Source organism: Ylistrum balloti, unplaced genomic scaffold (assembly GCF_031769215.1).
Source record: "Ylistrum balloti isolate Yb309-2 unplaced genomic scaffold, AGI_CSIRO_Ybal_v1 Utg371104, whole genome shotgun sequence".
Lineage (NCBI taxonomy): Eukaryota > Metazoa > Mollusca > Bivalvia > Pectinida > Pectinidae > Ylistrum > Ylistrum balloti.
In genome coordinates, this window is record NW_026782608.1 from 725 (window position 1) to 144,903 (window position 144,179).

At 37.0% G+C, this 144,179-nt stretch overlaps 8 protein-coding genes across 8 annotated transcripts; 3 read left to right on the forward strand and 5 right to left on the reverse strand.

Annotated features, from left to right (window-relative positions):
* Window positions 1-6,281: 6,281 nt before the first annotated feature.
* LOC132560707 (plexin-A4-like) lies at window positions 6,282-28,755 on the reverse strand (the record flags this gene model as incomplete). The annotated part of the gene is made up of 9 exons (XM_060225379.1): window positions 27,676-28,755; window positions 19,917-20,017; window positions 19,664-19,781; window positions 16,409-16,559; window positions 14,044-14,152; window positions 10,890-10,995; window positions 9,779-9,883; window positions 7,491-7,571; window positions 6,282-6,357 (listed from the first exon to the last, which is right to left on the reverse strand). Coding segments are annotated over exons 1-9 (1,927 nt in total), but the record flags the coding sequence as incomplete, so codon positions are not given.
* A 3,502-nt stretch (window positions 28,756-32,257) lies between these two features.
* Window positions 32,258-33,382, forward strand: LOC132560720 (uncharacterized). The gene has a single exon (XM_060225398.1). The coding sequence runs from the start codon at window positions 32,258-32,260 to the stop codon at window positions 33,380-33,382; it is 1,125 nt and encodes a 374-aa protein (XP_060081381.1).
* A 5,429-nt stretch (window positions 33,383-38,811) lies between these two features.
* On the reverse strand, window positions 38,812-41,000 carry LOC132560713 (uncharacterized). The gene is made up of 2 exons (XM_060225388.1): window positions 40,976-41,000; window positions 38,812-39,746 (listed from the first exon to the last, which is right to left on the reverse strand). Exon 2 carries the CDS (start codon window positions 39,727-39,729, stop codon window positions 39,028-39,030), a length of 702 nt encoding a protein of 233 aa, XP_060081371.1. The 5' UTR covers window positions 39,730-39,746; window positions 40,976-41,000; the 3' UTR covers window positions 38,812-39,027.
* A 2,027-nt stretch (window positions 41,001-43,027) lies between these two features.
* Window positions 43,028-76,075, reverse strand: LOC132560721 (neprilysin-3-like). Its single transcript, XM_060225399.1, has 16 exons — window positions 75,587-76,075; window positions 73,439-74,506; window positions 73,063-73,306; window positions 72,609-72,716; window positions 68,692-68,867; window positions 66,237-66,299; window positions 64,995-65,208; window positions 64,188-64,264; window positions 63,716-63,925; window positions 62,454-62,970; window positions 62,004-62,111; window positions 61,380-61,489; window positions 60,839-60,904; window positions 60,363-60,452; window positions 44,921-44,970; window positions 43,028-43,130 (listed from the first exon to the last, which is right to left on the reverse strand). The coding sequence occupies exons 1-16, from the start codon at window positions 76,073-76,075 to the stop codon at window positions 43,028-43,030; spliced, it is 3,693 nt and encodes a 1,230-aa protein (XP_060081382.1).
* Window positions 76,076-78,481: 2,406 nt separating this feature from the next.
* On the reverse strand, window positions 78,482-87,465 carry LOC132560691 (dipeptidyl peptidase 1-like). The gene is made up of 8 exons (XM_060225360.1): window positions 87,268-87,465; window positions 85,806-85,900; window positions 85,219-85,415; window positions 84,258-84,416; window positions 83,355-83,473; window positions 83,040-83,171; window positions 82,265-82,439; window positions 78,482-80,528 (listed from the first exon to the last, which is right to left on the reverse strand). The coding sequence occupies exons 1-8, from the start codon at window positions 87,425-87,427 to the stop codon at window positions 80,204-80,206; spliced, it is 1,362 nt and encodes a 453-aa protein (XP_060081343.1). The 5' UTR covers window positions 87,428-87,465; the 3' UTR covers window positions 78,482-80,203.
* Window positions 87,466-87,752: 287 nt separating this feature from the next.
* Window positions 87,753-95,376, forward strand: LOC132560692 (ADP-ribosylation factor-like protein 8A). Its single transcript, XM_060225361.1, has 6 exons — window positions 87,753-87,934; window positions 89,266-89,346; window positions 90,393-90,466; window positions 91,116-91,277; window positions 91,539-91,609; window positions 91,924-95,376. Exons 1-6 carry the CDS (start codon window positions 87,812-87,814, stop codon window positions 91,968-91,970), a joined length of 558 nt encoding a protein of 185 aa, XP_060081344.1. The 5' UTR covers window positions 87,753-87,811; the 3' UTR covers window positions 91,971-95,376.
* A 5,322-nt stretch (window positions 95,377-100,698) lies between these two features.
* LOC132560698 (glutathione S-transferase Mu 4-like) lies at window positions 100,699-116,956 on the reverse strand. The gene is made up of 7 exons (XM_060225368.1): window positions 116,887-116,956; window positions 110,662-110,737; window positions 109,202-109,266; window positions 105,612-105,693; window positions 103,429-103,529; window positions 102,848-102,949; window positions 100,699-101,969 (listed from the first exon to the last, which is right to left on the reverse strand). Exons 1-7 carry the CDS (start codon window positions 116,920-116,922, stop codon window positions 101,775-101,777), a joined length of 657 nt encoding a protein of 218 aa, XP_060081351.1. The 5' UTR covers window positions 116,923-116,956; the 3' UTR covers window positions 100,699-101,774.
* An 11,813-nt stretch (window positions 116,957-128,769) lies between these two features.
* Window positions 128,770-137,554, forward strand: LOC132560733 (EF-hand calcium-binding domain-containing protein 12-like). The gene is made up of 6 exons (XM_060225410.1): window positions 128,770-129,565; window positions 129,921-130,116; window positions 130,423-130,841; window positions 132,362-132,572; window positions 132,788-133,097; window positions 137,281-137,554. The coding sequence occupies exons 1-6, from the start codon at window positions 128,822-128,824 to the stop codon at window positions 137,552-137,554; spliced, it is 2,154 nt and encodes a 717-aa protein (XP_060081393.1). The 5' UTR covers window positions 128,770-128,821.
* The last annotated feature ends 6,625 nt before the right edge of the window (window positions 137,555-144,179 follow it).

The window sequence follows — 144,179 nt, forward strand, 5'->3', positions numbered from 1 at the left end:
ACACCTCACACCTGTATACATGTACCACAAACCTGTACACCTCACACCTGTATACATGTACCACATATCTGTACACCTCACACCTGTATACATGTACCATATATCTGTACACCTCACACCTGTATACATGTACCACATATCTGTACACCTCACACCTGTATACATGTACCACAAACCTGTACACCTTACACCTGTATACATGTACCACAAACTTGTTAACATCACAGCTGTATACGTGTACCACAAACCTGTACATCTCACACCTGTATACATGTACCACAAACCTGTACACCTCACACCTGTATACATGTACCACATATCTGTACACCTCACACCTGTATACATGTACCACAAACCTGTACACCTAACACATTTACACATCACAATAATATATCTCACACTTGTGTATGTCACACCTGTACATGTCACACCTGCATACCTCATACCTGTATATCTTACACCTGTATACATGTACCACATATCTGTACACCTCACACCTGTATACATGTACCACATATCTGTACACTTAACACCTGTATACATGTACCACATATCTGTACACCTCACAATCATACATCATACACCAGTATATCTCACAACTGTATACATGTACCACATATCTGTACACCTCACACCTGTATACAGGCACCACAAACCTGTACACCTCACACCTGTATACATGTACCACAAACCTGTACACCTCACACCTGTATACATGTACCACATATCTGTACACCTCACAATCACACATTATACACCAGTATATCTCACACCTGTATACATGTACCACATATCTGTACACCTCACACCTGTATACATGTACCACAAACCTGTACACCTCACACCTGTATACATGTACCACATATCTGTACACCTCACACCTGTATACATGTACCACATATCTGTACACCTCACACCTGTATACATGTACCACATATCTGTACACCTCACACCTGTATACATGTACCACAAACCTGTACACCTTACACCTGTATACATGTACCACATATCTGTACACCTCACACCTGTATACATGTACCACAAACTTTTAAACATCACAGCTGTATACGTGTACCACAAACCTGTACATCTCACACCTGTATACATGTACCACAAACCTGTACACCTCACACCTGTATACATGTACCACATATCTGTACACCTCACACCTGTATACATGTACCACAAACCTGTACACCTAACACATTTACACATCACAATAATATATCTCACACTTGTGTATGTCACACCTGTACATGTCACACCTGCATACCTCATACCTGTATATCTCACACCTGTATACATGTACCACATATCTGTACACCTCACACCTGTATACATGTACCACATATCTGTACACTTAACACCTGTATACATGTACCACATATCTGTACACCTCACAATCATACATCATACACCAGTATATCTCACACCTGTATACATGTACCACAAACCTGTACACCTCACACCTGTATACATGTACCACATATCTGTACACCTCACAATCACACATTATACACACTTTTAAACATCACAGCTGTATATCTCACAGCTGTATACGTGTACCACAAACCTGTACATCTCACACCTGTATACATGTACCACAAACCTGTACACCTCACACCTGTATACATGTACCACAAAACTGTACACCTAACACATTTACACATCACAATAATATATCTCACACTTGTGTATGTCACACCTGTACATGTCACACCTGCATACCTCATACCTGTATATCTTACACCTGTATACATGTACCACATATCTGTACACCTCACACCTGTATACATGTACCACATATCTGTACACTTAACACCTGTATACATGTACCACATATCTGTACACCTCACAATCATACATCATACACCAGTATATCTCACAACTGTATACATGTACCACATATCTGTACACCTCACACCTGTATACAGGCACCACAAACCTGTACACCTCACACCTGTATACATGTACCACATATCTGTACACCTCACAATCACACATTATACACCAGTATATCTCACACCTGTATACATGTACCACATATCTGTACACCTCACACCTGTATACAGGCACCACAAACCTGTACACCTCACACCTGTATACATGTACCACAAACCTGTACACCTCACACATTTACACATCACAACAATATATCTCACACTTGTGTATGTCACTCCTGTACACCTCACACCTGTATACATGTACCACAAACCTGTACACCTCACACATTTACACATCACAACAATATATCTCACACTTGTGTATGTCACTCCTGTACACCTCACACCTGTATACATGTACCACAAACCTGTACACCTCACACCCGTATACATGTACCACAAACCTGTACACCTCACACCTGTATACATGTACTACACACCTGTACACCTCACACCTGTATACATGTACCAAAAACCTGTATACTTCACACCTGCATACATGTACCACACACCTATACACCTCACAATCGTACATCATACACCAGTATATCTCACACCTGTATACATGTACCACATATCTGTACACCTCACACCTGTATACATGCACCACAAACCTGTACACCTCACACATTTAAACATCACAACAATATATCTCACACTTGTATATGTCACCCCTGTACATGTCCCACCTGTACACCTCACACCTGTATACATGCACCACAAACCTGTACACCTCACACATTTAAACATCACAACAATATATCTCACAATTGTATATGTCACCCCTGTACATGTCCCACCTGTACACCTCACACCTGTATATCTTACACCTGTATACTCACTGTGATGTGTGGAGAGGGACAACTTGTGGAATCAACCTCTTTTGCTGTGTTGTAGGAACATTGTCTTCTAAAGGTGTCCCAGCCACACAAATATCCTTGTGACTTTAGGTAGATACATTGGCTACAACCCTGAGTAAGCTGATCACACCTGTACACTAATAACAGTAACAACCCTGAGTAAGCTGATCACACCTGTACACTAATAACAGAAACAACCCTGAGTAAGCTGATCACACCTGTACACTAATAACAGAAACAACCCTGAGTAAGCTGATCACACCTGTACACTAATAACAGAAACAACCCTGAGTAAGCTGATCACACCTGTACACTAATAACAGAAACAACCCTGAGTAAGCTGATCACACCTGTACACTAATAACAGGAACAACCCTGAGTAAGCTGATCACACCTGTACACTAATAACAGAAACAACCCTGAGTAAGCTGATCACACCTGTACACTAATAACAGAAACAACCCTGAGTAAGCTGATCACACCTGTACACTAATAACAGAAACAACCCTGAGTAAGCTGATCACACCTGTACACTAATAACAGAAACAACCCTGAGTAAGCTGATCACACCTGTACACTAATAACAGAAACAACCCTGAGTAAGCTGATCACACTAATAACAGAAACAACCCTGAGTTAGCTGATCACACCTGTACACTAATAACAGAAACAACCCTGAGTAAGCTGATCACACCTGTACACTAATAACAGAAACAACCCTGAGTAAGCTGATCACACCTGTACACTAATAACAGAAACAACCCTGAGTAAGCTGATCACACCTGTACACTAATAACAGGAACAACCCTGAGTAAGCTGATCACACCTGTACACTAATAACAGAAACAACCCTGAGTAAGCTGATCACACCTGTACACTAATAACAGAAACAACCCTGAGTAAGCTGATCACACCTGTACACTAATAACAGGAACAACCCTGAGTAAGCTGATCACACCTGTACACTAATAACAGGAACAACCCTGAGTAAGCTGATCACACCTGTACACTAATAACAGGAACAACCCTGAGTAAGCTGATCACACCTGTACACTAATAACAGGAACAACCCTGAGTAAGCTGATCACACCTGTACACTAATAACAGGAACAACCCTGAGTAAGCTGATCACACACACTAATAACAGGAACAACCCTGAGTAAGCTGATCACACCTGTACACTAATAACAGGAACAACCCTGAGTAAGCTGATCACACCTGTACACTAATAACAGGAACAACCCTGAGTAAGCTGATCACACCGGTACACTAATAACAGAAACAACCCTGAGTAAGCTCACACCTGATAACAGGAACACACACTAATAACAGAAACAACCCTGAGTAAGCTGATCACACTTAATAACAGAAACAACCCTGAGTAAGCTGATCACACCTGTACACTAATAACAGAAACAACCCTGAGTAAGCTGATCACACCTGTACACTAATAACAGAAACAACACCTGAGTAAGATCACACCTGTACACTAATGAAACAACCCTCACACCTGATCACACTAATAACAGGAACAACCCTGAGTAAGCTGATCACACTGATACACCTAATAACAGGAACAACCCTGAGTAAGCTGATCACACCTAATAACAGGAACAACCCTGAGTTAGCTGATCACACCTGTACACTAATAACAGGAACAACCCTGAGTAAGCTGATCACACCTAATAACAGGAACAACCCTGAGTAAGCTGATCACACCTGTACACTAATAACAGAAACAACCCTGAGTAAGCTGATCACACCTAATAACAGGAACAACCCTGAGTTAGCTGATCACACCTGTACACTAATAACAGGAACAACCCTGAGTAAGCTGATCACACCTAATAACAGGAACAACCCTGAGTTAGCTGATCACACCTGTACACTAATAACAGAAACAACCCTGAGTAAGCTGATCACACCTGTACACTAATAACAGGAACAACCCTGAGTAAGCTGATCACACCTGTACACTAATAACAGGAACAACCCTGAGTAAGCTGATCACACCTGTACACTAATAACAGGAACAACAACCCTGATCACACCTAATAAGCTGATCACACACTAATAACAGGAACAACCCTGAGTAAGCTGATCACACCTGTACACTAATAACAGAAACAACCCTGAGTAAGCTGATCACACCTGTACACTAATAACAGGAACAACCCTGAGCTGATCACACCTGTACACTAATAACAGGAACAACCCTGAGTAAGCTGATCACACCTGTACACTAATAACAGGAACAACCCTGAGTAAGCTGATCACACCTGTACACTAATAACAGAAACAACCCTGAGTAAGCTGATCACACCTGTACACTAATAACAGGAACAACCCTGAGTAAGCTGATCACACCTGTACACTAATAACAGAAACAACCCTGAGTAAGCTGATCACACCTGTACACTAATAACAGGAACAACCCTGAGTAAGCTGATCACACCTGTACACTAATAACAGGAACAACCCTGAGTAAGCTGATCACACCTGTACACTAATAACAGGAACAACCCTGAGTAAGCTGATCACACCTGTACACTAATAACAGAAACAACCCTGAGTAAGCTGATCACACTAATAACAGGAACAACCCTGAGTAAGCTGATCACACCTGTACACTAATAACAGGAACAACCCTGAGTAAGCTGATCACACCTGTACACTAATAACAGAAACAACCCTGAGTAAGCTGATCACACCTAATAACAGGAACAACCCTGAGTAAGCTGATCACACCTGTACACTAATAACAGGAACAACCCTGAGTAAGCTGATCACACCGGTACACTAATAACAGGAACAACCCTGAGTAAGCTGATCACACCTGTACACTAATAACAGAAACAACCCTGAGTAAGCTGATCACACCTGTACACTAATAACAGAAACAACCCTGAGTAAGCTTATCACACCTGTACACTAATAACAGAAACAACCCTGAGTAAGCTGATCACACTTAATAACAGAAACAACCCTGAGTAAGCTGATCACACCTGTACACTAATAACAGAAACAATGTGATAATTACTGATCATTAGGTATTTATAACACAAGAGTAAATGTCTGTGTTATTTTTAGATCTCTGTTGATTACATGGATATCTTGATGTTTGTGCCCATGTTGAAAGCGTTACAAAGTATGATTAAATATATGATTATTTGAAACATGTATGATGGTGAAATTTGTAGGTTAACAGAACATCTACCACAATCAAGGGGGAAAACTGAAATCAGATAACTATAATAGGAACAGTTTAACGGTTAACTGAATGGACTTTTTAAATCTCAGTTTACCAGCTTTTATCATTTCATTGATCCTTATCAGAATTAACAAATGTAAAAAAAACATAAGCAAATGGTTTTTGACACAATACTCCATCAAGTTCAATGATAGTCAAAGGGTGACAGTTAAAATTTCTGCATAAAAATGAAAAAATAAAAGGTTTTTAACCTTTTGCAAATTTTACCTGTTGCAATGTCTTTCCCTGGATTGTCAATTCTCGACTCTTTGTATGTTACAGAGAATGGAGAGTCAGTTTTTATCTGGAATATAATAGAATCATCAACTTTAAAGGTAACAAGTTTTCCATTTCTCATGACTTGTCCTATCTGTATAAGCTTTGTCCCATCATTGAATGTCAATGTCTGGTGACTTTACCTGTATAAGCTTTGTCCCATCATTGAATGTCAATGTCTGGTGACTTTACCTGTATAAGCTTTGTCCCATCATTGAATGTCAATGTCTGGTGACTTTACCTGTATAAGCTTTGTCCCATAGGCATGTATGACATGTGTGTGTGTCAATGTACAACTGTAGCTGTGTGTTACTATATCTAGGCTTATGTATGACATGTGTGTCAATGTTATGTGGACAACAGATTCCCAGAGCTGTGAGTTACTATATCTAGGTTTATGTATGACAGGTGTGTCAATGTGGACAACAGATTCCCAGAGCTGTGAGTTACTATATCTAGGTTTATGTATGACATGTGTGTCAATGTGGACAACAGATTCCCAGAGCTGTGAGTTACTATATCTAGGTTTATGTATGACATGTGTGTCAATGTTATGTGGACAACAGATTCCCAGAGCTGTGTGTTACTATATCTAGGCTTATGTATGACATGTGTGTCAATGTAATGTGGACAACAGATTCCCAGAGCTGTGAGTTACTATATCTAGGTTTATGTATGACAGGTGTGTCAATGTGGATAACAGATTCCCAGAGCTGTGAGTTACTATATCTAGGCTTATGTATGACAGGTGTGTCAATGTGGACAACAGATTCCCAGAGCTGTGAGTTACTCTACCTAGGCTTAGGTATGACAGGTGTGTCAATGTTATGTGGAAAATATATTCCCAGAGCTGTGTGTTACTACATCTAGGCTTATGTATGACAAGTGTGTCAATGTGGACAACAGATTCCCAGAGCTGTGAGTTACTATATCTAGGCTTATGTATGACAGGTGTGTCAATGTGGATAACAGATTCCCAGAGCTGTGAGTTGCTATATTTAGGCTTATGTATGACATGTGTGTCAATGTGGATAACAGATTCCCAGAGCTGTGAGTTGCTATATCTAGGCTTATGTATGACACATGTGTCAATGTGGACAACAGATTCCCAGAGCTGTGAGTTACTATATCTAGGCTTATGTATGACACGTGTGAGCTTACCTTTACACCACATAGAATTGTTGTTACATTAACTTCTAAAACGCTGAACACCTGACCACTCACACTGCAATTGTAGTCACTCTGTATCATGAACATAAAACATTTCATAGAGATAAATGTTCGCAACAAAAACAATCATCAATATTGTCATTGTCCCCAATCAACAGTTTTAATGTGTTAATCACCTCCCTAATTATCTATGTTAATCATCTCCCTAATCACTTTTGATAATCACTTTCCTAATTACCTTTGTTAATCACCTCCCCAATCACCTGTGTTTAATCACCTCCTCAATCACCTGTGTTAATCACCTCCCTAATCACCTGTGTTAATCACCTCCCCAATCACCTGTGTTAATCACCTCCCCTAGTCACCTGTGTTAATCACCTCCCCTAGTCACCTGTGTTAATCACCTGCCCTAATCACCTGTGTTAATCACCTCCCCAATCACCTGTGTTAATCACCTCTCTAATCACCTTTGTTAATCACCTCCCCAATCACCTGTGTTTAATCACCTCCTCAATCACCTGTGTTAATCACCTCCCCTAGTCACCTGTGTTAATCACCTCCCCTAGTCACCTGTGTTAATCACCTCTCTAATCACCTTTGTTAATCACCTGCCCTAATCACCTGTGTTAATCACCTGCCCTAATCACATGTGTTAATCACCTCCTCAATCACCTGTGTTAATCACCTGCCCTAATCACCTGTGTTAATCACCTGCCCTAATCACCTGTGTTAATCACCTCCCTAATCACCTGTGTTAATCACCTCCCCTAGTCACCTGTGTTAATCACCTCCCTAATCACCTGTGTTAATCACCTCTCTAATCACCTGTGTTAATCACCTCCCTAATCACCTGTGTTAATCACCTGCCCTAATCACCTGTGTTAATCACCTCTCCAATCACCTGTGTTAATCACCTCCCTAATCACCTGTGTTAATCACCTGCCCTAATCACCTGTGTTAATCACCTGCCCTAATCACCTGTGTTAATCACCTGCCCTAATCACCTGTGTTAATCACCTCCCTAATCACCTGTGTTAATCACCTGCCCTAATCACCTGTGTTAATCACCTCCCTAATCACCTGTGTTAATCACCTCTCTAATCACCTGTGTTAATCACCTCCCTAATCACCTGTGTTAATCACCTACCCTAATCACCTGTGTTAATCACCTGCCCCAATCACCCGTGTTAATCACCTACCCTAATCACCTGTGTTAATCACCTGCCCCAATCACCCGTGTTAATCACCTGCCCTAATCACCTGTGTTAATCACCTCCCCAATCACCTGTGTTAATCACCTCCCCTAGTCACCTGTGTTAATCACCTCCCCAATCACCTGTGTTAATCACCTCCCTAATCACCTGTGTTAATCACCTGCCCAATCACCTGTGTTAATCACCTCCCTAATCACCTGTGTTAATCACCTGCCCTAATCACCTGTGTTAATCACCTCCCTAATCACCTGTGTTAATCACCTGCCCTAATCACCTGTGTTAATCACCTGCCCTAATCACCTGTGTTAATCACCTGCCCTAATCACCTGTGTTAATCACCTCCCCAATCACCTGTGTTAATCGCCTCTCTAATCACCCGTGTTAATCACCTCTCTAATCACCTGTGCTAATCACCTCCCTAATCACCTGTGTTAATCACCTGCCCTAATCACATGTGTTAATCATCTCTCTAATCACCTGTGTTAATCACCTCCCCAATCACCTGTGTTAATCACCTCCCTAATCATTTGTGTTTAATCACCTCCTCAATCACCTGTGTTAATCATTTCTCTAATCACCTGTGTTAATCACCTTCCCTAATCACCTGTGTTAATCACCTGCCCTAATCACCTGTGTTAATCACCTGCCCTAATCACATGTGTTAATCACCTGCCTAAATAGATATATCAAGGTCACTTAAGGGTTTTTTGTATTAGCACCTTGTTGATAATTTTTGTCTCCTTATTTTATTTATGTAAATCTATAGAAACAAAGTACAAATGTCTTATTACTTGTTTCAGATTGTCGTCACATAATTTAAATATTGAAGGCGGTAGACAGAATGTTTTTTGTCAAAATAGATCATGTACTCGTTGTACCTTTGGTGATATAGAGGACAAATTTCACTTTATCCTAAAATGTCCTCTTTACCAAAATCTGAGACATAAATATATCAAATAATTCAATCACAGAAGTCCAAATGTTTATCAAAGTACATGTATTAAATAGTAGCCAGTTGATATCAAATTTTTGTCAGTAGTCCATTTGTGTGAGAAGAAAGCTTACCGGAGACAAGGATGGGAGATTTTTTGCCTTAATTAAAACATTTTTTTGCCGATCGTAAGGCAGCTTGAGATCCATTTTTGATATTTGTGGACATCTACTGACATCCTGAAAGGTGAAAGGAAGGTTAGTAATTAATACAGCATAGTGGTAATTAGTTACAGTAAATAGCCAATTAAAGTTTGTCCTATATTATCATAGTCTCACAAATTTCAACATTTACATTCCTTAACATTGAAAATATCTAAAGATGAAACACCTGACCAGTCCAAAGTAGCACTTTAATACTCTCAACTCACTCTCACCCACTATTCAGGCCTTTAGATTTTATAAAGAAGATGTGACGTATAAACAGGCAGACTCTCAAGACCTACTGCAGTATTTTACAAGTCTTTATTGTTGAAAAGTTAGAGTGCATGTCTTCATTATACCTCTACATGTCATATATTTCATTTCAATATTCCCCACCAACTAGCTGTGAGACAATTAACAGAATCAAATTTCTTGAATTTTGTTTTCAAGTTTAAATGATTAAATTTGAGTGAATGAGTCGAAATCATCATGACAGAATGACAAAATGATGTAGTAAGAAAATGATGGTCACGTCAATAGTATCACTATAGATACTAAGTTGTCCCTTCCATTTCATGACTAATTAATATAAATTATCCTACTATACTGAGAACACAATATTACTATCCTTAACTAGGCCACATTTTCATCATTTAAAAATTAATTTTAACGGTTGATGTCAACATTTGTGAATCAGGGTGAAAAGTGCTGCGGTGAAGATAAGTCGATATAAAAACATAACCACTAACAACATGGTTTTTGTTTAGCATATTATCATGTATTCTGTTGCATGATCTACAAAATGTATTCAGTTATATAGCCCCATGACAATTCACAATGATGACCAAAAAAAAGAAAATTCTTATGATGAAGACAATTTATTTTGGCCTAAGTAATTCATTATTAAAAGTCTTTTTCTTTCTCCCTTCTTTTAATAACCACGTCTGTTTTAATCATATATGATACATATCTTTAAAAAAAAATCACTTAAAACTTGTTTTAAGAATATCACTCCCTTATTAAAATCATTTCAGTGACTTACATCAGTGTTTACATAGGCAGGTTCGTTCACACGTTCTGTACATGTTGCCATTTGAATGTTCCAAGAACATTTGTTCACCTTTGGATTGTTGACACAGTCTAAACACCTGAAAGTCAATAGCATGTTTGGTAAAACAAAGCTGGATAATTATAGAAAAGATTCAAGTAAGATACATCTTAAGAGTTAAACAGAACTAAATAATGTGCCACAAGTATCCTTAAATCCATTTCGTTCTGGAGTGATGTGCATTCCAACAAGTTCCCATTTACTTACATTTGAAAATGATGGTTAGATTTTGACAGGGAAGTACTGAAGCTACAATGTCTCTAACATGATCAGAGTAACTAACATTGTATAGGATTTGTTCTATTGAGAACAAATCATTGCAATATTTCTCATGAGTTGCTCATGTGCAGATGTTAATATTTTTGTATGAGTAGTAAGCTGCATCATACAGCTGTTTTGTCCTAGGACTCATTAGCGGTGCTAATTCAGCACAGAATGAGGTAGCCTAATAGAAGGTAGCTAAGATCGAGGAGATATTGACTACAGTTCTAAAGCATTTACTACAGATGATCACTGCCTACATAGTAGAACATACTCAAACATTCAAATTTTCTTCAAAAATAAGCATTGCTTTCAGATGTGTGTTCCTCTTTTACATAATGTTTGTATGATCAAGTGTCTAGCTTAGCTTAGAGAATACTTTCCTAAAAACAGCAAGATCCCTACTTTACTTAGAAGCTTTATCAACAAAATGAAGAGATTCCCAAAAGGGTGGGCAGATTTGTGACACAGTGATTACATGGGGGCAAAGCATGGGATTTGAAGACTAACATATAAACGCCTTTTTGCATGGTATTTAGTCCATTGTTCATGAGAAAAAAGTTGTGCAATCATGTTTCAAAATCACCATTTTGCATGGCTACCATATCCAAGGTTTGGCCAGACTGAAAAACAAAAAAAACAATTGTTCCTTCAACACCAAATAATTTTTTCAATGGTATGAATGAAACTTGGAAAGTAGCTCAGAATACTTGTTCAAGTTGAGTTACATTGGATTTTGGACCAAACTGAAAAATACTGATCACTTTATGCATGTTTGATATCCTCTCCACTCCATAGTAATGTTCCAGATCACATCTGATTGATATCCTCTCCACTCCATAGTAATGTTCCAGATCACATCTGGTTGAAATGCATTCAAGCATTAAGAAATAGAAACATTTTAAAACAAAATGTTGTTGAACTTTCTCTTTTGGGGCTCCACACCTAAGTCCCTCGGGATCAAATATTTTTCTGGATTAAGGAAATCATTCTCTTCTCCCAATGATGTTTCAAACTAAATTTGGTTGAAATCCAGCAATGAATAAGGAAAGAAGCAGTAGCATTATAAAGTAAAATATTGCCTAACTTCCCCCTCTGAGGCCATTATAAAGTAAAATGTTGCCTTACTTCCCCCTCTGAGGCCCTATACCTAAGTCTCTAAATATTGCCTAACTTCCCCCTCTGAGGCCATTATAAAGTAAAATGTTGCCTAACTTCCCCCTCTGAGGCCCTATACCTAAGTCTCTAAATATTGCCTAACTTCCCCCTCTGAGGCCCTATACCTAAGTCTCTAAATATTGCCTAACTTCCCCCTCTGAAGTCATTATAAAGTATAATGTTGCCTAACTTCCCCCTCTGAGGCCCTATACCTAAGTATCTAAATATTGCCTCACTTCCCCCTCTGAGGCCCTATACATAAGTATCTAAATATTGCCTCACTTCCCCCTCTGAGGCCCTATACATAAGTATCTAAATATTGCCTAACTTCCCCCTCTGAGGCCCTATACATAAGTATCTAAATATTGCCTAACTTCCCCCTCTGAGGCCATTATAAAGTAAAATGTTGCCTAACTTCACCCTGTGAGGCCCTATACATAAGTTTTTAAATATTGCCTAACTTCCCCCTCTGAGGCCATTATAAAGTAAAATGTAGCCTAACTTCCCCCTCTGAGGCCCTATACATAAGTCTCTAAATATTGCCTAACTTCCCCCTCTGAGGCCCTATACCTAAGTATCTAAATATTGCCTAACTTCCCCCTCTGAGGCCCTATACATAAGTCTCTAAATATTGCCTAACTTCCCCCTCTGAGGCCCTATACCTAAGTATCTAAATATTGCCTAACTTCCCCCTCTGAGGCCCTATACATAAGTCTCTAAATATTGCCTAACTTCCCCCTCGGAGGCCCTATACCTAAGTATCTAAATATTGCCTAACTTCCCCCTCGGAGGCCCTATACCTAAGTATCTAAATATTGCCTCACTTCCCCCTCTGAGGCCCCATACCTAAGTATCTAAATATTGCCTAACTTCCCCTCTGAGGCCATTATAAAGTAAAATGTTGCCTAACTTCCCTCTCTGAGGCCCTATACATAAGTCTCTAAATATTGCCTAACTTCCCCCTCTGAGGCCCTATTTTTAAATATTGCCTAACTTCCCCCTCTGAGGCCATTATAAAGTAAAATGTTGCCTAACTTCCCCCTCTGAGGCCCTATACCTAAGTCTCTAAATATTGCCTAACTTCCCCCTCTGAGGCCCTATACCTAAGTATCTAAATATTGCCTAACTTCCCCCTCTGAGGCCATTATAAAGTAAAATGTTGCCTAACTTCCCCCTCTGAGGCCCTATACCTAAGTATCTAAATATTGCCTAACTTCCCCCTCTGAGGCCCTATACCTAAGTCTCTAATTATTGAATCAACTTTCTGAATTGTAGAAATAATTGCTCACCTTTCATGATGTTTCAGCCAAATTTTTAATTAAGTCCCTTCAAGCATTAAGGGAGAGTAGCATTTTAAAGCAAAATATTGTCTACCTTCCCTATTTGGGCCCCCTCCCCTCTCCTCCCACACCTCCCCCCAACTTCCCCAGGTCCCTTGATGTCAAATCAACTTTCTGAATTTAATAAATGATTCCCCATCCACAATGACATTTCAGACCCAGGTGGTAAGATGAAGGAAAAGTTAACGTACAGCGGACGGCACACAACCACGGACAAAGCATAAACGCAATAGGTATAACTGACCATTCTAGAACTTCCTCATGTTAATTCTACACAAACATTTGGTGATACACATATTGTAGATGTAAAAGTAAAGCTTTCAACATACGTTTTGAATCCAGAACAAGTATAGAAGAGAAACTCCCATCCGCCAACTAATATGGATCCATTTCTGCCGATACTGAAAGGTGCACGATATATTTCCTCTTCGAGGAATGCTGCAATAGAGAAAAAACACATCCACTTTCTTTTAAACAGTATATATACAGTATACTGACTGGTAGTTTAGATGTTTTATTTACTGTCTATATACAGTATACTGACTGGTAGTTTAGATGTTTTATTTACTATCTATATACAGTATACTGACTGGTAGTTTAGATGTTTTATTTACTATCTATATACAGTATACTGACTGGTTGTTTAGATGTTTTATTTACTATCTATATACAGTATACTGACTGGTTGTTTAGATGTTTTATTTACTATCTATATACAGTATACTGACTGGTTGTTTAGATGTTTTATTTACTATCTATATACAGTATACTGACTTGGGTGGCGGGTGGGGGGTGGGGGTGGTAGTTGCGTACCAATCTTCATGTGGCATTTAAAATGTAAAAATATATCATCTGTTGAAATTTTATCAAATGACTTCAGATCATGAGTGATATTATATGTTAATAATGTAAAGAATTGACGTCCTATATCTAGCATTATATAAGCTAAATCCAGAACCATGGCAACAAATTAATAAATGCCAATTATTTTCAATGTAATGATATGTCAGCATTTGTTTTTTGATGTGTGCTACATTATCCCTACATACCCCTATAAATGTTCACCTGGGTATTTACACACACCCATATTCTCTTACCAAACACTCATCCTTGATATACGTTATGCTTTAAAGAGTGTTGCAATTTATTTTGTGTCTATAGTTAAATACTAATCACTTGTTTTAATGAATAACTATTTCACTTTATAATATCAATAAATTATCTCCACAAAAAATCAGAATTCTAAATTGATTGTCCAATATAAGAAAAGACACTACACAGACACTATAAAACTATTCAATGGAAAAAGGACCACAAAACAACACCAAAAATTACGTTTTCAATGAAAATGCGAAAAACCTATATGAAACGTTAAATGATACTGTTCAACAAATTTCAAGTCAACTGGATGCTTGTAAAATGGCTTGTTTTCTCAAAATGCATAGCTAGGAAAAAATGTTGTTCATTTTTTCATTTAAAGGGCTGAAAATGCAAAGTTATTTCAGGAAGAACATCATCAAGATATAGATTTGGCCTTTTACCTTTTAAGCTTCATAAATGATTAGTCAACAACATACTTGGAAACACCTTGGCATCTTTCTGATGACCATATTTTTTTGTATATCCATAGAGAGCTGATAAGGGCTATTTGCTCTGCAGTTGTATGTATGTTATCCTGAAATGATTTTTCACTTTTCTTGGATCATGAAGTGACTGCTTAAACTGAATCAGCAAGCTGACTTACCTCCCATTAATATTTAAACAACAATTTTAAAAAATGTCTGAGGTCAAATTTGAAGCGTTCCTTTGAAGACTTCTTAGCAAACAAACAGACAAGTTCGGTGACAATTTTGTGACAAAAAAGACAGCATTAAATATTTGTAGCCAGGTTTTTGAAAATTTCATAATTTGTCTGGGATTAAGTCCTAGACTGCTGACTAGGTAGGGAACTTGGATACCAAAATTCTAACCTAGAAGAGAGTGACCTGCAACTAAATTGAGACCTTGAGATGAATTACTGGTGAAACAAGAAGGGAAAGTTCATTCAGTTTTTGGGTGCAAACAGACTTTTTATGGTATTTTACACATACAGAGGATGTCCTCTTAGTTATGTATCTGAATACCAACAAAAATATCTATAATACAGATGTATTTATACCAACATGGTTGAGTGCAGGTGCGTAAAATAAGATAGATGACGAAGGTTACCAGATAGAACATGCTTTTGCCTGTCCACATATTTTTTCATATAAATATATGTTAGGTATCATTAATACAGTTACTTGAGATAATCCCATAGCATCAAGGATTTGGCCCATGGCAACAAGAATTTGGCCCCCGGCAACAAGGATTTGGCCCATGGCAACAAGGATTTTGCCCCTGGCAACAAGGATTTGGCCCATGGCAACAAGGATTTGGCCCATGAATATAAGTAATACATCTATACATTTTGTGTATGAAGAATTAGCAATTAAGTTTTGGGTGGGAATTCTCTGATATGATGTGTTTTCATAATTTAATTCTAAGATACGTTTTGATAATTTTCAAAAATAATATATTAGAGTTTACTGATAGTCCTCAGTACTGTCTTTATACCTCAGCAAGATCTAGCCAATTGCAGTCGTATGCATCTAATTGTTTTTGTCTCCTAATGTACCAGTAATTTTGGTAATTATGAATACAGATATAACTTACCATCTTTATGTTCTATTTCGCAAGACATTCCTGAGTCATTAATTGTCAGTTTAGATTTACATGGATCCCCGTCACCTTTACAAGATTTCCCATATTCACAATACCAGTCATTGCCTGTGATAGGTACTGGAGGATTCAGAAACACATCCACCTGAAGCAAATATACGATACACAGTATGAAACATAATATAAAATATGACTGAAAACCAACTTTGATTATAATAAGTATCCAAATACATAATTTGATTAAATAAATTTCATGTATTCATTAAAACGGTATCCTAATACACATACATGTAATTTATCTCACTCTCATTTCTATCCCTGTAATACTGGTCTATCAAGGACAATACGCACAGGTTTGCTGTTCATCTCACTCTCATTTCTATCCCTGTAATACTGGTCTATCAAGGACAATACGCACAGGTTTGCTGTTCATCTCACTCTCATTTCTATCCCTGTAATACTGGTCTATCAAGGACAATACGCACAGGTTTGCTGTTCATCTCACTCTCATTTCTATCCCTGTAATACTGGTCTATCAAGGACAATACATACAGGTTTGCTGTTTATCTCACTCTCATTTCTATCCCTGTAATACTGGTCTATCAAGGACAATACGCACAGGTTTGCTGTTCATGTCACTCTCATTTCTATCCCTGTAATACTGGTCTATCAAGGACAATACGCACAGGTTTGCTGTTCATCTCACTCTCATTTCTATCCCTGTAATACTGGTCTATCAAGGACAATACGCACAGGCTTGCTGTTCATCTCACTCTCATTTCTATCCCTGTAATACTGGTCTATCAAGGACAATACGCACAGGTTTGCTGTTCATCTCACTCTCATTTCTATCCCTGTAATACTGGTCTATCAAGGACAATACGCACAGGTTTGCTGTTCATCTCACTCTCATTTCTATCCCTGTAATACTGGTCTATCAAGGACAATACGCACAGGTTTGCTGTTCATCTCACTCTCATTTCTATCCCTGTAATACTGGTCTATCAAGGACAATACGCACAGGCTTGCTGTTCATCTCACTCTCATTTCTATCCCTGTAATACTGGTCTATCAAGGACAATACATACAGGTTTGCTGTTCAGGTATTACACATCCACCTGTACAATACCAGCATGCATGCATAGTCTTAAATGTGACAGGTTCCTTCTCAATTGACATCATCACCTGTCACCATGTATACACACATGTGTACAAATAGTTATTTGCAGTGACTGTTTAAATTTTCTTGTAATTTTGTAAGGCAAACTTGGTTTGCCAAATCTAGATACAGAGAATGCATTTTCTATGGTTGATTTTATTGCATAATGAAAGAATATGATTGTGTGTAAAACAATGTCCTTGGTAATACCTTGTTGACATCCTAAGGTAAAATATTTTTCAATATTCTAGAATGAGAAATGAGAGTAAGATACTCTATCATATGTCAGGTGTAGGATGGGATATTTCACCCTCAAGGTCACAAAGCTGAAGGTTTTACGACACTTTGTGACCCCTTGGTCGGAATATCTTATATCCCAACACACAAAGGAGTCAGTATCCCCATCTAAGTCACAAGCATGGTTGTTTTTTTTCTTATTTTTTATATCCTGCAGGGACCTGAGCTCCCTCTATTGTTTGATGGTTATTCCTTTCTTTAAATGTTCTACTTTTCCCCTTCTTTTCAATTACTTATCTTCCTTTCTCCATTTTAGCTCTCAATGCCATGAAATTTGTAACATCCACTTGGAAATATTGATAATTAATATTTCACTGTTAAATCTTAGGTAGTTGTATGTTGGCAATTTTGCTTTTCTGATCAGTTCCAACATAAACAAGAGGCCCAAGGGGCCATAATGGTCACCTGAGGAATATATATCAATAATCTGGGGATTTTAAAATGTTGCAAAAATGTAACAACACTTGTGCAGGACCGTGTGTAAAACATCTGTACCAAGTTTGAACATGATCCACCCAGTGGTTCTTGAGAGGAAGTCCAAAATGTCTTAGCTAAACAGATTCCAAGGTGGCCATCTTGGATTTTGAATTGCCCCAAAAAGTTAAAACACTTGCCAGGACCTTGTGTAGAACATTCATATCAAGTTTCCCCCTTTTCCCCCTCCTGGGGCCCCTATTATGGCCACGCCATTTTTCTTCGCAAACTTAAAGCAGCTTTCCATGGGGATGCTGTGTGCCAAGTTTGGTCAAAATCCATCCACTGGTTCTTTAGAAGAAGTCATTTAAAGAAGGTTCATGAGAAGAAGATTTTTAAAGATTTACCTAATTTTACCCCCTCGCAAAATTGAAGCGGCTTCCCATGGGAATGCTTTGTGCCAAAAATTATCCTTCATTGTCAAAATCCAAGACGTCAGCTTGGCAACCATTTTGTTTCTGACTCAGTCACTAAATCAAAAAATAGTGTATCTTTACTATCTTTTCTATTGGTATTCAATAATCTGGTTCTATTCCATTCACACTGATCACTTCAAAAATAGAAAGAGTCCCATTGGCTTTAGGAGTCATTTCACTCAATAAAGACCTATATATGATGTAACAGTAGTAGGAATCAGACCGGTTTTATTGAACGATTAAAGCAGTTCTAATATTTTCTAACTTGGGGTTGTAATATCAACTTTGAAAAGGCTAATTAATAAGAGCACTTTTTGCTTCCTTATTTATCATTACCATCAATTTTCAGTTAAGACACCAGTAGAAGTTGCGGAGAATTTTAAAATGTGTTTTTCAAGATGGTGGCAGCAATTTTGGATTTTTGACAGACCAAAAATATAACAGTATTTGGTCAGAACAAAATCAATGTCATTTCAGGTTAGTCTGGGCTGAATCCCAGTGGTGTAATTAGAAAATTAAAAATTTGGGAAATGTATACATGGCAGATAGCACATGATGCGCTACCAACAAAATACACTGACTGTGTCAGATAACCTAGAAATAGGAACTGTCACAAACCAAGGGAAACATAAAATAACCAGTCTTCATGTATGTTTAAAAGATATACCTCAACAGTGGAATTCCAAGATGGACAGTTAGTGTCTAGTTTGTTTTTGATATCTGTCACAAAATCAACTACAACTAGGTATCATCAGCAAGAATTCATCAAATTCTTCTCAGGAAATCAGCATAACAAGAATTGAGTACAAAAGGATAGATGGAGGAATTATACAGCCGATGGACTACATATACAGGTAGTCTAAAATTACCAGTCATTAATTCTAGGTTATAAATGAAACATACTTTTAATATCTGATTTATTTGACTGGCTCCAGCAGCATTTGTATGGACTGTCAAACAGGCTCCTTCTACAGATGGCAGCCAGAAATTTTCTTCCTTACAGCTAGTTTTCTCCTTACATCTGAGAATAGAAATGTAAAATAGTCACTTCTTCATCATGTTAGGACTCCTAGTGATTTTCTTAAAAGTCAATGTAAAGCATAACTCTATATTTCAGTTACTGATCACTATATATTCAGTAACATTACAATAATACCTGCTTTCCATTATACACCAGCCACATTTACTATTAGCATTCGTCATACATTCCGTGCAGGTTTCACCTGGACAACTCCCTTCATCTTCCAAAAGAACCACCTACAATTAAGGTACAGTGGAATCTGATTTATATTTACAGCTGAGAGAAAAGTAAAACAATTGCATCAATTTCAAAGCAAATTAAGATCCATATTAACAAAATCCAACAAGTATACTGAGTATTGCTAAAGCAAGATATGTTTCCTATCGGTCCCCACAAGCCAAGACACCTTTAATGATATATATAAAGAAGGTGCCGTTTGGTTTAAATTTGAGAAAAAAGAAAAGTGCACCACTTCTTTTAACTGATTTTAATGTTAAAACGAAACCTAAAAATACTGTTTCCTCACATTTAATAATCAATACGTTATGGTCATGTGTGAATGTTTGAAGTCTATCAAAATTTTTGGCCTTAAATGAAACTCTAGCAAACCATTCCTAACCATTCTTGGACACACTTGCCAATGATGAGTGCCAACAACTTAGCGTGCCATCTCCATCACCGTCTGAAATAGGTTACAGAGATGTGAAATGCCTCTTTCTTGACCTTCCAATGTAAGGTGTCTGCTCCTGGGACGGTCACCCAATCTCCCTGTACCCCTGAGATTCCAAACTAAATTGGATATTGTTGCTACTGGCCCTACATTATTAAAGCAATGGCCCTACCCCTATCGACTTCACCCAATTGTGGCATTTCGCTCTACAATCACTTCAAGAGAAATGTTGTGTAGCTGATCTGTACTGTTCCAATGTTCAATTTGTAATGATTTACCAGCACGTCTTTCAGGAGCATGTCAGATGCATGCTTACTTGAAAATCTGCTGAAAGCCTGCAGCATCAAGCGGGGTCATGGTCAGCTGAATTGTAACTGAAGACCATTTTCGATGAGGTAGCACAATGTCAAATTTAATCAAGTTTCGTCCCCATATCTAAAAGTTTTACTACGAAAACCGAACTTGTATTTCTTTTTTCTGTTTATATCAGACACTATATCTGAATGGTAAGATGGAGTTAGGATATGATTGTCATACTTACACTGTATGTTGTAAGGAGAACTGTACTGTGTAGTGGAGTTGTCACTATGTCGATGATTGGCCATTGGTTGTCCTGTATATGGTTTGGTTTCAACTCACGTATATTTGTGACATCAGACTTGTTGAGATAAAACTGTCCAGGTAAAAAAAAAGAGGATAAAAGGTTCCTTTACAGTCACTTCATTCTGTGTTCAATAATTTAAATCTTTAGTAGGTGCAATTTTTTTTTTTATAATTACAGGTAACTATGAATGACTTATCTTGTGTATAATTAAAGATAGATCTGTGTGTTATATTTTGCGTATAATTACAGGTAGATATGTATGTTATATTTTGTGTATAATTACAGGTAGATCTGTATGTGATATTTTGTGTATAATTACAGGCAGATCTGTATGTGATATTTTGTGTATAATTACAGGTAGATCTGTATATGATATTTTGTGTATAATTACAGGTAGATCTGTATGTTATATTTTGTGTATAATTACAGGTAGATCTGTATGTTATATTTTGTGTATAATTACAGGTAGATCTGTATGTTATATTTTGTGTATAATTACAGGTTGATCTGTATGTTATATTTTGTGTATAATTACAGGTAGATCTGTATGTTATATTTTGTGTATAATTACAGGTAGATATGTATGTTATATTTTGTGTATAATTACAGGTAGATCTGTATGTATATTTTGTGTATAATTACAGGTAGATCTGTATGTGATATTTTGTGTATAATTACAGGTAGATCTGTATTATATTTTGTGTATAATTACAGGTAGATATGTATGTGATATTTTGTGTATAATTACAGGTAGATCGGTATGTTCTATTTTGTGTATAATTACAGGTAGATCTGTATGTTATATTTTGTGTATAATTACAGGTAGATCTGTATGTTATATTTTGTGTATAATTACAAGTAGATTTCTATGTTATATTTTGTGTATAATTACAGGTAGATCTGTATGTTATATTTTGTGTATAATTACAGGAAGATATGTATGTTATATTTTGTGTATAATTACAGGTAGATCTGTATGTTATATTTTGTGTATAATTACAGGTAGATGTGTATGTTATATTTTGTGTATAATTACAGGTAGATCTGTATGTGATATTTTGTGTATAATTGCAGGTAGATCTGTATGTTATATTTTGTGTATAATTACAGGTAGATCTGTATGTTATATTTTGTGTATAATTACAGGTAGATCTGTATGTTATATTTTGTGTATAATTACAGGTAGATCTGTATGTTATATTTTGTGTATAATTACAGGTAGATCTGTATGTTATATTTTGTGTATAATTACAGGTAGGTTTCTATGTTATACTTTGTGTATAGTTACAGGTAGATGTGTATGTTATATTTTGTGTATAATTACAGGTAGATCTGTATGTTATATTTTGTGTATAATTTGTGTTATATTTTGTGTATAGTTACAGGTAGATGGTGTATGTTATATTTTGTGTATAATTACAGGTTGATCTGTATGTTATATTTTGTGTATAATTACAGGTAGATTTCTATGTTATATTTTGTGTATAATTACAGGTAGATGTGTATGTTATATTTTGTGTATAATTACAGGTAGATCTGTATGTTATATTTTGTGTATAATTACAGGTAGATATGTATGTTATATTTTGTGTATAATTACAGGTAGATCTGTGTGTGTTTGTTTTAGATATACCTCTATCACATATGTCATTGTATTCTAGACAGGAACATTTTGTTTATTTATTTACCTCTTGAAGAACACCTGTGTGTGATCCCACTAAGATGGTTGTAAGATTGTTTCTGAAACTTCCTCCAACACTTGTCAGCCCTGTCCCATTGAATACTGGGGATTTTTCCAGAGTAACCGATCCAATAATGTTTTCAAAGTTAACATTTTCATTACAGAAATCGGTTTTATTGAAAGCTGTATACAGAGGCTGAAATATCAAGAACCATTAGAAAAAAGTTACTGGTGATTATTCAGAAAGAAATGTACTTTGTAAATAAGGAGCCCTAGATCAACCTTTATTACATAAGATGTTTGTCAAATGATTTTCTGGATAAATATATGAAAAAATGTCTGCAAACTGTATGATTAAAACTAATTTTATAGTAGATTCTGACAAATATGACTCATTTCTTCATGCCTCCATCATTATGACACAGATAAGTAATTGATAATAATCATTCAAGGGAAAAAAAATTGAGATTAACTGCTCAATAGATTGATTCCTTTGTGGCCACGGATGATCTCAGCCTCTTTGATGACAATTATCCCTTTATAGATAAAACTTTATATGAAAACAATTATGAAGCTTGGAACAAATGAGTCAGTGTGGTTTTGGTTTGTTGTATCATTGGGCAAGATATTATACTGTTACTAGTCTGGGTGACATGCAGTGTGCCTCCTGTCTGTTCATCTATGAGGTAGAAAACCAGTTACTACAAGGAGGCCATACCTCACAATGACCTTGGCTTTTCAAGGGACGATAATCCAGGGAAACTAACAACAAAACAGCAATTGTGAAACAATTTATCTCGATTGATACTAATTAATCTCGACAGTCCAGGACAAAGGAATCTGTACAAACAAAAGTGAGAAAGGCTTTCCAAAAATGCATCTCCAACCTCTGGATCAGGAAGTCAAAGCGAGCAGGGGCTCACATAGATATAACCCCACCTCTGGATCAGGAAGTCAAAGCGAGCAGGGGCTCACATAGATATAACCCCACCTCTGGATCAGGAAGTCAAAGCGAGCAGGGGCTCACATAGATATAACCCCACCTCTGGATCAGGAAGTCAAAGCGAGCAGGGGCTCACATAGATATAACCCCACCTCTGGATCAGGAAGTCAAAGTGAGCAGGGGCTCACATAGATATAACCCTACCTCTGGATCAGGAAGTCAAAGCGAGCAGGGGCTCACATAGATATAACCCCACCTCTGGATCAGGAAGTCAAAGTGAGCAGGGGCTCACATGGATATAACCTCACCTCTGGATCAGGAAGTCAAAGTGAGCAGGGGCTCACATGGATATAACCCCACCTCTGGATCAGGAAGTCAAAGCGAGCAGGGGCTCACATAGATATAACCCCACCTCTGGATCAGGAAGTCAAAGCGAGCAGGGGCTCACATGGATATAACCCCACCTCTGGATCAGGAAGTCAAAGCGAGCAGGGGCTCACATGGATATAACCCCACCTCTGGATCAGGAAGTCAAAGCGAGCAGGGGCTCACATGGATATAACCCCACCTCTGGATCAGGAAGTCAAAGCGAGCAGGGGCTCACATGGATATAACCCCACCTCTGGATCAGGAAGTCAAAGCGAGCAGGGGCTCACATGGATATAACCCCACCTCTGGATCAGGAAGTCAAAGCGAGCAGGGGCTCACATAGATATAACCCCACCTCTGGATCAGGAAGTCAAAGCGAGCAGGGGCTCACATAGATATAACCCCACCTCTGGATCAGGAAGTCAAAGCGAGCAGGGGCTCACATAGATATAACCCCACCTCTGGATCAGGAAGTCAAAGTGAGCAGGGGCTCACATAGATATAACCCTACCTCTGGATCAGGAAGTCAAAGCGAGCAGGGGCTCACATAGATATAACCCCACCTCTGGATCAGGAAGTCAAAGTGAGCAGGGGCTCACATGGATATAACCTCACCTCTGGATCAGGAAGTCAAAGTGAGCAGGGGCTCACATGGATATAACCCCACCTCTGGATCAGGAAGTCAAAGCGAGCAGGGGCTCACATGGATATAACCCCACCTCTGGATCAGGAAGTCAAAGCGAGCAGGGGCTCACATGGATATAACCCCACCTCTGGATCAGGAAGTCAAAGCGAGCAGGGGCTCACATGGATATAACCCCACCTCTGGATCAGGAAGTCAAAGCGAGCAGGGGCTCACATGGATATAACCCCACCTCTGGATCAGGAAGTCAAAGCGAGCAGGGGCTCACATGGATATAACCCCACCTCTGGATCAGGAAGTCAAAGCGAGCAGGGGCTCACATAGATATAACCCCACCTCTGGATCAGGAAGTCAAAGCGAGCAGGGGCTCACATAGATATAACCCCACCTCTGGATCAGGAAGTCAAAGCGAGCAGGGGCTCACATAGATATAACCCCACCTCTGGATCAGGAAGTCAAAGCGAGCAGGGGCTCACATAGATATAACCCCACCTCTGGATCAGGAAGTCAAAGCGAGCAGGGGCTCACATAGATATAACCCCACCTCTGGATCAGGAAGTCAAAGCGAGCAGGGGCTCACATAGATATAACCCCACCTCTGGATCAGGAAGTCAAAGCGAGCAGGGGCTCACATAGATATAACCCCACCTCTGGATCAGGAAGTCAAAGCGAGCAGGGGCTCACGTAGATATAACCCCACCTCTGGATCAGGAAGTCAAAGCGAGCAGGGGCTCACGTAGATATAACCCCACCTCTGGATCAGGAAGTCAAAGCGAGCAGGGGCTCACGTAGATATAACCCCACCTCTGGATCAGGAAGTCAAAGCGAGCAGGGGCTCACGTAGATATAAACCTACCTCTGGATCAGGAAGTCAAAGCGAGCAGGGGCTCACATAGATATAACCCCACCTCTGGATCAGGAAGTCAAAGTGAGCAGGGGCTCACATAGATATAACCCTACCTCTGGATCAGGAAGTCAAAGCGAGCAGGGGCTCACATAGATATAACCCCACCTCTGGATCAGGAAGTCAAAGCGAGCAGGGGCTCACATAGATATAACCCCACCTCTGGATCAGGAAGTCAAATCAAGCAGGGGCTTATGAAGATAATTATGTCCCCTTGTCCCTTGATCAGGAAGTCAAAATGAGCTTGCCTTTAAATTTTGTCTTTTTAACATAACTAATTGTCTTCAATATCAAATCAAGTGAAAACATTGGAATTGTATTGCTATGATGTGAATCTGAAATGAATTTTTATTTTTTATTTTTTTTCAGAGGGGGGAAGGGGGGGGGGGTGTCATGAGATATTTTGTACAAAAGCTTCTTATTTGCAAGTCAAATTTTCTATTCCAAAGGAGTCAAGGGTGACCTTTGACCTTTAACTTTGTTCAATGACGACTAAAATCTACCCAGGTGTAGCCCCTACTGATCTAAGGGGCCTTGTGTTCGTTTGTTTGCTGGGTTTATCACCCAAGGTCAAGGTCATTTTGAGGCTTTCCAGTCGCAGAAGCTGATGACTACCTCAATAAACAAAATAGGAGAGCCTCGTCACATGTCATCCAGAGAAATTAGGGCAAAATGGCCGAAGGACATAACCATATTTCCCATTTTCCTGAGAATCACAAAACGCCATGGGTAGTTGGAAGGTCAATGTTACAAGTAAATGAGCTATTCCATCGTGTATGACCTTGGCTTAACTTTGGACCTTAATTGCTCCCTGTTCTGCAGCTTACACAGATGAAAACTTGATAGTCTTAACCCCTAGTTTGCTACAAATATTATGACCCAGAATCTAATGCTTGTGAAAAAGCAGAATGTTTTTGTTCTTCAAACATTTCACCTCTTTGACTTTCAAAAGGCCCTTCATAAGAACAAATTTGGTAGCCCATCATCCCAGCATGCTACAAACTAAATGTCAGCATCTCAAAGTTTTTTGGTTGAAAAGAAAAAAAGATCAATTTCTCCATTCATATGCTCCTGAAAGTGGGCCATGGTCAGTCCTTTGAACAATTTTGGTAAATGTTCATTACAGCATGCAACAGACCTTATATCAGCACCCTCGCGCTTCTGGTTATTGAAAAGAAGAAAGATTAAGTTCTTAACACACATGACCAACATGACTTTGAAAAACCCAAGGTCAATCACATGAACAACTTGAAAAGCCTTTCTTCCTAGCATTCTACACACCTGATATTAGCATCCTGGGATATTTGGCTATTGCAAGGGAGAAATATTAAGTACTAACATATTTGACCCTTGTGAATCTGAAAGTGGGTCAAAGGTCATTCACTTGAACTCCATCATCCAAGCATGCTATAGGTTTAATATCAGCATCCTGGGTTATTGAGAATAAGTGATTTACTTGCCCTTTTGTTATTGAGAAGTTTTTTCAAAGATTTCTGCACATTTGACCCCTGTGACCTTGAAAGTAGTTAAGATTATTTATCTTTTTAAAAAGTTGAAAGCAGTTCATCCCAACATGATATTTAAATTGAAAAGTTGACACCAGAATGATAGCTAGACAAAATGATGGATGGACAACAGACAGACAGACAGACAGACAGACAGACGACAATGCTGCCATGCCAAATCATATGCTCACTTGCCCTCTGGGCAGGTGAGTTAAAAAACAAAAGAAAAGAAAATAACTTAAAATCTAATGTTGGTGTTGGAGGTACAAAATTTCTGGTTACTTTTGAGCTTAAAATATCTCTAGACAGATTCCAACACAGCGGTCAATATCTAATCATACACTGATAAAATGGTCTTTTTATAATTACATGTATATAAGTTTATATACCCAATGACAGATCAACAGGTTAGAAATAGCAAGACAGAAACTGAGATACAAAAGAATAATTCTCAGTCAGCAAGAAGCATGACAAAATGATGGGTTGAAAATCAACCCTCAAATAAAAGATGGAAGCTTCAAAACACTTTTGAATTGCCCAGTACATGTAAGCCAGTTTGGTGAGATATAACTTACCATATCTGGTTTTATGCAACTATTGGTCGTGGAAGGATCCAGATATACCTCTGGGCTACTGCATTGTTTTATGCGTGATTTTCTGAATCCTTCCAATAGTTCTTTCTCTGTAAATACACACACAGCACCTGCAGTGGTTTTACTGACAATCTCAGCTGATGAGAAAAGTGCAACCAGCACCTCACTCTGTCCATATTGAATGGCAAATCCATCCTGGACATGAGGAAAATCAGCACACTTAATTGGTATGTCCTCATAGCTGTTAAAAGCTGTTTCTTTTGCACATATTTTTGAGACTTTGGACACAGTCTCAAGTGGTTTTTGATGTAGATTTGTTATTCTTAGAAGAGAATATACAGATTTTGAATTCTTCATATATAACATGGCTTTTATATCAAAGTCAAAGCTGTGGTCCTCAAATGTATTTACAGTTTGTATACTAAATATTCTGTTTCTTTGATATTCATATGGCTGCAGAAATGAATTTTCTATCAAATTCAGCTGTCCAGCATAAATAATTAATCTTACTTCTGAGTTGGCATCAAAATTTTTTTTTGATCTAACATGCGATTTTGCCACAAAGAGAACTGATTCCGTGCCAATCTCTGCAATAACACTCTCTGTAGTACCCAACTTCTCAGTATTTACAACAAAGTGGGTACTACTGGTTATGTTCACAACAGAAATATCCTGCAAATCTCTACCTACACACTCCCCGAGTGACACAGTACCACACGTCACAAGTAAATTTCTGTACACCTGTAAAACCTGCGGGTAGTCATCAGATAACTGAATATCGCACATATCTGGATTGGTTTCCATTTCTTCTCGAATGCAAATCTTAGAATCTTTCCGCGGGCCAGTTGATACTCCATGGAGGCCAATTTCATTTAAATTCGCATCCAGGTGATAGAGGCTGTTTTTCCCACCTACAAAGATATTTCTGCCAGTACTGTCTACAGTTATTTTCCTAAACTTTTGGAGTTTTGTTGCTCTGGGTATAAATGTTTTCATGCAGCAGACACATTCAATAACCATCATCAAAGCCAACACCGCAGTGCTAATCCAAGGGTACTCCATGTTTCCACTTCCTTGTCACTCTAAACCAAACGTAACAGTCATTTCTCACTTATCCTCTTGTCAAAGACCTCTCATTTTCATAAAGGACTAGCTGTCACTTGATGATAAAAAACAAGTTTGACGGTTAACACAGTTTTTAATGTCAAATTCACTTTTCACAGAAAAAATTTTGCCATATCACAATGTTTTCTTTCTATAATAAAAGTAAAGGTCTTTTCTGTGATGTTCCGGCTCCTTACAGCATCAGGTCCTCCTTTAAAATTTACTGAAAAACAAGACGTCTTTAAAACTGTTAATTGGATTAAACTCCCAAAACATCAATTTAATATAGCATTTGCATTGCATACTGATCTTCTTGTATTCTTGTATAACAAACAACATCTACCCTGTATTGGCTTAAACAGAAGCTAAATTCATAAAATCGATGGAATACAGATGTCACTATATATCTATGGAATACTGATGTCCCTATATATCTATGGAATACAGATGTCACTATATATCTATGGAATACTGATGTCCCTATATATCTATGGAATACTGATGTCCCTATATATCTATGGAATACAGATGTCACTATATATCTATGGAATACTGATGTCCCTATATATCTATGGAATACAGATGTCACTATATATCTATGGAATACTGATGTCCCTATATATCTATGGAATACTGATGTCCCTATATATCTATGGAATACAGATGTCACTATATATCTATGGAATACTGATGTCCCTATATATCTATGGAATACAGATGTCACTATATATCTATGGAATACTGATGTCCCTATATATCTATGGAATACAGATGTCACTATATATCTATGGAATACTGATGTCCCTATATATCTATGGAATACAGATGTCACTATATATCTATGGAATACAGATGTCACTATATATCTATGGAATACTGATGTCCCTATATATCTATGGAATACTGATGTCCCTATATATCTATGGAATACAGATGTCACTATATATCTATGGAATACAGATGTCACTATATATATATGGAATACAGATGTCACTATGTATCTATGGAATACAGATGTCACTATGTATCTATGGAATACAGATGTCACTATGTATCTATGGAATACAGATGTCACTGTGTATCTATGGAATACAGATGTCACTATATATCTATGGAATACAGATGTCACTGTGTATCTATGGAATACAGATGTCACTATATATCTATGGAATACAGATGTCACTGTGTATCTATGGAATACAGATGTCTATGGAATACAGATGTCACTATATATCTATGGAATACAGATGTCACTGTATATCTATGGAATACAGATGTCACTATATATCTATGGAATACAGATGTCACTTTGTATCTATGGAATACAGATGTCACTGTATATCTATGGAATACTGATGTCCCTATATATCTATGGAATACAGATGTCACTTTGTATCTATGGAATACAGATGTCACTATATATCTATGGAATACAGATGACACTGTATATCTATGGAATACAGATGTCATTGTATATCTATGGAATACAGATGTCACTATATATCTATGGAATACAGATGTCACTGTGTATCTATGGAATACAGATATCACTATATATCTATGGAATACAGATGTCAATATATATCTATGGAATACAGATGTCACTGTGTATCTATGGAATACAGATGTCACTATATATCTATGGAATACAGATGTCACTTTGTATCTATGGAATACAGATGTCACTTTGTATCTATGAAATACTGATGTCACTATATATCTATGGAATACAAATTTCACTATGTATTACATATCTTGAACACTAACGTCACTATATCATTGAAATACTGGTGTCAAAACTACCTATTTAATACTGACCAATCGATGGGTAGTTGTCATATCTATTGATAGTGCGGTTAAAGTAATTTCTCAGATAAGGGGCACTTGTACTTGTCGCCACAGTATATTCTATAGAGAACAGGCATACACACTACTAATATCAGGACATATATGTGTACATTCTAGCGTCACTTCCGGTCGACCGGTAAAGTTGAATTATTAACAGCAGCACTTCGGCCTGAACAAAATTCTATGCTTACATTCGTTTAAAAGATTGTTAAGCACACTAAAAGCTGGAAGGTGGTAAGTTTTTATTTTCACTGTAAGTTTTACACATCAATAGTCTAGTTTCTGCTTATTTTATGAAAAATAAGGATTTTTCATAAACGGAAGTCATGGCACAAAAAGGTAAACAAGATGGAGGCCTACCGGCCGGCAACCAGACAAAAAAGAAGAGAGCTGCCAAAGGAACAAACTCTAGAGGAGCATCAAGATCCAACTCCAGAACTCAATCCCCATCTGAATCGCCATTTAGGTTAGCATGGAACAGTGACATTGAAGATGAAGGAGATGAGGCGTGGACTTGTGAGAAGTGTGAGAAGGTGTCTAAAGATCCAATGGCGAAAATGCTGGAATGTCAACGTTGCAAACACCACTTCTGTATCAAGTGTTTGAATAAATCAGAGGAAGAATATAAACTGTTGCAGTCATCTGATGTGGTTTTGTGGTAGGTGCAGGGAACTAATAGAGAAAAATACTGATCGCAAGATAGAAGAGAGATGCCAGCTTATCATGCAAACTTATGAGAACAGAATTACAGCTACTGAAGAAAAACTGGACAGTAAGTGTGATGAAAAACAGGTGCAGGAAATAGTCAAGAATGAAATGGATGATATAAGGAACAATGATAAAGATGAACAAACAGAAGGGAAAGACAACATTGGAGAAGTTGTTGACATAGTTACCATGGATACTGTCATAACTGAAATGAATGAGAGAAAAGCAAGGGAAAACAACATAGTCGTTCATGGGATAGAAGAAAGTGATTCAAATGATAAGTATGAAAGGAAGAAACAGGACACAAAAGTAATTAGAGAAATACTTGAAACATGTAATGTGAAAATGGAGCAAGATAACCAGAAAGAAAGCATTGTCAAAGTTATCAGACTTGGTCGCTATAAAGAAACAGTCAGAGCAGTGAGAATGAAAAAAATGCAAGTAAAACCGGTGGAAGACCATTACTGGTATCCTTTGACAAGGTGGATACAAAATCCAGATTATTCAAGAATATTAGGAATTTACACTCAGCAGGAAAATTCAAGAACATCAGAATATCAAATGACCTGACAAAAGCAGAGAGAGAACAAGAAAAGCAATTAAGAGAAGAAGCTAAAAACAGAGAATCGCAGTCTTCAGGGGAATTCAAATTCAGAGTGAGGGGCCCTCCATGGGCAAGGAAAGTGGTAAAAGTTACCACACAAAAAGAAAATTAAACAGAGCAAGAAGTAGTAACAATATTACTGTACATAGTGCAAATAAGTTAAAAAATTCAAATGTTTTTGATTTAAATAGTGTTGTTGTTGATATTAATAATTCATCGCTTAAAAATGTGAGAAATGACTCAGAAAAGAAGCATAATCTTAAATGTATCAGTACAAATGCTGACAGTTTCTTAAACAAGATGGACGAATTCAAAAATAGATTTCTGTCAGGAACCCCACCAGATGTTATAGCCATTACAGAAGTTTTACCTAAAAATAGGAGTTATACCCTAAATAAAGCGGAACTGGAAATACCAAACTATGAACTTTTTCCAAGTAATTTCCCAGGTGACAAAAAAAGAGGGGCAATCATTTATGTGTCAAAGAAAATAAATGCTGTTGAAGTTCAATTTGAAACAGATTTTGAAGAATGTGTATGGGTGAGGATATCCTTGAATAAAAAAGACACACTGCTATTTGGGTGCATGTATAAAAGCCCATCATCGAGTGAACATAATCTTGAAGCACTTAATGATTTGCTGAACAAAGTAGGGGAATGCAGATTCACTCACACAGTTATAACAGGAGATTTTAACTTCCCAGATATAGATTGGGATGACTGGAGCACAGGGAACGCCAGTAGTGCCAGATTTGTTGAATGTATACGGGACAATTATTTTTATCAAGTTGTTGACACAGAAACCAGGCACAGGCATGGACAAGAATCTTCACTGTTAGACCTACTACTTGTGAATGATATTAACAATATTATAAAGACCGAATACTTACATCCCTTGGGAGCTAGTGACCATAGCGTTATTCAGTTTGAATTTAATTGTTGCTTGGATGACGTAACGGATAACTCTGCTCGTCTGAACTATTACAAAGGGGATTATGATATAATGGGTAAAGAAATGAACATTAACTGGGAAGAGGAATTTGACGGACGCAACACCTTGGAAATGTGGGACATATTTATAGACAAGCTTTCCATATTGATAGATAAGCACATCCCTATGAGTAAATCTAGGAATACCAAAGGTACAATACCACTTAGTAGGGAGACAGTTAAAACCATTAAAAGGAAGCACCGATTATGGGAGAGGTATATGCAAGACAGAACGACAGAAAAACACAGAGATTATTGCAAAGCAAGAAACAAGGTTAAAAGATTAATAAGGAAAGAGAGAAAAGACAAAGAGCGACAAGTGGCTGAATCAGCAAAGAGTAATAGTAAAAACTTTTGGAAGTTCGTGAACTCAAAAAGGAAATCTAGGAGCGGAGTGTCAGAACTACATGAAAGCTCACAGGATGGGAATAGCTAGTACAGACAAGGAGAAGGCGGAAGTACTTGCAAACTTTTTAAGTAGTGTCTTTACTGTGGAAAATTGTGAGAACATGCCAGAGTTGGAAAATAAAGATATCATACAAAATTCATTTGAAAGCATAACCATTGAAGAAGTAACCAAGCTTCTCTCCAAACTAAACGTTACAAAATCACAAGGACCCGATAGACTTCACCCAAAAGTGCTGTTTGAACTACGTTCGGTGATTAGTGAACCAGTATTCATGATATTTGTGAAATCATTAGAGACGGGAGACATACCAGAAATATGGAAAGTCGCAAAAATAACAGCTATATTCAAGAAAGGAGACAAAAGTTCAGCATCCAACTACAGGCCAGTCAGTTTGACGAGTATTGTATGTAAAACGATGGAAAAGATAATAAGAGCACAAATCATGGAATACATGGAGAAGAATAACCTATTCAGTGAAAAACAGTTCGGATTCCTAGGAGGGAGGTCTACATCTTTACAATTATTGAGTGTACTAGACAACTGGACAGAAATTCTGGACCGGGGAGGAGTCATAAATACAATCTACATGGACTTTATGAAAGCTTTTGACTGCAGACTCATTGAAAAATTGAAAATGTACGGGATCCACAAGAAACTGTGTACATGGGTAGAACACTTTTTGGCAGATAGGAAACAATGTGTACAAGTTAATGGAGCTCATTCTAAATGGCATTTTGTTACTAGTGGCATACCCCAAGGATCTGTGTTGGGACCAGTGTTATTTGTAATCTTTATAAATGACCTTCCAGATTGCGTATTGTCGGATGTATTTTTGTTTGCAGACGACACCAAAATTTTTAGAGAAATTATAGGTAGCAGTGATAAAGCTACTCTTCAAAAGGATCTGGACGAATTATACCAATGGAGTGAGAAATGGTTGCTCAAGTTTCATCCGGATAAGTGCAAGGTCCTATCCATTCATAACAAAGGAAAACAGGTAGAAGAAGCAGAGTACAGTATGCGCAAAGAGGGAGGAAGAAGTAAGATTTTAGAGAACGTGGACAGTGAAAAGGACATTGGAGTTACCATTGACAAACACCTCACATTCGAAAAACATATACAGACCCAGGCAAACAAAGCTAACCAGATAGTAGGACTAATGAGACATACATTCATTTACCTTGATAACAGGACATTCTGTTTACTATTTAAGGCACTAGTCCGACCCTATATGGAGTATGCAAGCTCAGTATGGTCACCCCACAAGATAAAAGATATAGAATTACTCGAAAACGTCCAGAGGAGGGCAACAAGAATGTTACCACAGCTAAAAAAACCTAGATTATGAACAAAGACTGAATCACCTAAGACTACCATCGTTGAAATTTAGAAGAATGAGAGGGGATATGACCGAGGTGTTTAAAATATTGAAGGGAATATACGACCAAAAAGTAACCAGGAAAATACTGAATTTAAACATGACCAGCAACACCAGGGGAAACTCACTTAAGTTAACTAAACAACATTGTGTTAAGGACATTAGGAAGTACAGCTTTTCTCATCGGGTAGTGGACACTTGGAACAGCCTCCCTGACACAGTTGTTACAGCTACCACAACAAACCAATTCAAAAACAGGCTCGACAAATACTGGGAAAGACATCCATTGAGGTTTAATTATACAGTAAGATATGGACCAGATAAAGACACCGGAAGGACATTAAACCGACGTAATGACAATTTTGAGCTGCCTATAGAGGACCAACAGGTCCTGCGGGCAGAGACAACATAAGGTAACATAAGGTAAGGAACTACAGTGACTGTTCACAATGTATGTCTTGTCTATTAGTTAATATAAGTACTACGCTTTACGTCGGTAGTTATCGTATCATAAATAAATATATATATATAGGTAGGCGTAAATTGTGGATAGTCTTACCTTGTAAGTTTCCTTCTCCGACAATATTACAGTCCAAAACTGTTTGTCAATGTTGTTAAAAACTTCCTGGTTGGAAATTAGCAGGCGACATCTGTCGGTAGGATCATACCAATATGTGCCGCCGTATCTTACATTTCCGGGTCGTCGCCTAAAATTGTGTACTACACCAACACCCTTTTTGTATAATTTATTTGTTACACTAAATCTATTTATGTCGCTATACAATCACACGTGTGTATCTGTAACACCGGCGCTGTTGGGTGAGCAGTTTCTCGTGCGTGAATTCCATACATTGTACGACATCCTGTCCCTATCAATTAGGAAAGGCCTGTGGCCCAACCCTTTTACATATATTTATTTGTATCTGTATAACTGTATTACATGTTAATTAAAGTTTCACAGATGTCATACTACCTGCTAATTTTACCTGTGGAATTATATTACATTAAAGTTTTGCCGATGTCTCACTACCTGTTAATTTTACATGTGGAATTATACTACATGAAAGTTTTGTCGATGTCTCACTACCTGTTAATTTTACCTGTGGAATTACACTACATAAAAGTTTTGTCGATGTCTCACTACCTGTTAATTTTACCTGTGGAATTATATTTACATTATAATTGAAAGTTTTTGCCGATTCCAGCTAGCCGCTGTACCTGTATAATGATATAAGATATCAAAAATTAACCAATGACATGCTACAATTTAATTTATACCCGTATACTTGTACTGCGATTTTTAATTCAATCTATGTCCGTAAGTTATACAACTCACTGGATAAAGAACGGTTAAAAGAACAAAGACACTCACAATCTTATAATTATGTACACTACGTCATTATTCATAATGTTGATATAATATTTTTGGAGTAAACCATGAAATACTTAAATTAAATTGTGACAATAAATATTTCCTACGTTTATTTGCTGATGTTAGATAGTTTCCTAAATGATTAAGTTCCTTTATATTTTCGACTTTGAGTAACTGGATAAATTTAAATATACTAGGCTTATCAAATAAATTAATAAAATTTTAATACGAATATCTGCATAACACTTACATTTAATAATAAAATAATATCCGTTTTCTATATCGTTATCATTACAAAGAATTCACTTTCTTTCTTCCCTTGGCACGTCCCTGTATCGCCCACGTTCCACTGCTAAATCATTTACAGATCTCCGAAATCAATAGAATTAACTGATTAATGTAGGTGTGACTGGAGCTTAATACTTTCAACCAGATGTTGATATAAAAATCATTTTGGATGAAGAATTAACTTTCGTAAGACATTGCTGTAGAAAATTATCAAATAAACGTTGTTAATAAACAATACTATGAAATTTATCAGAACTGTTATTGGTAATTTCGAACATGTATCCAAGGCCGACAGTTGAAAGGTCACGTTTTAAATCAAGGATCAAAGGGTCATGGTTTTAACACGATTTGAGTACACAATTATTAGAAAATGTTTAGTTTCAGCCAATTTTTAAATATTCTAACTTTACTGGGGATTTCTAAGGGAAATCTTCCCAGCTCAATATATGAAAAAGCAGTATTTGTTGATTTTCTTAGTCCTAGAAACGACTTAAGAAATGAGATATGGAGTTTTTCAATTTCCGAAGCTCTGTGATAACCCCAGATTTCAGAACCACACATTAAAATATTATTTACATAAGTGTAAAAACAGCAAGACGAGATTCCATATTAAGATTATTTTTATAAACATTATTCACCGCATATAATAGAAGTGATTAAAAACTTTTACCACATCTAACCACAACTTTTGGTTATTCATAAAACATTGTGTATATTTGAACCATGTTATCTTGAAAGCACACGTGTAAGTCAAGGTCATTCGTTTGAACAAACTTAGCCGGCCTTCATTTTGTATCTTGGGTACTTATTTAAAAAATGAAATCTGAAGCCGAACGGACGTTTTCATTCAATTATAATTGTTGGTGGTGTTCAGTATTTACATACAATTTGTAAACCTGGTCTTGGAGCACAAAATAAGACCACATCCGTAGTACTTTTCTGATTCATCTTGCTACAAAGGAATATCTCGCTAACCTTGACCTTGGCCTGAAACATGGGTGGCTATGTACTACAAGTATTCAAAAATTGTAAAACTGGTCCATGTATTTGAAGAACAAATATTGGAGAATCACATTTTCACATAAAGTATACTCTAGCCCTAAACGAGACATCTAAAAGTCACAATGTCAAACGTTTGGTGAAGTGTTGATGCGAGAGGAAAGTTGAGGAAAAGTATGATGTAGTCATAGAGATGACACCAGATAAGGAGAGCTTCCTCTGAAATACTTGTCAATATAGGAATTTCCTGGTGTGCTGTCTGACACGATATCAGTAACATAAAATTATTTCCTGGTGTGCTGTCTGACACGATATCAGTAACATAAAATTATTTCCTGGTGTGAAGTCTGACACGATATCAGTAACATAAAATTATTTCCTGGGGTGCTGTCTGACACGATATCAGTAACATAAAAGTATTTCTTGGTGTGCAGTCTGACACAATATCAGTAACATAAAATTATTTCCTGGTGTGCTGTCTGACACAATATCAGTAACATAAAATTATTTCCTGGTGTGAAGTCTGACACGATATCAGTAACATAAAATTATTTCCTGGTGTGCTGTCTGACACAATATCAGTAACATAAAATTATTTCCTGGTGTGCCGTCTGAAATCATTTTCATGAAACCATTCTCATGCTCAAGCATAGATTTTTATAATTCACCTAAATCATATAAAATAATACAAATATCAAATTTAAACATTGAATATAGCTTTGTCTTGAAAGTCTTTTCAATATTTCTTTTAAATCTTTGGCAAAATCAGCCTTATTTTTTTTAACTTAAACAAGACATAAGGCTTGAACACAAAATTCATGCTTGAGCATGAGAACGGTTTCATGAATACGGGCCCTGCTCTTATACCCATATGTAAATATTGACAAAGTAGTGAAACAAAAAGTGATCAATCAAAACACGATAAACACATAGCTGATATAGATGATATAGTAAAAGTCTGTTCAATCTAACAAAACCGTTTATCAAACACCGATATCGCAAGTCATCTGTTTGACAAAGAACATAGAAGTTCTACTTCATGTAACGTTTCCGGTTCCGCTGCTCAATCGTCAATAAAACACGTCTACTTAAACGTAAATTGTTTTAAACAGGTCTACTTCCGGTAACGTTTCCAGTTTTGCTGCCAAAATACGCTCTGTCATTTTCACAAATAATGTCCCATATTACTTGTATTTCGTTTGACTTGGTATCCATTCATCCGAGCATGCTAGTAAAGGCTCAATGTCATTACCCTGGGCATTTTTGTTATAAAGAGATGTCGCTTGTATGAAAAATTAACGCATGGTGCAAACGTAATGACTATCACTCCTACCGACCTTTCAGATGATCTTAAAATCTTTAAAATTAAGAAATGACATCATGTGCCCTTAACACCAAAGAAGCAAATTTAACAATGTATACAGCGTGTGTGTATTTATTCAAACTTTATGAAACCAACAACATCCAATTTTTGTACAAAGTAACTATATGTTATACTATTATATACTTGTTACCTTTGACCTGTCTTTGTAAGCCGATAATAGTCTATTAAAGGAACAGCAGGTCTACTGATCCGACATCAATTTTTTGTTCAAAACAATTACACCATTTGTACTTCCGGTGCCATTTATGTAATCATTTCCTGTGTCGTGCCCAGCCTTTGATGATTTCCTCCTCTGCACAACACGTGGATGTGAATTCATTACACGCCATAGCAATATCCAAGTACTCCTTCAAAGCTGAAAACTCGCCGATATCGACGCCTTCGTAATGACCACCAGCAACTATCACATGGCGCAGCCTTGGCATAAACACGCAATCCAACTCACTTATCCGTTCACCGGCCAGATAATGACCTTTCCGGTCTGAGGCAGACTGTTCCAAGTATTTGTTAATTATTTCAAGTTGGTCAATGAGCTCGGACTTGCATTTTTCAGAATCCTGATTTTCGTCCTTTTTCTTCAACATTTTGCCAAGCTTTGGAAGAACAACACCAAAGAAAGCCTTATCGGGTCCAATGTACTCTGCCAAAGGATCAGTGCTAGAAAACTGCTCTCGGAGATAGTTGGCGATGTCGGCTGATTCCGTGAAGGTCCGATTGTTTTGATTATCAACTAGAACTGGGACAGTGCCTTTTTCGTTGAGGTTCATGAACTCTTCTGGCTTATTTGTAGTGTCAATGAAGTGTATACTAAATTGCTCATCTGCTATGCCCAGTGATTTGGCATACATAAGTGCATAATGACAAAATGGACAGTCTCCAAGACTCTTCCCATCACTGGCAGCCTTCACGTACAGGTCAAAACGTGTACTTCCGGTCAAACGGTTCTCTTCCATTTCGATGATTAGCGTCCCTAAGAGAATATATAAGTAGGTTTTAGATCATGTTGTTAAAATGACAAATCACTGATGGAGATGTATGAATTAAACAGTCCCTTAGAGCACTGCTGGTGAGGGACATAGCTAATACTTTATTGATAAATCAATTCTGTGTTGATTAGGACGACCGATTTAGATGAGGAATCGCTAGTTGCATTGTGCATGTGATATAACACAAAACTGGGAATCGAACAGACATAGATTTCACGAGAAAATGTAGGGGAACCGTTTCATTGAATATGGAAGAAGTCCGTGCACGAGGAAAAAATCCCTTGTGGTCTGACAAGGGAAATCCCTAGACTTTATTCGGGTATATAGAAATTGTTTATGAAGAAATATGGGGGGAAATCAGTGCATACGTAGAAACACTTCACGTGGTCGGACAAGGGAACAGCGCTAGATGTTAAGAGGAAAAATAAAGCGTAAATACGTGCATCTTGGCCTCGATCTCGAGTTCTCCTCGTTGGAAGCGTGCGATACACGTGCCAGCTACTAAGCTTTCAATAACACCTACTTTAGTATCCCAACTCATAAACAAGTTTTCCCGTAACTTTCCCGTAAATTGAATATTTTATCATGTTATAAAAGGACCGTGCATTTTAGGTCTAAGAGATATGCACCCTCATCGTAACTTTTTAACTTGTTGTAACTTTTTAATTTACGAGTTCGGTAGTACTATGGGTTGACAGTGCCAGTATCATGATAAAAATGGCGATCGCCCAGTGGTGTATATATGTAGGCTTACGTTTACCCGAGTAGCCAGCCCACACCCCCAACCCGTTAAACATTGATCAGTCTATGTACGTGTTTCCATATTTGTTAGTCACAGCTTGACTGACGTTTCGTACACTCATATCTGTCGTTTTGACAAATTCATTTATCAAATATCGATTACGACGTAAGTTATAATCGATATTTGACGTACAAAACAAGCATGTTAACTGCATGGTTCAAAGTGACAGTGGATAAGCACGACTGCCTTCGCCTTTTGCTTTACTACATATGTGCTACCGTACTCAAGCGTGATGTAATTTTAGGCCTACGCTGTTCGAACTTCCTTATAAATACTGTACACCTTGGCTACTTTCTACTAGGGTCTGTCAAGTGGCACATGTCAATTCTTCACTTACAGTGAATGTAGATATAGTAAAAACAGCATGGCATCTGTATACAGACCATATGATCAGTACAAAGACACTCTTACCTGCATATAAACACAGAACTACCGGTCTCCACATAAATACTGAATCCTGGTCGAACAGGCGCTTGTGCTCCTTTGTGACCTGAACCAGGTCGGAGGGTTCGGCTATACATCAGAAGCCTTGCTGCCAGCGCCTTGCCGGTCTTGTAGTTGTTATTGTGTTTTATTGTTTTTCCGAATTTTCATTTCATTTCGAAAAAAAGATAGAAAAAATGTCTTTTGTTTCTTGGTTAGCTTTTCTCTCATCTTGTTTTTCGTTTTCCATGCGGGAAACGAAAGCAGTGTTGAGGTGTGCGCGATTTTTTTATCAAGTCATGTAATAAATATCTATACTTTAGTATATGATGTAAATGTTAAATAGTTAAGAAAATAGTGACATGTCTGCAAAATGGAGGAAACGATGAAAAATGATGAACTAAAGAAAGATTCACGCGAAAACTCTTAAAAAAGGCAGTCGTCCGCAGTTTCGTCACTCTTCATATAACCTCGAGTCTTTATTACTAAAATATACATATTATTTAGTCTTACGCAAGTTTTCGATTCTATGAGATTTACGAAATAAATAGGAGAATTTTTACATTTTATCAAGCCTCTAGGGAGATAATACGATAAATTCGTAACAAGTTGTAACATTCTCATTTTGTGGCATAGAAGGAAACAAATGTAATATCCTATATACACTTTACATAGCATTCATATTTTTGCCAAAAATCGTGAAAACATCATATTGCACTGAAAAAAAGTCGTAAATATTGTTTGTTGAAAATTGATCATTTAAATACAAATGTATTTCTTTCAATAACTGATAAACACGAAGTGAATGACCAATAACAGTCTTTAACGATAATAACAAACCATCATTACAGCCACTGGCACTTGGCTGTTTAGTATGTACCTAATGTAAATCCTGCATCCATTAATACTGTGCGCGCAACTCTCCTCAAATCTATTACCACCAATATAAAAATCTCTACTCCAGATTCCAGACTTCTTTTTAAGACTTTTCACTTAACATATTAAACACAAAATAATCTTTAATTCTGTGTATAGCGAAGGCTTAAATGTGACGAATGAAATACATGCAAATTTTGACAACAAACTCAGAAAAAGTGCCCATTTGAAAAGCAAAATTCAATGCAATTGGATAAACAACATTTTTTATGATATTTTGTTGACAGGATATGTCTACACGTTTGTGTAAGTGTGACATTTTGATATGTACGGAACGACTTTAGCGATATTCACATCCATGAACGTTTGCCCCGAGGTGTATTAACACAGCGTGGTACAACCATTTAGTTACTCTTGTACTTTGGTCTGACATTCTAACAAAAACAAAAACGTTTTAAATATCGTCATCGTTACGGTTTTATTGCTTTCTGATGTTTCATAACAAGTGTAGTAAAGAAGATAGGAGAGGGGAAGGGGGGGTTGCAGAGCAGGGGAGCAGGGGTTGGAGGAGAGAAGAGAGCATGCACTTACAAGGGTCGTTTTGTAAAACTGGTGAAACATCGGTGAAATTTATCTGCATTTATGTATCAAGTTCTATTTTGCTGCAAGCACAACCAGATATGACAACGCCGTACCAAACCTTTTAAATCATAGTCTGGGCGAATTTAATTTCAGTACCAAGTTAGTGTCTTCGGTTACCTCGAACTTTACCGTCACAAACTTACATGTGACAATGTGAGACAGATCACGTCTTACCCAACGTCACAAACTCACACGTGACGATGTCAGACAGGCCACGTCTAACCCAACGTCACAAACTTACATGTGACGATGTCAGACAGGCCACGTCTTACCCAACGTCACAAACTCACACGTGACGATGTCAGACAGACCACGTCTTACCCAACGTCACAAACTCACACGTGACGATGTCAGACAGACCATGTCTCATCCTACATCAATCTCTACAAGAGTTGCCGTTCCTTTACAGTCACAATACACTGCAATGTACTCTGGGAGAGATTGAACAAACGTCACAAACGCACACGTGACGTTGTCTGGCGGGCTCCGTCTTATACAGATATCCACATTACAGTGCTGCTGTCACTCGAATACAGAACATTTGTTTTGACTATCCATTTGTGACAGACTTAAACAATCGAATATATCCACAAAACCAGCCACATTCTTTATGACGTCATTCACCCTGAAACAAAAGAAGAGAACTTCAATGTACTAACAATACAACGAATCTGACGATCTGGTCTTATTTATGAAATAAAATGTATTTGATGTACAAATATTACTAACACAACGTATTTTATATTTAGTGTAGGCCCCCCATACTACATCGACACATTCTACAAACGACTAACCCCTTTCATACAACATCGACAGATTCTAAACAGGACTGACCTCTCTCATACAACACCGACACATTCTATACAGGACTGACCTCTCTCATACAACATCGACAGATTCTAAACAGGACTGACCTCTCTCATACAACACCGACACATTCTATACAGGACTGACCTCTCTCATACAACATCGACACATTCTATACAGGACTGACCCTATCATACAACATCGACACATTCTATACAGGACTGACCCTATCATACAACATCGACACATTCTATACAGGACTGACCTCTCTCATACAACATCGACACATTCTATACAGGACTGACCTCTCATACAACATCGACACACTCTACACAGGACTGACCCCTCTCATACAACATCGACACATTCTATACAGGACTGACCTCTCTCATACAACATCGACACATTCTATACAGGACTGACCTCTCTCATACAACATCGACACATTCTATACAGGACTGACCTCTCTCATACAACATCGACACATTCTATACAGGACTGACCTCTCTCATACAACATCGACACATTCTATACAGGACTGACCTCTCTCATACAACATCGACACATTCTATACAGGACTGACCCTATCATACAACATCGACACATTCTATACAGGACTGACCCTATCATACAACATCGACACATTCCCTATCATACAACATCGACACATTCTATACAGGACTGATCTCTCAAACAACATCGACACATTCTATACAGGACTGACCCTATCATACAACATCGACACATTCTATACAGGACTGACCTCTCATACAACATCGACACATTCTATACAGGACTGACCCTATCATACAACATCGACACATTCTATACAGGACTGACCTCTCTCATACAACATCGACACATTCTATACAGGACTGACCTCTCTCATACAACATCGACACATTCATATTCTATACAGGACTGACCTCTCTCATACAACATCGACACATTCTATACAGGACTGACCTCTCTCATACAACATCGACACATTCTATACAGGACTGACCTCTCTCATACAACATCGACACATTCTATACAGGACTGACCTCTCTCATACAACATCGACACATTCTATACAGGACTGACCTCTCTCATACAACATCGACACATTCTATACAGGACTGACCTCTCTCATACAACATCGACACATTCTATACAGGACTGACCCCTCTTATACATCCTCAAAACATTCGTTTTGCATTTAAACAACCATTGATTGATGATCTGTGTTGATCACTACATTATTCTGATATGATTGCATCTGTGATATCTCCTGTGATATATCCTGTGATATCTCCTGTGATATCTCCTGTGATATCGCTCGTTTGGTTTTATTTTCCATTAATATTGTTCTCATATATACATCTGATGAAGCGTGTCTCGTTTATTGAAAAAATCTATCCCTCCTATCTAAATTGATTTGTTTACGTTAATATCTAATAAGAGTTTACAAACAACGATAGTTTTCGTTCCCTTTCGGGGTCACTGTGCCTTCGTAGGATTAACTGCAACTTCTGATGTTTCAAAATATCAGGAAGGAACACCTAGGTATGTCCCCTTTGATACACGACACTGACCCTTTCTGTTAGAAACATATGTGTTACTTACACCTTCCTTGACACCTGTCCGGAATCCACACTTTGGATTTCACAGAAATTCTGCAATATATGTAATAACATTCACAATATGTTAATTGATGATTTCTGAGTTTTTTCAAAATTTAAATACAAAATTATCTGAGTTTTCTTTCTTCACACGAGTTTATAAGTGTTATTCTGATGATACAGATGTTGTTGTTATATATATAATATAACAATATATATAATGAAGTTATATATCATTGTTTGGTTGTTACCGTGTATCATTGTGTAGTTGTTACTGTGTATCATTGTGTGGTTGTTACCGTGTATCATTGTGTGGTTGTTACTTTGTATCATTGTGTGGTTGTTACCGTGTATCATTGTGTAGTTGTTACCGTGTATCATTGTGTGGTTGTTACTGTGTATCATTGTGTGGTTGTTACCGTGTATCATTGTGTGGTTGTTACCGTGTATCATTGTGTAGTTGTTACTGTGTATCATTGTGTGGTTGTTACCGTGTATCATTGTGTGGTTGTTACTTTGTATCATTGTGTGGTTGTTACCGTGTATCATTGTGTAGTTGTTACCGTGTATCATTGTGTGGTTGTTACCGTGTATCATTGTGTGGTTGTTACCGTGTATCATTGTGTGGTTGTTACCGTGTATCATTGTGTGGTTGTTACTGTGTATCATTGTGTGGTTGTTACTTTGTATCATTGTGTGGTTGTTACTGTGTATCATTGTGTAGTTGTTACTTTGTATCATTGTGTAGTTGTTACTGTGTATCATTGTGTTGTTGTTACTTTGTATCATTGTGTAGTTGTTACCGTGTATAATTGTGTTGTTGTCACCGTGTATCATTGTGTGCTTGTTACTGTGTATCATTGTGTGGTTGTTACTGTGTATCAATGCGTGGATGTTACCGTGTATCATTGTTACTTTGTATCATTGTGTGGTTGTTACCGTGTATCATTGTGTAGTTGTTACCGTGTATCATTGTGTGGTTGTTACCGTGTATCATTGTGTTGTTGTTACCGTGTATCATTGTGTAGTTGTTACCGTGTATCATTGTGTTGTTGTCACCGTGTATCATTGTGTAGTTGTTACCGTGTATCATTGTGTAGTTGTTACCGTGTATCACTGTGTTGTTGTCACCGTGTATCATTGTGTGGTTGTTACCGTGTATCATTGTGTAGTTGTTACCGTGTATCATTGTGTAGTTGTTACTTTGTATCATTGTGTAGTTGTTATTGTGTATCATTGTGTGGTTGTTACTTTGTATATTGTGTGGTTGTTACTGTGTATCATTGTGTGGTTGTTACTTTGTATATGTGTAATACTGTGTATCAACTGTATATATGTGTGGTTGTTACTGTGTATCATTGTGTGGTTGTTATCTGTGTATCATTGTGTAGTTGTTACTGTGTATCATTGTGTGGTTGTTACTGTGTATCATTGTGTGGTTGTTACTGTGTATCATTGTGTTGTTGTTATTTTGTCATTGTGTAGTTGTTCTGTGTATCATTGTTGGGTTGTTTCCGTGTATCATTGTGTAGTTGTTACTGTGTATCATTGTGTGGTTGTTACCGTGTATCATTGTGTTGTTGTTACAGTGTATCATTGTGTTGTTGTTACCGTGTATCATTGTGTCAGTTGTTACCGTGTATCATTGTGTGGTTGTTACCGTGTATCATTGTGTGGTTGTTACCGTGTATCATTGTGTAGTTGTTACCGTGTATCATTGTGTGGTTGTTACTGTGTATCATTGTGTAGTTGTTACCGTGTATCATTGTGTGGTTGTTACTTTGTATCATTGTGTAGTTGTTACTGTGTATCATTGTGTAGTTGTTACTGTGTATCATTGTGTCATTGTGTGTTACCGTGTATCATTGTGTTGTTGTTACTGTGTATCATTGTGTTGTTGTTACTGTGTATCATTGTGTGGTTGTTTCTTTGTATCATTGTGTTGTTTGGGTGTTACCGTGTATCATTGTGTAGTTGTTACCGTGTATCATTGTGTGGTTGTTACCGTGTATCATTGTGTGTTGTTGTGTATCATTGTGTAGTTGTTACCGTGTGTTGTTACCGTGTATCATTGTGTAGTTGTTGTGTATCATTGTGTAGTTGTTACCGTGTATCATTGTGTGTTGTTGTGTATCATTGTGTAGTTGTTCGTGTATCATTGTGTAGTTGTTGTGTATCATTGTGTAGTTGTTACCGTGTATCATTGTGTAGTTGTTACCGTGTATCATTGTGTAGTTGTTACTTTGTATCATTGTGTAGTTGTTACTGTGTATCATTGTGTGGTTGTTACTGTGTATCATTGTGTGGTTGTTACTTTGTATCATTGTGTGGTTGTTACTTTGTATCATTGTGTGGTTGTTACTGTGTATCATTGTGTGGTTGTTACTGTGTATCATTGTGTGGTTGTTACTGTGTATCATTGTGTGGTTGTTACTGTGTATCATTGTGTAGATGTTACCGTGTATCATTGTGTAGTTGTTACTTTGTATCATTGTGTAGTTGTTACCGTGTATCATACCGTGTATCATTGTGTAGTTGTTACTGTGTATCATTGTGTAGTTGTTACCGTGTATCATTGTGTGGTTGTTACCGTGTATCATTGTGTAGTTGTTACTTTGTATCATTGTGTAGTTGTTACTGTGTATCATTGTGTTGTTGTTACTTTGTATCATTGTGTAGTTGTTACCGTGTATCATTGTGTAGTTGTTACCGTGTATCATTGTGTTGTTGTCACCGTGTATCATTGTGTGCTTGTTACTTTGTATCATTGTGTGGTTGTTACTGTGTATCAATGCGTGGATGTTACCGTGTATCATTGTGTGGTTGTTACTTTGTATCATTGTGTGGTTGTTACCGTGTATCATTGTGTAGTTGTTACCGTGTATCATTGTGTGGTTGTTACCGTGTATCATTGTGTGGTTGTTACCGTGTATCATTGTGTAGTTGTTACCGTGTATCATTGTGTAGTTGTTACCGTGTATCATTGTGTAGTTGTTACCGTGTATCATTGTGTTGTTGTTACTTTGTATCATTGTGTAGTTGTTACCGTGTATCATTGTTTAGTTGTTACCGTGTATCATTGTGTAGTTGTTACCGTGTATTATTGTGTTGTTGTCACCGTGTATCATTGTGTGGTTGTTACTTTGTATCATTGTGTGGTTGTTACTGTGTATCATTGTGTAGTTGTTACTTTGTATCATTGTGTAGTTGTTACTGTGTATCATTGTGTTGTTGTTACTTTGTATCATTGTGTAGTTGTTACCGTGTATCATTGTGTAGTTGTTACCGTGTATTATTGTGTTGTTGTCACCGTGTATCATTGTGTGCTTGTTACTGTGTATCATTGTGTGGTTGTTACTGTGTATCAATGCGTGGATGTTACCGTGTATCATTGTGTGGTTGTTACTTTGTATCATTGTGTGGTTGTTACCGTGTATCATTGTGTAGTTGTTACCGTGTATCATTGTGTGGTTGTTACCGTGTATCATTGTGTTGTTGTTACCGTGTATCATTGTGTAGTTGTTACCGTGTATCATTGTGTTGTTGTCACCGTGTATCATTGTGTAGTTGTTACCGTGTATCATTGTGTAGTTGTTACCGTGTATCATTGTGTTGTTGTCACCGTGTATCATTGTGTGGTTGTTACCGTGTATCATTGTGTAGTTGTTACCGTGTATCATTGTGTAGTTGTTACCGTGTATCATTGTGTAGTTGTTACCGTGTATCATTGTGTAGTTGTTACTTTGTATCATTGTGTAGTTGTTACCGTGTATCATTGTGTAGTTGTTACCGTGTATCATTGTGTTGTTGTTACTTTGTATCATTGTGTAGTTGTTACCGTGTATCATTGTGTAGTTGTTACCGTGTATCATTGTGTAGTTGTTACCGTGTATCATTGTGTGGTTGTTACCGTGTATCATTGTGTGGTTGTTACTGTGTATCATTGTGTGGTTGTTACTGTGTATCATTGTGTGGTTGTTACTGTGTATCATTGTGTGGTTGTTACTGTGTATCATTGTGTGGTTGTTACCGTGTATCATTGTGTGGTTGTTACCGTGTATCATTGTGTAGTTGTTACTTTGTATCATTGTGTAGTTGTTACTGTGTAGTTGTTACCGTGTATCATTGTGTAGTTGTTACTTTGTATCATTGTGTAGTTGTTACTGTGTATCATTGTGTAGTTGTTACCGTGTATCATTGTGTGGTTGTTACTTTGTATCATTGTGTGGTTGTTACTTTGTATCATTGTGTGGTTGTTACTTTGTATCATTGTGTGGTTGTTACTTTGTATCATTGTGTGGTTGTTACTGTGTATCATTGTGTGGTTGTTACTGTGTATCATTGTGTGGTTGTTACTGTGTATCATTGTGTGGTTGTTACTGTGTATCATTGTGTAGTTGTTACCGTGTATCATTGTGTAGTTGTTACTTTGTATCATTGTGTAGTTGTTACCGTGTATCATTGTGTAGTTGTTACCGTGTATCATTGTGTAGTTGTTACCGTGTATCATTGTGTAGTTGTTACCGTGTATCATTGTGTGGTTGTTACTTTGTATCATTGTGTAGTTGTTACTGTGTATCATTGTGTTGTTGTTACTTTGTATCATTGTGTAGTTGTTACCGTGTATCATTGTGTAGTTGTTACCGTGTATCATTGTGTGGTTGTTACTGTGTATCATTGTGTAGTTGTTACTTTGTATCATTGTGTAGTTGTTACTGTGTATCATTGTGTTGTTGTTACTTTGTATCATTGTGTAGTTGTTACCGTGTATCATTGTGTAGTTGTTACCGTGTATCATTGTGTTGTTGTCACCGTGTATCATTGTGTGCTTGTTACTGTGTATCATTGTGTGGTTGTTACTGTGTATCAATGCGTGGATGTTACCGTGTATCATTGTGTGGTTGTTACTTTGTATCATTGTGTGGTTGTTACCGTGTATCATTGTGTAGTTGTTACCGTGTATCATTGTGTGGTTGTTACCGTGTATCATTGTGTGGTTGTTACCGTGTATCATTGTGTAGTTGTTACCATGTATCATTGTGTTGTTGTCACCGTGTATCATTGTGTAGTTGTTACCGTGTATTATTGTGTAGTTGTTACCGTGTATCATTGTGTTGTTGTCACCGTGTATCATTGTGTAGTTGTTACCGTGTATCATTGTGTAGTTGTTACCGTGTATCATTGTGTAGTTGTTACCGTGTATCATTGTGTAGTTGTTACCGTGTATCATTGTGTAGTTGTTACTTTGTATCTTTGTGTAGTTGTTACCGTGTATCATTGTGTAGTTGTTACTGTGTATCATTGTGTTGTTGTTACTTTGTATCATTGTGTAGTTGTTACCGTGTATCATTGTGTAGTTGTTACCGTGTATCATTGTGTAGTTGTTCCCGTGTATCATTGTGTAGTTGTTACTGTGTATCATTGTGTGGTTGTTACTTTGTATCATTGTGTGGTTGTTACTGTGTATCATTGTGTTGTTGTTACTTTGTATCATTGTGTAGTTGTTACTGTGTATCATTGTGTTGTTGTTACTTTGTATCATTGTGTAGTTGTTACCGTGTATCATTGTGTGGTTGTTACTGTGTATCATTGTGTGGTTGTTACTGTGTATCATTGTGTAGTTGTTACCGTGTATCATTGTGTGGTTGTTACTTTGTATCATTGTGTAGTTGTTACTGTGTATCATTGTGTAGTTGTTACCGTGTATCATTGTGTGGTTGTTACTGTGTATCATTGTGTGGTTGTTACTGTGTATCATTGTGTGGTTGTTACCGTGTATCATTGTGTAGTTGTTACCGTGTATCATTGTGTAGTTGTTACTTTGTATCATTGTGTAGTTGTTACCGTGTATCATTGTGTAGTTGTTACTTTGTATCATTGTGTAGTTGTTACTGTGTATCATTGTGTAGTTGTTACCGTGTATCATTGTGTGGTTGTTACTTTGTATCATTGTGTAGTTGTTACCGTGTATCATTGTGTGGTTGTTACTTTGTATCATTGTGTAGTTGTTACCGTGTATCATTGTGTATCATTGTGTAGTTGTTACCGTGTATCATTGTGTGGTTGTTACTTTGTATCATTGTGTAGTTGTTACCGAGTATCATTGTGTGGTTGTTACCGTGTATCATTGTGTAGTTGTTACTGTGTATCATTGTGTAGTTGTTACTTTGTATCATTGTGTAGTTGTTACTGTGTATCATTGTGTAGTTGTTACCGTGTATCATTGTGTTTTTGTTACTTTGTATCATTGTGTGGTTGTTACTTTGTACCATTGTGTGGTTGTTACCGTGTATCATTGTGTGGTTCTTACCGTGTATCATTGTGTAGTTGTTACCGTGTGTCAATGTATGGTTGTTACCGTGTATCATTGTGTTGTTGTCACCGTGTATCATTGTGTGGTTGTTACCGTGTATCATTGTGTGGTTCTTACCGTGTATCATTGTGTAGTTGTTACCGTGTATCATTGTGTGGTTGTTACTGTGTATCAATGCGTGGATGTTACCGTGTATCATTGTGTGGTTGTTACTTTGTATCATTGTGTGGTTGTTATTGTGTATCATTGTGTGGTTGTTACTTTGTATCATTGTGTGGTTGTTACTTTGTATCATTGTGTGGTTGTTACTTTGTATCATTGTGTGGCTGTTACCGTGTATCATTGTGTGGTTGTTACCGTGTATCATTGTGTAGTTGTTACCGTGTATCATTGTGTGGTTGTTACTGTGTATTTGTATCATTGTGTGGTTATTAGTTTGTATCATTGTGTGGTTGTTACTGTGTATCATTGTGTAGTTGTTACTTTGTATCATTGTGTGGTTGTTACTGTGTATCAATGCGTGGTTGTTACTTTGTATCATTGTGTGGTTGTTCCTTTGTATCATTGTGTGGTTGTTACTTTGTATCATTGTGTGGTTGTTACTGTGTATCATTGTGTGGTTGTTACTGTGTATCATTGTGTGGTTGTTACTTTGTATCATTGTGTGGTTGTTACTGTGTATCATTGTGTGGTTGTTACTTTGTATCATTGTGTGGTTATTAGTTTGTATCATTGTGTGGTTGTTACTGTGTATCATTGTGTAGTTGTTACTGTGTATCATTGTGTGGTTGTTACTTTGTATCATTGTGTGGTTGTTACTGTGTATCATTGTGTGGTTCTTACCGTGTATCATTGTGTGGTTGTTACTTTGTATCATTGTGTTTTTGTTACTTTGTATCATTGTGTGGTTGTTACTGTGTATCATTGTGTGGTTGTTACTGTGTATCATTGTGTGGTTCTTACCGTGTATCATTGTGTAGTTGTTACTGTGTATCATTGTGTGGTTGTTACTGTGTATCATTGTGTAGTTGTTACCGTGTATCATTGTGTGGTTGTTACCGTGTATCATTGTGTGGTTGTTACTGTGTATCATTGTGTAGTTGTTACTGTGTATCATTGTGTGGTTGTTACCGTGTATCATTGTGTGGTTGTTACTTTGTATCATTGTGTTTTTGTTACTTTGTATCATTGTGTGGTTGTTACTGTGTATCATTGTGTGGTCGTTACTGTGTATCATTGTGTGGTTCTTACCGTGTATCATTGTGTGGTTGTTACTGTGTATCATTGTGTGGTCGTTACTGTGTATCATTGTGTGGTTCTTACCGTGTATCATTGTGTAGTTGTTACTGTGTATCATTGTGTGGTTGTTACTGTGTATCATTGTGTAGTTGTTACTGTGTATCATTGTGTGGTTGTTACCGTGTATCATTGTGTGGTTGTTACTGTGTATCATTGTGTAGTTGTTACTTTGTATCATTGTGTGGTTATTAGTTTGTATCATTGTGTGGTTGTTACTGTGTATCATTGTGTAGTTGTTACTGTGTATCATTGTGTGGTTGTTACCGTGTATCATTGTGTGTTTGTTACTGTGTATCATTGTGTGGTTGTTACTTTGTATCATTGTGTGGTTGTCACCGTGTATCATGGTGTGGTTGTTACCGTGTATCATTGTGTGGTTGTCACCGTGTATCATTGTGTGGTTGTTACCGTGTATCATTGTGTAGTTGTTACCGTGTATCATTGTGTGGTTGTTACTGTGTATCATTGTGTAGTTGTTACCGTGTATCATTGTGTAGTTGTTACCGTGTATCATTGTGTGGTTGTTACTTTGTATCATTGTGTGGTTGTTACCACTATCATTGTGTGGTTGTTACTGTGTATCATTGTGTGGTTGTTACTGTGTATCATTGTGTGGTTGTTACTTTGTATCATTGTGTGGTTGTTACCGTGTATCATTGTGTGGTTGTTACTGTGTATCATTGTGTAGTTGTTACTGTGTATTATTGTGTGGTTGTTACCGTGTATCATTGTGTGGTTGTTACTGTGTATCATTGTGTGGTTGTTACTGTGTATCATTGTGTAGTTGTTACCGTGTATCATTGTGTGGTTGTTACTTTGTATCATTGTGTTTTTGTTACTTTGTATCATTGTGTGGTTGTTACTTTGTATCATTGTGTGGTTGTTACTGTGTATCATGGTGTGGTTGTTACTGTGTATCATTGTGTGGTTGTTACTGTGTATCATTGTGTGGTTGTTACCGTGTATCATTGTGTGGTTGTTACTTTGTATCATTGTGTTATTGTTACTTTATATCCTTGCTTGGTTATTACATTAATGAATTAATGTTACATGAAGAGAATAGAGCACGATTAGCACAAAGTAAAAACGACTTGAAATATAAATTTTAATTATCTACAATAACGCCAAGATATATTCATTTAGCTTTAGCAGGCGTTCTTATCCGCTTTCAGGTAGACAAGACAGGGCTAATCATTAGCGTAATTTGCCCATCAACACAACCAGAACTAATCGTAAATCTTAACGATACATAAACACAAGGTCAGACAGGGCTAACAGAAGTCTGTCAGTCTACCAACAAAGGTCAAGGTCAGACAGTGCCAACTGAAGTCTGTCAGTCTACCAACAAAGGTCAAGGTTAGATAGTGCCAACAGAAGTTTGCACGGTCTACAAACAAAAGGTCAAGGTCAGACAGGGCCAACAGAAGCCTGAACGTTCGACCAACACAAAGCCAATGCTTTCTTGTCTTGTAAGTAACGTATTGCAAATTATCATTGTATTCTCAGTGCGAAAATGCCAGACTCTTGTTGAGCCTGCCTCTATACCATCCTAAGGCTGAGATTAGAAAATCCTCAGTTTTCATTTACAAAAACGGTATTCAATTTCACTAATTTTTATATGTGATATAAATTATTGGTATGACGACATGTATGTCTGTGAATGAATATAGACAACTATAGACCCTTTTTTTTGTTTACTCCAAACATTTATACACTTAACTTTGGCCATCAATTCAGGTTCTTTATACTTTATGTAGATGGCGGAATCCGCCCATCAAAACATAAATGACACAAACACATTACAGACATATATTTAGATGAATATCATATCACCCTTTAAACTCGTGTTTACTTCACGTACGAGGAAGTAGTTATTATAGAGAAAGTCTAGGATGTCACCCAGATAAAGGCGTTGCTGTATAACACTACAAGTACCGATTCACAGTATCCGTGATTAAAGATAGAGATGGCCCACACACACATCTTACAAACATCCGGCTCGGAGATTGCTTCGTACCGGTCATTGTTACAAAATAAAGAAGGAACTCTTATGCTTTTGACAATAAATTTCATCCGTTATGTCGTAATGTGAATGTAATTTTAAAATTTACTGAAGCGTGTTAAACTTTGTCACGATTTGGGAACTCCTATTTTCACTGCAAATAATGCATGATAACTTGACTGATATTCCGAAATACATGTATTTATGATTACAGTACTGTCAAAATGTAAAACTGCTTCTGGTCAAAAATCCATGGTGACAACTTTACCCTCCAGGATTCCTAGACGTCCGGTCAGTTGAACTAGAATTAGGATACTGGACAAGAAATAAAAAACCGAACAAACAAGAAATGAGCACGTGCCGGCATTATAGGAAGGGTGACAAATACACAACTGAAAGCGTCACAAGTGAAATACATCAAGTGTAAAAAATTAACGAATGATGGAGAAAAGAACGTATTAAAATGGTAAGATGAAGAAAAGAACGTATCAAAATGGTAAGATGGAGAAAAGAACGTATTGAAATGGTAAGATGGAGAAAAGAACGTATTAAAATGGTAAGATGGAGAAAAGAACGTATTAAAATGGTAAGATGGAGAAAAGAACGTATTAAAATGGTAAGATGGAGAAAAGAACGTATTAAAATGGTAAGATGGAGAAAAGAACGTATTAAAATGGTAAGATGGAGAAAAGAACGTATTAAAGTGGTAAGATGGAGAAAAGAACGTATAAAAGTGGTAAAATGGAGAAAAGAACGTATTGAAATGGTAAGATGGAGAAAAGAACGTATTAAAATGGTAAGATGGAGAAAAGAACGTATTAAAGTGGTAAGATGGAGAAAAGAACGTATTAAAGTGGTAAGATGGAGAAAAGAACGTATTAAAGTGGTAAGATGGAGAAAAGAACGTATTAAAATGGTAAGATGGAGAAAAGAACGTATTAAAATGGTAAGATGGAGAAAAGAACGTATTGAAATGGTAAGATGGAGAAAAGAACGTATTGAAATGGTAAGATGGAGAAAAGAACGTATTAAAATGGTAAGATGGAGAAAAGAACGTATTAAAATGGTAAGATGGAGAAAAGAACGTATTAAAATGGTAAGATGGAGAAAAGAACGTATTGAAATGGTAAGATGGAGAAAAGAACGTATTGAAATGGTAAGATGGAGAAAAGAACGTATTAAAGTGGTAAGATGGAGAAAAGAACGTATTAAAATGGTAAGATGGAGAAAAGAACGTATTAAAATGGTAAGATGGAGAAAAGAACGTATTAAAATGGTAAGATGGAGAAAAGAACGTATTGAAATGGTAAGATGGAGAAAAGAACGTATTGAAATGGTAAGATGGAGAAAAGAACGTATTGAAATGGTAAGATGGAGAAAAGAACGTATCGAAATGGTAAGATGGAGAAAAGAACGTATTGAAATGGTAAGATGGAGAAAAGAACGTATTGAAATGGTAAGATGGAGAAAAGAACGTATCGAAATGGTAAGATGGAGAAAAGAACGTATTAAAATGGTAAGATGGAGAAAAGAACGTATTAAAATGGTAAGATGGAGAAAAGAACGTATTGAAATGGTAAGATGGAGAAAAGAACGTATTAAAGTGGTAAGATGGAGAAAAGAACGTATTAAAATGGTAAGATGGAGAAAAGAACGTATCAAAATGGTAAGATGGAGAAAAGAACGTATTAAAATGGTAAGATGGAGAAAAGAACGTATTAAAATGGTAAGATGGAGAAAAGAACGTATTAAAATGGTAAGATGGAGAAAAGAACGTATTAAAATGGTAAGATGGAGAAAAGAACGTATTAAAATGGTAAGATGGAGAAAAGAACGTATTAAAATGGTAAGATGGAGAAAACAACGTATTAAAATGGTAAGATGGAGAAAAGAACGTATTAAAATGGTAAGATGGAGAAAAGAACGTATTAAAATGGTAAGATGGAGAAAAGAACGTATTAAAATGGTAAGATGGAGAAAAGAACGTATTAAAATGGTAAGATGGAAAAAATTAAAATGGTAAGATTAAAATGGTAAGATGGAGAAAAGAACGTATTAAAATGGTCAGATGGAGAAAAGAACGTATTAAAAGGGTAAGATGGAGAAAAGAACGTATTAAAATGGTCAGATGGAGAAAAGAACGTATTAAAATGGTAAGATGGAGAAAAGAACGTATTAAAATGGTAAGATGGAGAAAAGAACGTATTAAAATGGTAAGATGGAGAAAAGAACGTATTAAAATGGTAAGATGGAGAAAAGAACGTATCGAAATGGTAAGATGGAGAAAAGAACGTATCGAAATGGTAAGATGGAGAAAAGAACGTATTAAAATGGTAAGATGGAGAAAAGAACGTATTAAAATGGTAAGATGGAGAAAAGAACGTATTAAAATGGTAAGATGGAGAAAAGAACGTATCAAAATGGTAAGATGGAGAAAAGAACGTATTAAAATGGTAAGATGGAGATAAGAACGTATTGAAATGGTAAGATGAAGAAAAGAACATACTGAATTGAACTACTTAAATGAGGTAAACACACAGCTAAATGAAGAAAAAAAGTAATGGAGCAGCTGAGTCGAGAAAAAACATATTGAAGCATTGAATAAAAGGAACGTATTGCTAATTAGATAAAGATAAATATCAGAAGGATCACTGAATATATCATAAGGAAGAGTAAGTATTTTAACACGTGTAAACTGTAAGAAGGATGTTTAGTTCAATTTTTGTCATCAGTAAGGGATGTCAGATAGTTATTGTTTCTGTTTCATAAGGGTCATGAATTGAACACACTCACTACAGTGTAATGTTGGTCATCGTCACATCACGTACAGTCGGTCATCATCACGTCACGTACTGTCGGTCATCGTCACGTGACGTACTGTCAGTCATCGTCAAGTCACGTACAATCAGCCATCGTCAAGTCACGTACAATCAGCTATCGTCAAGTCACGTACAATCAACCATCATCAAGTCACGTACAATCAGCCATCATCAAGTCACGTACTGTCGGTCATCATTAAGTCACGTACAATCAGCCATCGTCAAGTCACGTACAATCAGCCATCATCAAGTCACGTACAATCAGCCATCATCAAGTCACGTACTGTCGGTCATCATTAAGTCACGTACAATCAACCATCGTCAAGTCACGTACAATCAGCCATCGTCAAGTCACGTACAATCAACCATCATCAAGTCACGTACTGTCGGTCATCATTAAGTCACGTACAATCAGCCATCATCAAGTCACGTACTGTCGGCCATCATCAAGTCACGTACTGTCGGTCATCATCAAGTCACGTACTGTCGGTCATCATTAAGTCACGTACAATCAGCCATCGTCAAGTCACGTACAATCAGCCATCATCAAGTCACGTACTGTCGGTCATCATCAAGTCACGTACTGTCGGTCATCATTAAGTCACGTACAATCAGCCATCGTCAAGTCACGTACAATCAGCCGTCGTCAAGTCACGTACAATCAGCCATCGTCAAGTCACGTACAATCAGCCATCATCAAGTCACGTACTGTCGGTCATCATCAAGTCACGTACAATCAGCCATCATCAAATCACGTACTGTAGGTCATCATCAAGTCACGTACTGTCGGTCATCGTCACGTCACGTACTGTCGGTCATCATCACGTCACGTACAGTCTGTCATCGTCAAGTCACGTACCGTCGGTCATCGTCACGTCACAATACAGTTGGCCAACAACCACTAAAACTTACTATAAATTGGATTTCGCAGAATTCTATTTAAAGAAACAATTGCTCATTTAAGGAAATTTGTCCCCGACGTACGTCTCACAAACAGCAGTTATTTAATAACTCACGTCACGAATACTATACAATGTTATACAGACACTGTTTATCGTGTATATTACATGTGATGTTTTACTGATATGTATTACAATTACAAACAGGTACTACTGAACGTTTTACTGGCACTTATTATGTAAGATCTAAATGACACCTGATATTTTCCTTTACACCTACACCAAACGTAGATTCTGTACAGGCCGAAGAACATTTAATTAAAATGTTGCTGTCTGTTGGCAATGTTCATTACCAGTACGTAAGTACCCGGTATTTGGTATAGTTAGAAGGTAGCCATCGTAAACATTCACACAGAAAGCCCCCACAGAACGCTCGCGACCCTGATTCGTCTGTTTGACTATGCACTTGATAGAGGAGAGGCATCTGAGTCCTTTGGGATTCTCAGCAGTGTGAAGAAATGGTGTGTTTTAGGCCTAGTACTGGTTAATCTTTTTTCAGGGACGTAAAGGAAGGTGTCAACGTTATGTTAAGAATGGACGGGTCAATCTTGCGTCGTCGTAGCATCCCAACAATAACTTATAAATTATACTAGAGCTCTTATGACACACACGGAACGTATTCTCCACATTATTGTGAACAGGTTCGCTGTATCATTGGGCCTGTTCTGCTTTACCATTAGCCTCAGGTAAACAGCTGGCATGTTCAAACCCGGTCCTATCATAACAGGCTGCCATCTCTATCCGTCTCAACCAATTGAACTGAGTTGTATCGGCAATTACGGTGACCTCGATCACGAGATCAAAGCCGGGGTTGGTAAAACAAACCAGTGTTGAATAAGCAAGTAGCAGCCCAACTCAAGCAGCTCAAATTCAACAAGTCAGTGGTCTTTGTTAGTGGATATACGGTCTGAAACTTGAACAGACGGCACATCAGACCACTGGAACGACTGGAACGTTTCACATACGAAGTTCGCACTCAAACCTGGCATTAAATAGCGCAACAGGATCACAAACCTTTAGGTGTTGGGGCGTCTACTGAACGCTCAGCCAGATGGATGGAGGACCCTAAAACACTTACTTACACGAACATAGCAGCAGCAGAGAAAGCAAGACAGGCCAAAGAAACATTTCAAAGACAACATCGAAATAGCCTCCAAACAGTTGAGGAACTCACTCTGGATAAGACTGGCGCTCTGACGCGCAAAGTAACAGCGACAGTTGAGGTCAGGTGCCAGTATCACAGAGGACTGCCACCAGCATAGAATAGTACAGGCGGATGTGGACTCCTTGACAGTCGCGGACTCAAAAGTCATCTCAGAGTCCAGGTCTATAAATAGACATCAATGTCGAACTCGCAGAGCCACAGATAGTTATCTTTTGCCATAATGACGTACATGTACTATTTTGAACTATCAAGCACACACTGCCTACAGCCTTAGTTTCTGATCCAGATATATCCAATCCACAGAAGATATTTCCATATTGTCAAAGTGTTAACGCTGCCAATCTTATTCTAGATTCCCCGCCTGTGAGTATTGCTGAGGTTAGCCAAGTATTCGAGTTAAGCATTTTCGAATGTATGTTGTGACGTCTGGTCGGGAACTTCGAACTAAAGGGGGTCTTCGAGTTATACGGATTCAGGATAACGAGGTTTAACTGTACAATGATGATAGTGTCAAATCTTCACTTCGAAAGAACGCCAGGGTGACCTTATTACACCGTATACATAATATTTTCGAAAAAACAAAAGAAGATATTGGAAGACCTTGCCTCGGTTGCTTAAAAGTTTAGACTAAACCAGTGGATAGCAGAGAATTAAAAGTGCTGCTACTGATCAAACAAGACTGTTAAATGCAAAATCAGTATTAAAATATACCAGTCTGATCTGTATCAACAAACCCACAGCTGATAAATCATGTTTCCAATTCCGTTTAATTCGGGTTTAATTTTTTTATCAACCTACTAGCTTTTGAACAACCAGGCCAGGTCCAGTAGTTTAAGTCAAGTTTAAAAATGACAAAGATTGTTAATAGACTGACACAAGTTACACCTACCTGGGCAAACGATATAAACTGCAGCTGTTTGGAGGTATAGTCCAGCATCGGAACTCGGTAGCTGTCCGGGAAACTTTGCTTGGAATATTCCTTTTGCCAAAATACAATATTGAGAATTGTCAATTTTCAATCAAACTTGCAATAGTTTCTGAGAATCAATATAAACAAACGACAGGTAAATTCAAGGAAAGACGTAAAAACTTATGTATCGTAATCAGATCGGCTAGGCGGTGCGGGGGTGGGGCGGGAGCGGGGGTGGGGCGGGGCGGGGGGGTTGGGGGGGGGGGGGGGGGTTGGGGTTAAAATGTTTGTAATACAAAACGGTATGCAACAGTTTCAAACTATACCAAAGCCGTCTGTCTAGACTGCAAGTACCTTGAAAAAGTTAATTTGTTGTAAGTTAACAGAAATCTTAAGAGACTTCAATAAATAAACACAAAAAAAAAAAACGAATTACATGTCAGGTTGGTACCAACCTTCAACGTTATGTTAAATGCTGAATGGATCTTGGCAATCCGACTTGTGATCGAGTCTGCAGTAATCTGTAACATAAAGGTTTCTAAACGTAAATTATAACTGGAAATAAAACACGAGGAAAATGTAATATTTAAAATCATGTTTTTTAAGTAGATCCGATCACAGTGGATTTTCCTCAGTCGTCTGCTAGACTTAAAAATCAAGACTCGTAGCATCACTGTAGAGTCCGAGAAGACTACAAATGACCTACAAATGAACAGTTCATTAAGCTATCACAATTACACAGAGGTCAATAGATAACCATAGTTACACGGTGGTCAATATGTTACCACAATTACACAGAGGTTAACAAGTGACCACACTTAAACATTAGTCAATAGGTTACTACAGTTATACAGAGGTCAATAGGTTACTACAGTTACACAGCGGTCAATAGGTTACTACAGTTATACAAAGGTCAATAGGTTACTACAGTTACACAGCGGTCAATAGGTTACTACAGTTATACAAAGCGGATACAGAGTGTCAGGGTGAACTTACAGAACCTATGTCAGTGACACCACTGGAGTAACATTTCAGAACGTCCTCAAAAGAAGACAAGGAGACATCATCCCACCATGTCAAGGTCTGGTTTAGGTCAGCCATATCATCTAAAACAGCAACCAACAAGTCAATAAAACATTACTCAAACTCAAAATCGTTGAAATGAGGATTACATGTGGATTAATAAAGATTTACATCTTTTATAAATAAAAAGAACAATAAATTTTATAAGTATATAAAATAAAATATTCATAAATAAATTTGCAAAACATAAGACCTGACCCGGGGATTATGATACAATCCTCGACCTAGGTCTTTGATGGACTAGTCACATGTGACGTCATTTTTCATGACGTTATCCGTAATTGGCTAAGACTGTTTTAGACTTAAGATCTTTTCATGATCCTGGAACTAGGTGTTCCGTAAGGGTAAGCGTTTTTTGCTTTATTTTGGAGTTACTGTTCCGTATCAATACCGTATGTTGGAGTTACTGTTCCGTATCAATACCATATTTTGGAGTTACTGTTCCGTATCAATACCGTATTTTGGAGTTACTGTTCCGTATCAATACCGTATTTTGAGTTACCGTGGACCGGTTCTGAATGTTACATATATAAGTACCGTAGACGGGTGTCAACAGTTCGGACGCAATCTGTCGCCCAAAGTTACTGTAGACGAAGAACTGTGGCTTAAGCTGGAGTTCTTGTGCTGTGACGGCTGTTGGCAGGACTGAAATTGATAAATCATTTGTGAGATACAGTTTTGTAAACATACTGTGTTGAAAGCGATTCACATTGTAGAAAAATTAGGAACATTCAAATCTGAGTAACGGAAAGTAATACTTAGACTATTATAACAATGGTCACCTACAACATCTTACCTCTCCCATCGTTTGAATAGAATATGTTAATGTTTTTTAATAACATTTATGAAATTTACTTTGTTTAATATTCCATGATGTTCTGTGTAGAAGCATTCTCTAGCTCACTTCTAACAAGAAAAGTAAGACTAGTTTTGTCTGGTCAATGACCCTTTTATTTTGAACTGGATGTATTGAAGCCAACAACTTACCCAGAGTTTGTGTGTTCTTGTCCAGGTAGGGTATAGCCGTGTACCAGTTCGGTTCCAGGAGTCCCACTGGCGTATAGAGCTTGTCCGTCACCTGACGCCGATAATTCCGCCCCGTGTACCTATGACCAAGCTGAAGAAATGTCAAGTTTACTTGGACGTTTGAAATAAGGATATTGACGTCACGAACTTCTTCTACTTTGGAGAGTTTGCTGGAGACACTGCCGAGTATTTCTGACGTCACCATTTTCGTAGCGTCGGACATAACATTAGAACTGGTAGCAGCATGCTCCATGGTGGATGTGATGTTCTGCACTAAGCTTGTCAGGTACATCTCAGCTTCGCTGATTTCTGTGAAGTACAGATCCGTATAAACAGTGTGAAGTTCTGGAGACAAGAGATCCAGTGTGAAACCGATACAATCAACCCAAGTATAATCCCTCTCCCGACGACCTCCAAGACCGTCAAGTGTCCTTCGGAGTGTGGGTGGCAGGTATTTCCAGATCCCAGACAGTAAAATCTGTAGACAATCAAACACGATGTCACAAGTACTACCAGACGTTGTTTTGTTATTTTTTATCATTGAACTGTTTTCAGTTGGCATTCAGGAAGTCACCTTTAACTTGTCATATCGACAATCTGCAAATGTTGTGATTTTTTTTTCTTGTATTGTAAAACTATTTACCCCATGAAACAGACTTATCTATGTCACATTTCCTGCAAATATTTCAAGCTGAAGTCCCATAGTTTTCACGCACCTCCGAAGATCGAGGTATTGACGCAATAAAATCAATAATATTTCCTGTTTAGATTTGAAATAAAAAGAGAAAATGTTCATAACGTACTTAAATGTTACGTAGAAAAAAGGTGTAGGGGAGGCGGAAAGGGGGATCTCGATCTCGTGCAATTTTGATAATGCGTGGGAGGGAATCGGGAATTTGACCCCTGTGACCTTCAAAAAGAGAAAAGCTCAACCACATAAACAAATTTGATAACAATACATCCTAGCATACCATCGGCCAAATTTCAGCACCCGGGGCCTATACTGTATTTACGACGTACGACGGCGTACAAAAGGTGATCGCAGTAAGTCACTTCGTCTCAGGTGACCTAAAAATCTATAATGGGTTTGGTTTCGTCATTTTTTCTGATAAACACAAACAATCTCGTGTAGGGCATATAGCACGAGCTCCAAAATATAATATTATGAACTTATATCATATGATCGTGTGTATATATTTCCTCTAGAGTTAATGATTAATAACCTGCTTCCATATATAAAATTTGATGACATTTTGGTCCGTGTCCCGAACAATGCCGTTGATAATTTCGAAGTAGCCGTAATGCTTGACAAGAACTTGACTTGATGACGTCACTCCTGTGGCTTGAGTCCAGTCTATGGTTGGAAGTCGAGCCGACAGAATGTCGATGGACAGCAGGACAGACGGGGAGGTGACAGACACTTGACTTATTACCTGTGTTACATAGGACAGACAAGGTGTATATCTTCTGCTTATGACAAAATGATTTTACTAAAGATCCATTGTCGCATTCGAATGATAAACTACAGGTGTAAATATCAATGCTTAACGTGTCTCGTAGCAGGATATAGACACACAATACAGCTTCCTTCTTTACAGAAATTCATACAATGCATTGTAGCGTCATGTGACACTTGATAAACATAATTAAATCTATTTCACAGAAATAAAACCATTTTTCTCGGAATAAACGTACATCTGAAAGTTTCCTGTCGATATCCACGGTTGAAGTGAGCACAGTCTTTATCCTTGTGTACAGGTCGTCTGGCGTCCCTACCAAAACAGAGATGGTTAAGAATTTATAGACATGCAGACGAATACAGATGTCTCCGATATGACTCACTTAACAAACAAATACAGAAATATGTACCCATCCATAATTTTACTTTTCTATGATGTATACCTAAAAAAAAAAACTCGGTCAAAATATGAATGCGGAAAAACGAAACTTGTGAGCGGTTAATTTCACCAATTGGCTAATTTGAAAGATAACATGGATTATGTTAAAATAACTATTCATTTCCCCAGAAATGAGGATAGTAAATCAATGAATTCATTTCCAGTGCGAATGACTCTCGTTGCACGACTTCTGGGCCATATTTCGCTAATATGCCCCTGTAAGACATATGTATTTTGAACATCAGAGAACGGGCGTGCTTGCTGTTCCTTTCCCCTGTAAGACATATGTATTTTGAACATCAGAGAACGGGCGTGCTTGCTGTTCCTTTCCCATGTAAGACATATGTATTTTGAACATCAGAGAACGGGCGTGCTTGCTGTTCCTTGCCCCTGTAAGACATATGTATTTTGAACATCAGAGAACGGGCGTGCTTGCTGTTCATTTCCCCTGTAAGACATATGTATTTTGAACATCAGAGAACGGGCGTGCTTGCTGTTCCTTGCCCCTGTAAGACATATGTATTTTGAACATCAGAGATCGGGCGTGCTTGCTGTTCCTTGGAAGTATGTCATGATAAAAATATACAAACAATTAATTACTAACCGTCATCCTGTAGGAGACGTCTCCCTGTACGTACTAACGAGTCCTCATCGTAATCGGCGTATTCCTCGTCCTCTTGTATGTCATCAAGAGACTCGTCTGATCTTTTTTTCCGTTTCTTTAGACCTAATATATAGTCATAGTCACCATAGTCAGGTTCCTGGCTGAAGTACACAGTGAGAGCCTGCGCAACCCGAATAATGTAGTTCTGTAGGACCTGGAACACCAATCTAAATCTGTAAATAATGTAGTTCTGTAGGACCTGGGACAGAAATCTAAATCTGTAAATAACGTAGTTCTGTAGGGCCTGGGACAGAAATCTATGGACCTGGGACAGAAATCTAAATCTGTAAATAATGTAGTTCTGTAGGACCTGGGACAGAAATCTAAATCTGTAAATAACGTAGTTCTGTAGGACCTGGGACAGAAATCTATGGACCTGGGACAGAAATCTAAATCTGTAAATAATGTAGTTCTGTAGGACCTGGGACAGAAATCTATGGATCTGGGACAGAAATCTAAATCTGTAAATAATGTAGTTCTGTAGGACCTGGGACAGAAATCTAAATCTGTAAATAACGTAGTTCTGTAGGGCCTGGGACAGAAATCTATGGACCTGGGACAGAAATCTAAATCTGTAAATAATGTAGTTCTGTAGGACCTGGGACAGAAATCTAAATCTGTAAATAACGTAGTTCTGTAGGACCTGGGACAGAAATCTATGGACCTGGGACAGAAATCTAAATCTGTAAATAATGTAGTTCTGTAGGACCTGGGACAGAAATCTATGGATCTGGGACAGAAATCTAAATCTGTAAATAATGTAGTTCTGTAGGACCTGGGACAGAAATCTAAATCTGTAAATAATGTAGTTCTGTAGGACCTGGGACAGAAATCTAAATCTGTAAATAACGTAGTTCTGTAGGACCTGGGACAGAAATCTATGGACCTGGGACAGAAATCTAAATATGTAAATAACGTAGTTCTGTAGGGCCTGGGACAGAAATCTATGGATCTGGGACAGAAATCTAAATATGTAAATAATGTAGTTCTGTAGGACCTGGGACAGAAATCTAAATCTGTAAATAACGTAGTTCTGTAGGGCCTGGGACAGAAATCTATGGATCTGGGACAGAAATCTAAATATGTAAATAATGTAGTTCTGTAGGACCTGGGATATGGGATCACTTTGTTGATGCTATTGGAGGAAACAAACCACTGAAGACATCTGTGCAGTACGTTTACCTTGTTTTGTTGTACCGGTGTCTGATATTGTTCAAAACTGAAGTACAGTGACGGTGGCTCCAACTGCCGACAAAAAAAATTCACGTTCATTTGGTTTATCACAAACTCTAATAAAAATGAAGTAAATGAGTCTGATACTACATTGAAAACATCATCGTGTCATTGTATCTTATTTTTCTAGAAACAAGAATACCCAACATGTGACTCGTGAATCAGTGTTTCCACCAGATTGTATTTATCAGTGTTGAGGACACTGTTGGCCTAATTATTATTGTTCTTTATTAATTATTACGTGAATATGACGTAAAGGCCACGTTATCAACAGTGTGATGAAAGCTATGTGAGTACGGTAATGATAAACATTACTTTGTATATCTAAATATAAAACAGGCACTCCCTAAAATAATATGTGTTTATAAAACAAGGAAAAATATGATGATGCCCTTGGTTGCAACAAAACTCTTAAGTGGGACATTTAAACTACTGCGTAAGGCATGTGCTGATTGCATGCACACTGTGTGAAACACTTATGTCTTCGGTCAAGGTCACATGGTTGAATACTTTGGTACTATCAGACTGGTCTTGTCACACGGAACATACATACCAACTATGAAAGCCATACCTCATATGATGCAATAGTTATGGCCAATGTTGATTTTATTTAAATAAAGGTCAAAGTTCACGATCAAGGTCACGTGGAAACCTGGTACCACCGGAAAGGTCATTTCACAACGAAGACACATACCAAATATGAGCGCCCTACCTTTTACGGTGCAATATTTATGTGCAAGGTTGAAGTTGACAACAAACGAACAGCGCACAAATGATCGGAGGCATAAAAATGTTTCTTGTTTTTGTAACACAAAATAGAGCCATAAGTTGATACGTAAATATCATTTTGACGCTATATCGAATACAGGACACAGTATGTAATGCTCACGTGACCTAGTAGGTAAAGCTCTTTATATTGATAGGATTGCCAGCTCTGCTACAGTTTAATACAATCAATCTGATAAAAATGTGCAATTCTCCCTCTGTTGCTTTCAGCATAGGATCTGACACCATCCCTTAAGGGGCCATGAGCTGGTGAAATATTGCTTGGGCTTATCAATCTTGAAAGTGAATGAAGCTATTGGTGAAATAGCTTGCATAATCCTTTTTGTGCATGAAGTCATTTCGTCATAACAAATTAGACAAAACTTATAGCATATTTTCATGTCACGATGTGACGAAATGACTTGCTGCAAACTAACGCGTCAGTTAGACCATTCACCTTGTGTGAAGTACACAAGATGCAAAGGTCACCAGAACATATGCCGTTCTTGATTTTTGTTGGGTTGTTATCAAGCGTTGTATGGCGTGAGTACCGAACATACGAAAAAACAAAACAAAACTTTACCATTATTGTGAGTAGAAAGCTGGGTAGCCCTACTCTGGCAACGGGTTAAACATTATACAATTAATGAGTACAATACCTTACGTTACAGTGAGTACGAGTTTTACATTTCGTTACAGTGAGTACGAGTTTTACGTTACAGTGAGTACGAGTTTTATGTTACAGTGAGTACGAGTTTTATGTTACAGTGAGTACGAGTTTTATGTTACAGTGAGTACGAGTTTTACATTTCGTTACAGTGAGTACGAGTTTTATGTTACAGTGAGTACGAGTTTTATGTTACAGTGAGTACGAGTTTTATGTTACAGTGAGTACGAGTTTTATGTTACAGTGAGTACGAGTTTTACGTTACAGTGAGTACGAGTTTTATGTTACAGTGAGTACGAGTTTTATGTTACAGTGAGTACGAGTTTTACGTTACAGTGAGTACGAGTTTTACGTTACAGTGAGTACGAGTTTTACGTTACAGTGAGTACGAGTTTTATGTTACAGTGAGTACGAGTTTTACATTTCGTTACAGTGAGTACGAGTTTTACGTTACGTTACAGTGAGTACGAGTTTTACATTTCGTTACAGTGAGTACGAGTTTTACGTTACAGTGAGTACGAGTTTTACGTTACAGTGAGTACGAGTTTTACGTTACAGTGAGTACGAGTTTTACGTTACAGTGAGTACGAGTTTTACGTTACAGTGAGTACGAGTTTTACGTTACAGTGAGTACGAGTTTTACGTTACAGTGAGTACGAGTTTTATGTTACAATGAGTACGAGTTTAACGTTACGTTACAGTGAGTACGAATTTTACGTTACAGTGAGTACAAGTTTTACGTAACAGTGAGTACGAATTTTACGTTACGTTACAGTGAGTACAGGGAGTAAGTATAGTTGTAAATCAGAAATGTATCTAGTCATATATTATCATATTTGTATGTATAACCTGTAAATGTTGTATGACATTGTATGGTGTCTGTTTGTGTATGTATTATGTGACGTATCTGTATAGCTTATCACGAATATGACGTAATTCGTGACGTTCTTGTTCCATGTACCACTGACATACCTGTAAAACATATGTATTCACTCCATCAATTTCTGTTTGCTGTAGAGATGCATCGAACAGCGCACCAACACCAAATGACGTCACAGCTGATCTTTGTAAACTCTCTAGACTGAGAGGGGTCTGAAGGCTTTCGTCTATACCCAAGGGATCGAGGATCGTGTGGAGCTCAGTTAGTGCTGTAGAAAAGTATGGGAAAATCCTGTATACAGTGGTTCCTTTTATCATTACGTGTAAATTGGTACATACATGTTACTTATATGTCAAGTACACGAATAAACTTTCGAACTAGATTGTACTCATATGCAGAAGGTTCCTAGACCTGGTAATCAATAGCGTTAGCGGACCTGGTGAAAAGACTCAGTAATGAAAGGACCTGGTTATAGGGATTTGTCAAAGAACAAGATTATCAAACCTTATAGGATAACTGCATTAAAGGATCTTATTAGAGGAATTTGTTAAAGGACCTGGTTGAAGGTATCTATTAGAGGATCTTGTTAAAGGAAGTTGTTAGAGGAGTTTGTAAGAGGACCTGGTTACAGAAATTTGTTAGAGGACCTGGTTATAGGGATTTGTTAGAGGACCTGGTTACACAGATTTGTTAGAGGACCTGGTTACAGGGATTTGTTAGAGGACCTGGTTACACAGATTTGTTAGAGGACCTGGTTACACAGATTTGTTAGATGACCTGGTTATAGGGATTTGTTAGAGGACCTGGTTACACAGATTTGTTAGAGGACCTGGTTATAGGGATTTGTTAGAGGACCTGGTTACACAGATTTGTTAGAAGACCTGGTTATAGGGATTTGTTAGAGGACCTGGTTACACGGATTTGTTAGAGGACCTGGTTACACAGATTTGTTAGAGGACCTGGTTACACAGATTTGTTAGAGGACCTGGTTACAGAGATTTGTTAGAGGACCTGGTTACACAGATTTGTTAGAGGACCTGGTTATAGGGATTTGTTAGAGGACCTGGTTACACAGATTTGTTAGAGGACCTGGTTACACAGATTTGTTAGAGGACATGGTTATAGGGATTTGTTAGAGGACCTGGTTACACAGATTTGTTAGAGGACCTGGTTACACAGATTTGTTAGAGGACCTGGTTACACAGATTTGTTAGAGGACCTGGTTACACAGATTTGTTAGAGGACCTGGTTACACAGATTTGTTAGAGGACCTGGTTACACAGATTTGTTAGAGGACCTGGTTACACAGATTTGTTAGAGGACCTGGTTACACAGATTTGTTAGAGGACCTGGTTACACAGATTTGTTAGAGGACCTGGTTACACAGATTTGTTAGAGGACCTGGTTACACAGATTTGTTAGAGGACCTGGTTACACAGATTTGTTAGAGGACCTGGTTACACAGATTTGTTAGAGGACCTGGTTACACAGATTTGTTAGAGGACCTGGTTATAGAGATTTGTTAGAGGACCTAGTTACAGGGATTTGTTAGAGGACCTAGTTACAGGGATTTGTTAGAGGACCTGGTTACAGGGATTTGTTAGAGGACCTGGTTACAGGGATTTGTTAGAGGACCTGGTTACACAGATTTGTTAGAGGACCTGGTTACAGGGATTTGTTAGAGGATGAGAAAACGTAACAATCATGTTTATCTGTTAAACATTACACTACTCTATGTATTGGGTGTGACTAAGGTTCTCATAACTATAACAGGCCATGTAACGTTAAAACGTCACACAATCACAATTACCGCAGTTAAACCAGGGGAAAGCTTTCAAAGGGGACTGTTAATTGGAAACCCCCTCTTTCCCACGAAAGATCTTATTTACTTCCGTAAACAATGTTTCACATGACAAATATGTTACTGAAGTCGTTCAGGCGTTAATGCTGTCAACATGTAGTTATTCAAACAGGAACATACTTCGTGATTCAGTGGTCCGATTTTGAAATACCTGCAGGTATTTTGATTTTAAATAAAGATATATTTGTAAGCAATGATGCTAATATTTACCTCTTCTTATTGATAATTCTTATAATCTTATAATAAGCGTTACCTGGTTACTTCCAACGTTATAGACAGTTACCTGGCTATATATATCGTTAGTGGGCGTTACCTCGTTACTTCCAACGTTATAGACAGTTACCTGGCTATATATATCGCTAGTGGGCGTTACCTCGTTACTTCCAACGTTATAGACAGTTACCTGGCTATATATATCGTTAGTGAGCGTTACCTGGTTACTTCCATCGTTATAGACAGTTACCTGGCTACATATATCGTCAGTGAGAACTACCTAGTTACTGCCATCGTTATAGACAGTTACCTGACTACATATCTCGTCAGTGAGCACTACCTAGTTACTTCCATCGTTATAGACAGTTACCTGGCTACATATATCATTAGTGAGCGCTACCTGGTTACTTTCCATCGTTATAGACAGTTACCTGACTACATATCTCGTAAGTGAGCACTACCTAGTTACTTCCATCGTTATAGACAGTTACCTGGCTACATATATCATTAGTGAGAGTTACTTTCCATCGTTATAGACATTTACCTGACTACATATATCATTAGTGAGAGTTACTTTCCATCGTTATAGACACTTAACTGGCTATATATATCGTTAGTGGGCGTTACCTGGTTACTTCCAACGTTATAGACAGTTACCTGGCTACATATATCGTTAGTGAGCGTTACCTGGTTACTTCCAACGTTATAGACAGTTACCTGGCTACATATATCGTTAGTGAGCGTTACCGGGTTACTTCCAACGTTATATACAAATACCTGGCTACATATATCGTTAGTGAGCTCTACCTGGTTAATTCCATAGATATAGACAGTTTCCTGGCTACATATATCGTCAGTGAGCACTACCTAGTTACTTCCATCGTTATAGACATTTACCTGACTACATATATCATTAGTGAGAGTTACTTTCCATCGTTATAGACACTTATCAGGCTATATATATCGTCAGTGAGAGTTACTTTCCATCGTTATAGACTGTTACCAGGGTACATGTATATCGTCAGTGAGCGTTACTTTCCATCGTTATAGACAGTTACCTGACTACATATATCGTCAGTGAGCGTTACTTTCCATCGTTATAGACAATTACCTGGCTACGTATATCGTCAGTGAGCGTTACCTGGTTACTTGCATCGTTATAGACAGTTATCTGGGTACATATATCATTAATGAGCGTTACCTGGTTACTTTCCATCGTTATAGACAGTTACCTGGCTACATATATCGTTAGTGAGCGTTACCGGGTTACTTCATTCGTTATAGACAGTTACCGGGCTACGTATATCGTTAGTGAGCGTTACCTAGTTACTGCCATCGTTATAGACAGTTACTTGGCTACATATATCGTCAGTGAGAGTTACTTTCCATCGTTATAGACTGTTACCTGACTACATATATCATTAGTGAGCGTTACCTGGTTACTTTCCATCGTTATATACAGTTACCTGGCTACATATATCGTTAGTGAGCGTTACCGGGTTACTTCATTCGTTATAGACTGTTACCTGGCTACATATATCGTCAGTGAGCGTTACTTTCCATCGTTATAGACAGGTATCTGACTACATATATCGTTAGTGAGCGTTACCTGGTTACTTTCTATCGTTATAGACAGTTACCTGGCTACATGTATCGTCAGTGAGCGTTACTTTCCATCGTTATAGACAGTTATCTGACTACATATATCGTTAGTGAGCGTTTCCTGGTTACTTTCATTGTTATTGACAGTAACCTGGCTACCTATAACTTTAATGAGTTTTACCTGGTTACATCTAAAGTGAATGTTACCTAACTGGCTATATTGTGCGTTCTCTAACCACCTATATCGTTAGAGACAGTTACCCGAGAGCCTTTATCAATAGTGAGCGTTATCAGGCTACCTACATCGTCATGTTTACCTGATCAAGTGCTTACCTATATCATTTGTAGCGCTGGTTGAAGCTAGGCATGTCTTGTGGAGTTGTTTCGTTACCCTCGCAAAGACGCTGTCTATCGAGGGATTCAACGGGTCCTCAAGCAAACCTTTAAATCAAGATGATCAGCTTCGAATTAAAACTGTTCAAGGAATCAGATAGATGGCATCTTGGTTACACAGGACAAGTACAGGGGCACACTTTACGAACCCCTTTATTATCATATCAATCAAGACAAGGGCACGTGATCAATTAGTAGAAAAGAAAGAAAGAAAACAAAAACAAAACCAAAAATAAACAAACAAAACCAGTAGTGACCCTTAATGGTAAAAAATTAGATTACATTGCCACGAACAAGTAGTTTAAACATGTTTTCTGCTTCGCAGTTGGAAAAGGAGCCGGGAATAAACAGAGAGCAAGGAGCATCTACATAAAAAGTAAACAAAATCACTCACGTTGAAGCTTGGGATACAGACTGTTACGATCTATGGAGCTAGCATAAGTTGTGTCTGTAGTGTCAACAAAGCCTTCACTGATCATGTCCTCTCGGGAACGAATCCATTGGCCACACGCGAAGGTGTAGAAGTCTTCGCACGGGTTAATGTCCGTGTCTATCATGGACCACATCTCGTACCCAACAGAGAAACACTGGTTGGTCTCACACACAGGTACCACAGTAGTGGCCTCTACCGAGGATGTCTGGTACACAGGGTTCGTGACAGACGGTATCAATGTGGTGGGTTCTATCGTCGCTGCTACAGTAGATGATTTGGTAATCATCGTTTGTTTAGTCGTTGTCGTTCTTTCTGTCGTCGTCATCGCTTCTGTAACAGGTTTTGGTTTTGAAACTGTTATTTGTTTCGTTGTTGTGTTTGGTCCAGTTGTCGTTTTTGGTTGTATAGTAGTAGCCGTTCTTCTAGCTGTCGTTGTTTGTTTGCTTGCTTGTTTGGTAGTATTGGTTGGGCTGGTTGTCATTGTCATTTTGGTAGTAATGACTGGTTTGGTAGTAGTGGTCGGTTTGGTTTTAGTGGTCGGTTTGGTTGTTGGTTTGGTGGTAGTGGTCGGTTTGGTTGTTGGTTTGGTGGTAGTGGTCGGTTTGGTAGTAGTGGTCGGTTTGGTGGTCGTGGTCGGTTTGGTTGTAGTGCTCGGTTTGGTTGTAGTGGTCGGTTTGGTGGTCGTGGTCGGTTTGGTTGTAGTGGTCGGTTTGGTAGTAGTGGTCAGTTTGGTTGTTGGTTTGGTAGTAGTGGTCGGTTTGGTTGTAGTGGTCGGTTTGGTAGTAGTGGTCGGTTTGGTTGTAGTGGTCGGTTTGGTAGTAGTGGTCAGTTTGGTTGTTGGTTTGGTGGTAGTGGTCGGTTTGGTTGTTGGTTTGGTGGTAGCAGTTGATTTTTTTATTGTTACTGGTTTGGTGGAAGTGCCCAGTTTGGTTGTTGTCGATAATTCGTCAGTTCTAGTTGGTTTGGCTGTTGTTGTTTTTATCGTTGGCTTGGTAATGGCGGTCGTTGATGTTTTCGGTTTCGCTGATTTGATGCTTGTCACTAGTTTGGTTGTCGTATTGGGTTTGGCAGTTGATGTTTCCGTTGTGCGGGATTTAGTCGCTTCAGTTCCTGGTGAATTTCTTGACGTTGTCATCGGTTTTTGTGTTTCTATTGTCATCTGATTTACTGTTGTTAGATGGTTTATCGTCGTTGTTATCTTCAGTGACGTGAGTAAAGCAATGACTGTAGTCTGTTCACTTTTAATTTCACTAGCCTTTGATGAAGAGTGATGGGGGATATCTGGTGAACGAGTTATTGATGGGGAGGCAGTGTTGTGTGAGCTGGGCAGACCGGCGGTGGTCGAGGTAGATGATGGAAGATCACCAGATGTACTGTCGGTTATTGCACTTACAGCTGAGGCTGGCTTGGAAAATAGAAAAGTTCATCTGAGCAAAAATATTTTCTAAAAAAATGACCTTTGTAAATGACACACAATAAAGTGTTATCTACACATTGTATAGTGTACCCTAAAAGTGTATAGTGTAATTAGTACATTGTATAGTGTACCCTAAAAGTGTATAGTGTAATTAGAACATTGTATAGTGTTCCCTAAAAGTGTATAGTGTGATTAGAACATTGTATAGTGTAATTAGTACATTGTATAGTGTAATTAGTACATTGTATAGTGTAATTAGAACATTGTATAGTGTACCCTAAAATTGTATAGTGTGATTAGAACATTGTATAGTGTAATTAGTACATTGTATAGTGTAATTAGTACATTGTATAGTGTAATTAGAACATTGTATAGTGTAATTAGTACATTGTATAGTGTACCCTAAAAGTGTATAGTGTAATTAGAACATTGTATAGTGTACCCTAAAAGTGTATAGTGTAATTAGTACATTGTATAGTGTACCCTAAAAGTGTATAGTGTAATTAGAACATTGTATAGTGTAATTAGTACATTGTATAGTGTAATTAGTACATTGTATAGTGTAATTAGTACATTGTATAGTGTAATTAGAACATTGTATAGTGTAATTAGTACATTGTATAGTGTACCCTAAAATTGTATAGTGAAATTAGTACATTGTATAGTGTAATTAGTACATTGTATAGTGTAATTAGACATTGTATAGTGTACCCTAAAATTGTATAGTGAAATTAGTACATTGTATAGTGTAATTAGTACATTGTATAGTGTAATTAGTACATTGTATAGTGTAATTAGTACATTGTATAGTGTAATTAGTACATTGTATAGTGTAATTAGTACATTGTATAGTGTAATTAGCACATTGTATAGTGTAATTAGTACATTGTATAGTGTAATTAGTACATTGTATAGTGTAATTAGCGCATTGTATAGTGTAATTAGCGCATTGTATAGTGTTATCAGTACACTGTATACTTCAAAAAGTTCATTGTATTATTAATACATTGTATGATTAAATTTACAGTCTGTATACATGTTTACACGGCATTTTATCTGAGTACCTACCCCGCTGAAGGCTGACAATGACGATGCCAGGATGGCTACTGTGATGATGAGAACAAGGACGATTACAGCTAAGTAAAGAGAGATTCCAAAAATCATTTTAGTTTTCGTACACTTTCGCTCTGATTGTTCCGCGGGAGGAGGTCCAATATCATGCAGAGCAAGTCTGGCCGAAAGTGGGAAATACTGAAACGCAGATCGTTCTGATCCATCACGAAGAACTTCGAGGTCATGTCCTTCGTCATCATGTCTAAATCCTCCGGGAATGGTTCGGGGGTATTTAGAGTTCTGAAGCAAATTAGCAGGAGATAATGTCAGTTCCGAGCATTCTACAGAAGTCACAGAACCGTCAAAGAAACCCAGTAGATTAGTAGGCGGGTTTCTTGGTAATGTTTTCCTGGCAAGGCTCCGGATATCGCCGATGTATCCCTGGAAATGGTACCCAGATAGACTTGGTAAAGCCCGCGGATTCTGACGGGGATTCATCCACATCTTTACGGAGAAATCGTGTCCATTGTACGATAAAGTTGTGAACCACGGTACTGTTCAGGAACTCTATATTATGGTATCTCGGCAATGCCATACTAATTCGATGTTTCTAGTGTCACGCGTTTTGAAATGTCGATGCTGTGAATAGACAAGTACATGTTTATCGAGTGTTGTCATCCTTTCACCGTGATATATATCATAGCATAGTTGTCTTATTTCTGTATTTGGTAAACAAATTCCAGTTGCACATTTGAATAATGTACAATTTAAACAAATGTTTCGACAGTTAATGAGATCAAATACAAAACTTTCTAGACTGTCATGTCTGTTTCTACAAACTAGATTCCATATCAGTATCGAATCCCTTCTTCATCCAGATTAATGAATGTGGTAATTAGTGAAAATGGTAATTCTTTACGAGTATTATCTGTAGGGTTTAAAGCATCTTTGACATTATAAAAGTAAATGATAATGTTTACACTGGCATTTTCCTCAATTGTGCACGTTTTGAAAACATATGTAATATCAAAATAACCGCGGTACCGTGAAGGACTCCTTTTATCGGAAATTCACATTCAAAGCTCAAATCAGGGTTATTTGTAACACATAAATAGTCTGGCCTTGCCTAAAACGAAAGAACTTACAAACCTGAGTGTGAACAATACTAAAGTATAATACGATTGTGTATTATTAACTATAATCACTTGTACAAATAGCCTGGCGTACTAGTGTGTTACTGGGACGTTAGGATTATCATAAGTATTCACAGTAAACCCACACTGTACAACCTGCATACACTCCACATTTGTCGATTTAAAATTTTCGTATTGCGTGCTTTTTTTTTATGTTTTAAGAAGATTACCGTATTTCTCTGTTGAGTACGAGATGAAATATAAGTCACCAAAAAGAGTTATTTTGTTAGCTAACAGTGTCACGTTTCTCCAGTCATGTCAGTCTACTAAAGTATACATACATGGTACATTCTTCATTGAAAGTATACAGTTTGGGGCTTACATCTGAAGTGTAGACAAGGAAGGTACATTTGTGTATATATACATCAGGATACGACCTTTGTGATAGTAACATTATACCTAATCCGAATTTTGAACATTAAACCCTTCGTCATAGACTACTGACTATTAAGCATCTTGACCAAAGTAAACCTGTTGACGGAAATTAACTGTACTGGTGAAAGCTTGTAAAACAAGGAAAATTGATTTCCGTTTAACCAGATATATCTCACAATTCACTTCCTTGTATAATGAACTTCAGGTCACATTGTTTAAAGTCATAGCCTTGTGGACAACACGTCACGTGTTGTACAGTCATACCCTTGTAGACAGCAGGTCACGTGGGTTATTGTCATACCCTTGTAATGATGATGTTACCGGGTATTGTCCTATCGACAAGAGTCGATTCTCTGGCGACGTGAGGTGGTGCTCCCCTCCTGAAGTTGGGAGTCGTCTGGGGATTGGCTGGTCTGTAATTTGGAGACGACTCCCTGGTCTAATGGTTGATCTTGTTGCGCTGTGTCTGGACTTCCGGTGGTGGAGGGGGTCATTGTCTTCTATGTCCAGCCCAATCACCAGACGGTCCTTTTATGATTACTAACTTTTAGATCAGGGGAAATTTAGATGTCCTAACAGTTTAAGCGCCTATTCTTATTATCGATAACCGCAGGAGGATCTTTTTCGAGCTAGGTTGGACAATTCTTACACAGGCCATCGTTTAAAGTCCCGTCCGCCGGTCTATTGTTAGTTGCTGGTGCGAAAACTACGATTATGTGTCCCATCTGCTAACCTTTCGATCACACAACGAATACACTGATCTGCTTTGCAAAATGTCTATGGCTTTCAAACCCCTGTAGACAACAGGTCACGTGGTTTATAGTCATACCCTTGTAGACAGCAGGTCAGGTCGTTTATAGTCATACACTTGTAGACAGCAGGTCACGTGGTCTATAGTCATATCTTTGTAGACAGCAAGTCACGTGGTTAATAGTCATACGCTTGAAGAGAGCATGTCACGTGGTTTATAGTCATACACTTGTAGACAGCAGGTCACGTGGTTTATAGTCATACACTTGTAGACAGCATGTTACGTGGTTTATAGTCATACCCTTTTTAACACAGGTCACGTGGTTTATAGTCATACACTTGTAGACAGCAGGTCACGTGGCTTATAGTCATACACTTTTAGACAACAGGTCACGTTGTTTAGAGTCATATAGTGCAATGTACCAGTAATATTGCAAAATATTCCCATGACTGAAAATAGACATTATTAATAGATTATTCAAAAGATATAACATAAATACAACAAAGAAATATATAATGATTTTATTGACAAAAATAAATTGTTTAGATTTCAATTAAAATGTACAAAGTGAAAAGAAAAAACAATTATTTTTGTTCCAGTTTAACTTTCAAAAATTAATTATTGACCTACTTGGTTGTAAAGAGAATACCAAAAATAACTATATAAGAAGGCTTTTGTAAATATCAGTAGTAAAATATTGTAGAATTTACTATCTAAAGACTGTACTTTTGTGTTGATCAGCCATCACTGATTCTACTTATTATACAACCTCTATCATATGGGAGAGTGAAAAAAGTAAAACTAATCATAATACTGGGTGGAATTTTTTTCTTCAAAAATAGAAATTTGTTGAAGTTTATGTTTAAGTTCAACTTGAGCTTGACTTTACAAGTGTATGTTTCAAAGTCACAAAAATATCTAATATTTACATCTGTGGGACCTTTTCCAATATTACTCTCTCAGATTTAGCATCACATATCAATTGCAAGTTAGTTGAGAAATCATTTGTGGAATACGGTGTCTAGATTTTTTTTTCTGCGCATGTCCAGATTTTCATAATATACTGTATTTGAAATAACCAAAAGAGGAATCAACAAGCAGTATATAGGAATATTCACAAACAATAGTAAGGGCTGTGTGATTCTGTACACATGTGGTACTGTATATCATCAGAAAAGAAAGAACAATGACCAGAAAAATTCTCAAAAAAAAAAAAAAAAAAATGAAAAACCACTAGTTAACGAGGCCATGAGGCTCTGTTACAATACAGATATGTGTACCAGCATAAACATGTGTAGAACTCTATAGGACACTTTTAGCGAAGAAACGTTAATACACAATGTGTAGAGTTGTGTACTTACAGGAGAATAACACTAATCCTGTGACATTGTGGGTAAACATTTAGTAACAGTTGATCACAGTAAGAACAGACATCCAGAGTTTGATTATACTATTCAGGAGCAGACAATAAAAACAATCTTGTTATTATGGTTCTATTTTCACAAAATTGTTCAACAAAGCAAGTTTACATTCATCTGAGCTATTTTTATTCTAAAATCTTATATGAAAACGATGGATCATACATTAATTACTTTTAAAGTGCTTTTTGCAGAATTCAGTTATTCAAACTACAGTGAAACCTTGCTATTAAGACCACTTTGGGGACTGGACAAAAAGCGGTCTTAATAGCGAGGTGGTCTTAATAGTGCGGTGGATCAGATTGACCGCCAAGAACCATAACTCTGTTTATAATAAAAACTGTATATAAATCAATAAGTAATGTATATTATTCAAGGCCAAGTAAATCCGATAATGATGTTTACTTCATGTAACGCCACCTGGTGACAGGGTTGGTAACCTGTGATGGAAACCATGGTCGAGATTGACACAAATGCTGGCGGTTCACTGCCCACCAGGTAAACTTTAATCACTGGTCAGAGCTTAATTGTGAGGTCAATTATCTTTAATTAGTGGTCATTGAGACTGTAAGAAGTGGTCGTAATACAGAACAGAGGGGTGGTTGTAATACTGAAGTGACCAATACAAAGATTTACAGTGAAAAAAACCAGACTGAAAGAAAGTGCCTGTAATAGCCGGGTGGTTGTAATTTTGAGGAAGTCATTAGGTGAGGTTTCACTGTAATATATTAAAATGACTGTCTCAATATTTGATCTTTCAAAGAAATCTGAATAAATATCAAATACTATGGTTTAAAAAAGGAGACATTGCACAATGGGAGACAACTCTTTCTCATAACATTGGTGATAACTGAAAAGTCATCAATTGAGAGACGATTCTGTCCCAAAGTGCATTCTAAACAATGGGTGTGGACTCTACAGCTATACTCTCAATGGCACATTCATCATGTCCTCTCCTGATCCTAAAGTACCCATCTTCTCCCCAGCCTGTACCCCAGCTGTTCTTCACAATCCAGTACTTCTCACCTGTCTCCTCCACCTGGCCATATCCGACTAGCAACACTGCATGATTTGTAATCTCAAATGGGTTAAAGCGATTCTCTAGCTGTGTGTAATGGTACACTCCACTCTTGTAGTGTAGGAAGTCACTGTACACCATAAATGACACTGACATTGGTCCATTGCTTACAAGGGCTGTCATCATGGCATACTGGTTACATCTGTAATATAGGTCAGACATTCCTAATGGTTATACCTGTAATATAGGTCCGACATTCCTAATGGTTATACCTGTAATATAGGTCAGACATTCCTAATGTTCACACCTGTAATATAGGTCAGACATTCCTAATGGTTATACCTGTAATATAGGTCAGACATTCCTAATGTTCACACCTGTAATATAGGTCAGACATTCCTAATGGTTATACCTGTAATATAGGTCAGATATTCCTAATGTTTATACCTGTAATATAGGTCAGACATTCCTAATGGTTACACCTGTAATATAGGTCAGACATTCCTAATGGTTACACCTGTAAAATAGGTCGGACATTCCTAATGGTTACACCTGTATTATAGGTCAGACATTCCTAATGTTCACACCTGTAATATAGGTCAGAGGTCAGACATTCCTAATGGTTACACCTGTAAAATAGGTTAGACATTCTTAATGTTTATACCTGTAATATAGGTCCGACATTCCTAATGGTTACACCTGTAATATAGGTCAGAAATTCCTAATGGTTATACCTGTAATATAGGTCCGACATTCCTAATGGTTAAACTTGTAATATAGGTCAGATATTCCTAATGGTTATACCTGCAATATAGGTCAGACATTCCTAATGGTTATACCTGTAATATAGGTCAGACATTCCTAATGGTTACACCTGTAAAATAGGTCAGACATTCCTAATGGTTACACCTGTAAAATAGGTCAGACATTCCTAATGGTTACACCTGTAATATAGGTCAGACATTCCTAATGGTTACACCTGTAATATAGGTCTGACATTCCTAATGTTCACACCTGTAATATAGGTCAGAGGTCAGACATTCCTAATGGTTACACCTGTAAAATAGGTTAGACATTCCTAATGGTTACACCTGTAAAATAGGTCGGACATTCCTAATGGTTACACCTGTAATATAGGTCTGACATTCCTAATGTTCACACCTGTAATATAGGTCAGAGGTCAGACATTCCTAATGGTTACACCTGTAATATAGGTCAGACATTCCTAATGGTTACACCTGTAAAATAGGTCAGACATTCTTAATGTTTATACCTGTAATATAGGTCAGACATTCCTAATGGTTATACCTGAAATATAGGTCAGACATTCCTAATGGTTACACCTGTAAAATAGGTCAGACATTCCTAATGGTTACACCTGTAAAATAGGTCAGACATTCCTAATGGTTACACCTGTAAAATAGGTCAGACATTCTTAATGTTTATACCTGTAAAATAGGTCAGACATTCCTAATGGTTATACCTGTAATATAGGTCCGACATTCCTAATGGTTACACCTGTAAAATAGGTCAGACATTCCTAATGGTTACACCTGTAAAATAGGTCAGACATTCTTAATGTTTATACCTGTAATATAAGTGAGATATTCCAAATGGTAACACCTGTAATATAGGTCAGACATTCCTAATAGTTACACCTGTAATATAGGTCAGACATTCCTAATGTTTACACCTGTAATATAGGTCAGACATTCCTAATGTTTATACTTGTAATATAGGTCAGACATTCCTAATGTTTATACCTGCAATATAGATCAAATTTGCATGTACCTAATGATTATACTTGTAATATGTCAGAATTTACTGTTCTTATATACTTGTATATAAAAGTTACAAGTGATGTACAATAAAAAATGGTTTAAATTCAATGTTAAGCAGAGGAAGACATCACTGCACTAAAAGAGATTTTACACTTACGCTCCATAATATCCCCCAACATAGTGGTAGTCTGTTGCATACATTCGGCCACATGAGGACTTGCTGTGACATACGGTCGAGTCCTTCCCATTATAAGGATTACACGACTCTAGGACAATGCCGAAATCTTCAGCATACTTCCCCGCTATCAGGTAAGGAAATCCACCCTCACAGCCTTAATGAAAAATTTGAGTCAGGAAATCAGTCTACAGCCTAAACTACAGTAAAATCAGGATGTTTCAAATTAATAAGGTAAACATCTTCCCATCTTCAGTTTAGAAACAAAAGTATTTTATCCAATATATAAACAGTGGAACACTTTGAAACCATATAGAAAGTTTTTTTTGTATAAATACAATGTAATTAAGACAGAGAGTATCTTGAATGAGTGTCTATGTAAAATAGTATTTATTTAGCTACCTCAATAATTTAATATGTCACTAGGTACTCATAATAATTATGAAATTATGAAACATGTTTGAAATATTACTAATTAAACCTGTTTGTTTATCATAAAACCCATATACCGGAAAAAATAAGTGAAAACTCTCTCATCACTTATTTCAACCTGGATGGTTTGTTTTTCACTATTGTAACTATTATGTTATGTCATCAAGATGTGATATATTTTTGACATCACATGAGTATTAATTCATGAGTGTCTCATGATATTTATAACACGGCTGTATGAATACAAAACATTGATTTCTCTCAAGTTTACTAAATCAATCAAAATGAATTCAGAAACAATAATGCCATGTAGGTGAAAATATACCTTGTGAATATTCACTGCAGTCCACAATATCTTGTGGGGATAATACAGGCTGTTGTGTGTTGTTTGTGATCACACGTACACGGGCCTCATGCATCCCCATGGAAGAAAAGGCATAGCAACTCCCACAGGATTCTGTAAAGTTATATAGCATCAATGAATACAAGTTTTAATAATATTGCTTTTATTACAATATGAAGCTAATTGATAAAAAAGAGTTATCTCCCCTTGTTTAGAAAATTTGGATTTTTTTTTTTATGTAGCTCTGTACTATGATTCTATCAATATCACCAATCAGACTCTGATTTGATAGCATACCTTGGTTTCTGATGGGAGAAACAAAGTCTTGTCCCATGTGATTTCTCCAATCGAATGCTTCTGGAAGATTGAGAGTGCTTAGAACCTCCTCCTTCGTAGGCTGAACAGCTCTTGCTTGCCTTCGAAAATAAACATAATTACAGTTAAAAAAATCATCATGTTCATGAGATAGAAGTAATTGAACACAAATATTTTTCTTCAATATGTTTGACTGTGATCTGCACTTGACTGCATGATCAAGACAAAAAATCTGATTAAATTTGATGTTGCTGTTACATACCCTTTAATATACTGGTGTGGTTATAAGCCTAAAAGTATGACATTTTAATGATTGTAGGGTACATTCTATGTGATTTAATTATTCCATCTGTTGAATGAAGTTGGATACAAATGTATTAATTTTAACAAGAGTGTTTTGGAACTGTATGTGTCGCCTGCATAAAGTGTCACGGTCACTCAGAAATTGAACTGGATGTGCAACAATCAACCATAAAGTTGTAATACCAAATTTCATTTCTATAATTTGAAGCATAAAGGGAAAACTGCGCAAAGCAATATTCCTCAGAAATTTTCAAAGTTCAAATGGACATATCACTGTCAAGAAGGGTCACAGACAGCCAGGAATCGAACTTAATCTGTACCCTTGCAACAAGAAACCATATGCCAAGTTTCATTCAGATAACTTAAAGCATTACCAAAAAAAGTCTGAAAAACTGATGACAACGACGGGTGACGACGGACAAAGTGATCCCTAAGTGTATGCCAGCTCTGCAGGCGACAAAAAAATCCAGTATACCATGAACTTGCCAAGAGAAGAAATATTGAGATACACTGTACCAAAACTTAAAGGAGAACAACTTCATGTGTTGCAGAAAATAAATGACGCATGATAGGGACACTTACCCATAAATTCTAGATTTTCTCCCACCAGCAACTTTGATAATTTCATCCATGGTCATTTTTTCAAAATGTGGGTATGCTTGGGCCTTCCATGAGCCCTGTTTAGTGTTGATATTGTGTAACATTTCATGGTCTGTTGTATAGTATTGACTATTCACCTGTCTGTAATAGAGATGACTTATGATACTCGACAGTTTACAATAATATTCATAAAAACAACATTTTCATACTGAACTTTAAGAAATTAAATTTATACATTGTACAAAAACAATGAAAATTTAAAGGCATGAATATTTTCCTTTTTGATTTATCATGACAGGCATAACTTTTAAGTACAGCAAGTAATATTCAATTCAATTCACAAACTGCTATAACAAAACTCAAAATGGAGCAACATATCGCATACAATTTAGTTGACTTTAAAGAAATCAATATGGCATTAATCCAGGTTTCAAAATAAAGTGTGATATACCTCTCTGTCTCTCTACTGTAACTTACTTTTGAGGTAGTATGGTGTGATATATCTCTCTGTTTCTCTACTGTAACTTACTTTTGAGGTAGTATGGTGTGATATATCTCTCTGTTTCTCTACTGTAACTTACTTTTGAGGTAGTATGGTGTGATATACCTCTCTGTCTCTCTACTGTAACTTACTTTTGAGGTAGTATGGTGTGATATACCTCTCTGTCTCTCTACTGTAACTTACTTTTGAGGTAGTATGGTGTGATATATCTCTCTCGGTCTCTCTACTGTAACTTACTTTTAAGGTAGTATGGTGTTATATCTCTCTCGGTCTCTCTACTGTAACTTACTTTTAAGGTAGTATGGTGTTATATCTCTCTCGGTCTCTCTACTGTAACTTACTTTTGAGGTAGTATGGTGTTATATCTCTCTCTGTCTCTCTACTGTAACTTACTTTTGAGGTAGTATAGTGTGATATATCTGTCTCTCTACTGTAACTTACTTTTGAGGTAGTATGGTGTGATATTTAGGTCTAACGGCTTTAGTCTTCTTCCCTTTGTAGCATGCCCAGCTTCTGTCATAAGTGTCATGTGACCAACCTGGTAATGTTTGATCACAGTAACTGGTAACATTTTTACCATCCTGTTTATAACTTGAAAATGCAAAATACTTCCTGTTTCTGATCACAACTTCGAAACCCTGTGGGAACAAATGAAATCAAAGGAGATAATTCATTGATGAAGTTTGTGTGTTTGACACAACTTAATCTTAAGTGTGCAAATAAAATGGGGTTTTCAAATTTTAACTATTTAGAAAGCTAGTGCTTTCAAAATTTCATTAATGTATTCCTTCAGTTTTGAGCAAAACCAACAAAATCATGGTGTTCAGTGGTAGTCATGTGTATTAAACTTGCAAATAAATTTGTACCAAGCTTAAGGGGTACTTCAATGAAACTGATTCAAAATAAATGACAAAATAATTGTATAAAAATTGATCTCTTGTAAATCAGTGTCTTTGACATTGAATCCTAGAACAAACTGATGGTTATTAGATCTATAAACTTATTAATCACACAATAATGCAACAAACCTGGTTATAAATTAAAGTCCAAAATCCTTTATTCCCAAACTCATCAACTGCCACGTCAGGGTACAGCAACTCTACACTGAAAGTGGATACCACATCTAAAACCACAAAAAAAGTTTTGTCAACAATTTGTATCTATTCCTTGTCATTCAGATTCTCATATCATCAATTTGAAGAACAATCCATCAGGTGCAATCAATTATAATGTGATGCTACCCAAGTTGATATACATTTTGAAGAAAATTGCAACGTTTTTCTACGGAGTGTTCAAATCAAATTTTTTCTTGATACTTCACTAATAGATACCTTGATCTTTCATTTCATGCTTTATTTACACATACTATAAATTGAAAACTGTAAGGTAAATGTATGCCAGGTTTTGTAATATGTTTCAACTGGTAGGACTTGTATCTTTTCCCTTCTTTTCTCTCCTCTGTATTAGCTCTTAATGATAACAAATTTAAACTTTCCTTTACAGCAATAGTGATAATAATCTTTAGCTGCCAAATCCAAGATGGTCGCCTGGCAGCCATTTTTTTAATCAGTCACAAAATGAAAAGGGTACAAATGGATACTCTGAGAACTGATGTATAAGAAACTGTGGAAAAATCAAAATAAAAAATAATTAGTCATCCACTTTATTGGAAATCCTCATGAAATAGCAATAACAAACCATCAAAATCCAAGGTAGCAGTACAGTTTCTCAGTGTGGCGATGGGTGTTATCTCTGCTTATTAGATTACCCCAGTATAAAGGTTTTAAAATTTTAAAAATAAATCCTAGCTAAAATTTGTCATGTCATGTTGAAGTGGAAAATGTGGGGTTTCATATTTTTCCAAATAATATATTTGCATTGTATTGGAGATTACAGCTTGGCCAGTCTTGAATCTGTATCTATACACCACAAGCTAGCTTTACAGGAAATGAAATTTTCGAAATTATTACACATGGTCATGTTGTGAAGGCATTCCTAGTTGGAATTTGCTGAGATGGGATTAGTTTCTTACCATGACAGTGTTGCTACTTTAAGACATGTGTTCAGAAATAGATTTCTTCCATGAAGTTGTAGTGTTAGGTTGGAATTAGTAGTATTTTTGCTTTTAAGCATTTTTTGAGTTGGAAACCATTGCAATCACATATCAGAAAAGAGAGGAAATTTTTTATTCATACAATTTTTATTTCTCTTCTGTTAATGTACTTGTTATGTAGTCTATAAATATATGTATTTATTTTTCATAACCAAACTGCTTTACCTGTATATCTCACACTTGACCAATAATTTTAGAAAAATGCAAATTAACTGTTTCCTGCTACCTAATATGACCACTGCTGCCATTTTTGTTTTTCTCATCAATCTCAAATTAGAATAACTACTGGACCAAAGATAACTTATAAATCAAGTATGGAAAGGATTTGATGATGGTGGGATAAAATGTCTATTCGAAATGAGAATATAAAGTACCACCTGTCATCTCCTTGCAGTCCACCTTGTTAGTATTGCCGGCTTGCCCAGTTTGAAACACCCATTTGCCACGTATATCTTCATACGTGCAATTAGCAGGCGTGTCGCCACTCACTGTCCCAACGAAAATCAGAAAAAAGAAAAATAATTTCAAAGCCTCCATTTCCTCACCGAGCACTGTGTCAAGTAGTCATGTGCAATGTTTTTGTCGACTGCTATGGCTCAAACACATGACCATAATTTTGCAAATTGGGTGCACGTAAAGCGGAATAGATGAATTAAATATTTTTAAAAAATATTAATAACAGTGAGATGAGTATTTTAATCATATTATATTTACAATAACTCTTGTACTGTTAAGCTGTTTCAAAGTATTTGATATACGTAAAATATACACTTGAAATATTGTTTCGTTTGTTTTTAATGAATCCGATTTGTATTATTTAGATACCACGAACGATGATATCACATCATGTGATTATACGTCTGTCTGTATGTCCTCGTAGAAAATAAGGAAAACGACAAGACTAGGAGAAAATACACAAATATGTTCGCGTTTTTCCACAGAATCTTAGACTGGTTTAAAAGTCTGTTTTGGAAAGAAGAGATGGAGCTTACGCTGGTAGGCCTTCAGTATTCGGGGAAGACTACATTTGTTAATGTAATAGCGGTGAGTGTTTGACAGTTTGTGATTATCCACCTCCATCCCTATCCAGTTCTATGTTGTCCTATGTTGTTTATAGTGTTAACCTGGGTGCATTTCCATATGCGTTCTTGTTCTTGTCTTAAAATCGCCTAAAACCATCAGCAAACTGGCCGCGATTGTTGTACTGTATTCAGTCAATTGCCCATTCACTTTCATCCAGCATCCATTGTTATGACAAATTGAACAATGGCGATTGACGGAAAAAAGATGTCCTGTACATTTTCTTAATTAACACCTCAATGAGTAATTTAATTTTGTATTTAATTATCATTGCATTTATTGATTTGATGGGCTTCGCAGTATAAATATGAATAATATATGAATATTAGGGCAATATAAGACTTATATTAGACTCACAAAACAGTCTTCCCTTCCAAGGAATGCTTTGAACAACAGCAACAGGACGATGTTTTTTACGTTTTATTTCACACTTTTTGGATTTTCCATAAGGAAAATATTATTGTTCTCATACTCATATAGCTGTATCGGATTTTGCATGGGGTCCTGTACAGCATTTCAAGTCTTAGATTTATTGCAATTTTAAAAAAGTAAACTTTACTTAGATACAATCGGCAAAGAAGATGGAGCAATAGTATGATTTTTTTCATAGCTGAAATTAAAAAAATTGGCTCTACTGTGATTTAATTTCAACTTTCTGTATCATGTGATACTTATTTATACTGTTGTTCTAATGACAACTAGTCTAGCTAGCCAAAACGTGTCAACGTACAATAAGACTAAGGAATGCAGATGTGGATGTTCCATCTTCAATGTCATCTGTATTGACCTTCCTTGATGGGGCTGTATTGAATACTGTTGAGTATCCATCATTGATTCCTGCAACACCTGATTTATGATGAAAGACAATGAGGACATTTGTTTTCTCTGTTAGGAGTTTTATATCATTACTTAGAAATTGATGTCTGACAAATATCAGTAAAAGTAAAAAGATATTTTATGTTTCAGTCTAAATCATTTTAATGAGAGTTTAAAGAATAAGTAAGAATAAGTATGATAAATGAAATGTTTTAAGTTACTGATTGTCAATCTATTCACGTCAAGAACAAATTCTTTCCAATGCCAAGGGAAATATTTGTAAATTTGCACATATTTATTCTTTACTTTTTTTCAGGAACTTTAAAAATGAAATATGTCTTTTCTTGAAAAAATCTGTGTGGAGAAATATCACTTTCTTACTAACAAACCATGTATTGCTGAAAGGTGGCAAGGTTAAATACTTGGTGAAAATATGTTCCTATATTTAATTTTTCATGCTTTTTGTCTCTTTTTTTCAGTCTGGCCAGTTTAGTGAAGATATGATCCCAACTGTAGGTTTTAACATGAGGAAGATAACCAAAGGCAATGTTACCATCAAGGTATAAACATTGGAATGAAAGATAACATTATCAATACTAGTGTTAATTTAACAGGTAGATGTGCACACTATCACCTCAACATTGGAGTGTGTCATTGTGTTGTATATTATATTAGATAGTAAATTGCCAACATTGTATATATATATAGGTACCTGATTAATTGTTAGTATGATTTATCATTTTGGAGGGCTGTTTGGAAGATTAGTATACTTGTACTAAACATGTCACGCTTAGAAAATCAAGAATTATCATTATTATTAAGGCTCATGATCATTTCACGATTAATATATCAATTGTATAAATGTTACTATACCAAGAGTTATATATATATATATAGAAAAAACTTGATTTGACGAGATGCGAGTAAATTATAAATAAAAATGATTTTTGACAAAAGAAGAAAGACGTTACATTTTGCACTAGCGCTTTCACCATTATGTACAGTTACTATGCACCTGAAGATCTAATACAGTGAAAGAGCTAGTGCAAAATGTAACGTCTTTCTTCTTTTGTCAAAAATCATTTTTATTTATATATATATCACTGTCAAAATGTTAGAAATACTTTAGTTTTAGTTGAAATATATACAGTAGTTGTACACTTTTTTACCTTCAACAAGTGATTTCTTTTAATCTTCGGTATACAGAGGACAATTTTGTGATTAAAGGTGTAAAAGTATATGATAATAGATTTAAAAAAAATATACCTAGGACTAAGTCGCTTATACTAAATTGTTAATAGGGAAATGTTGCCTAAAGTTATACATTTAGTAATGGTTATAGAGGGTATTTTGAAAATAAAAGAGTTTCCTTGATGTCTTTATCTTCTTGATATTGAATAACAAAATATTAGGACTTTTTGCAGCAAATCATTTGTGTACTGTGCTTTATGTTTGAGAAATTGGTAGAAAATAAATTTGTATCATAATAAATGGAGGCCTCCATTTTTTATATACACCATGTACATACATTTTATATATGCATACTTTTCATTAATAAGCTTTTGTTTTGGTGAGTAAACTTCTGGCTTTTTTCTTCATACTCCAGCTGTGGGATATTGGTGGACAGCCTCGTTTCAGAACAATGTGGGAAAGGTATTGCAGAGGAGTAAATGCTATTGTGTAAGTAGACAAACCAATGTAATTACAATGTAATACAGTATTTCTTAAACTTCAAAATTAATTGTACAGTAGTTTGTGCCTGCATTTATTATAATTCAGAAAGACAATTTATCAAAATGACTTTCAAAATGGAGTTAAAAATCTTTTTAAGTGAAAAACAGCAAAAAAAGCACTGCTTAAGATGAAGTGTAAATTAGATTTGTGAGTGTGCTCATGTGATATTTATACACATACCTCCTTTGTGTAATATACCTAAGATGAATTTTCATTGGCTGAAATTGGTTGTGATGTAATAAATACGATGATGTTACATCATGAATTGAAAATTGTGCTATCAAATATTAATATAAATGTCTGTGTTTGATTTAATTGTCAATGTTTCTATTTTAACTCATTGAACAAAGGGAGACAATTAAAAAAAATGTAAAATAATGTTCCCGGTAAATGAGAGCTATTCTGTAAAATGTATATCAAATTGGAGGAATGCTGAAGTAAAAAAATCAATGACTGGTGGGTGCTAGAGAAAAATTATTTCATTATTTGTACTGTTAAATCACTTATATGGGTGGTCCCTATATGACAAATCTTGAGTTTGTCTGTTTGTAGATATTTTACTGAGATAGTCCCAAACCATTCTTTTTCCTGGCAGATACATGGTGGATGCAGCTGACCAAGAAAAAATTGAGCCCTCTAGAAATGAACTTCATCATCTACTAGACAAACCACAGCTTCAGGGCATTCCAGTGTTAGTTCTGGGTAATAAAAGGGATCTGTCGGGTGCCCTAGATGAAAAGGAGCTTATAGAACGGATGTAAGAATATAAACTGGTATTCTACATGATCTGCACATTTACTTATTTTTATCATGACTTTGATACAACTGATAATTCATTTCTGTTTTCTTCAGACTTAACTGAAATTTTATATTGTCCTTAAAATTTTATATTGTCCTTTAAACCAAAAGTGAATGTAATGTTTTGTGCTTCACCTGAAAATTCTTATATGTATATGTATATATATATATATATGATCAATCTTGAATTAAGTCTGATCTGATTGTATTTTGTTTCCAGGAATTTGTCTGCCATTCAAGACAGAGAGATATGTTGTTATTCAATATCATGTAAAGAAAAAGAAAATATTGGTATGTATATTTCATTGAATACTTATGTAAGTTATGATTGTTGATAAAAATTTTATTGTATTAAGTCTTGTTGATCTGGTAAAGTATTTATTCTTGATTCACATACACATAGCAGACTCATAATATTTAATCTTAGCAAGCAGTAGCTTTATTATAGCTTTGTTATGACTAGCAGGTACATATTGTCTTCACATTAGAACTGTCACCTGCAGATTCCATGTTATTTTGTACAAAATCCGTTTTGATTGCATCAAGCTATTCATTACCAACCCTTAATGTAACTCTGGTAAAATTTTACATACATTTTTTTTCAGATATAACATTACAATGGTTAATTCAGCATTCTAAATCAGGACGGTAAAGATTGAATAATTGTGTGCCAAAGACTTGACGGAATTTATTTAGCAAGACAGTGAAAGATTTCAGTGGCGTTTTATTTGTATTGACGTCCTTAGCAATGCAACTGATGTGAGGTTAGGAAAAGCTTAAAGAGGATGATTGCCTGGTATTTTAGACATCATACTGATCTATTCAGTTAAAAAGTGTGAATTTTGAATAAAATATAACAAATTATGAGAAACACAAACGGAAACACAACTAAGAGTGAGACAGTAGTAATTATATACACATCTGAAGTTCAATACAACTGTGTAACTTGATGCCCAGAGACCTGGAGATCAAGTACAGTACAATGTCAATGTAAGAATTATGTACTTTTTATTTCAAATGTACCAAACTTAAGATGTTTTGACAATTGACTCCCTGAAATTTCAAAGGTCAGTAATGAGACAATAGAATTGAAACATGCTTTATTTAAAGGTGTTTATGTTTTCTGAATCAAACGACACAGTTGTTTAACGCTGACATTGTCTATGACCAGTGCAATGTATACATGTAATGGAAAGAGAGAGTTATAGAACATTCTAGGATATTTTTTATTATTTATCATTCCACCATTAGGCATTGATATATATGTTAAAGAGTAAAGTATGCATATTTAATGAGAGTAGTGAAAGACAGAACTGTATGGATATTGTGTGGATCAGTTAGTATGGTATTTGCTTTTGTAAAAAAAATTCATTACAAATATAACCTTGAACTTATGTTTGGTGGGTGTTGCGACCTCTGCTGTCATTTCTACATCTCTGCTGTTTTAATTGTGAGACTGAAAACATACAGTGTTACTTTAATAATATATATCACATGTAATGGTTGTAGCTGAAATATGTGTTTTATGTTTTTCTTTTCATCCAATTTAAAATTTTCATGATTGAAATAATAATTAGGAATAAGTTAAACACAGTTACTTAAACTTTGAATGTGTAAATTTTGTTATCAATGTTTGAAGCAATGAAAGAAATATTAAAGTCTAAAAGGGAGGTAATTACTCATGAAACATCTGCTTCCCCGGATTGTGCAATATGAGCTTTTGGTGCTCTTTCTCAGGAAGATGCCATAATTGATTATCAAGGTCGTCAAAGTCTTCTAATTGAAGGAAACAAGACAGGAAAGTGGATTTTTTTTTTTTTACAAAAAGTGTGAAATGATGAATATTTTCAAATTGATCTACAGAGAATTGATAGAATTGTAAATCTGTTGTACAGCTCATAAAGTATTACAAAAGATAGAATTGTGTCTCCTATAAAGGTCATAAAGTATTACAAAGGACAACACAAATGTTTTCGCAAAGCTGGAAAAAGAAAAAAGTCAATTTAGCAGAATTAAAGGAGGGAAGACTTGGCTGTATTAGGGTGTGTCCAGCACTGCTTTATCGTGTATCAAAATCAGTTAATGATGTTTTAGTTTGTTCAAGTAAATTGATTTAAGTAGGTTGTTGTAGGATATATGACACAGTTTGTTATTACAAAAATGCTTCAATTAAAAAATTGAAAAAGATGGTGTAACCAGTTGTGATGAAATTTCTGTGTCTATGAGTATATGTTAGAGCTGGGATTTTGGAGATCACTGTAAGCCAGCTTATTATCGTATTCTAACAACACAAATGAACAGCTTTGTATTGTATTTTCACTTAACAGATATAATTATCAGAGAAGAATATACTTGATTAAGTAAACAGCACACAAAGATGTCATCACTATATTTAATGTGCATCATACCCCAAACTGTTTTACATTCATCATGACAAAGTTGTGATTTGTTTGAGTTATCTCTAATAAAACTTGGCTTAAAGCTACTGTTAATCATGTGAAACATTATTTGAAATGGTTATAGGTTTATTCAATATATCCTATATTCACAGTTTGTATTCTTCACTTCAATATTTGTGACAGTAAGTTGAAAAATCCTGAGTGTTTGTAGATGAGATTGTTGGGCTGCATTTCATAGGGCCAAACAAAATCAGTTTGTTTTTTGTTCAGGCTGTGAAAAAGATGGGATATTTATGTGACGGGGAGATGACCAAGTGTCAGAGTCACCACTCCCATTATCTCGCCCACTTAGTCCATCATACTACATTATGATTTGTGTAGTTTTGCCCTGTATTATTTTGTAAATTTTTAGTATATAAATGCATGCATATAATGATGTCTGCATATTTCATAATTTTGTAAGTATGCAAAAGTGACCAGTATGCGAGATATTTATATTACAATAGTAATGTGAATACACTTTGATTTCCCCAAATACAATTATATATACATGTATCAGTATATTACTGCATATCTATATAAACTAATTACAGTGACACACACGTTAAATGATATTGTACTTGAATTCTTCATTTTATGATCTCCCGTTTTAGAAGTCATGTTCATGATTATCTATATTTCTGAATGAAAATTTCAATTCATAAAATAGCAGACATATCTAAAATACCAACTCTTGAGTGTTCCTCTCAAATTGTTCTGAAGATAGGTTTAGGCAAAATCCTTTGTACCTTGTATTGATTTTTCTTCTTCAGTTAAGTGAGCAGGTTTTAGGTATTACAGCTTCACTTGCTGTTAAAAACATCTTTTGAAAATACCCATAGGTAACAAATTTCCAAGTTTTATGAAAGTAATGTCTTTACCAGAGTGCATTAATATTTAAAGGGTGTACTCATAATTTAATGTTGTTCAAATTGGTGCTTAATGTTCATCCCAATCTGAATATACTAGTATCATTCTACCGTATTAGGAGAGGCCAGTAATTGTTAACCTTTTGGTAAAGTTTAACCATTTAAAGGAAGTTGACGACTGTGCACAGTTGATAGAGTACTGCCGTGTGTTGATACTACCACAAAAATAACAATTTCTAGAAAAACTTTGAGATACAAATCTTCAAATACACACAAGAAAGAGTAATGCAAGACTTGAAAAAAAAATCCTTACAAGATTTAATCACTTGATCATGCTATGACTTTTTTTCTCTGCGGACTTTGTACTAAGAATTTTACTGTTATATTTAATCCTGAATGCCTTGTGACATCATGAATAGTTACAGCATTCCGTATGTTGTGTGTACTTGTCAGCTATGCAGTGCTGTGTTGAATGTTAGGCGACGAAACTATCGTCATCAGTTTAATTTGTTACGATCAAACTGGGCTGAGTACATTTAATACTTTCTCATCACATGAAAAAGTTTCTCTGTATTCATCCGATTTGTGATCAAACTTTTTACCGGACAACAAGTTTAAAAAATACCTGTCTGCTTAAGTGTCAATACTTACTGTCGTCCTAATGTGAATTTATATTGTACATAGCGCTACTTATATTTGTCTTGTGCATTCAAGTAACAGCAGATCAAAAATACAAAATACATGTACAACATATTGTGAGTTATGTTTTTGTATACTATCTAATCAATCTTGTTGAGACTCCATGAAATTTTTGTTCTACAAAAAGCTGGAGAAAAATGTAGTGCAGTGCTAATTAATATGAAACAAAAGGCCCAAAAAGTCTGTAATGCTCATTTGCTTAATTTTGCTTACATTGATTAAAAAAAAACTAAAGTTAGCACCCACCCACCCCTCAATGGGGGCTAGATGCACCCTATATACAAAACTAAGGCCTCTTCACCCAAGGATGCTTCAGCACAATCTAGACAAAATTGAATTATTCCAACAGACCCTAAGGGTCCAGATGACTCATAGCCATCGTGCTTCATCCGTCGTCGTCCGCCTTGCGCCGTCCACCATGCACCGTGCGTCGTCTGTAAACTGTTCATTCAAAAAACTTCTTCTCAACAACCAAAAGGCTCAGAATGCTGATATTGGGTCTGTAGCATGCTGGGATGAAGGGCTACCAAGTTTGTTCAAATGAATGACCTTGACCCTTTTTCAAGGTCACAGGGGTCAAATATGTTGAAATATACAAACAACTCTTCTCAATAAGCAAAAGTCCATGAATGCTGATATTGGGCCTGTAGGATGCTTGGAGGAAAGGGCTACCAAGTTTGTTCAAACGAATGACCTTGACCCACTTTCAAGGTCAAAGAGGTCAAATATGTTAAAATATACAAACGACTTCTCAATAAGCAAAGGTCCATGAGTGCTGATATTGGGCCTGTAGGATGCTTGGAGGAAAGGCTACCAAGTTTGTTCAAATGAATGACCTTGACCCACTTTCAAGGTCACAGGGGTCAAATATGTTAAGATATACAAATGACTTCTCCTCAATAAGCAAACGTCAAAGAGTACTGATATTGGGCCTGTAGGATGCTTGGAGGAAGGGCTACCAAGTTTGTTCAAATGAATGACCTCAACCCACTTTCTAGGTCAGAAGTCAAATATGTTCAAATTTTTAAACAACTTCTTCTCAACAACCAAAAGGCTCAGAGTGCTGATAATGGACCTGTAGGATGCTGGGATGACATGCTACCAAGTTTGTTCAAATGAATGACCTCGACCCACTTTCTAGGTCACAGGGGTCAAATATGTTAAAATATACAAACAACTTCTCTTCAATAAGCAAAAGTCCAAGAGTGCTGATAATCGACCTGTAGGATGCTGGGATGACATGCTACCAAATATGTTCAAGTGAATGACCTTGACCCACTTTCAAGATCACAGGGTTCAAATATGTTTAAAAACGACTTCTTCTCAGTAACCAAAAGGCTCAGAGTGCTGATATTGGGCCTGTAGGATGCTGCAAGGAAGGGCTACCAAGTTTATTCAAATGAATAAAGCCCACTGTTTTAACAGCAGACTCGCTGTTGTTGGAGTTTGGCTAGCTTTTTGTCAGATGACCGTTAAGGCCCATGGGCCTCTTGTTAAACTATTCCCTCTATTTCCCCTTTTATGCCCAGTGGGCTGAGAACCACCGTTCATACAAAATTTATCCCTTTTAGCCAGGAATGCTGCAGATAAAATAGGACAAAATCCAAAGATTCCTACTGAGGTAGGATGTCAAAGAATTTGCTATATTTCTTAAATTGGGCCATGCCCCTTCTGATCCAGGAAGCTGAGATGGGGGCGTTTCCAGCGATGCAAATTTCCCATAGAGGTTGACCTAAGATTTGTTCACCCTTTAAGATCACTCACCAATACATTGTTTTGTGTGCCATCAAAGTTAGTTCCCTTGGCTTAACATTTAATCCAAATTAATTGATGACACACTTGCCTGATTAACTAATTGTGTTACTAATTTACTAGACTATGAACACGGATTGTCACGAAACAGATAAGAAATAATTATCTTAATGAAGTAGGAAAGTTTGAACCACAAACTAAATACCAAAATGCTAAAACAGTAAGTATACTACTGATATTGATTTCTTAAGCATTTTGTGAAAAAAACATCAAACTTTTGTGAACAAATGAAATTTTGAATGTCTTCCTTATTCAGTCCATTCAAAATTGTACAGCATATAGATTTATCTCTTACTCTAACCCTTCACCATTTATGCAAAGTGTTGGTTTTTGGCTATGATGTGCATCACCCCAATGATTTGTTGAACGATAGTGGACATTTCATGTACACATGTGCCTTGCCTAATATATAACAACCACTAACACACATACAAGTAGTTCTGACATGTCCTTGAATGACTATATCTGTCAATTATAATTGGGACATTAAATACAATATATCATATGACCGATAGTTACTATACAAACCTACCAACAATATATTGTATACCCCATATACCCTAATATCATCAATTGTTCTTTAGACATTATGTTCTATATTTTCTACTACACCTAATACAGCACTGTTCTGACAATGAGAGGTAGATGTTTAGGTGCGAGTTGTAAAGTTGTCTATAGGAGAGACATTAAAACCATGAAATCTGCTAGAAGTATAAGACTTCCCAGCACAATTGGTTGTATGATGTTTTAAAAGCTGATGGCAATAACTTAGCTGATGATCAAGAGGTTGGTAACTGATAAGAAAAGTTGGTGTCAATAATGATACATTGCAAAACATCCAACTATTATCCATAGAGCATCTATTTGTGGCCAGTTTTCAAACACAAAATGCACACTATATATGAAGAGTTTCAATTATAACTCGACTATATTGCCCAAGTGCGCAAAATACCAACACATCTTTCATCGCAAATTTTGGCGTCCTAGGCACTCAAATATTTGTTCACGTCATCTGTTAGGGAAAGGATGGAAGAGAAATGATGACTTTCAAGCTACTTTCCAGATCAAAGACAATCATCATTGATCTGTTGGAGATAACACAAATAAGTAGGAGTCTTCTTTTACACTGCATTTCTCCTCTTTGATTGATGCAGATTGCAAAGCCTGGACTGGTTGGACAAGAACAGTTTCTAAAAATTTTTTCTTATTGCTCATCCTCTACTGGCACTGGTGTTTACACTCCAAACCATGAGGATGCAGTACTGTTGCTCTGGTTAAAAATGAGGACGGACATATCATGGAAATGGTGTTCAACCCTTTTTATCATGACAATATGCAGTATATCAAAAACAGTTCATTCGATAGTAAAGCATTAGAAATAACCACTGTTCCTTTGTTCCATGGACATGAACATCTTACAAGAGAAATATTCTGAGCACAACACGGTTTTTCTCAAAAGCATTTCTTGGCAAGGGTCGACTGTCACACTTGACGATACATATATCTTTATTCCTAAAAGATAACAAGCTCCAGAGAATCTTTTAACTGTGGACAGAAGAAGTGGAACTATTTGAGGCTCATGAGCATAGCCCGGTCTGATGGTTACCTACTTCACACATTTAAACCGTTTTCTGGAAGCAATAATGATGCAAAGATTACAAAAGCCAACGTGGATAGTCTGTTCTGGATGAAGAAAGATTGACGTCATTGTTGATCAAAGGTTTAAGGACGTTTTGCCAGAAATGAAATCATGTGGTTTGACAACAAATATCTAAATCCTGGACAGACTTAAACGTGACCTACAAGCTACTAAATCCAGATAGGTAATGGAGTCATATCACGGATGATTCGAGCAATGACTGTTTTTCAAAACTAAACTTGCCTCCAACTATTTCATTGAACCCATATATGTTGGAAAACAAAAGCGAGATACAAAGGATACGATGCTGGCTTCCAAGATAAAAGTACACATTAGTGTTTACAACATCTAATCTCGGCGTGTGAAAAATGAGTCACATCTTACCAGAAGGGTCAAATGACTATTTATCAAACTAAAGCTACTACGGATAATTGTGACTTTCCAAAGTAAGACATGGAGTACCTTTGGTTGCAATCCTATGGCACATACCTAATATCATTGGCAGCTTACTACATAAGTGCTGACTATGAGATCTGGATCTATAGGCACTTGTGAGACATTGTACGATGTCCGAGGCATAAGAGCAGTGTAAAGCACAATGTTTGGATCCAGCATGACAGCTCCGACGCTATTAATCCCATAAAGGAATATTATTACCAGTGTCCTACTGGACAGAGAACCATGGGGGTATGTGCCAACATAGCCAGTATCCTGTACTATTTAGGATAATATAAGCATTTTGAAACAAGTGTGTCATTGCATTCAAAAATCAAATCTGAAATATTGGACAATTAGAACTTTATTACTTTACGATGTAGACCAAAACTGACATGACCAATCAGATTCTAGGACAAAGAAGAGTTACTGGATTCTAGATTAGGTGGTTTAATGTGGATACCAACTTAAATCTATCATTTAGCATTCTTGTTAGGATATTGATTCAGCAGTTCTATAAACCTTTAAATTGTGCAGTTATCGGGGAACATAACGGCCATTTTGAAAGTTGAAATTCTACTTTGGTAGGTTATTAGTGTAGGTGGCAGCCCCTTTGAACAATCAAAACCAAGTGAAAACATTTTGTTTCAGTTCACTTTACAACAATTAAGATGTCCCCCTTTGCTCGTTTTTCCTAAAAAGCATACATAGGCATATTGTCAATCAATTTTGTTTACTTTGCACAAAACTCCTAATTACTATTTTTGGGCAATTTATTTAATACTGTTTGAAGATTTCTTAAAGCACATAATTACACGTGGACTCTTACTGGAAGTTTTAATTATGACCTTCAGAAAATTTGATTTCTTGCTTTTCATACATGATATCCAACATGTTTACATTAAGTTTTCCTGGAAAAAAAATGAAAAAAATGATATTGTAGTATTTTCCCCAGAAACCATACATTTTTGGCACAAAAGGACCCCATATTTACCCCCAGGAAGTCAGACCCACCATTTATATTTACAAAACCTCAAACCAGGTGAGCTGAAAATGAGATGTGATGTGAACATTAGAGGTACTGCTTTGTTAAAATAATGGTGTAAATTCTATATATTTAATACTTTATGGTGATTGAATAAAACAGGTTCTATCACTTTAATCATTTTCGTTGGCTCCAATGGTTTCTCTCTGAAAGCCTAAGATAAAGATAAAAGGTCAAATCAGTTTTCTTTTCAGAAACAGATTAATCCATCTCATATTCAAATATATCTTAAAATTACAACAAATATTGTAGACCACAAGTTTTATTGACAGTGAGTGGGACTCAAATTTTGAGAACCTACTACATATTTACTTCATAGTATTTGGACTCATCAAAATTTTGAAATTGGTGTATTATCATGCAGAACTGAGCATGGCTCACCTGTGATAATCTTTTGAAAATTACTGACGTAGCCACACCTAATGATAACAACTAGTTAAGGATGTTGCTTTACACACAACTTTTATTAAACTTTGATAATAAAGACTTTAACAGAAGCATTTCTTTCAAATAGCAAAGAATCATGATATAAAGTGCCACAGCTTATGTACTTATGAACTGATTTGAATTGAGGAACCATCAAAAACCTATACAATACTAAGCCCGTGTGTATTTTCTATAAAACATTCAAAGGTACTGCAAATGAATCTAATGGGTATAAACAACACTGTTTGGTTAATAAAATAGATTTTGAACCAAAGTAAAATTGCATGACTACTAGAAATATAACATTTTTAGAATAAAGATAATTTTAAAAATTGTTATCCTTAAAACTCCTTCTATCTTTTTCGTTTAACCTGTCACACAGACTTGACAAGTCTTGTTCTGTATAATCATGATTGTTTATAATGTTCCAATTCAAAAGACATTCACAACTGCAACATAAAATGCAGCTTGTGTATACCTTGTTACAGTGGTTCCAAGTAAATGTATATGTAAGCAATTTCTAATCATAGTCCAAATATAAAAATTATTTTGAAAAATACACGTAAATTTCTGTAGCATACCAACAAATCTGACCCTTTTGGTCCTAACAACATCATAAAGAATCAACATTGCATATTAGTTAAAGTTAATCTACAATAATACAAAGCAAGTGAAATTTCCCTGTTACCTGAAATACTGTCAGCATTTCTGCGTATACACTCTAGGTAAGCACCATGCCAGTGTTAAAGCTTGCCAATAACAAAATAAGTGCTGAAGGAATGGTTAATGGTACAAATATGATAGTGATTTCGTTATGATCACTAACTGTCTGTTTCATAGTCATTCAATCTGCTTACACATATAACATGCACATCATTCTTTATACCATACACTTCGATGTTAACAACATGCACATCATTCTTTATACCATACACTTCGATGTTAACAACCTACATAAACTATTTAGAAGAAATTAATATCATTGATATTACCCTGAAAAAGAAATTTTAACCAATTTTGAAAAAAAAAAAATTCTAATACTGCATGAATTTTCCACTGACTTCAATACTGATTAGCTTATAAGTCCATATGTCTATTTGAACTTTGCCACTTTGTTGTTAACAGGACGAGCGATGAACTGAGGACATTGCATATAGTCCTTGATCTGTTGCAGATCTTCAAACCGCTTTAGGAAAGCTGTTAGATTTGGGAAGTCCTCTAGGCAATCAGGTTTCATGAGACGATGCTGGTCCAGTAGCTCGTACATAGGAAAATCACAAGCTGTTACCTGATGTTAAAATCAAATTCTATGATTACAAATTGCTATTGAAAATAATTATTCTCCTTTTACATATACTTCAATGCCAGTAATATAAATCTGAATCATGTACAACATTGTATTGTCTCTATTATTCAGTATATATACAAAAGACATAATCATTCATTTTTATCATGTTTTCAGTGCATAAAATACACATATTTTGGATCAAGAACCCAAATTTATAAAAATTCAGCTTGCATTGTAGTATATAGAGCATTGCAAAAAGGTAAATACATATCAAAATAACCCATCAAAAAATCCCAACATATAAATAATGTGGTTTTTATATCGTTGGAGTTCAACAGGATAATTGAGGCCCTGTATCAGAGATTTGGGTGACCTATAATAATCACTTTGTCCATCCATCCAACAGTCAATATGTCCAGTTCCTGGTTGATAACTCAAGAATTTATTTACCTCTCTATATGACTTTTTTATTCAGTTCACAAAAAAACATACTGCGGTCAAAAAACAAGGTCACAGAACAAGGTCATTCCATTCAAGGGACAAGGTCAAAATTTGTATTTTCATTGATATTATGAAGCAAAGTTGGTCTAAAATTAAGATGTCAACTAACCAAAGGTCAAGGTTGATGGGTCAAATAGATCAAGGTTACTGGGTCAAAGATCAAGAGCAAATTTTACAACTTTACACCGATGAATATTGTTGCTTCCTTATTTATGAAGTCCACATGACATGTCTAACATCAACCTTAGTGATATAATTGATGATTACAGGGGATGTATAACCACAAAAGAGAGGACGAGGCCATTGATGACCTCTGTGTTCAAGCTTATTTGGGTTTTTATTTTTATTGCATGCATATTAAAATATACTTTACTTACATTATCACCATGAGCAAACCAATCGTTTGCTCCCAAGAATTTCTCAAACGAAGGAAGGATGACTTTCAACAGTCTTTCAAAGTAGGCCCCCTTCAGCTGATCCTGGAACAACAGTATATCATTAGGTAAAAGTTGCAGCTATCCTAGATATCAACAAATACTTCTCCCTTGCTCTAGGACGTCCTCAATAATTAGGAATTAATGTTACTGTTATAGAATATCACACCATTATCTTGCGCTCATATTACTACATGCATATATTCTTATATTTAAATTTAGCATTTATACATATAAACTGCACAAAACTATCACAAGTTATGATTGTGTGTTTTGAACATTTTAACAAGAAAATTATCCTTGAATAAAAGAAACCAAGCATGTCAAGATAAAACATTGTAGAATGAACCCGCTCAAGTTACCATCTTATCAGTGTTGTTATAAAAGACATAAACATTCTAGAAGATACAGAGCCCATGTGGTTGGACACCCACAAGACCACACTCATTTGTCATTTGATAGCAGTCTTGTGGGTTTCTGATATCAGATGATGAGTTCCAAGATATCTGTGTGATTTAACATACATAGTCTTGATTATAACACAGTCGAACAGTGCCATTTCTGAAGTCCATGGCATTTTCTAGCATCATGTCACACAGGACTTTCTCTTCCTTAGTCTTGCCCACTGAAACAAATCATGATTAGCTATAGTTTTATCACTGAAATATATCTATTTACATCATCATAGCAATAACTTCCTGTAACTTACAACAATTATGTTAAATTTTAATATTCTGTAGATACGTTATACAAACTTAGGAAATCAACAGACAAACAGTACACAGTATTGGAAAGTCTTAAATCATATGATGACTTAATCAACAAACAAAGTTCATGTACAAATGTATGACATAAGGACTGGTGTGATGTTACTCTAGATTGGTAACAAATGTCATGTATGACATAAGGACAGGTGTGATGTTACTATAGGTAGGTAACAAAGGTCATGTATGACATAAGGACAGGTGTGATGTTACTATAGGTAGGTAACAAAGGTCATGTATGACATAAGGACAGGTGTGATGTTACTATAGGTTGGTAACAAAGGTCATGTATGACATAAGGACAGGTGTGATGTTACTCTAGATTGGTAACAAATGTCATGTATGACATAAGGACAGGTGTGATGTTACTCTAGGTAGGTAACAAAGGTCATGTATGACATAAGGACAGGTGTGATGTTACTATAGGTTGGTAACAAAGGTCATGTATGACATAAGGACAGGTGTGATGTTACTCTAGGTAGGTAACAAATGTCATGTATGACATAAGGACAGGTGTGATGTTACTCTAGGTAGGTAACGAATGTCATGTATAACATAAGGACAGGTGTGATGTTACTATAGGTAGGTAACAAATGTCATGTATGACATAAGGACAGGTGTGATGTTACTATAGGTAGGTAACGAATGTCATGTATGACATAAGGACAGGTGTGATGTTACTCTAGGTAGGTAACGAATGTCATGTATGACATAAGGACAGGTGTGATGTTACTCTAGGTAGGTAACAAATGTCATGTATGACATAAGGACAGGTGTGATGTTACTCTAGGTAGGTAACGAATGTCATGTATAACATAAGGACAGGTGTGATGATACTATAGGTAGGTAACAAATGTCATGTATGACATAAGGACAGGTGTGATGTTACTATAGGTAGGTAACGAATGTCATGTATGACATAAGGACAGGTGTGATGTAAATGTCATGTATGACATAAGGAATGGTGTGATGTTACTCTAGGTAGGTAACAAATGTCATGTATGACATAAAGACAGGTGTGATGTTACTATAGGTAGGTAACAAATGTCATGTATGACATAAGGACTGGTGTGATGTTACTCTAGGTTGGTAACAAAGGTCATGTATGACATAAGGACAGGTGTGATGTTACTATAGGTTGGTAACAAATGTCATGTATGACATAAGGACTGGTGTGATGTTACTCTAGGTTGGTAACAAAGGTCATGTATGACATAAGGACATGTGTGATTTTACTATAGGTAGGTAACGAATGTCATGTATGACATAAGGACAGGTGTGATGTTACTCTAGGTAGGTAACAAATGTCATGTATGACATAAGGAATGGTGTGATGTTACTCTAGGTAGGTAACAAATGTCATATATGACATAAGGACAGGTGTGATGTTACTCTAGATTGGTAACAAAGGTCATGTATGACATAAGGACAGGTGTGATGTTACCCTAGGTAGGTAATGAATGTCATGTATGACATAAGGACTGGTGTGATGTTACTCTAGGTAGGTAACAAATGTCATGTATGACATAAGGACAGGTGTGATGTTACTCTAGGTAGGTAACGAATGTCATGTATGACATAAGGACAGGTGTGATGTTACTCTAGGTAGGTAACAAATGTCATGTATGACATAAGGACTGGTGTGGTGTTACTCTAGGTTGGTAACAAAGGTCATGTATGACATAAGGACTGGTGTGATGTTACTATAGGTTGGTAACAAAAGTCATGTATGATATAAGGACTGGTGTGCAGGTACTCTAGGTAGGTAATGAATGTCATGTATGACAGAAGGACTGGTGTGCTGGTACTCTACATTAGGACAGTAAACAAAGGTCATGTATGACATTAAGACAGTAAACAAAGGTCATGTATGACATTAGGACAGTAAACAAAGGCCAGGTATGACACAAGGACAGGTGGATCTTGTTAGGTCAGTTACTTACAAAGGTCATATTTTCCAGCTATGTACCTGATGATTGTGTTACTCTGTGTCATTTTCACATCATCATCCATATAATAAGGCAGCTGAAAGTAAAAAAAAAATTCATTACCTCTTCTGGGATCATATAACATGATACATGTCCCCTCACACAACACACTGTCTAGTCATGATACATGTCCCCTACCACAACACACTGTCTAGTCATGATACATGTCCCCTACCACAACACACTGTCTAGTCACGATACATGTCCCCTACCACAACACACTGTCTAGTCATGATACATGTCCCCTACCACAACACACTGTCTAGTCATGATACATGTCCCCTACCACAACACACTGTCTAGTCACGATACATGTCCCCTACCACAACACACTGTCTAGTCATGATACATGTCCCCTACCACAACACACTGTCTAGTCATGATACATGTCCCCTACCACAACACACTGTCTAGTCATGATACATGTCCCCTACCACAACACTGTGTCTAGTCATGATACATGTCCCCTATCCCCTACCACAACACACTGTCTAGTCATGATACATGTCCCCTACCACAACACACTGTCTAGTCATGATACATGTCCCCTACCACAACACACTGTCTAGTCACGATACATGTCCCCTACCACAACACACAGTCTAGTCAGGATACATGTCCCCTACCACAACACACTGTCTAGTCATGATACATGTCCCCTACCACAACACACTGTCTAGTCATGATACATGTCCCCTACCACAACACACTGTCTAGTCATGATACATGTCCCCTACCACAACACACTGTCTAGTCATGATACATGTCCCCTACCACAACACACTGTCTAGTCACGATACATGTCCCCTACCACAACACACTGTCTAGTCATGATACATGTCCCCTACCACAACACACTGTCTAGTCATGATACATGTCCCCTACCACAACACACTGTCTAGTCATGATACATGTCCCCTACCACAACACACTGTCTAGTCATGATACATGTCCCCTACCACAACACACTGTCTAGTCATGATACATGTCCCCTACCACAACACACTGTCTAGTCATGATACATGTCCCCTACCACAACACACTGTCTAGTCATGATACATGTCCCCTACCACAACACACTGTCTAGTCATGATACATGTCCCCTACCACAACACACTGTCTAGTCATGATACATGTCCCCTACCACAACACACTGTCTAGTCATGATACATGTCCCCTACCACAACACACTGTCTAGTCATGATACATGTCCCCTACCACAACACACTGTCTAGTCATGATACATGTCCCCTACCACAACACACTGTCTAGTCATGATACATGTCCCCTACCACAACACACTGTCTAGTCATGATACATGTCCCCTACCACAACACACTGTCTAGTCATGATACATGTCCCCTACCACAACACACTGTCTAGTCATGATACATGTCCCCTACCACAACACACTGTCTAGTCATGATACATGTCCCCTACCACAACACACTGTCTAGTCATGATACATGTCCCCTACCACAACACACTGTCTAGTCATGATACATGTCCCCTACCACAACACACTGTCTAGTCATGATACATGTCCCCTACCACAACACACTGTCTAGTCATGATACATGTCCCCTACCACAACACACTGTCTAGTCATGATACATGTCCCCTACCACAACACACTGTCTAGTCATGATACATGTCCCCTACCACAACACAACACGATACATGTCCCCTACCACAACACACTGTCTAGTCATGATACATGTCCCCTACCACAACACACTGTCTAGTCACGATACATGTCCCCTACCACAACACACTGTCTAGTCATGATACATGTCCCCTACCACAACACACTGTCTAGTCATGATACATGTCCCCTACCACAACACACTGTCTAGTCATGATACATGTCCCCTACCACAACACACTGTCTAGTCACACATGTCCCCTACCACAACACACTGTCTAGTCATGATACATGTCCCCTACCACAACACACTGTCTAGTCATGATACATGTCCCCTACCACAACACACTGTCTAGTCATGATACATGTCCCCTACCACAACACACTGTCTAGTCATGATACATGTCCCCTACCACAACACACTGTCTAGTCACGATACAATACATGTCCCCACCACAACACACTGTCTAGTCATGATACATGTCCCCTACCACAACACACTGTCTAGTCATGATACATGTCCCCTACCACAACACACTGTCTAGTCATGATACATGTCCCCTACCACAACACACTGTCTAGTCATGATACATGTCCCCTACCACAACACACTGTCTAGTCATGATACATGTCCCCTACCACAACACACTGTCTAGTCATGATACATGTCCCCTACCACAACACACTGTCTAGTCATGATACATGTCCCCTACCACAACACACTGTCTAGTCATGATACATGTCCCCTACCACAACACACTGTCTAGTCATGATACATGTCCCCTACCACAACACACTGTCTAGTCATGATACATGTCCCCTACCACAACACACTGTCTAGTCATGATACATGTCCCCTACCACAACACACTGTCTAGTCATGATACATGTCCCCTACCACAACACACTGTCTAGTCATGATACATGTCCCCTACCACAACACACTGTCTAGTCATGATACATGTCCCCTACCACAACACAACACATGTCCCCTACCACAACACACTGTCTAGTCATGATACATGTCCCCTACCACAACACACTGTCTAGTCATGATACATGTCCCCTACCAACACACACACATGTCCCCTACCACAACACAGTCATGATACATGTCCCCTACCACAACACACTGTCTAGTCATGATACATGTCCCCTACCACAACACACTGTCTAGTCATGATACATGTCCCCTACCACAACACACTGTCTAGTCATGATACATGTCCCCTACCACAACACACTGTCTAGTCATGATACATGTCCCCTACCACAACACACTGTCTAGTCACGATACATGTCCCCTACCACAACACACTGTCTAGTCATGATACATGTCCCCTACCACAACACATTGTCTAGTCATGATACATGTCCCCTACCACAACACACTGTCTAGTCATGATACACGTCCCCTACCACAACACACTGTCTAGTCACGATACATGTCCCCTACCACAACACACTGTCTAGTCATGATACATGTCCCCTACCACAACACACTGTCTAGTCATGATACATGTCCCCTACCACAACACACTGTCTAGTCACGATACATGTCCCCTACCACAACACACTGTCTAGTCATGATACATGTCCCCTACCACAACACACTGTCTGGTCATGATACAATACCTGTCCCCACCACAACACATTGTCTTGCTATACAGAAAATACTGACAGTATGAATGAATTTAACAATAATGAGAAATCTATTGACCATAGGACTATTGTACAGATTTCTTTCAATGTAACAGAAGATCACTGAAATTTCATTTTTATTCTTTTTTTGTCTTTTTCCCCTCTACCTGTTTATGTTTTAAGAAGTCTGTGCAGAATGGGTTTCCAGGTTTGGAAGGTAGATGTCATTTGACTATTAGTCCATCTCAGTTATACCTACATTTGGAAAATGAAGTCCTATGGACTCTTTGACACTGTACCAGGCATCTCTGCTGAATTCTGGACCTGTCAAGTATACAACAATGGTTTACAATGTTATGTCCAAATCTGTTCTGAATGTTAGAACACCTACTTTTCAACAAGGTTTGTTTCAATTTACCGAGAGCTGAATTAATATTATCTCGTTTCACAATGTTAAAACAGATACTGAAAACAGAATGGATGACCTGAGAAAAATTTTAATGATTTCAAACTTACTTAAATTCTCAGATATTGCTGACAATTACATACAAATATTTTCAAAGATTTAGGGATGTATCTGCAGTATATCGAAACACTGATCACAAAAACTTTGTACATACATGTATATCCCCGTCAGTGAAACATGAATGACAAGCTCATTAACAATCATTAATAGTACAAATAATGGGACCTTCGTCACTGAAACATGAATGACAAGCTCATTAACGATCATTAACAGTACAAATAATGAGACAGGTAAAGAAACTATAGTGAGAGGGAAATATGCAATGAAGGCTAATAACACAAAACATGTGTGTATGTCCTTAACTGGTAAGTATCTATTTCACACTCATTTCAGTGTTCTCATTTAAAACTGGTTGTCAGCAAAAGTTGTCTAGCTGTTACTCTGAGCTGGCTAGTTTTTTAGCTTAAGGTATAAAATAATATTTGTTACTATTCAATTGACTGTTTCTTAAAACAAATCACTTGATCGGAATCTTAATGAAAACACTGAATTCATCAAAAATACTAGGTTGTAACAGTAATATTTATATATACATAACAAATTAATTAGAAAGAATCCCGGTGACAGGACATGTCACTAACTATTACAGGACAATGACATATTATCTAGAGAGAATCCCAGTGTCAGGACATGTCACTAACTATTACAGGACAATGACATATTATCTAGAGAGAATCCCAGTGTCAGGACATGTCACTAACTATTACAGGACAATGACATATTATCTAGAGAGAATCCCAGTGTCAGGACATGTCACTAACTATTACAGGACAATGACATATTATCTAGAGAGAATCCCAGTGTCAGGACATGTCACTAACTATTACAGGACAATGACATATTATCTAGAGAGAATCCCAGTGTCAGGACATGTCACTAACTATTACAGGACAATGACATATTATCTAGAGAGAATCTAGTCCCCTCTCAGTAACTACCCGTGTTGTACCCCTCTTGGTAACTACCTGTGTAGTTCCCCTCTCAGTGACTACCTGTGTTGTCCCCCTCTCGTTACTACCTGTGTCGTCCCTCTCTTATCTGTCCACTCAGACGAGTTGTTAGTACATGTAGCAATAATACTGTTTGCATTAACTACTACAGTGCCATACACATGAAGTATGTACATGAAATCCTACATAATGACCTACAACATTCTACACAGTAATCACATGTTACAGATTTACAGTACATACCATCTCCTTGCTCATATAAAATGTCTTCAAAGTCTTCACCAGCATAAGTCAGCAAAAACCTGATAGGCTGGGCAAGCTGAAACATGCGTTAGTAATGGTACTGCATTCATCTACTACAAAAACACACATAAAATAAACGGACTAGTTAATAATCTATCCTAGTTCAGTTAACATATCTTAAATACTCATTAAATTCAAATCAGGATTCTTCTGTAAAATTAGATGCTATTTATAATCATCAAACAATACTTCACTGCTACTTAACAAGCAACAGTGTTGCAAGTTAGTTAGTGAAATAAGTACTTAATTATCAGCTATACTTACTAAAACACACACTTATTAATATTTCAGAACAGTTTCAGAGATGGCAAAACAGCTGTGGTGCTATTTATCTAATTGTGTTACAAATAAGAGGACAACTGAGCTTTTATATAATGGATATTGCAAGGTTAAACTGTTTTTGCCGAGATAACTGACCAGAACATGCACTTGCAAGAAATTATAACACTTATAATCTGAAAGAGGATTTTAAAAGTACAACAGTCCTGAACTGACATCAGATTTACTGGTCCTGACATCAGATTTACTGGTCCTGACATCAGATTTACTAGTCCTGACATCAGATTTACTGGTCCTGACATCAGATTTACTGGTCCTGACATCAGATTTACTGGTCCTGACATCAGATTTACTGGTCCTGACATCAGATTTACTGGTCCTGACATCAGATTTACTGGTCCTGTCCTGACATCAGATTTACTGGTCCTGACATCAGATTTACTGGTCCTGACATCAGATTTACTGGTCCTGACATCAGATTTACTGGTCCTGACATCAGATTTACTGGTCCCATCAGATTTACATCAGATTTACTGGTCCTGACATCAGATTTACTGGTCCTGACATCAGATTTACTGGTCCTGACATCAGATTTACTGGTCCTGACATCAGATTTACTGGTCCTGTCATCAGATTTACTGGTCCTGACATCAGATTTACTGGTCCTGACATCAGATTTACTGGTCCTGACATCAGATTTACTGGTCCTGACATCAGATTTACTGGTCCAGACATCAGATTTACTGGTCCTGAACTGACATCACATTTACTGGTCCTGTCATTAGATTTACTAGTCCTGACCTGACGTCAGATTTACTAGTCCTGACATCAGATCATTTTACTGGTCCTGACCTGACATCAGATTTACTGGTCCTGACATCAGATTTACTGGTCCTGACATCAGATTTACTGGTCCTGACATCAGATTTACTGGTCCTGACATCAGATTTACTGGTCCTGACATCAGATTTACTGGTCCTGACATCAGATTTACTGGTCCTGACCTGACATCAGATTTACTGGTCCTGACATCAGATTTACTGGTCCTGACCTGACATCAGATTTACTGGTCCTGACATCAGATTTACTGGTCCTGACATCAGATTTACTGGTCCTGACATCAGATTTACTAAGATTGACTGGTCCTGACATCACTGGTCCTGATTTACTGGTCCTGACATCAGATTTACTGGTCCTGACATCAGATTTACTGGTCCTGACCTGACATCAGATTTACTGGTCCTGACCTGACATCACATTTACTGGTCCTGACATCAGATTTACTGGTCCTGACCTGACATCAGATTTACTGGTCCTGACATCAGATTTACTGGTCCTGACATCAGATTTACTGGTCCTGACATCAGATTTACTGGTCCTGACATCAGATTTACTAGTCCTGACCTCAGATTTACTGGTCCTGACATCAGATTTACTGGTCCTGACATCAGATTTACTGGTCCTGACATCAGATTTACTGGTCCTGACATCAGATTTACTGGTCCTGACATCAGATTTACTGGTCCTGACATCAGATTTACTGGTCCTGACATCAGATTTACTGGTCCTGACATCAGATTTACTGGTCCTGACATCACATTTACTGGTCCTGACCTGACGTCAGATTTACTGGTCCTGACATCAGATTTACTGGTCCTGACATCAGATTTACTGGTCCTGACATCAGATTTACTGGTCCTGACATCAGATTTACTGGTCCTGACATCAGATTTACTGGTCCTGACATCAGATTTACTGGTCCTGTCATCAGATTTACAAGTCCTGACATCAGATTTACTGGTCCTGACATCAGATTTACTGGTCCTGACATCAGATTTACTGGTCCTGACATCAGATTTACTGGTCCTGACATCAGATTTACTGGTCCTGACATCAGATTTACTAGTCCTGACATCAGATTTACTGGTCCTGACATCAGATTTACTGGTCCTGACATCAGATTTACTGGTCCTGACATCAGATTTACTGGTCCTGACATCAGATTTACTGGTCCTGACATCAGATTTACTGGTCCTGACATCAGATTTACTGGTCCTGTCCTGACATCAGATTTACTGGTCCTGACATCAGATTTACTGGTCCTGACATCAGATTTACTGGTCCTGACATCAGATTTACTGGTCCTGACCTGACATCACATTTACTGGTCCTGTCATCAGATTTACTAGTCCTGACATCAGATTTACTGGTCCTGACCTGACGTCAGATTTACTGGTCCTGACATCAGATTTACTGGTCCTGACATCAGATTTACTGGTCCTGACATCAGATTTACTGGTCCTGACATCAGATTTACTGGTCCTGACATCAGATTTACTGGTCCTGACATCAGATTTACTGGTCCTGACATCAGATTTACTGGTCCTGACATCAGATTTACTGGTCCAGACATCAGATTTACTGGTCCTGACATCAGATTTACTGGTCCTGACATCAGATTTACTGGTCCTGACATCAGATTTACTGGTCCTGACATCAGATTTATTTACTGGTCCTGACATCAGATTTACTGGTCCTGACATCAGATTTATTTAGTCCTTACATCAGATTTACTGGTCCTGACATCAGATTTACTGGTCCTGACATCAGATTTACTGGTCCTGTCATCAGATTTACTGGTCCTGTCATCAGATTTACTGGTCCTGACATAAGATTTACTGGTCCTGACCTCAGATTTACTCTTGACATCAGATTTACTGGTCCACATCAGATTTACTGGTCCTGTCATCACATCAGATTTACTGGTCCTGACATCAGATTTACTGGTCCTGACAGATTTACTGGTCCTGACATCAGATTTACTGGTCCTGACATCAGATTTACTGGTCCTGACCTGACATCAGATTTACTGGTCCTGACATCAGATTTACTGGTCCTGACATCAGATTTACTGGTCCTGACATCAGATTTACTGGTCCTGACCTGACATCAGATTTACTGGTCCTGACATCAGATTTACTGGTCCTGACCTGACATCAGATTTACTGGTCCTGACATCAGATTTACTGGTCCTGACATCAGATTTACTGGTCCTGACATCAGATTTACTGGTCCTGACATCAGATTTACTGGTCCTGACATCAGATTTACTGGTCCTGACCTGACATCAGATTTACTGGTCCTGACATCAGATTTACTGGTCCTGACATCAGATTTACTGGTCCTGACATCAGATTTACTGGTCCTGACATCAGATTTACTGGTCCTGACCTGACATCAGATTTACTGGTCCTGACATCAGATTTACTGGTCCTGACATCAGATTTACTGGTCCTGACATCAGATTTACTGGTCCTGTCATCAGATTTACTGGTCCTGACATCAGATTTACTGGTCCTGACATCAGATTTACTGGTCCTGACATCAGATTTACTGGTCCTGACATCAGATTTACTGGTCCTGACATCAGATTTACTGGTCCTGACATCAGATTTACTGGTCCTGACATCAGATTTACTGGTCCTGTCATCAGATTTACTGGTCCTGACATCAGATTTACTGGTCCTGACCTGACATCAGATTTACTGGTCCTGACATCAGATTTACTGGTCCTGACATCAGATTTACTGGTCCTGACATCAGATTTACTGGTCCTGACATCAGATTTACTGGTCCTGACCTGACATCAGATTTACTGGTCCTGACCTGACATCAGATTTACTGGTCCTGACATCAGATTTACTGGTCCTGACATCAGATTTACTAGTCCTGACATCAGATTTACTGGTCCTGACATCAGATTTACTGGTCCTGACATCAGATTTACCACACTTCTACGGACATATATGAGAGTGATGTTACTGGTGACGTAAGATTTCCCTCTGACCACCCCTGAGAGTGACTCTCACATCAACAAACCATATCCTTTAAAACATTACCATTGATGGTGACAACATTGTCAGTGGGTTATGACTCACAGCTTCTGAAGCATGGAATGTATTTCTCTGTAATACCGTTTGACATGCTATGTAAAAGATTTTGAGATGTTGAAGGTTGTTTTCCTACATCACAGATTAATATTACCATCATCAGAAGTTATATGGCCAGCTTTATTGGAAGCTTGACTTCCACTATCAAATGTTTGAAGTCAAGAATATAGTCATAACAGACCAGCCCTCAGTTATAAACTAGAGTACTGACATGTCAGGAAGGGCTCTGAATCGTGTCAGACCCTAAACCTCAACTTTCAACATTTACATCCAGTTTGAATTTTTAGAAATTTACTGCTTTATACATCTAAACGTTTTCCTTGTGATACACAAATATCAGCCTGTCAACTTCTACTGAAGTTTTCAAAATAAGACGAGTATACATTTATAGGTGTGGACTCTTTTATAAGTTTCTAACTCGTCAAACTGACCAAAGTCGAGTTTCTTGTCCTTATATCACACAACCCAGGTCTATACACCTATTTCTATATTACTGTCTCATTTCATAAGTAGATTTTACAGATTAAAGTGTTCTCAGCGCTGACTGTGCACATAACCCTCTCATCTGTATGTATACAGCTCTTCTTGTTACAAGTTTCTTCAGTGTGAATCTCTCAGCTGTGAAGATAGAACCCCACACATTCTTATTTTCAGTTTCACCAGAAAAATCGCTGCTGATACATTAATGCACAGGAAAATATTACATCACCATGTAGGTAACTATTCTCAACACATTACCAAACCAGACCATTATTACAAATAGTGCCATCGGTCTTTTTCATATACACTGCATGTACATTGTAATCCATCTATTAAGAACACTACTACATATGTCACCTGTCTAATAAGACCATCACTATGTGTTACTTGTCTAATAAGACCATCCCTATGTGTTACTGGTCTAATAAGACCATGTAATGTATTACATGTCTAATAAAACCATCACTATGTGTCACTTGTCTAATAAGACCATTGCAATGTGTCACCTGTCTAATAAGACCAACACTATGTGTCACTTGTTTAATGTGTTACTTGTCTTATAATACCACTGCTCCATATAATTGTTATAAAGACCACTGCTTTGTGTAAACTATCTTGTACCATTGCTAGCTGAAACCAGTTTTATATGACCTCTGATGAAATACCTGTCGGACAACATTACTGATAAGTAAAAAGCTATTATTTTTTACCTGTCTACTCTAAGTAATAATAAGATGACTATTTATAGGACTGTACCTGCCCTATAAGACATCACAATAGATGTTGATACATCCACTGTTTCCTGTTACACGTCTAATCCCATCATTTAATGTCAACTTCTTTATACTGTATTTAATGCCAAGTCATGCAATTAAGCACTCCGTTATCCAATCCATTACGTCTAAAATTATATTTTTGTATATCATTGGAACCCGCTATACAATAAACGTACATCGTCAGTCTGAGACATGGTTGACTTATTCTCGTCTATGCATTGCCAGTATTTTCTGCTCTGTTGAAAAATACCAATAAAATATATCATTTGTTCAACACTTGGCGAGAATTGGCCGACCAGTTTTGAGGTAGATAAGGAATCCATTATGGTGACACTGATACTGTAGATAAAATCGCATGACGAGATGAACGGTGCTGATATTGGATGGACTAATGTTAGCATTAGAGAATAGTTTGCACAGATCTATTCACAAATGTAATTATATGTACTGTGGTCAGTCCATCACTCATTGCCGCACGTGCTAACTGAGTACATGTGCATCTCCTACCGTTATACAAGTCTACTCGCTTTCCACACGTGATCTCATCGTTACGGCATACCTGTGTATTTATCACAATGTCGGTTTCTGATTTGTGAGAATTTTCAGCAGTGTTACAGCACTCGTATATGACGATATATCGTTAGACATGCATGTGAGATTGGTTATAAATGAATACTTACCCCTCGAATCTTCCAGTAGCCTAACCTGGACGGCATGTTGATGGGTGCTGCTCGATCGGTGTACACACACGTACTGTTGTGAGAAGTCTGTGATTATCTTACATGTATCACGACTCGCGGAAGGGTATGCGGTGCGCATACCACACCAGTAGGCGAGCACTGGGACAGGGCTGTACGTACCATGTAGCGTCTAGACATCGGTTTCGGTCCGCTATATACAATTTGGTGCGATGTGACATACCATCAGGTTGATTTTTGGTTACCGTAAAATTTACGCTTCCTCCACCCCCCCCGAAACACACACTTCATAAAGAATATCAGAATCGGATACAGAGTCATTCTAAAATAAGTTGGACACTTGCCAATTATTGCCGGATCTTCTTTGCTGAATTTTGGACCAACATATATATCAAATATAGATTAAAGGTTTCTGAATTTTTAATGAATTTCTTGCAAGTTTCCCAATTCGGAATTTTATTTCTTTGTTGCATCAGCGAAATGTATTTCTTAATAAGCAATATGCATATGTTTAAGCCTATTACTTAAACATTTTCGACTATGCCAAATGGGAAAGTGGCAGGAATTTCCCCCCAAAACATTATATTTGAGAAAGACTGAATTTATATAGCTTGTCCAGAGTGACATACTATGTGTACAATCCCAAAAAAGGGTGATATATTGTTTCAGGTGACCTGCTACAAAAGCTACATTCCTGATATTATAACATTTATCTTTTATATAATATTGTCATTTGCAATCTGTGAGTAATTCTGTTTGGTAAACTTTATATTTTTGAGTCGTTTGTCTCATGACATGGAAGAGTATGAATTTCTTTCCAGTCGTCTTGGCCTAGAAAAATACCCAAAGCAGTGTGCCATCTTTCACGAGATTGTTGAGGATAGGTCAATACAGTGATAATAGTTTGTGATAGAAATACTTAGACGGGTTTTCAATGTTTTTTCATTTGCCTCAAATTATTGTGCAAAACATGTTCAATATTTTCTCTATAATAAGTTATCATTCTCTGCCAGCCTCTCGGTATTGTACTAATAATATACTCAACAGAAAAAGAAACGCACAAAATTTCTTCACGCAGGACACTATCTCTCCTTCTCGACATTCTGTCACTGTCTGACATTGCGAGCTTCCTCAGTCCAAATCACGCGGCGTGATCAAGCCTGATTTTTGTCAAACGAATAATTTCAACGGGTACTCTAAGTTAAGTCACTTTAATTTTCCAAGTTGGCATTGTGATTTCGTCATTGACCGAGATGCCGCGCTTAACGCAAATTCAGAGGGTAGAGAAATTGCGATGTTGATAGATGCTGTCGAGCTGCAGTTTGGCATTGTCCTATGTACAATTAACCGTCTCTGTACACGTTACTATGTTACTGGGTTACTTTCCGATCGTCCCAGGAGCGGTCGTCCGCGTGTAACGTCCGCACGACAAGACAAGGCGCACTATCGCAACAAATTCAAGACTGCTGTATAGACTGCGTCGCATACCTTAGGTACTCATGACAGACCCGTTAGTGTCAAACTGCCAGGAACCGCTTAAGTGTCGAGAGAATCATTGCGCGTCGACCTTATGTCGGAGCACCGCTGATACCACGGAGGCGGCTGGAAGCATAGACATGGCCCGAATAGGTTTGGGATGCGTCGGTGGAGGCGTGTGATGTTCACCGACGAGTCTAGATTCTGTCTGTATCGCTCAGACGGAAGAAAAAGGGTATATCACAGACGCGGTGAGCGTTACCACGACACATGTGTTGTTGAAAGCGACAGATTTGGTGGGGCTTCTGTAATGGTTGGGGAGGCATTTCCCATGGAGTAAAATCCCCCTTAGTGGTCCTGGATCCAAACCTCAATGCTGTTCGAAACAGAGATTAGATCCTCCAACCACATGTCCTTCCACTTCTCAGACGTCATAACCTAATTTTCCAGCAAGACAATGCTCGACTGCATGTTGATGTTGCCAGAGTCTGTCTTGATTTTCTCTCGGCAAACAACATTCAGCCTCTGGAATGGCCCCGTATAGCCCTGATGTGTCTTCCATTGAGCATCTGTGGGATGAGCTGGACAGGCGTATTAGGAAACGCAAACCCACCCAATCCCCAACTAACCGCGCCCAGTTGATCGCAGCATTAACATATAACACAAGACTGGAACATTGCCCTATGTAACGACCTTTAATAAAACCCGCCTGACTCGGACTTATGATATCAATAAGAGTTGGTTTCATTCTATTGGTAATACAAGATGATGCAATTTTAAAGTCGACATTCATTAAGTAATGGTTCTCCAATTTTTTAAATATAATTTTGATTTTCCCGGTTTCGGAATGCATTTAATTAAACCTTTTCGCTAACGAATTGACATTTTCTGATCTCTAACTGATTGGTTAACAGATTTTGATAGGAAAACTTTAAATCTGATGAAGAAAATCGATAAATCTCTACCGTGAATCCGACTAGTCCTGGAGAGTTTTCATTGTTCATACTTTTAATTGTTTTTAAGCATTCTTCAACCTTGATTGAACCATTCACAGAATCACTATGCTCATCAGTGAATTTAGTTCTAAATGGATTACTATAATTAAAAACAAATCCTGGTGAACATCATTAACAATTGTTCCTTTCGTATTGATTTGAATAAAATGTGAATTGTTCATTAAGTATTTCATTTAAATAGTTTATTTTATTCCAATTGTCCTTTATTAGGTTCCGACTCATTTTTTCATTGTATTGTCGTTTTTCAAGATTACACAAATACTTTCTTTTTTCACCTTCCACCGTACCTTTGCCCTCATAACTATCCCTTTAATTTTCTTATCCCTTAGTACCTTTCCCCTCTATTCCAAAATACACCGGAGTAATTATGCATTAATTTCTTACTGTTGTCTATTGTACAATCTATTTACTTTTCTAAATCCTTTTTCTTAAATGATAAATAACTAATTGTATTACCTGTTTTATTAGTTTTAAAGTTTCCCCAAAGAAATCTATCACTGATGCTAAATTCTGCATTTTCTAAATCGTTATTTCCATCTATTCTTTATTGTGCTATAACCTCCATGATGGTATTTTTGACTAAATTTATATATAACGAGCCTGTGGATCCCCGACGTGTTGTTTAATAAATCATCCCAGTCTATAATTACGTATTGTAAAATTACCTTGTAAATACTTGTATTGATAAACTGTATTTCTACCATAACATGCGTACGTTATCTCACGCCCAGACTATATTCATACGCATAATACACACGTTTATTATTGGTGACAGCCAAATCTATTGGACAAGGCATTGACATCTGACCCAACCATGATCTGTGACCCCGAACTACTTTCGCCATGTGCGATTGTTTTCATCGTCTGATGGCCATCTTCAACATGGCTGACAGTGACGATCTGTCACTCAAGATCGGTGATGCGGTAAATGGTAAATACAGTAATTTTGGTTTCCCAACCTTTGATATTAGGTTGGAGATTGGCAAGGTCGTTTCGGAATCAAGATACAGGTTTGACATTTCCCCTGACTCTATCGTCACTGTCTCAACTAGGCCTACCGCTGAACCCCGCCACATTTCCGACAATATCGCAGTACCAAATGATCTTAAACTTAAATGTACAGCTGAGCCCCAATGATGTCAATATCGAGACCCCATAGAAACACTGCAAAAAGCATTAGAAATTCAGCCCCAAAATACACTTTCTCTAATGTTGCATATTACATCTTTGAAGAAGCATTTCTACTCTTTGCAATAAAATATAGTTCCATTTTAAGTTTTGGTATTAAAGATTAACAGTTTGTGTAATTTTGTAATGTCATTGTATCAAGACGTGTTGTTTAATAAATCATCCCAGTCTAGGTATTGTAAAATTACAATAAATAAAGTACTTTGTATGTTATCTACTAAATAGCATAATACGTCACTGTCTCAAACCAATAGGCCTATGGCCATCCGCTGAACCACTCAAGATCGGTGATGCGGCCACATTTACAGTAATTTTGGTTTCCCAACAATATCGGCAGTCACTGTCTCAACTAGGCCTACCGCTGAACCCCGCAATCAATATCATGATCTTAAACTTAAATGTACAGCTGAGCCCCAATGATGTCAATATCGAGACCCCATAGAAACACTGCAAAAAGCATTAGAAATTCAGCCCCAAAATTACACGCCATCTTAATCGTGTCTGCATTTACATTTTCCCGCGAAGAAGCACTACTCTTATCCGCAATAAAATATAGTTCCATTTTTTTTTTTTATTAAAGATTAACAGTTTGTGTAATTTTGTAACGTGTATCAATGAACTAATGTTACGGGGTGTTTCCAAACAAGATTACTGAATAAATAAGTACTTTGCTTCTAAAATAGCGATTTTGTCTCTTTTTGCATATTAATAAGCCAATCAGACAACCTACGATGTATTCTTACGCGGTAGTGTCAATGGGGGCGAAACAATGTTGTACACAATATCTATATTTTTACGTTAAAAGGTTATGGTAGAAAGAAGTTTTACAACTCGTGGCAATCAGAGACGTATATACGTCTCTGTGGCAATTGGTTATCATCGTTATCAAACTCTCATTAGTTAATTTTCAAATTTTGAAAAGACTGTTGGCAAAGCCTCATGTCTTTTCTAAACTTAAAAAAATTAACTAACTTGAGTTAGATAACGATGATAATAAACTGCCACTCGTTGTAGAACCTCTGTGTAGTTTACAGAATATAGTCTAGTATGTATTGTAAAATTACCTTGTAAATACTTGTGTTAATAAACTGTATTTGTTTACAGAATATAGTCTAGAATAAAATATCTTTAAACCATCTTTTCACTTAACTAACTATTGATTGATTTATTGGCGGTTACTTATCAGCATAAGTTACTGTTCACAGATACCCACGTACACATGCAAAACCACTTCTACAGATGTGCACACATTATACCCGTGTTTTGATAATCGTCTTTGAAAACCTCCTTTGTTCAGTGTCTCCTTTGGCTTCTGCTCCTCGAGCCCCACAATATCTTTAAACACAAGGTTACATTTGCGTCCCTATATTTCTAATTTCACTCTTCACGTGAGCCTCAGTGGTAATTTTCTTACTAAAATCAGGACCCATTATGTTTAACGTCTAGTTAGCACGAATGACATAGCTCTCCAGCTGATCGACTCGAGTGGCGTTCCTTTACTGTGCCTCGTACATCATCAACCTCGCGACTGAAACTAAGTACATATTGGCGAAACATTCAGGTATGATTTTGTTTTTGCATGAATCAATCATTTTGTTACATGAGCCAGATACTGGTAACAACATTGTTGCTTCTTATGACCAGGAATGTTGAAGCAGTTGATTTTTTTTATCGGAGTTCCTCAGACACGTGCACCCACCTTGTCATCTCAATCAGAACTATCCATCATGAAATATTATGAGTGTTCGTTTCATTGGAAAATTTAAGTGTTTTTTTTTCTAAATACACATCTTTACATGTTAACATCCTAACAGATATTATAAAAAAGGCCACCGTTCCATCCTTGGATGCCAGTATTTCGTTGTTGTCTATCAAGTGAGTATATAATAGGCCACTTACCTCCTTGCAATTTGCCCTTGGAAGTCAAAGCATGCACATCTTATATTTGAAAAATAATTATTTTAAAATGACTGTTTTCTTATTTGAATTAAAAAGTGAGTCGTAGACCGACACATAAGAAAATATCCTTATTTCAAAAGTTTGTAGTATGAAAGTTAAGTAAGAAATGGGGCTCATTTTAGAGCATCTGTGATACTCCAGGGGTTACGATTACTTTCGCTCTCTTCACTCCTGGACACTGAAACGAAGGGCAGTAACTCTATTAGATCTGACTATTCCTGGACCATGTCATCGAGGGAACAGCGTAGTAATTTGATTGGTCAAAAGCGGGTTCCAAGAGAACAAAAAAAAGAAACCCTTACAAATCACATGTCGATAGCTCCTTTTGATGATTACAAAAGAGCAACACCCAACTTCAAAGCCATCACGACATACTGTTATGTAACCTGGAGATTCTTTAGATGTATTCCTAAAAAACAAGATAGCCTTTTCGTCTTATGTATATGTATTTGTTCGGTTGTAACTCGTCGACGTACCATTTCTACCGAGATACGATAATTAAGGGATCCGAAACCAATGCGCCTAGGATACAAATATATGCAGGTTTGTACGATATAGGACTATATTGCTTTTCCGGGCGGTGTTATATCTGACATATAGTGTTGTATACTGGTCAAGGCTTCAGCCATCTTCCATCAACAGATGATGTTATATCTGACATATAATGTTGTATACTGGTCAAGGCTTCAGCCATCTCCCATCAACAGATGATGTTATATCTGACATACAGTGTTCTATACTGGTCAAGGCTTCAGCCATCTCCCATCAACAGATGATGTTATATCTGACATACAGTGTTCTATACTGGTCAAGGCTTCAGTCATCTTCCATCAACAGATGATGTTATATCTGACATACAGTGTTCTATACTGGTCAAGGCTTCAGTCATCTTCCATCAACAGATGATGTTATATCTGACATACAGTGTTCTATACTGGTCAAGGCTTCAGCCATCTCCCATCAACAGATGATGTTATATCTGACATACAGTGTTCTATACTGGTCAAGGCTTCAGTCATCTCCCATCAACAGATGATGTTATATCTGACATACAGTGTTCTATACTGGTCAAGGCTTCAGTCATCTCCCATCAACAGATGATGTTATATCTGACATACAGTGTTCTATACTGGTCAAGGCTTCAGCCATCTCCCATCAACAGATGATGTTATATCTGACATACAGTGTTCTATACTGGTCAAGGCTTCAGTCATCTCCCTCAACAGTTGATTTTATATCTGACATACAGTGTTCTATTCATCAACAGATGATGTTATATCTGCAGTGTTCAGTCATCTCCCATCAACAGATGATGTTATATCTGACATACAGTGTTCTATACTGGTCAAGGCTTCAGCCATCTCCCATCAACAGATGATGTTATATCTGACATACAGTGTTGTATACTGGTCAAGGCTTCAGCCATCTTCCATCAACAGATGATGTTGATGTTATATACTGGTCAAGGCTTCACACATCAACAGAGTGTTATATTGACTATACTGGTCAAGGCTTCAGCCATCTTCCATCAACAGATGATGTTATATCTGACATCACATGATGTTATATTCTATACTGGTCAAGGCTTCAGCCATCTTCCATCAACAGATGATGTTATATCTGACATACAGTGTTCTATACTGGTCAAGGCTTCAGCCATCTTCCATCAACAGATGATGTTATATCTGACATATAGTGTTCTATACTGGTCAAGGCTTCAGTCATCTTCCATCAACAGATGATGTTGTATCTGACATACAGTGTTCTATACTGGTCAAGGCTTCAGTCATCTCCCATCAACAGATGATGTTATATCTGACATACAGTGTTCTATACTGGTCAAGGCTTCAGCCATCTTCCATCAACAGATGATGTTATATCTGACATACAGTGTTCTATACTGGTCAAGGCTTCAGCCATCTTCCATCAACAGATGATGTTATATCTGACATACAGTGTTCTATACTGGTCAAGGCTTCAGCCATCTTCCATCAACAGATGATGTTATATCTGACATACAGTGTTCTATACTGGTCAAGGCTTCAGTCATCTCCCATCAACAGATGATGTTATATCTGACATACAGTGTTCTATACTGGTCAAGGCTTCAGCCATCTTCCATCAACAGATGATGTTGTATCTGACACATAGTGTTCTATACTGGTCAAGGCTTCAGCCATCTTCCATCAACAGATGATGTTATATCTGACATACAGTGTTCTATACTGGTCAAGGCTTCAGTCATCTTCCATCAACAGATGATGTTGTATCTGACACATAGTGTTCTATACTGGTCAAGGCTTCAGCCATCTTCCATCAACAGATGATGTTATATCCTTTGTTATACACATGCAGGTGCTTAAAATTTTGATCAGTCCGAGTTTTCGTTAATCACGTAACTGTTCATTATCAAATAAATCTTTTGAAGATTTGTGGACTTTAATTTATACAACACTGATCAACCGAATAGAAATTCAGTCAAGCTAAGAAAGCCTAACCCAGCTTTTAATTACAAGAAATAGCAAGAATATACCAACATGTCAACATAATCATAATTCAAATTCAAATTCAACAAATCTAGGACAATATCTGAACAAAAGATTTACACGGAGAATGTTGGAAAAGGACAAGAAGAATAAGACCAGCTGTTCCGAAAGAGAAAGCGTCTTCTGCTTCATCGACGACACCCGCCATGTTGATCTTGGTCAACCAAAGTAAGTAATGTCACGTTCTCAAAAGAGAACATGGTATACTACAACGGAACCAACAGGCAAACTAACGAGCATCAAACACATCTAATTTCACGTCACACAAAGAAATAGAATATTTCTCAATGAGATCACTATGAGGAATGCAAAACTTCCCCATAACTTTATTCAATCTGCATCTTTTGAAACCTTTTGTTACAAGTGGTGACATACGATTGGAACAATAGTAATTTACACTCATAATGAACAATAATACGAGTATTTGTATCAGCAATTATAAATGTAGGAGACGATATCAATACTCACAGGCTTCAAACTTTAAGCCCGTAGAACAAGCATGTAGTATTTGTAACATAAGTTGCCTTCAGGCTTACCCATCAAATGTTGTTTATCTTTCTTCAAACTGGACGTCATTTAACATCTCGTTATCTTGCCACGGACCTAGATACATATTCTACGTGCGTGTCTCCACCAATCCTCTAACGAACTGGAAGATCAGATTACCCCTGTCCCGTTTGTTGATGACATACCTGTGTTGTCGTACCTTGATACAGGTCTAAAGGTTTATATTGGCCCCTCATGCTATGACAACAGGTGACACGGTTGTGTTAAGTGTTATTCACCTGTACACAAATTTTACACATAAGTTGCCCAAAGAAGTGACTGGAGATTATTTCATTAACTAACTAATATGCTTAACATGAATTACAATACAGAGAGATAAGAAACTTCCTATATGTACACCTCTAACGCTGTAACGAAGAAATTAAGTTAACTAGCTTTGCTGTTTTTTGAAATAATTTTTTCTCCGTAAATACATTTAAAAAAATCTTCAAAGTAAACTGTTAGAAAACTTTGATAATCGTCGAGTTGTTTGTGCTATCTTTTGTGACCAATAACTTCTGATCACTTTTGATATATTTACAGCAGAAATGTCCTTCATCACGGTATACCACTTTCTGCCTGAAAATGGAGAAAACCGTATCTAAATAAATGACTTTTACAAATGAGTAATTTTTCGATTGACACGTGTAACTTTGGTGATACACTACTTTTCCTTATCAGTATAATATTTGTTAACAAAATGCTCTTCACTTCTCACTGGTAGTCGAACCGGCTCTGGTCAGGTCGGGCCAGTGTTAGGTATACACACTAACCACAACATAAAGGCACAGCAGTGAGAAGCGGGGCAAACTCAAAAACTGTCGTCAGAGTAGTCACCACTCGGCCTAGTTTCTTTAATCGGTGATGTAATTCAGTAATGTGGGTATTTCCATGGCTATTAGAATTGACGACCTAACACAAGGAGTGTACAATATCGTCAATTAAGATATATTGGAAATAGTCATACATCGCATCATTAACAAAAAACAAGCGTTTACATTTTTGGATCGTAACGTTACCACCGTGTATAACGAATTACTATGTCATTTAGAAATTCTGTATGCTTTCGTGTGTCTGGATACCGTCTACAAAATGTTATCGTCAGCATGATCTAGTTCATCAAACATAAAAAAATTATCCTTTGCAGCATTATGTAGTCGTTGCATACCATGGCTATCTTCGACCTCTCTTAAATCGTCTATGATGGCTACTACAGTTGTTGAACTTCAGACGTTCCATGCCTGAAAACCGTTCACTTCACACGTCAATATCTCAATATTCGGCAGGTCGATTTCGATAAGGCTATCAACCTTTTTTATTTAGAATCGTATCAAATAATAAATACAGATTAATTTCTATTTACGTTCATGGTACACTTAATCAGTCATCTCCTATCGGATGACGTTATATCCATGCCACTTTTATTACGTATACCTCATGTCCATTTCTCCTAAACCTACAGTGAGACAATGGGCAGTACGTAACTCTGGGAGATCACCGTCCGATTTCATTCATCGGTCTATTTGAAATGACAAATCTTCATGATGCCCCGTGCATTATCATGTGCCTCATGAAATATTTAAAGTATGATTTTGACAACTTATTTGGGAAAAATCGACTTTAAAGTAAACCATGTGAATATTGAATCTTTTTATTTATCTATTGTTTTTTTTTAATAAACATTCATGTATTTCATACGAGATCAAAATAGGCTCCACACTTAAACAACGCGAGATTTAGATATCTAAGTCCGCCATAACAAGCATTATTACGAGTGGACATTGACATGATGTTAGTTTCTTAAATGCCGCAAATTGGGCTTTCTCAACTGAGAAAGAACTTTGTACGTGCACGTGGGAACCTTTTCCGCAGTTCGGAAGTCTATTAAATGACATTTTCTAAAATGATGAACATGTTCTGTAAGTTTCCATTATGTTCAAATGTGTTGATCTTTCATTAGGTTTTATTTATATCTATTTTTCTAATGGTTTATTATTTGCAAACGTTATTGTTATTATTAATATATTCAAAAATTCGCAGCACGTTTAAAAGTACAAAACATTTTTCATGTAGTCTTTTTCACCAGTAGTGTTATGCGATTCTTTTTAACTTTGATCGAAACATTGATTAAGGGGAGATAACTTGGATGTCAATCTACACAATCACGTCCCTTGATAAAATGTGTAGATGGCGCGACCGAGTTGTTTATGGAGCAACAAAGATGGCGGTGGACGGCTCGAAGCGACTGAAGTGAAATGCTCGAGGTTTAAAGGCATCGTTAAGGTGATCTACGTAAATTGATTCATATATATATATATATATATATCAATCACATGCATTTGAATACTGTATTACGAAAATATGTATGTTTATATGAAACTAATCTGTTCATTTGTCATTCCTTTTAAAAATTTCCGTAACTTACTGCAATTTTATCAAACAGTAGCAAAACCATTTGAAGAAATATCATCCCATCAGCCGGCTTTAGATATTGTCAGATATCAGAAAATATAGATTAAGCTGTAAGATCGAAATAAATTTCATTAACAAATAAAGTCACCTTGCCAGTCTGTATAAACATTGTCGATATCAAACGTCAATTACAAGTGCACAAATGTATAAAATGTACATTGTGTACATGTGGCTGCATGAGATAATCAATTTCATGTGTGTTATGTTCCCTATTTGCGTGGTACTTAATGGAAAGTGACTTCGCTTTTGATCTGGTGTCGTAACTGTTGCTTTAAGTATACTATTTAACGGAAAGACAATGTGATATATCAATAATTGTTCTGGAACGTCGAGCGCAACTTCCCTGTCAACCACTTGTCTATTTTACAATCATAAAAGAACCCGCAAAACTAGGGGGACTACAGACATAAATATAGATAAGTCTGGCGAGGAACATAGTTTACACCACTTAAGGAGATGATAGATTAATTATTATTACATTAATGTGCTGACTGTACATGTTTGCATGTCCTTATTAGTAATTCAAAATACCATTAATGATTAATCTCAAGTTTTGATTTACAATATCATTAGTAAATTGTGTCATCTTTCTTTACAGAATACCCAGTTACAGTATGCAGTGCTTGTTGTTCAGTCTGCAATGTTGTACCGTGCAATCATAGAGTTAGGAAAGCAGTACTTTAGTTAGTTTTATCATCAAAAAAGATAATCAGCATGCCTCCACACAGGGGTGGTCCTGTGGACGCCATGGATTCAGACATCACTTTCCCTCTGCAACGGTTGTTTGATGAGTACAACCTGGATCACATTCCAGAGGATGAACGTATGAGTCTGTTCAAACACAGAGATTTGCCACATATCAAACATTACAAAGCAGCTGTGAAGATATTTGGTGGCCCACTGAGCAGAAAAAGGGTTATTGTTGCTCCTCCAATGGAAACAAAAATGAGACACCGACTAGGATTGTATTTGAACCAGAAACCCAAACCTGCCCCAATTTCTATCAACACAGAAATACAGCCTCAAGAGCCCTTGGTAGATAAACCGGAATACGACCCAGAAGAAATACAAAAAGAGGTTGAAAAGGATAAAGAATTTCAGTACAAAAAATGGATTCAAGAAAGGCAGAAGTTTCGAAATAACATAGAAAATATGGGACTTAGTGAAGATTGGTTGAGAAATAAGCCTAAGAAAACTGCGTTGGAGAAGCGTGTCTTGCACCGTATGGAACAGGAGAGGAAGCCAAAGGAAGTGGAGATGGCTCCACTTCCAGAAACCCCAATAAGTGCGGAGATCAAAAGTGTTCCCAGTGTCAAGGTGCCCTCACCATTGGGTATACGTATATTAGACCTTTTTCTTAAACGGAACAAAATGAGACTTATTGATTTGTTTACACAAACAGATAAAGACAAGAATTGGAAATTATCACGGGATGAGTTCAGGAAATCCATTCGACAGGTATGTAATATTTCCTATCAATATGTCAAAGAAACTGCAATATAAATAATTTTTGTTATCTCAAAACCTATATATATAAAAAAATTTAAAAGACTGGAAAACACGATGAGCTGTAAAACATAAGCGCTTTCATTTCTTATTCAGATGTTTTACATTGTGTACATAGATACAATTGTGACGTCATTAATAATGCAGCTCATCATGTTTTCTAGTCTTCTAATTTTTTATTTGTTTGCTGGGCACAGAGAATTCATCATATTTTCACTATATATATATACATGAATTATTGAAACATTCATTTTAGTTCATCATATCGGCAGAGTTTGTATTTCCAAGGTTCCTTGTGTGTTTACAGTCCAAGGTTCCACTGTCAGAGCCTTTGCTGGAGGATCTAATTCTCTCCCTTGATGCTGATTTTGATGAAGAGCTGGATTACAAGGAGTTGGCTAGAGGACTTGAAAACTGGCACAGAGAACGCCGTGAGAACAGGCGTAAGGAACTCTCGAGGGAAACAACATCTCTGTCATCAAAAGGTTCAGGGTCCCACGCAGGTACATGTCTTTGTGATGCCATAGCAGTCCACAGAAGGATACCAAGTAGTGATTATCAACAAATTCAATTACAATTTTGAAGCTGGTTATCTGGAACTATCAGTAAACATTTACAAGAAGAGTATGCAACACTTTTTACTAGCCATTTACTTTTCAAAAGATCTAGTTGTCTTTTGTGAGTGCATGAACCCAAAGATTGAATAATTGACAAATATATATATATATCTAAATGAATTTGTGAGTTTATTAATCACAGCTAATTACATTACTGTAATGTCATTACTCTTCTGTTGTTTATCATGCAAGGTTCACCTCAACCAGCATTAGAAACTGGTCCAGAAAGGGAAGTATCTGACCTCACCAAAGCTACTGTAGTCTCTGGCTCCAAGTCTGCCAAGTCTAGTGTACGATCTGCCTCAAAGTCTGCCAAGTCAGCTGGACAGGGCTCAGTTGGAACTGAACAATCAAGACCAGAGGGTCAGACTACAACAGTAGAGGGTGATGTTGATGGAGGTAAGAAGAGGCTGGACTCGGGTAAGGAGAGTGCTCAAGGTAGTAGTCGTACTGTCCATACTCAAAGTCGCAGTAGCACTCCACAGTTCTTACATCCACCAGAGATTGATACTCGGCCTGAACAGATGGTACTCAAATCTGATGAAGCCATGGTTGATTTACGAAAACGAGACAGGGAAGCCTTAAAGGGATCCAGCCACACCCTCAAAATGGTAGGCTAAGTATGATTAAATATATGTATAACAGCAGTTCCTGTTTTATATAAGGGAATATAAATACTTTCATATATGTAAAATACAACATTATTAAGTTTTTTTTTTATAATTTCATATGTTAGTTGATGAAATTAATTACCTGTGAAGCTTAATTAATGTCCTTCAACAGATAAACTTGTATGGTGGATAACTAGTCATTGTAAATGAATTAAAATCAAATTCAACAAATTTATATGTTCTGGTATTCAAATTTATGCTAACTGCAAATTTATACAGGCAAATAATATTCATTTGTTTCATTATACATAATGAGTAGTAGAGTGTTACTGTTGCCAGGAAGTACTGAGACTGTAAATACAGGATCTAGAACCTCAGTCTGAAGATGTTGTCTTGTTAGTAGAATCTGCAATTAATACTTTGTAACTGTTGTCAGGAAGCACTTAGACTACAAGATCTAGATCCTCTGTCTGACGATCTTGTCTTGTCAGATCTGGAGTTGGATCGTCCATGGGTAAAGTCAACTCTATTTACTGTGGGCTGTTATTTTGACATGTGAATTTGGTTGAGGAGGGTAATTCAAGCTTTTGTAAGGTATTCAAGTGTAACCAGTGTTTGGGATATTAACTAAGGTATAAAGGTATATGAAGCTTCATTTTAAATGTACCTATAAATTTAAACAAAGTTAACCTTTAATAATAAAATGTTTTGTGTTTACTGTAATGGAATTTCTAGCTTAATAACAAGTTGGTAGTGCAGAAGCAAATTGGTGGTGGCTCAGTGACTCAATGCAGATTTATAAGTGAGAGAGATTTTTAAAGTCTCTTGTACTTTAGGTGGGTGAAGGTAGAGACTGTACACTCAATATGGGTTTGTGTGAGAGAGTGCCTATATAAATCAGGATTTTTTTTTAATATTTTACATCAGTGATTCTTTCTGTATATAACATACTTTTAACTAATCTCTTAATAATTTATAAATAGGGAAAACATACATTTTTTGACCAAATATTACCTTTGATGGTTAAATTGTTTTTTATTTTTCTGGCACCATTTCAAAACGATCCATTTGAAAGAAGGAAGACATTGTTGATAAGAAAAAATGATATGTTAATTGTTTATTTTTACATTGAGTGACTATTATCATCTTGTAAATGTTTGTAAAAAAAAGGAAAAGAAATCTAGCAACATGTTGATATGTGTTGTCCGTCCATCTGTCCATTTGTCTATTCATCATGATTTTGTCTGGAGCATAACACAAGAACTATAAGAAGTATCGTGTGAAACTTCATAGATAGATCTCAACAAAAGGGAAAGCAGTGCACAAGAATCATAACTCTCTTATTACCTTTTATTATTTTCATATTTAAGTTTTGTTCCATTTGGTGAGCATAACCTATTTCTGACAGTCCTTGTTATATTGTACATACATCTGATATGTCATAGTTAGGTTTTCTGTTTCCCTATGTTTAACAAGAGCCTTGGTCTCCAGTATCAGGGATTGTATATTTGTGTTGACAGTCTCCGAAGAAACAGCAAGAAGACACGCCCCCAGGTATCATCAAGGTGGGGGACCGTGCCATTGATAATCACTGTATGAAGTCAACACTGCAGGGTGAAACTGCAACTATGATTGACAAGTATAGACAGCTTAAACTGAAGGAATACTATGAGATAACACGTATGTGTCAGGTTCAGAACACTCCACTCAGTAAAACTCTTTTGGAGAGAGGTGAGTACTTTTATAGAGGGTAAAGGAACATCAACAGTATGAAAAGTTCTAAGTAAGAAGTATAAATGACATACAGGAAGAAGGAAAATATCTGTTATACTGATAATGAAATTACTATTTATGTTGTTTCCAAAATCCTTTACACAAATAGATAAAGGTGCGAGTAAATCTCATACATGTTAATGTTTAGTATTTATTTATTTTTTATGCTTCAGTGCTTCTTCATCCACCGGATCATCCTAGAGTATCCATTGAGCGACGAGTCAAGACTCCTGGTGCACCTTTATTGTCCAGTCACCACGCTGATCCACCAAAGCGACCCCGTACACCAATAGAAGTCAAGCACAAAGATAAAGTGCGTAGGTCTCGCAGTGGTAAACTTCTCATTGATAGTCGTCACAAGTACCCTCAACGGTCAACGGTGGCAGCAACTGGCACAAAGGAAAACCTGTCAACAGGCAAGGCAGTCATCAGACGTCGTGTTGACTGCTGGATGACGTTTGAGGAGTATGACAAACTCACAAGGTAATTTTTTTCTGACGTCATGCTCTTATCACTTGGGCAATCTTTATAAAACAGAAATGTTTCAGCTGCCTATAAAACCGTACACAGATTTGTATTGAACAATAATTACTTAATGAGCTACCTGTAAATAAATGTCCGATGGATTGTTCTTTGGAAAAGAAAATATAAAAGATATTGGTCTCCTTATGTCACCACAAATCTAGTTTCACTTTTGTTGATTTATTTATCTTTTTTATGGCCTTAAAGTTTACTTTGGCAATAAGAAAACATAAACTAAATGTACTAGGTAGATATCAGTAAAGTACCTGCTACATGTTCTATTTTTTCATCACTATGTATTGAATGAGACAAAGTGTAAACTTGAACTAGTTAATTAAATTGTAAAATCAATTGGTTTAATAACTGTTTGCAAATCATCTTCCAATCTGTGATCAATTTCTGGACAACAAAACATTGGATCAACAGTTACCTCCCCTATGTGTGACATCCAGTCCTTGTATCTGTAAAAGTTGACTGTCCTATTTAAAATATCATGCTTGTTTGCTGTGAATGTAGTGACCCCTTGTTTCTACACCGTTCTGGTAAGAATTGTTGTCAATATATTTATTTTCTATGTAGTGTTACATTGACTTTTTTTGTTAATGTACTTTTTTTATTGGTATTATTTGATTTTTCTGGTTAGGTCAGATATTTTTCTGTACTTACTTATACCCATCCCACCAATTTCTCCTCCATGTACCAAATTTTCTAACAAATCAATTCTCTTTTCATGAACATGATCACAATGAAAAAACTTGTGCACAATATAAACAAAAGAAAGATTTACATGGAGACCCCTGAAAAGTACAAGGAAAATAAGACAAGTGTTTCAGAAGAGTAAGCATCTTCTACTTCATCAACAACACCTGCCATGTAAACCTTAGTCAATCCAAATAAGTAGGGTTACATTCTCTAACAAGAACAAAGTATACAACAACGGAACCAACAAACGACCGTCAAACACCTCCAACTTCTCATAGCACAAAGAATTAAATATTTCTCAATGAGATTTCTATGAGGATTGTAAAACTCCCACTTTTTTCTAATTTATCTGCATCTTTTGAAATCCTGTGTTATGAGTTTGTCAGTCAGTTGACGGCATCTTAAGATTGGAAACAGGCCCTTCATATCAAATCAATTGTGACATGAAAACAGGGAAATAGGTTGGGGATGCAAGAATGCTATATTCAGAAATCGAAAATTCACAATAGGGAAATTGAAATTATGCTGATAGCACAGTGTGTTGGAAAGCTGTCCATGTTGGTAATATTGTAGGAAAAGATCAAGATGATATTTTCTTAAATATTTATTATTTTACATCCTCTTATCCCCATAGTAGTTCTTCTGTAAAACAAATATATATCTACCTATCCTCTTATCATTAATCCTTCAGAAACTATACTTTCCACTGATCCCTTCTCCTAACTATTCACTGCCCTTTGTCCCTAATCTTCCTCTAATGATCTCCATATCTCTAATCCTTCTTAACTATTCCTGTTCCTTAATCCCTAATCCTTCCCAAGCAAAACATACTAGATGATATCCCTATATTTATAATCCTTGCCTACCTATCTCTCTAATCCATCTCCTAACCACTCTGGGCCCTCATGTCTTTTCCTAATTTTCTCCACCCTCCTTATATATCTCTATGTTTGGCTTTCAGTTTCTGTTTTCCATTTAGTTGGTATGTTTTAAACAGCGAGATTCTATCAACCTCTGACACTTCTCCCTCTGTCTCGGTTACTTTACAAACTTGAATCTGATGCTCTTCCACTGACCCTGTTATAGCCGATTCCGTGAATTCTTCGTCTTTTGACATTTTATTCCAGACATTCCCTGAACACTTAGAAATAAAACTGTTCTTTCGTGTCATTTGACATTCTTTATCCTCCCATACGTTCCCTGTACACTAAATGGTCTAACTGTCCTTTCGTGTCATTTGACATTCTTTATCCTCCCATACGTTCCCTGTACACTAAATGGTCTAACTGTACTTTCGTGTCTTTGACATTCTTTATCATTCCATGCGCTGATTTATGGTTTTATCTATTGTCTTCATTCTTCGTCTAATTTAATCATTTACTTTGTCTTCTAGTCTGAATTATTCTGACGTTCTAGTGACTTTTTGTGTCGGTCTGAAGTCCAGACTGATGTTGAAAGCCGATAGAACGTCAGAATAATTTGGACTGCTTATCTTTATGTTTCTCTCATTTCTTAAGTGATTTTACCTCTGCCATTCTGTGTATACCCATCTGTCTCCACACAACATGGTGTACCTGGATACATCAGAGCACCATACTAGTAAACATGCCGAAAGTGCACAAGTATCTATCTTACTTCGGTGATTTATTTTACTTCTTTGAGTGACACCGCTTGAGTATATTTGATTTTGATTGGTAAAGGTGTGACACCGTTTCTGATCAAGTGCATTTATAATGAAACCCAGAAAGAATCGATATCCTACGTAATATCTGTTACCCAATCCCAACAAAATTTACTCGACTTGTGTCAAATGCTGTAGACCTATGCCCGTGATATAATACAATTACTTCTGTATACCTTTGTACTTGCTCTCTCGCCGTTTAAAAGAGCATCACACGCCGACTTCGTTGATAAAATAATCATCCCCGCTGCCGGGTTTGGACTAATGATTCAGAGATAAATATCCCTTCTGTCATTCCTTGTCATAACCTACAGGTAGATGACTATATTGGCTTATCCACGTGTAAGTGTTCGTGCTTCCTTCCCCTACTATCTAGTGTGTGATATTCTGGCAATAATTGGGTCCAGGATTTTTATAGGCAGATAATTGCCAGTTGATACCGATTGATTGCGTTTTAATTTCTAGTACAGAAATCATCACGTCTGCCCTGGGTTTGCTGTACAAGCTGTTTAGAGCACATACGAAGGGGTTAATAGTCGGTCTATAGAATGTAATTGGTTACATATTAAACACTTTCTGGTAGTGCCCCTATAATAATCAATGTCGATGGAAAGGTTTCTGCATCAACTCCTCACTGTAAAATGATAAAGTGGTGATGATGGACTTCATTACATACACTAAGTCTGTTTTGGAGAATAGATGCATACAGGTGCTGGTATAGACAATATCATTGTTTGGTGATTGGCTCTGTGTAGATTTTATTTAGAAGTGTATAAAACCATTCAGGTGCTGGTATAGACAATATCATTGTCTGGTGATTGGCTGTGTAGATTTTATTTAGAAGTGTATAAAACCATACAGGTGCTGGTATAGACAATATCATTGTCTGGTGATTGGCTGTGTAGATTTTATTTAGAAGTGTATAAAACCATTCAGGTGCTGGTATAGACAATATCATTGTTTGGTGATTGGCTCTGTGTAGATTTTATTTAGAAGTGTACAGGTATAAAACCATTCAGGTGCTGGTATAGACAATATCATTGTTTGGTGATTGGCTCTGTGTAGATTTTATTTAGAAGTGTACAGGTATAAAACCATTCAGGTGCTTGTATAGACAATATCATTGTTTGGTGATTGGCTCTGTGTAGATTTTATTTAGAAGTGTACAGGTATAAAACCATTCAGGTGCTGGTATAGACAATATCATTGTCTGGTGATTGGCTGTGTAGATTTTATTTAGAAGTGTATAAAACCATTCAGGTGCTGGTATAGACAATATCATTGTTTGGTGACTGGCTGTGTAGATTTGATTTAGAAGTGTTTAAAACCATTCAGGTGCTGGTGTAGACAATATCATTGTTTGGTGATTGGCTGTGTAGATTTTATTTAGAAGTGTACAGGTATAAGGCCATTCAAGTGCTGGTTTGTTGGGATTGGTGATAAATGTCAAATTTATTTTCCTGTAGGTAAATGACTGTCATGTGATTGAATGTTTGAGGTTCGGTATCAAATGTTTCTTCACCAGTATAAACCGTAACGATGATGGATATCTGATTTTGTTTGTATCGATGAAATGTTGCTTTGTATTGGTAAACTTGTGACCTTGTTGTGCTTTTTGTTAAGACGAAATGATCGTTTTTCATATCTTTCCTTATCTATTAATTCGTATTAAATTTTTTACCATATTCAGATTTTATGTGTACATGTTTGATGAAGGAATGATCTTAATCAGTATTCGTCCTTTTATATTTGTGATTACAGTCACCTGGCCATTAGGTACCAGCAGCTACATGGTACAACGAATCAGAATGCATTTTGGCCTGGTCACCTCCTGGACAAGGTTCGACTTTGCATGCCGCCGTACAGCGAGCCTCAGATAGCTGACGGTGCACACAGTCTGTTCACGCACGTGAAGGGCGAACAAAGCGTGTACCCGGGACTACAGCGAGAGAATAGTGCATGGCCTGTTAATGACAATGGCTACGTACAATCAGGCATTCACGATCCATTTGCTCGAAAATATACTTACCTTTGATAAAAAGGAACATATGATATGTTAAGATCGTAATTTTAGTATAATTCCAAATGTCTATAATATGACGAAACATTACAGATGAATTACGATGAAGAAAATGCCCCATCACCTATACAATGCGGTAGTTAAGTGATGGGTTCATATCTTTGTTACCACGACCTGTGATAACAATGAATAAGCACATAACGGCAGGAAATTACTGCGAAACAATTTGGCCTATAATCTGTGATAATGTCTGTGATAACTGACTTACACTGAAACTATATACAACATGTTTACGTGAAATGATATGTGCTATGTCGGACTTTGTGTCAATGTTTGCTCTGTGTTAAATTCTTTTATTTGAAATGTTTGTACTACGTGGAAGATGTTTGGTGACTTTATGGATTTTTTGTGAATGCGTGACATATTGACATGGTTCTCAATTTATTGCATAATCTCATGCACAGTGCTCAACTATTGTCTACTTGGTGCATTTCGTATATAAATATTCATACTGTGATAACGTAACTGCCAACCCGACTGGAGATCTGCGGAATATATTGATCTTCTTCATAACATTCTATAGTCTGTTTAGATGTAACTGTACAAAATCACCAGGTGTTACTATCCACATCTAGCTGATCAGGGCGTAGGTGGGGTTATGTAAGAGGAAACTTGGAAAGACAACAGTTTATATCAACAACATGTCTGGGGTCTTTGTCGTTCATCATGGCAAGGACCAACAATCTTCATGTGTCAAGGACATATATACGTGTCAAGGGCCAAGAAAAGCAAACAGTTTTCGGTGTCATTGTACTCTAAACATATAATAGTCACGATATATGAATATATTTCAAACAACCGTGCTTGGCACAGTCGACGTCGATGCAGTCCAATCATAATGATGGTGAGAATCGACTTTTAAGTATAGCTATTTACATAATCGGTTCTGATCTACGTTGTAATATTGTCAACAGACCAGCTGCTGCATTGAAATATGTATGGCCCTGCTGCTGGTTCATCGGTGATTCACCCAGACGGTACAAGTTATAACTACATTCATTCATTAATTACATCTTACAAGTATCTTAAAAATCATAACAGTTGTGAAACAAGTTACTCCGTCTTATTTCAATCACTCTTGGCGTGGGCGTAAGTGCGCGAGGGGACTCACTGTGGGAGGAATTTGTAGAATCCGGGAATGCCCACATGGTCGAGTAGGTAACAAGTGCCTTTTCACGTCCGTTTCAGAAATGGAATCCAAGAGTTAAATTTGAAAGCCCAATACGTTACCACTGCGCCACCCGATCATCATGCAATTATAACCAACATCCTCGATACTCCAGGGATTAACCATCACTTTCGCTCTCTGCAACCCTTTAACCATCCTCGATACTCCAGGGATTAACCATCACTTTCGCTCTCTGCAACCCTTTAACCATCCTCGATACTCCAGGGGTTAACCATCACTTTCGCTCTCTGCACCCCTGGAACCATCCTCGATACTCCAGGGGTTAACCATCACTTTCGCTCTCTACACCCCGAACATGTCATGGCAAAATTGGAGGTTCTATGTGCGACACAATGTGGACAAAACAAAAAAAACTAGTTTGATCCTTTGATGTACATCAAACGAATCGCATATAGGTATATTGTAATGTCGCTCCTTTGTAATCTTCAAAAGGATCGCATCGACCTGTGATTGGTCAGTATTTATTCTCCTGGAACCAGTCAAATTACTTCGCGCGTGTCTTCAATTTTGTAATGACACGTTTCAGGGGTGCTGAGAGCGAAATTGATCGTAACCCGCGGAGTAACGAGGATTTGGAACCAATGGCTATCGACTCTAACTATATATAGTTTGTTAGATTTTGTACACATTTACAGGACTAGGAAAAGCTTTCATTATCTTTTAAACACACTGCGTGAAAATGCTAGCTTCATACATAACCAAGGACTGCAATTTTGGGTCTTGTCACAAGAGGTCTAATGATATCGGGGATTACCCTGACCAAGGCTCTGAGTTTCCCAGTTATCTGTGTTGTGTCACTACATGCAGTGACTCTCACCAGAAACATTTCAGTAGCTATGGCTCCAGGACTGGTCTGAGTATATAAAGCCAGACGACATTACCGATGACGTCAGTAGTAGAACACAGTGTCTGTGATTATGTTATTCATCATGTGACTTCCTGCTGCTTCTAGGTTAGAGGAAATGACTTTCGTACCAATATGCTGTGTCTGATACCTAGAGTCATTCTCGCTCCAATATCAAGTTGCAAAAGATGGTAGATATAACATCTACATTTATCTTGGTGACGAAATCTAAGCGAATATGGTGAGAACCGCTGTGTCTGGTGTCGACCTAACGCGTCGACATCTGGTAATCTCGGTCTTAGCGTCATTCTCCACTGATTCCATGTGATATCTACAATTCCCTTGCGCACATCAATCTCAAGCTTTATACAATATGAGAAGTGCTTCTGTATACAGGCTCATCTATGTCAAATTATCGTCCTGTGAACGGGATGGCTATAGATTTAAATAATGTTTGTCTCGTTGTGATCCCAAGGTATAAAAAGTGGATCTGTGTTGGATAAGAAAAGCTTTTGAAGAGGGAAAGAAACTGTAAACATTAAATGTTAAATGGGAAAGTTTATATTTTTATTTCAAAATTCAACTTGATAAATATTTGTATCTTTATATACACAATATAACTAACCTATATCTATGTAATAAAACAATAAAACAAATTCTAATATTGTCTTTGATGCGTTTGTTCTGTTTGATCATGAAAGTCGTGACCTACATTTTGTACCTAACATACTGTTCATTAAACCAAATTTACTATAGGACCATAAACACATATTATTTGCACAATGATAGATATGTGCTTTCATGATAAGTGTTACATACACGTTTACAATATATGATAAAGTGAACTTGAAAAAAATGGACATATTTATTGAGTTCTCCCTCATAATCACCACAACCCTTTTCCATATGATAACGTTATTTTAAGGTGTTAAAAAATCTTTACATTTCATTGCGAACATTTTTATACAAAAACCATATAATAAACAAGATTGAACCCACAAATCAAAAGCAGTACAAATTCTGTAAACTTTCTTATTCCAACGGAAAAAAGGAAAAATCGCAGCAATATTTGTTTTGACCAAAGATATGCGGAGAGTGCAAATAGCCAATCCATAACTTCGCTATAAGTACGTAAGGCACTGAGATAACCGCTGAAGAAGTATGTTTACAGTGTAACACAAATTTGCTACAGAAGATCAAAATATAATAAAAGCGGAAATGTTTTGTATATTGCAGACATTTCTGGTCAATCAGGTGTCAGTTTTAGTGGAATTATATTACACCTGCAACGAACATTTTTTTATTGTGAACATGTGAATAAATACAATTCAGGATAACGAACTAAGCAAAAAATCCAAAGAGTGAAATCTGACGACACGGAGCTCTCGCGCCGATCCATTCTATTCTAGTTTCACATTGTTGTTGACAACTTCTACAGATATATTCAAAGCTTAAGTTCTATCGGCCAATGATGGATTAACGCAGGTACACTCTCTTGGGGAAGTAGATTGTTTCTCGACAGCAACATTATATATTATGTCATTATTGTAGCGTTCCACTGTGAGCTCAAACTACTCCGACAAATCTCTCATAAAACCCGTGCGTGTCACGTACCAATCAATGTCCTATTTGAGACTTGTTATTATTGGCCAGACTGGTAAACAGCCGGAAAATGTGTTATACTGATAGAATGACTATGGAAATTACACGGTATTATTTTTTAAAATGTTTTCCTGATGAATGGGTGTCAGTCGGAACTGTCTGCTCGACAGGAAGTGATGTCGGACGCATCTCAAAACATAAACCTGAACGTTCTAGATAAGTCTAACGCCTACTGATCGCAAGCCGTCGTATACCGCTTCAATAGAGAAAAAAAATACCTGAACAGAATCTCAACACTAAGTCGACGTCAAAATAAAGATCAGGTGCTCCCGAACGGTAAACGTTTTCAGCTTCATCGACAGCATCCGGCATGTTAAACTTGATCAACTATTATCACGTCCAAGATATGTGGTTCAGAATTTTACAAAATCATTTTTTGTTTAATACAGTCCCGTATATCTTTAAACCCTATATCCCAGCAAAGTTTACATCGATACTGATAACAGGTCAACTTTTTCTTTTATCTCTTTATCTTTTTAATTTTTTTTTTTCAAATTTAAAGAAAATAGAAAATAATGAGAATAAAGTGACCCCATTAAAGACAGTTGTTCATTAGCTGGTTAGATATAACCATTGGTTAGCAACAATCATTAAGCATTTGGAATTAAACTAAATTAGGACATAATTTATCAATTCGCATTAGTAGGTTCGTTGAAAATGGTCTAAGTTTCAGTTTTAATATTGCATTTAATTTGTTTGTTCAGTGCAGAAATATTATTATTTTACTAACCACCGATTAAATCTAACCTTTGAACACCCAGGGTCTGTATATTATATCAAAACTGATAATATAATTTATCTGGTAGAATGTAATTAGGAACTTACGATAAAAAAAATAATTAAACTTTAATATTTGCAGATTAAAGGAAAATGATTACAGCAAAAAATGTTTGGTTTGACAAAACAACACCACTGAGAGATAAAGTGTTTGGTTTGACAGAACAACATCACGGAAAGACAAAGTGTTTGATTTGACAAAACAACACCACTGAGAGATAAAGTGTTTGGTTTGACAGAACAACATCACGGAAAGACAAAGTGTTTGATTTGACAAAACAACACCACTGAGAGATAAAGTGTTTGGTTTGACAGAACAACATCACGGAAAGACAAAGTGTTTGGTTTGACAGAACAACACCACTGAGAGACAAAGTGTTTGGTTTGACAGAACAACGCCACTGAGAGACAAAGTGTTTGGTTTGACAGAACAACACCACTAATAGACAAAGTGTTTGGTTTGACAAAACAACACCACTGAGAGATAAAGTGTTTGGTTTGACAGAACAACACCACTGAGAGATAAAGTGTTTGGTTTGACAGAACAACATCACGGAAAGACAAAGTGTTTGGTTTGACAGAACAACACCACTGAGAGATAAAGTGTTTGGTTTGACAGAACAACATCACGGAAAGACAAAGTGTTTGATTTGACAAAACAACACCACTGAGAGATAAAGTGTTTGGTTTGACAGAACAACATCACGGAAAGACAAAGTGTTTGGTTTGACAGAACAACACCACTGAGAGACAAAGTGTTTGGTTTGACAGAACAACGCCACTGAGAGACAAAGTGTTTGGTTTGACAGAACAACACCACTAATAGACAAAGTGTTTGGTTTGACAAAACAACACCACTGAGAGACAAAGTGTTTGGTTTGACAGAACAACACCACTGAGAGACAAAGTGTTTGGTTTGACAGAACAACACCACTAATAGACAAAGTGTTTGATTTGACAAAACAACACCACTGAGAGACAAAGTGTTTGGTTTGACAGAACAACACCACTGAGAGATAAAGTGTTTGGTTTGACAGAACAACACCACTAATAGACAAAGTGTTTGGTTTGACAGAACAACACCACTGAGAGACAAAGTGTTTGGTTTGACAGAACAACACCACTAAGTGATAAAGTGTCGTTTACTCATTCTGTTTTCTCCGCTAACATATTCAAAAAAGAAACATTTATTTTGATCTTCCTCCATCTTTCAAAAAAAAAAAAAAAAAAAACAATATCAGAGACTCATGAAAGTCCCCAAACCTCGTTTTTCATTTGAAAACAAGTCTCAATCATAGCAAATTTTAATTCCAAAAAAAAGACAGAGCAACATCATGCATACCAATTCCATCAATGTGAAGACAATGGAATAGATAAAAAAAAACCCAGGAAGTATGTGTTTGTTGCATCTTTTCATAATTCGCCTCATGAATAGTGTCATTTTGAAGCGGCGTCTCCTTGTAGAATTCGATGGCGACTGGCATCACTGAACAGCTGTACGGGAGGCCAGGGTATGTCGGCTGGAATAAGAAGTGTCTCACACAAGGACACCCACGCAAACAACGGTCTGTTTCTTAGGTTCCTGAGAAACACAAACCGTTACTGGTAGGAATCTCATTAGAGGAAAAATTGACATTGTGATCAACAAGATACTACCACAGAAGTGAAATAACAAACATTTGGAATTCCAGATTGATTTTTTTTTTAATTTCTGGGCAGTTTAAACATTAAATGAAGGATGAAACATTAAAAATCGCTAACAGAATGTTAAAGTTCATTATTGTGGAAATATATCGTTGCTGGGATTTCAAATGTTTGCAATTGTTTATAAATCATAAACTTCATCAATTTTTATTTAGGCCTTTTCATTTTAAAAAATATCCAAGAAAATACTAACATGACAACATCATTATAATTCAAACTCTAATTACATAAAATCAAGGGCAAAATATGAAGAAAAGAAAGATGAAAAGTCATGAAAAAGTATCAAGACCAGGTGTTTCGGAAGAGTAAGCGTCTTCTGCTACATCGACGACATCCGTCATGTAAGCCGTAGTCAATCTAAATAAGTAATGTCAACTATTGTAAATGGGAACAAGATGTACAAT

Excerpts from the sequence above, each read along its gene's own strand:
- LOC132560720 (XM_060225398.1), top strand. The coding sequence starts at position 32,258 with ATGGACGAATTCAAAAATAGATTTCTGTCAGGAACCCCACCAGATGTT.
- LOC132560721 (XM_060225399.1), bottom strand. The coding sequence starts at position 76,075 with ATGTGGATGAATCCCCGTCAGAATCCGCGGGCTTTACCAAGTCTATCT. Across the intron at positions 65,209-66,236 it reads CACCGGTACAACAAAACAAG|GTCCTACAGAACTACATTAT; the intron begins GTAAACGTACTG and ends TTGGTGTTCCAG. Across the intron at positions 60,905-61,379 it reads GTGTCACTGACATAGGTTCT|ATTACTGCAGACTCGATCAC; the intron begins GTAAGTTCACCC and ends TTTATGTTACAG.
- LOC132560713 (XM_060225388.1), bottom strand. The coding sequence starts at position 39,729 with ATGGAAGAGAACCGTTTGACCGGAAGTACACGTTTTGACCTGTACGTG.
- LOC132560692 (XM_060225361.1), top strand. The coding sequence starts at position 87,812 with ATGTTCGCGTTTTTCCACAGAATCTTAGACTGGTTTAAAAGTCTGTTT. Across the intron at positions 89,347-90,392 it reads AAGGCAATGTTACCATCAAG|CTGTGGGATATTGGTGGACA; the intron begins GTATAAACATTG and ends TTCATACTCCAG. Across the intron at positions 90,467-91,115 it reads AGAGGAGTAAATGCTATTGT|ATACATGGTGGATGCAGCTG; the intron begins GTAAGTAGACAA and ends TTTTCCTGGCAG.
- LOC132560698 (XM_060225368.1), bottom strand. The coding sequence starts at position 116,922 with ATGCCGTCCAGGTTAGGCTACTGGAAGATTCGAGGG. Across the intron at positions 103,530-105,611 it reads AGCTGGAAAATATGACCTTT|TGGGCAAGACTAAGGAAGAG; the intron begins GTAAGTAACTGA and ends GATTTGTTTCAG. Across the intron at positions 102,950-103,428 it reads TGTGTTATAATCAAGACTAT|GATCAGCTGAAGGGGGCCTA; the intron begins GTATGTTAAATC and ends CTGTTGTTCCAG.
- LOC132560691 (XM_060225360.1), bottom strand. The coding sequence starts at position 87,427 with ATGGAGGCTTTGAAATTATTTTTCTTTTTTCTGATTTTCGTTGGGACA. Across the intron at positions 83,474-84,257 it reads AGAAAATCTAGAATTTATGG|GCAAGCAAGAGCTGTTCAGC; the intron begins GTAAGTGTCCCT and ends TTATTTTCGAAG. Across the intron at positions 80,529-82,264 it reads GTTGGGGGATATTATGGAGC|ATGTAACCAGTATGCCATGA; the intron begins GTAAGTGTAAAA and ends CCTATATTACAG.
- LOC132560733 (XM_060225410.1), top strand. The coding sequence starts at position 128,822 with ATGCCTCCACACAGGGGTGGTCCTGTGGACGCCATGGATTCAGACATC. Across the intron at positions 130,117-130,422 it reads AGGTTCAGGGTCCCACGCAG|GTTCACCTCAACCAGCATTA; the intron begins GTACATGTCTTT and ends TTATCATGCAAG. Across the intron at positions 132,573-132,787 it reads TAAAACTCTTTTGGAGAGAG|TGCTTCTTCATCCACCGGAT; the intron begins GTGAGTACTTTT and ends TTTATGCTTCAG.